Genomic DNA, 142,051 nt, shown 5'->3' on the forward strand with positions numbered 1-142,051 from the left:
CTTAATTGCCGTACAGAAGGTTTTGCATCAAGGTAAGAGCACATTGGGGCGGCAAGTATTGTCACCTAATGCTTGTTTTTAACACTAAACATTTTTAAGGTAAAAAAAATAGTGGCAATAAACACTTCTTAGGCGTATTTTTTAGCTAACTTTAACTGGTAAATTAGCTGTTGCAGTGGCCGCAACGTTTTTGCTTCACCTATTTAATCTTTGTTTTTCATTATTTCCGCATCTCCCATCAAACCATCAAACGCCCTCTCCAGCAACCTGTTCCTTGAATACTTGTGTGAGGAGGGGTGGAAAGGCATGCGAGAGCGTGTAATGTCTGCATAGTCGACAGCGTCGGTGCTTTCTCCTCGAGGAACTTCTGCATGCCGAACCACGGCTCGTAATAGACCTTCAATCGGAATATATCGAGCAGCTAACGCACAACTGCGTTCACTCAAAGCGAGCAGGGTAAGTTTCGTTCAATTCGCATCACTCCTCGCGAACACGCATCTGGTATGTGCCACGGATGCGTCGGAAGTTCGGCAAATATGATCGGAATGTAAACAAATCGCTCAGTGCTCCCCGTTTAAAGTGCTCCGAGGGGCAGTCGCCGGGGCCACGCTGCGTCGTGCCGTTTGGTGGGATCTCTGCTGCCTCGGTGCCAGATTGCGCGTGCATCCAAAGGGCAGTTTTGTTCTCTTTTTACGGCAGTAGCTCGAAGTGCGGCCGAAGTCCAAAGTGTTACGTTACACGCCGGCTTCTGCTCGAATATGAATGACTGCGTGCGCTGAAGGTGCTTCAATACATTCGTTTGGTCGCATTGTTCGCGAGAATTTTCGTAGTTATCGAGTATGTAAAGAAGAGCAAAAGTAGCGCAACAATCGCGCTTGAGCAATCTTTGGTTTAAAAACGAGTTCTTTATGTGAAAGAGAGCTTGTTCATACAAACCAAGGTGTCTGTAGTGCCCCTGTTCGGTTTTCCTAGTGGATATTTCCTTGAAAATAACCACGACGTCATTGTATGACTGTCTTCATACCACGTGAAGCTCGCTTTTGCGACCATTCATAGTTCTAAGAACCGGGAAAAAAAAAAAAAAGTCGCCGAGCCATGTGGAGTCATTTTTTTTTTTCTGTAGTGTTGGCTGACTGTAGCTTATTCCGGTGTTGCCGGAGCTCCAAACAACTAAAATAAAACCACTGCTTAACGAAATTTGTGCGCTTCAAACGGGAGTTTAGCGCGCAGGCAGCGTACGCTTTCCGAAAGCTAAATTATTGTTTTCACCTGCCTCCATGTCTGTTGCCGCAAGAAAGGAGACTGACTGCTCAAAAGGTCAAACTTGCTGTAGCGGGCACGTACGCCTCTGAAATGTTAAGCTGCGGGAAATATTACTGCGGTACAATGACAGCGAGGCCCCCAACCGCCATCCGTGGATGAACCTTTCTAAAGCATTGTAAAGTCACTCGTTCAAACTTGCCCCAACATCCGCCGTGGTGTACACCCTCCCAAATTTTTAATAATATCACGGGAGCGATGACCGATCGGCGTGCCAGCGCCTTATCACGCTGTTCAGCGGCGAAACAGGCGAGAGTACGCGCACGCGCATAGAACTATCTGCTGTATGAGTGTCGTCTGCTGCGCCTTTCACCTAGAGAAACACACCCCCTGCTTTTCTTGTTTCCTTAATGAAAGCTGTTTGCTAGCAACCAAAAGTAGCTAAGCAGCATAAACGTTCCAGATGAACGTGCCTGCAAGTGATGCAAAAAAAAAGCACTAAATGCGCATGTGCTTTAAATAACCCCGGTTTCTCTTAAACGAAGTCGTGCAGATACCATGGTAAGGGGTATATCGCTGTCTAAGAAACAGTGTCGCAGATTTTGCTCGCACAGGATAGGCCTTTAATGTGCGTGCACATACTCTCGCCTGTTTCGCTGTTGGACACCGGGATAAGGCACTGACATGCTGATCGGTAGTCGCTCACATTGTATTATTCAAAATTTTGGGAGGGTGCACACTGCACTTGTGGGATACAGCGACGGTTGTAACATTCTTAGCAGTACAAATAGTCAAGACCTTTGCAGGTTTCTTTTTCTTTTTTGAGGTAGAGATTTAGCTGTCTTCACTGAGCTAGCAAAAGTGCAATTTGCAGTGCTGTGTTCTCTTCCGTCCATGTTCCAGGCCTCAAAACCCCATCTCGCTGGGAGCCACTCAGTGCGAGTCCTCCGTTAGTCATGTGCTGAGCAGCATGCCAGGCCGCGATCTGGCGCTTTCCGTGGAGCCCTGGCTCCCCCGTCGCCCCGACCGCCCCCGGAGGGCACCGCGGAGGAAGGCGCACCCGCCGCGGACGAGCGCGAGCCCTCCGGCAAGTCCGTCGGCCAAGAGCTGTTGCCGCTGTGCGACGTGCTCTTCAACATCATCTCCCTGGCCTCGTACTTCTGCGACATCGTCTTCGACGTCATGGTGGCCTACACGCTGCTCGCCCAGCAGCAGCTGGTGTGGTTCTCGGTGGCCCTCACCAGCATCCTGGGCTCGCTGCTGGTCAGCCAGGGGCTGTCGCTCTACTGGTACCTCCAGCGCGGCGCCAAGGCCAAGGCCTGCCGCTGGGGGGTGCTGCTGTTCCACGCCTTCCAGGCCGGCGTCCTGTGGCGCTACTTCAAGCTCCTGCTCCCCGTCCACTTGAGCCGCGTGAAGCAGGAGGTGGCCGACCTGTGCCTGCTGCGCCTCGTCCACGGCTTCGGGCAGGCCGCTCCCATGCTGCTGCTGCAGCTGCACCTGGCCTGGGCACAGCCCTCGCCGAGCGCGGTCACCGTCTTAGACCGCGTCTCAGCGCTCCTCTCGCTCTTCAGCGTCTGCTGGGCGCTGGCCTCCTTCAGCAAGAACATTCGCCGCCGCCAGCTCCACCGGCTCGTGCTCACGTGGCTCGGAGTCGTCTGCCAGCTGGCGTGGCGCCTCGGCACTGTGTCGGCGCGGGCGTGCGCCCTGACTCTGTATGCCGCGCTGTACGGCCGCTGGGTGCTGGCCGTGCTGTTCCTCCACTGGCTCGCCATGCTCGTCTGGCTGGCCTCGCCACCGCGGCGGCTGTTCCGCGGCGAGGCGCCGGTACGCCGCCTCGCTTACTGGGCCCTGCTCGCGTACGTGCACACGGTATGCTACGTCAACCTCCGGCCGGACCCCGGCCGGCCGGGAAGAGCCCGCTGCTTGGCGTTCTACATAGCCATGCTCCTGGAGAACAGCCTGCTGGTGGCCGTCTGGCTGGCCCTGAAGCCGGAGCAGCCGCACTGGGGACAGGAGACGGTGCTGTTCATCGTGTGGGGTGGCTTCTTCTTGGGGCTGGGGTTCATGCTGCTCTATTACCGGTGCTGCCACGTGCGGAGGCTGGCGCCGCCGCCACGGGCGCCGGCGCCTGCTGCTCCGACGGGGGTGTTCAACTGCCGGCTGAACCCGGCGGCACTCAAGCGCAAGCGCAAGAAGCCCTCGTCGTTTGTTCCGCCAGCACAGCCTTTCTGGAAGCGGGCGCCAGTCAGCAGCAGCGTGGTGCCGGCGGTGGACATTCAGCAGAAGCTGCAGGAGAAGCGGCGGCAGCAGCTGCAGGACTTGCTGGCCATCGAGGAGGAGATGAAGCAGGGAAAGCTGCCGCCCAGGGGAACACTCCAGGTACTCTTGGCTGTTTGCTCTCAGCTGCTGTGGCAACGCTTCTGTGGGCGTTGCGACAGTGCTTGGGATTGGTTTCACGAAGATAGTTAATGGCACCAGACTGGCAAGGTCTTTTGTTTTCGGTCCGAATCTGGCTTGATAGTTAGTTAGTTTCGGGTGCACATTGTCTTATGCACAGAAGAAAAAACACTTAAATGTTTCCTTGCTGGGCCCGCTCCCATAGAGTTTTATAATACAGTGAACTCCCATTAAGACGGACGGACGGGCATGGAGACTCAGCCACACTGAGAGCAACGCAGCGGTGGCGGGCGGCGTGTGTGAAAAATTTTCAAAATAATGTTAAAAAACACGTATACAATTTAAACTTATACAAATACTTCTGTTCAAAGGTTTTCAATAAGTGAAAAACGTTTCAGCAGTCACAGTAGTTGCTAGGTTTGCAGGTCACGTGACCGGGACACATATTGTAGTATCAAGTTTCTACACTACGAACCGCCGCCCTTCCGATTTCAGAAAGTTTGCTGCCAAATTAAAATTATTTCCGCCAATTTGTTTATAAATTGCTTGTGGTTACCGGGCCATATAAAACGCTGGCTTTCATTTGGGATAGAGAACATACACTCGACAAAAATCACTTGTCTGACCCTTTAAAAGTTCGGCAGGTAAGCCAAACTGATGCATTTGGTGCACATTTTTGGAAAGGTGGAATTTGTTGAAATCGCTCTGGTAATTGGCCAAACGTAAGCATACGCCAGTGATAACCCATTCTGTTATTTTTCCATGTGAACCGCCCCATTAGACTCTTCTGTCTGACTGTAGATCTGCATATGACTTTGTGGAAATTGCAGTGAAAAGGCGATGCATTGCACTTGCGACTTAGAAATCAAATTCGAGTGAATTGCTTGCACATATTTCAGAAGCTTTTAAGGTGCGACATTCTTTAGTCACCTAGGGTTTCCTTCCGGGGTTTGGACTGAACCAAATTTTTGTCCACATTTTCGTATGCAGTAAAACCCCGTTAATTCTGATTTCACGGGGCCGGAGAAAATGTCCGAATTAACGGAGTGTTTGAATTATCGTGAGTACGCTAGCAGTGCCTTCAATATTTCCACCTTCGCTGCCAGATCTTTTTATTCGTACTTTGCCCTCTTTTCTGGCATTGGAGAAGCCATCGCAGCGTGACTTGCATGCATTTGGCACGCATGCACACAGTGAGAATGGCGCAAAAGTGTTTGACAGGAAAGAAAGAAAAAGGAAGACAAATCTGTGGTCGCTTGGGTTGTCGGCTAGGCTGATGGCCACAGCAATGGGCATTCTGCCTTTCACTTGGTTGTAAACCAGTGCCATGCGTTCTTTTTTTCTTTTTTTTCTTTTTTTTTTTTTTTTTGTATCCCGTTACGATCTCGAAGTTTTTTAGGTGCTCCTTTGATTTCTGCTACGAATCCGAATTAGCTAAAGTGCGGCCGTGGCGAGATGTGCTGCAGTATCCTTACCCGAACTTGGTGGGGAGTCCAAATTAACCAAATTGCGACCGAATCTGTCCGAATTGATGAGAGTTTTCAGCCGTAGAACAATGCAGAACTTGAACGGGACCAGACGCCGCGTCTGAATTAACTGAAATTTCAAATTAACGGGGTTTTACTGTGGCGGGAAGCCACCAGTGCCATCTGTGTGGCAGTATGGAACAACGGTGTAAGTCTTACTGCGTAAAAAGAAGCATTTTCATAATAGTCACAGAGCAGGCGAAGCATGTATTGGAAAGACCTGTAAAAAAAAAAAGTACTACTAGTGGTGGCACGGTTTGTACATGTTGGCAAATCTTAGCACTCTGGTAGCCATGGGAACATGTAACGCACGACGCAGGCACATAACTGAGACTCACTCGCAGTGTTCCTTTATATAAAAATATTCATCAAATTGGCCGTTCAAAAAAGGGGGGCTAGATGCATTTTAAAAAAAGACAGCGAGGACATCTACGCTCGCGTGGCCTAAGATGTGACTGTGAGAGTGTTGCCGAGTCCATGCCAGGATGCAATAGTTTAAACATCTGGAAGCCCTGCGCGGCCAAGTGTATGCCGCTCGTCACAATCCATTGTTTGGGTGGGGTTGGTGACCGGGCCGGGAGAGATACAAAAGTTAATTTGCAGATTCGTGTAATCAGACGCTATTTATTGGGTATCATTTCTAGTTAGGACACATTTTAGTTTGTTTCTGCTCATATTGTAGGCCGAGCACACATTTTGGTTGCTTTTTGTTGTTAAGTGACCACCATCAGTTCCAGCGAAGTGACGCTTTGGTGCGATGACGTCAGCGGCGGGCACGGTTCAGGACCGTGTTTGCCGAGCACCGATGGGTGGGGGAGAACGAACTTCACTTTGCAGGCGCGGCACTTGCTGAAACCACGTATCGTTTCTTTTGTCTCCGCCGTAGTGTTATCATCCTCCTTTCCATACTGCTGTTGTCTCTGCACCCACTTTCAGCTTCAGCCGAGTGCACGCCTCTGGCTGCTGCTGTCGTAATTCCTGGTTGGCAGCGATGATCGTCTTCCTGGGGACGCTTGATGGGCATGGCTGATAGCGGACGGAAAGTGCCCATAGAAAATTGCGCAGTGAACCTACGAACGTCGTTAAAAAAAAACATGTGAGTGCAGTTACGTCAGGAGCGGCCCCAAATATGTTCACTTGGTCGAAGGCACCACCGCTGTCGCTTCGTCAGTACAGGTTTGTGGGAGCCTGCCCAACTGATGGGAGTTTTGTAGGACTGAGTTCTGTGCAGCGCAGACCAGCATGTGAAGGTGTGGGATGTCTGTGCATTCTGTGCACTGTGTAAAAAAACCTTTTGTCGTTTGTATAGATTGGCACCCTCTTGTTCAAATTGCCCCCTCCATTCACAAAGCGACGATAGGTCTCTTCAATTTGTCATTTCAGGCCGCTCCAGAACAGCTGCACATTGTAAATCTTTTTTGCCCTCAGAATTCTGGAATTCCTGTGGCGAGAGCAGCTCTGGACTTCCACCCACGAACTGATAAGAGCTGTTAAGAATGATTAGAATGAAAGAATGAAAAAGACCCTAAACCTACCTCTGCCCATCCTCTTGCGATTCAGGGCCCCACACCACGGCAGCCCATCCCGCGCGCCAAGAAGCAACCGTGGCTCCGGAGTCCCCCGCAGTTCTGCTACCGGTCTCTGCTGGGCGGATCTCCGGAAATCCTGCTGTGCCCCCAACGCCTCGACCCCGACCGGGCCGTGGGGAGCCTCCGAATGCCGCCGCAACCGCGCGAGGTGCGGTGGACGCAGCGACCTTTCACCTTCCGCGAGAGCAACTCGAGCGACGGCGATGTGGACTCCGCCGACGAAGACGCGTCGGCGCGCCTCCGCAGCTGCCGGACTTTCTTGGGGCGGCCCCACGGGCCAGAGACTCAGCTGTGATCCGTGTGGCCCGCGGATAGTTGGTGGGCTCTCTGCCGTCACGTGCATTTAGGTGGGTGAAGTGTCGAGGATCGTCAGCCCTACTGTAGAAATACTCAACAGACTTCGTCAGGTTCCTTCCGTCCTTTTTACTGTTTTGAGGTGCAGCTTTTGCTGCAGAGCTCTTTACGCTCCTGTAACGTCTCTATTCGCTGGTTGAATCTCTTTATATAGTACTGCCCTTTTTCATTGCGGGTGGTTTTAACGCAATATGCAGACAGCCGTTGTAAGGTCTTGCTACGTTTCCGCTATTTTGTACATTTGCTAAGCACGAAGTGTGTTAGGTAAATTCAAGGTAATTTGATTGTTACTGTCTCCAGTGCTGTTCTTGTTAAACTTGCTCTCCTTTTATTTTTATTTTTTTTCTTGTGGTGGGTTGGGGAGGGCAGGTGGTAAGGATGTTTGCGTGTTGAGTGCTTTAAGGGCGCAGAAAGACAAAGCACAACTTTGTTGAATTTAAAAAACTAGCTTTTGGTAACTCACTAAGCTTCATTCCAGCCATGAAAGGCAGTTTTTTAACCAAACAATGCAAGAAACATGGAAAAAGTTTTAAATTTCGTGCTACAATGACTTAATATGGGCCAGCGCTAGAATAACTTTTATCTAGTGCTGTCTGTTTTTCTAAATATCTCACTTATTTGTTTGAGGCTTGCGGTAAAATTGGGATCATTGTTATCAGGACAAAGCCGCCTTTTTTAATGAACCAACCTTATATCTTGTCTTCATGAAAGATATTTGTGTGGCTGGTTGATAGGCGCCACTAGAGACATTGCTTAATGATAGTTGAACATTCTCAAAACAGGCATTTGTTTGTGTTGACAAGTTTCCTCACTTTTGGTGATATTGAGATTTAGCTCCTTTATTTAATACTCACTGGACCACCTTGTAATTGCAAGAGCACAAGTGCACAGAGCACAACAGGGGCTATTTGAGCTGACCGGCTTTTTGCGGCAGGTTGGGAGCTGCGATTCTTTGGTTTAGTGAGGATTGTAAAAGTGCGCGCAGATTTAAGTGCCAGGTTTTCATGAATACGAAGCATTTCTTCAAATTGCCGCCTTTGTGCTCCATAAACTTTTGCTGCTTGCTTTAGAGCAGAAGGACCTCTCTTCTGCAAGTGTGATGGCTATTGCCCACATGAATTTGTTGCAGCAGGGCACCAAAGCTGTGACACTAGCTGCGACTTATACCCTGGCTACACTACAGTCCGAATGTCATTTGAACCAGATGTCATTTGACTGAAATGGGGGCTTCGAATGCCATTCAGAATCTGCCGTGCTCCACTACTATTTCGATGGCATTTGAAAGCGTTAACAAACGCTCGCCGCGCTGCATGGCGCTGCTGCTGCCAAGTTCTGTTTTTACTCAATAATGCAACAGTAAAATTTCGTAGCAGCCTTTGGCGTTAAAATTGTATAAAATTATAAATAACGTAAACTTTGACACAGTTTTAAAGCAAAGCTTCCTAGCTCTACCAGTCAGCAGTTCTTTCATGGCGTGCGGGACAGCAAACTCGCAACGCAGCAAGGGGAGGGGGGAGGGGCGGAGGGTTTCACTTACACAGAACACTGCAAAAGGCGCGGCGAATTCACCCAGCGTTCCCCCCGCGGAAGTGCCAGCGGCGGCGATACAACTTTGTCGTCTGCTTTGGCGGCGGTTGTTCTAGGCCTGTTTTGGCGCAGCTTCGCGTCCATTGCGCGCTGCCTTTGCACGGCTTTTTAAATTAACTTGTTTGACAGCACCCCCAGGGTAACCTGCACCCGACGGCAAACATACGTTAAGGATTGGTTTGAAGGTTGGGAAAACAAAATGTACAAACCACATACAGACATATGGCCGCTAGAGAAACATTAGATTTTGCACACTGCTTGCCACGAATTGGACTCTGTTTTCTAAATTGGTGAATACCAATTCGGTTGTGTTTTAAGTGGTATTACAAAAGGCAAAAGGAGCAGCTGGTTCTGATAAAAAGCGATCATAAAAGTTCCCTCAGCATTCTTGCCATTTTCAAACTTACTAAACTAACTAGTTTAAATCTGCATAAATGGGAATCGCTAAGCTCACATGCCAAATTGTTTCGGTGTCTGCGCTTGTGTCGCACGGTGGTGTAGCCCCAAGCTAGCACATCAGGATGGCTAGGTTCCGCTGTCTCACCCTTTGAAAGACACTCCTCTCCGGTTTCTTTCTCCCGACTCATGGCCGAGCAAGAGCGGCGGCGTCCGCTGCTCTAGCCCGGCCATGGCCGACGCCGCTGCTGCGTTCGGGACGCTGCTTTCCCAAATTCCAGGTAACGGCTGGCAGAATCTCTGGTTTCATTCTTTGTAGAGCCACGTGTGTGAGTTCGAGTGATGTCGCATGGGCAATTGTTGTGAGTGTTGTTTAAAGCTTTGCTTTCCAACCACCTTCACAGCGTGGATTGGAGCCAATTTTTTGCTTAATTCTGAATCACAATCAAGGTATTTCATGCTGTTTGGCCGCACGGGTTTGTCGCTTGCTCGCACTGATGCTAAGAGTGAATTTAAGTGAATGAAAAGTAAACAAAGTCCCACAATTAAGAATATTTTGCTTGTTTCAAGTACGCCATTAATGTATTTGTTTATGCTGACTTGGAACGCTGTGCGCAATAGTGCTAGAAATGGCATTCGAGAGCTGTAAATGTCTCTCAGTGCTCATTTGGCTTGAATGTCATTTGAGCCGAATGGCATTGAAAGCCTCGAGGAGCAGCACAACTTCGCATTTGAGTCAAATGACATTTGGTTCAAATGACGTTCAGACACTAGCGTAGCAGGAGTATTACATGATTGTTCCAGTAATACTGAAGGAATTTGTACATTCCCATTTGGAAGCCATGCTGGAGCAGCATGGAGCTACTTATTAGCTCCATCTTGTTTGCCATTGCCACTTTCCAGTGTTCATCACCATTTTCGGTTAACCTTAATGAAAGCTGCAAGTTTGCTGTTTGTCCAGGACAGTTTTTTCTTTGCGTGGTCAGCAAACTAGTACCCTGTCAACTTTCTGTTTGCTATTGTAAAAGAAATTGTGCCTTAACATGCTCGAGTAGTTCTCAAAAAGGTTGCTTTGTAAGAGATTATGCTGAGGTCACAGTCTGCAGCCGAAGCACTTCTTTGAGAACAACAATTTATTGTGTTCTGATGCGCGATTCTCGGACTGTTGACTCTTGAGCTGTCCAAGTTGCCTAGTGTGCATTGGGTGCTACGAATGTGTTGTTAGTGCCTTGCCTTAGTTTGCTATGTAGAAAACCATTTGGTTTTCTTTAAAAAAGTCGAAGTGTGCTTGTACTGTAGTACTTACTGGACATACCATCTTCAGATGTGAAAATGTTTTAATGTGGGACCAATCTAGCTGTACACAATGATAAACCTAAGATTTCATTACGCAAAGGAGAAACAGGGCGGCAGAGGTTTTCCCGAGATAGTGAACATCTTCATGGAGACCTTGAATTCTCATTACAGATCTGCATCGTTTGCATTTTCATTATTTATTGAGTGTGCTTGGAATGGCAGACTGAGGCCGCCAACACAGGTTTTGGTCCTAGCAATACTCTTACAAGCACTGCCTTTGGTTTACTAGTTTCATTACAGTTATACTTGCTTCAAGACGCCAACTATTTTTGGAAAAAAAAAAAAAAAAGATTAAAAAGCTCAGCACTGTCATGTGGTGGCTTAAAGCTGCTACACCAGTAATGTTTTTCTACTTTTGCATTCTTGGAAGGAAGCATTCCAGTCCAACATGTTACAGGATAAGGCTAATTACTAGAAATACATCCAGCCATGTGTTCAGAAGCCCTATTCTTTGTACATAGACCCTTCACCGAAAAAAAAGCTTGCGCTGGCTGTTGCGATCTCTCTATACCTTTCACCCTTGTTTAAGGAAAGTGCCTTTTCATGCGATAAAACACCAAGGGAGCCGTAACCCTTCGGCAGCATTTATTCATAAATAACCGCTGTCAAAATGCCTCTGTACATATATACAGCAGCTGGCTTGGCCACCGGGGCCACAGCTAGCGGGTATTCACAGCCATTCTCTTGGTCGGGGGAGGAGGACAAATACGTCTGTGCGTCTCCCCTGTCTTGTCTCGCGGCAGTCTCCGCAAAAGCGAGGGGGAAAGTGCAGGTGCCTGTGTGGTGCCGGCACCATTTGGCACGATACGTCGACTTCAACTCCGGGTTAGGGGGATTCCTATAAAGCGAGGATGCACCTTGCACCTTCATCGGTGCAAAAAAGAGAGTCTCGCAGTGCACGTGCTGTCATGAGCTTGTATGGGAGAGTTCACCTCGCACACACACACACAGTCTCGCCACGAAAAAGCGGACACAGTTTTTGCAACGGGTCCCTGGAAGAAGAGGATGATGTGGAAGCGGCGGCGGCTCAGACGGAGCGCGCCGGCGGCCACAGCGCCACGCGCCTGCTGCTGCCGTGCCTCTTGACGTGCTTGGCTAGGTGGTCACTGCGCATGAAGCGCCGGTTGCACAGCTGGCAGCAAAACCGCTTCTCGCCCGTGTGAGTCCGGCGGTGTCGCGAGAGCTCGTCGGAGCGCGAAAAGCGGCGCCCACACCCCGCCCACTGACACCCGAAAGGGCGCTCCCCTGTGTGAGTCCTGACGTGAGCCTTGAGGTGGGAGCTCTTGAAGTACGTCTTGCCGCAGCCCGCGTAAGTGCACACGTAGGAGCGGCGGCGTTCTTCCGGAATGGGCGCTGGAGCAGCGTTGACGAGTAAAGTGGCCTGGACGGGGCGTGCGACGAGGAGTTGCACGGCTCCGACGGGAACGAGTGCCGTTTGTACGAGCGCGTCTTCGGTGTGCATGACGGGAAGGAGCGTGGGTGGCTTGGGAGCGATGGCGACGACTGGTCGCGTGGGCTCGGGACGCACGGGTTGTGGAGGGGCGATGACGGGGGGAGAGCACCGGGGGGGTGCGCGGACGATCACCGATACGGGGGTGCAAGTCCGCTGGCTGGTTGGGGGGCTGGGGTTGTCCGAGAGCAGGAGCTGTTGGAAAGAAAAAAGGAGAGAACGGGAGGCTTAGGCACTCCGGCTGCCCAACTGTTGTTGAGTGAAAATAAATGCATTGGTTACAGGAGAGGTAGAACAATGTTGTGATGCTCTACCTGAATACAAAGATGTAATTCCCTTGAGGTTTTTTTTTCCCCTAGTGCAAAAACAGTTAGAGCATAGGCTCTTCCATAATATGAAGATGTAGTTCGTTTTAGATATGTTTGTGAGTGCAAAAACAGTTGGAGATTAGACTAAGTGTGATTTGATTAGAGTTGGCCCATAAAATTTCTTTCCTAAAACGTTTAGTGTAGGCTTCGACAGATCCATGCAGGCTATTGTGCTAGTTTTGACTGGCACGGTTCCACATAGCTGTTTGCTTGCTGGACAATTGTGTTCCAAACAGTCTGCAAAATTTTTTTTCTTGCTGCAGGTTTGCGATATTTAGAACGTGCCACCCAACGGGTGCGATCTTTTTAACCTACTGAAGTTCAGAAGCGAGGAAATCGACAATACTCTAAAGGAGAGCGATCTTTCACTTGGAAGGCTGCCGACGTTGATGTGCACTTTTGACTCGGCCCAAGGTTGCAGCAGTGGTAGCAGCAGAACGTGTTGTTTGCTCTTATCTCTGCAAGCTAGAGATAAGGTTTATCTACACGTAGATTGCACTGTGTTGCAAGGGGCAGCCAAGAGTGGCTAGCCAAAGGCTGATATTGACTTGCCTAGGCAGGCCTGGTCACTGCAATGAGCCTGTGCTATCGATGCTTTAAAAGGGAGACGGCAGTTCTGAAGGTATTTTCATTTTTTGAAACCTTCGCTCGGCATGTTTCGCCAGTTTCTGTACGTGTGACGAAATTTAAAAATTCGATTGCCCAAATTTTTGTGCGCAAAAGAGATTGGTCGAGCTATCATTCTAGCTTTGCAATTGTGGTGGTGGCCGTAGAAATTTTGAATGTTCGAAAATGCTAATAATTTTGTCTCAAGATTTGCTGTTTGTAGAAACAATTTTTTGTATTTTTTTTAATGCCTGAAGATGCTGTGAGCAGCAATTGAGCTCTTGGGTGAGAAAATGAAGGATGAGCTTTTACAAAACATACGCAACTATAGTCCCTTAATGAATCCGGGCTTACGAAGCACTTAATAACTGCTTTGCAAATTTGATTTAGAAGCGCAAACACCATAGCTGATTTTCCTTTTTTGCGTAATGCAAATAATTCTCGTTTCAACAGATTTCTGATAAACAACTTCTGTCTGTCCCCTCAGTCTCATTTTGATGAAAGTCTATAGCACTTTAGGACTAACATTTTGCAAGGATGTCTATTTGACAGTGCAGGTAAAAGCAAATGAGAATCTCAGAGGATCTCATTCGATTTTTAATTGACTCCCCTCCCCCTTCCCCTTTTAAAAACCGTGCACTAAATGTGCTTCTGCTATTCGGTGGCCTAAAGCTGGAATTCTGGAATACTGCGTTTTCCTTTTGGCAAGATTGAGTTGGAGAGCCAGCATCAATGCTTTTTTTTTATTCATCCAAGGGCTTCTATTGTTGACAGCTGTGAAGTTGCACTTCAACAGCTGTGAAACTTGTTTATTTGTATTCTGCCGCACGAGCAGATGTGGAGCCGCTTCGGTGAGTGATGCTTGCCGTTATAGTTGTTTTTGCGCAGTAACCTTTAATTTTGCATGATGACTAATGCACTCAATCAAACATAGTTGGCCGAATCTCTGCACTCGAACCGACCAGCGATAATTTTGTTGACTAAGCTGCTCTCCTACGATTAAAGCTTAGCCCCTAAGTGGCAAAAATACAGGTATCCAATGTCAACGTTTCACTATTTGTGTTGATTATATTATTCATTCTCTTTTCCTTACTTGGTATCACCGGCAGACAGGTTTAATGGAAACATGGTTGCCGTAAACAAGCTTTTTCGATGTGTTGTGCCCTTATTTTAGCCATGTTCTTTAACATATTTTCTTTTTGTAGGGTAAAGCAACGTAATGGACGATGTATTTCTTGTGTAATGGATATTTATTTGTAAATGTTTTTCTGGACTTATTTTTGTTTCAAATGGGCACTTACTGGGCCTCGCCAAATTTCTCCTGCGTAGATGCCGCCAATAGCCGATTTTTAACATTACAACCTCAACCACATTCTAACCAGACACATTTGAGTGCAACTTCCCACCTGGGTGTAGCTAGTCGGGGTAGATCAATGCAGAGTTTATTTGCAGCGATTCCCATACGACAACCAAAAAATTCTTTGATCGGGACTGCGTTGAAGTTTTTACTTAAGTGCTAACAACAGACTTTTCAATTTTGCACAGCACAGCGCCCGTGTTTGGTGTTATACCTGCCAAAATGGGAAAGCCTTGGCAAATGGAGCTTAAAAAAAAATTAAAGCCGTTCCACTCAATGTAAAAGCTGTCGGAAGTGCAGAGCAGTGATTTGCCGTAATGGGCTGCAGCGCCGTTATCAGCTCACTGCTACCACCCAATGCAATTCACATTACCCGCCTTCGCAGTGCTCACGCGCCCCCTGCCTGAAACTGCGCCAGCGGGAGTTCTGTTCTTTTTGAGCTTGATTTTCCTCCTGCATGTGCTGGCATTGCACTGCCACTTTTTTTTTGCTTACTATCGTAAAAGCCAACCAACGAGCGTCCCCAACTAAATGAATGTGGCGGCTGCCAGTTCATTACGTATATTTTGCCTCAAAAGTACCTACAGGTTTCTTTGCGCTAAACAACGGGGAGATGTATGACAAGCGCCTGCGGTTCGCGAGTTTTGAACGCTTATGACTATATCAACCGCTTGGCTTTTGAAGCCTCTTGGTTATGCCGCAACGACAGCGGCTACAACGGAATGCCGGCTCTATTGGGTCCACCGAATGAGCTACGACGACAAGGCACAGCCCTTAAGTGCTCTACCCTTAAAAATCCAATAACGTAAAATCCACCAACGTGAACATGCAGTGTATAAGTGTATTCTTGGTGCCTTGGCGTTTTTGCCCACAGATGTGAAATCGTTGGGGGGTATAGGTTTACAGCTTTGCTGTAAGCGTCCCAGTATTTTTTTAGTATGCGTTACGAAGCGCTCCAGCGGGAGATATAAACGAGTGTCCCAGTGTTTTTTCAGTGCTGGTTGCGTTTTAGCACAAGGCATAAACAAGTTTCCCAATGACTAAGTGAGACGACGATTATGACGACCAGAGACGCCAACAGCCCCAGCCCCTAAAAAAGCTTAGGCTCTGCTGGTAATGTGATCATGTGAGTTTCTTTAGGACGTGGAGATAATGGGACTCGGCGCATTGCCGAGACATCTGAAAACTGTGCGATCACAACTGCTTGTAGGTGACTATGGTTATCTTCCGTTTCACAAGCCGAGAGATTCCTGGGCTGATGAATGGTATGATGTGTTCTAAAGCACTCTGGAGCCTCAACGAAGACATGGATTGCAAAGAGAAAGCAAAACGAACACTGGACTGTACGATGAGTATGTGGATTTGATTGCTCCCACGTGACAGCGCTTCCACATGTCATAGTCTGTGCTCTGCAAAAAGGGGCCCCTCCCGTTTATTTGTGAACTACAAATTCTGAAGTTAAGGTACTTATCATTCAGGTCTGTTTCAGAAATTTCCCTCTAAACTTAGCGGGGGGGGGGGGGGGGGGGGGTAAAAAAAAAGAGGGTAAGGTAATCACTCTTTCTAAAGATCCCCAGACAGCTTAACTTAATACATGGCCTAGGTTTGTTAAAGACATGAAACCCACAATTTCAACTTTGTACAAATTAAAGTATTTTTATAATTGGCACATTCACGTAACGTTTGGAGAAAATTGAAAGAAGCACTGCATACTGGACCTGATAAGTTTTTTTTTTCTTTTTTTTTCCATGCACGGAAGTGTTACCATATTTACAGGATCCAAGTGAGAGCATTAGCCAGAATATTTTAATATACTATCTAAATTATAGGATTATTGTGTTTGTGTTGCTTACTATTACATCTCGGAGTTGAGGCCTGCTGGTACGAATTGGTTAAAGCAAAAAAAAAAAAGGAAATATCTAAAAAAAAAGGGACATTAGGATGAACATAAGTCTTGAATCTTGCGAGCGCTCAAGACCGCCACAGCTGTCAACAGCTTTCTTTTATGCATACATGCAGCTAGATAAGACATGGACTTTGAGTCTGCAAAGCAAGACGCCAGCAACTCTAGTCTTCCTTGCTGCCACGACTCGCAACAAAGTAGGAGCTTGGGAGCTTGTCAGTACGCAAGGATATCACACCTATTGTGTGCTTATCACTTGGGCAATTCGAACTCAGCCTCTTCAATTGTTTGCTTAGCTGCTCCGAAATAGACCGAGGTCCATGTTATTTGACAGCCCATTTATGATGGTGCACAATAACTCGCGGTGCGATGGAACCCCTCTTGCATAAAAGTTTGTTTCAGAGCAATCTTGTCGCTAGAAGCACCGGTTCAACCGTGAAACGCCATAATTGGTTGTAAATCCCACACACACACACAAAAACGTGTCGATGCATTTTAGTTGGGGAATTTAGTTTGGGGCATGCTCAGAGTTGTTAAGCGGGGTGGTGGGAACTGATCCACGATTGACAAGAGTGTTTCGTTTGCTAGAGTTCATCACTTATTAAATGTGTGGCACCTAAGCAACTGCCAGTCATGCAAGTTTGCTATGCAAGGTAAGCTACGAGGAAAAATTGTTTTCGCAACTTTTTTATAATGCTAGCATAGAAATTCTCCAAACCACTGTTCTCATTTTGTTATTCCCAAAACTACCAATTGCGCACGTTTAGAAGCGGAACCCAAATTGAGGTGCGAAACATCGCCACCCACTTCCAATCTGAATGGCGCCTACTATCCCAATACCCTACCTTGTACAAATATTTGTGTGGTTGGATCAGTAAGTGCTCAGAGTATCAGCAATGATTCTTTAAGCTGAGCCTATTATTCAAGATAAAACTTCTGCAATGTTCCGAGCAATCGCCCACCCCACCTTTATGTGTGAAATGTTCAATTTACTAAAAGACCCCAAAGAGCACCCACCCCCTAAAATCAATGGCTTTAGCGCCGATGAGTGAACAAAATAAACGTGACTCATGTATTCAAGTGTTGATGCAGTCACTTATTTGTCCTTCCTGAACTTGAGCCAAAATGCTCGCCATCTCGTCTTTTTTAATACCGTATTTTCGCGCGTATAACCCGCCCTTGCATATAATCTGCACCCCCACTTTCAGTTCATCGGAAAAGAAAAAAAAATCAAAGCGCTTTTGATACAGGAAAGGCTGAACGAAAGCTACTGCTCAAGAAACACGTCACATACTATGTAGACAGATAAAGCGTAAAATTCAGCAGCTAGACTGCGCTCGTCCTTGTTTTTTCTTCCTTGTCCATTTATGTTTTTCGCAATTGCTGCCATGGAAGGTTCAGTCAGTGTTACTGCGTAAGAGCTTCACGGCACAACACGCATAGCCGTGAAGCTGCACTAAAGGAAAAACGCCACGTATTATCCGCACCCCTACCTTGCTACAGAAATTTTCGTATTTTTGGTGCGGGGTATACGCGCGAAAATACGGTATCTCCACAGTTTTGGTTGGCGATGCGGCCACTTTTCTAGTCCTTCGCACCCGACCCAAAAGATCACCCATCCTGTATTCTTCGCTCGATATTTCTGTACTCCGAGTGGGCGTTCTTTCGGAACTTTACGGTAGCTACATAATTGCAGCAATTATTATGTTCTAGGTTAGGTCTTAAATAGTTCCTGGCACCGCCTATTTTGTCCACTGCCTGCAACTCCACCATATTTGGAACCTCGAGAAACTGTTACACCAAATTCGACAAGAACCGCAACATCTTATCTCATCAGAGGTCTGTTCTAGACTAAGTTCAAGGGTGGTTGTGGCAACGCTCTCTCAGGGAAGGGGCTGTGGGTGGGGAGAGGAGTACGGGGTGTGTTTTGGTCGTACCCTGGCCAGCTCGGACGAGCCAGGCACGGGTGGTTGCTGGCGTTGAGCGATGGGCGTGGCTTCTTCTTGCTCGTCTTCAGAGTTTGGCGGCGTGAGGTCGCTGCCTGGCAGTGGCGGCGGAGGCATCCCCGACGCTTCCTTGTTGACGCCGCCACGGTGGCTCATGGCAAGCAGTGTCTCCACTGCGAAATAGTCGGCACGCGCCAGCCGTGCGTCGTCGCTGCCGTTGCTGCAGTTGCTGTCCATCTGAAAGACACCCCATGGTCGCTCACTGTCTGAGCGCCATGTTTTGCACCTGGAAACGCTCGCGCAAAATGGCACTCCGGGGCTCACTGGCCTCTTTTGATCTCTTTTTTTTTTTTTTTTACAACGTGTTTGCACATAAATGCAGACAAAGGAAGTCAATCGTATGCGTTCAAAATGCGAGATTGCAGATTTAAAAAGAGGCACTGGCAACCATACAAGTGCGGACCCATTAAGAAAGTTGTAGACTCTCAATCTCTCCGCCTTTACACAGTGTAAAGTACAGACGTATTGCAGATTACACCTTTATTTGTAGGCACTGCACCGAGAGCTGCTGAAATCGAACTTTCACACATTGTAAAGTGCACTTTTAAGTAGATTACACCTTTATTCAACAACACTTTCTTCTCACAAGATTTACTGGTGTGTGAAATCGGTGCTCAAGAGAGACAAACTTTCTTAGAGTCATCTGTGTTCTTCATTCTGGCCAGCAATCTTCACCTTAGGTATATGCATGGTCATACATTAGAAGTCTGAAAACTTCACAAGACATCAATTTCTTTTCTTTTGGTAATGCTAAATATTAGCTTAAAACTTGAGCATAAAATGCAGAAACACCTTTGACGCACCAAGAATTTGTCAGCTACACCCAATGTAAATCAAAAGATCATGAAAGAACAACCAATGAGTTCATTTCTTGCCAAAACACCTTATCAAACACACGTCCTTAACCTAAGCTATTGTGTCTGGCGACTTCATAGCCGCCCTATGGTATTGCAGCATTTAACTCGATACTGTTCATAGTTAGATGTTCAGCATTGTAAAATTGTCGGGCAAATGCTTTAAGACCCAACATTCGTTACACAGAAAATGTGCTGGAAATATTTTTTTTGCGGGCGGTATGACTTCTAAACACACCCGTATTGTCTGCCTGGTTCAACACTGAACCTTTCATCGACTTACAATTAAATCTCGAATGTCTAGTTTATAAATTTTATAGTACTGAAAACAACCACCCTTTAGTTCAATCCTGCACTTCCTGGGCAACTTTTGTGTTGCTGCCGAATGCGTCATACTAGCGGCAAGAAACAAATTGCGCAACTGAAAATTTGAGGAGGAATCTAAACGTTATAAACTAATCTCTGCAAACTTCGAAGCGTTGGCATTTACTGGGCCGTAAATTTCTACGACAGCAGCCTTCCTTATCGACCATATCAGTTGCAGGGAACGTTAATTAAAACGTCATTCGACAGCGACATGCACTCATCCCCTTGTTCGTATCAGCGACACGAGCCCCGCGCATCCGTCCCACTATCTCGCGATATGTCGTCTGCTCCAAGGATGGTGGCTCTGAAAAGCAAACAACCAGAGTTGGCTCTTATCGCTACAACGACCCCGACAAGGGCCGTATTTGCCCCAGATTGCAGTCGCGGGCGTTCTGCAACGCCCCGCGCTCAAGCCCACACACAAACAGACACACTTTGGCCAAAAAAATATCTGCGCACAGCGGCGGGTTCTCTACTGGCTTGGTGCAACGCGGAAGCGTGGTTCCTGCAGTGGCATTTCCGGGAGTCTGATCATCAGCTGACTGGCTCGGTCGGTGGCTGGTGTTCGGCGCCGTTTCTTACCTTTTTGGCCGTCCGAATAGACTGGGAACAAAACGGACACGGGACAAAAACGGATAGATATATACGCCAGGGGATGGAAGACACGCCGGGAGCCAGTGTTGCACGAAATTGGCGCCCACCGTAGGGGCGGCTTTTTATTTGCACCAGTCAGCACGCGATCTTTTGCTTTCCAGAGAGGAAAAAAAAAATTCCCGCACCGCTTAGGCCACCGAAGGAAAAAGCGCGCAAGTTCGGGTGTGCGCAGACGACAGAAAACAGCCCAAAAAAATGACGGACGGCTGGCAGTCGCCGTGGGTTGCAGTCTACTTACAGAGTCTTCGTGCGGAGGAGGCGTTTGCACGAAACGTGTCATGGAAATCTTCAGCCCGGTCACACAGAAGAGTTCGCAACACCGATCTCGGCCACAACGCACAACTTCGGGAGAAAAACAGAGCGGATTCTCGCACGCTGGGGGTTCCGTTGTGAGAAAAAGCGGCCGGCGCGTTGGGGAGCTCTTTTCTAAGGTCGAGCTTGGGGGGCCGCGCCTTCTGCCGGCCAATGGGACGGCGTGGGCTCGGCGGGCGCGTCCAATGGCGCGCCGCCGTACACGTGATCGCGGCGTGCCTGGGGTGTATGTGGGCACGTGCACGGCGGGTGCCGAACTGCGTGCTCCTCGGCTGACCGAGCGGAGGGGTGGCTCCTCGGAATAAACAGCGGCCCTTGGTCTCTCTTCCCGCTGTTGCTGGGGGGCGCGCTTTGGGCGACCCAGCCGACAACGCAGGAAAAAAACCGCCGTGGTTTTGCCCCGTGATTGCTGGTGGATATGGAACTCGATATTTTTAATCGTTGTGCTGTACTAACGGCATTACAGGTTGCGTGTGAATGCGTTCTTTGTTGGAAGCTCTCGAACGAGCGCAGCTGTTGCGCGACTTTCGTTCGCGATTAGTCGCGCAAAGTTGTGCAGGTTTGATCAAAATCGTACGTGTAACTACTGAAATAGAATATTTTACCGTGTGCTTTAATAAAACGGTATTAACGCGCATGAGTTCGTCGTAATGTTGCAAGCGCAGCTGTGAGAATAAAAAGTGATGCAGCGTCGCATCCAGTAAACTGGGTGCTGGCGGCATGGCGCAGCAGTTTTGGTCTCAGGCTTTGATTTATTTGCTCCTTCGTTGTTTCCACATCGGCCAAACTGGAGCCGAACATTACAGAAAGCATCCGTAAACAACGAGGACTTCGCGTTTGCCAAGGCGTGTTTACTCATACGACGCCACGAATTTACGGCAACGGTGACGTCATCTTGCGCACGTGATCGACGCACCCCTTTGTGACGTCACTTTTGTTTTTGCTTGGATTTGCTTTGTTCTTAGGTATTGCTAGAGCAATGTCAATGCAGCGCCAAAGGTTGATGCCGTAATGTTCACTAGTGCCGCCGTGCGGCAAGAACCGTAAACGACATTTAGGTTGCGCTACCTACTGGCAGTTTTTTAATAATCTGGTGTTGAGGCTAAAACGTAGCTACTTCCTTTTCCGGCGCAAGCGCCCAAGGTACCGTACCATGTCACAATAACCACGTCCTTAAATCTGTAATGTTAATATAATTGCTCGTTTTTCTACCAACATTTGCAGTCGTTTGTGTAGCTGAAGTCTTTGCCTATCCTATTTACTGCACAAACCGTCTTAACCAGCTCTGTATATTTAGATGTAAGTTGATTGACCCGCAAGGTGCGTGCATTAGCTCACGACTATGTCCCTTCTGCCGGCGCGATCAAAGTTGTTGATTGCATTAAACTCTAGCTCAAAAACCCGTGTTATGCTTGTGTTTAATTTCGAAAATATAATCTTAAGGCTAGTGGTAATGGTTTGCTGGCTAACAGCTTGATGACAGTCAGTACTTTGCCGCGGCGTTCGGCACGCTGACACGGTGCTCGCTTACAGCTGCTTTGCTTTGTTTGCAGATGTATTCCCAAAACGCGAAGATTATAAAGCCTCAGGGCGAAAAGGTGGACCAGTTCGAGGCGGGTATCTCCCAGGTAAGGAGCGCATATTTGCTTACGATCGGTGGCCGTCGGCGCCGATTCCTGTACTTACGTCGGGGGCGCTTTGAATGCAGACCCTCCTCGAACTGGAAATGAACAGTGACCTCAAAGCCCAGCTCCGAGAACTGCACATCGTCGAGGCCAAGCTCGTCGAAGTGAACGGCAAGAAGGTGAGTGTGACTCAGAACGAACAATCTTCTCGCGGGACCCAGAGCGACAAGTCGGACGTTTGCCAACACTAATGGTAGCAAGTCAAGCGTCAGTTGTTGCCGCATGCAGTCTAGTGATGAACGACGTGATTGGTGAAATCTCTGATCGCAAACACGTTATGCACTCTAATTTTTTTCTGAAGGCTGCAATGCAACGCAGACGCTTGTCCAGAAAGTTTTCTCGGGGGTGCAGTGATTTAAATGTGATTGCGAACCCGGATCGTTTGTGCATGTTGATACAACCCCTTGCTCACTGTTTGTATATGGCAGGAGAAAAGGTAGGGGGATATGCACAGACCTGTATGTGTAAAGCTATGCAAATGCACGCGGAATAAATCCAGCAATGCCTCGCGCATAGAATGCGGGGAAATGAAGTTCATGTCGCACAACTGAATAGCGTCCCGGTTTTTAGTTTGCATGCTTCAAAGCACCGTGCTTGCATCAAATATCTGGCAGCTTGAAGCCTCATGTTTTTGAGGTTGCATTGTGCAATTTTATCTGCATTGCTGTGGTAGATGGGAACATCTGTGGCTGTTATGCCAATTACCACAATGTCACACTGGCTTACAGTGTGTTTCAATGATTTTTAAACGTTAAAAAAATATTACGTTCTTTGTTTTCAGGAATTTAGTGTTCCCACACAGGTTGAACAAGGCAGCAATTCACTAAGTGTGGCCCTGGGAACTTCTTGTCAGTGTGTCTTCATGGCAGAAATTGGCGGGGAGGATGGCGTTAAAAAAAGTACGGCTTTTTAACGCACTTTTCTCGTTACTGGACGTGTGTGAATTGGCTGGGAAAAGCTCGGAACGTTGGTGGACTGGTAATAGCATAACCGAACGGTGTTGACGTCTTTCTCTCCCCATTACGCAGGCCATCCTGATCTACGTGCCGGTGCCGCAGCTGAAGGCGTACCAGCGCATCCAGTCGCGGCTGGTGCGGGAGCTGGAGAAGAAGTACAGCGGCCAGTACGTGGTGTTCCTGGCGCGGCGCAACATCCTGCCCAAGCCGACGCGCAAGACGCGCCAGCGCCAGAAGCGGCCCCGCTCGCGCACCCTCACGGCCGTCCACGACGCCCTGCTCGAGGACCTCGTCTTCCCCGCTGAGATCGTGGGCAAGCGGGTGCGCATTCGCCTCGACGGCTCCCGCCTCGTCAAGGTGCACCTCGAGCGCAGCCAGCAGACCAACATCGAGCACAAGGTAGCTCTCCCTTCTGGGGTCTGGCAAAAACTTTCCTGTCTGGCATTTTGTGCTGTGCCTGTCTGTACAAAGTTGTTTGCGTGTTTTGATGGTGTGCGTGCCGTAAACAGGGCAGATGTGGTGGACAGACAGCTAGTCTAGTTGGTCCAGATTCGCAGTGGGTTAACTCTGACGAAAGACAGCTCTAAAAAGTGTTTTGTAGGGGCAGGGGCAGTCTTTGCAACGTTTGTGTTGCTTTTCAGGGCGTCTGGCAACATTCACTGCCTGATGGTGTTGTCTACGTGTTTTGACTGCTGTTGTAGGGGGCAAGCTAGGCGAGTTGGTCTGGATTTGTAGGAAATGAACTAAGACAGTTCTAAACAGTCGCTGTTGTGAACGCAGAGAAAATCTGCGGAACTTGGGTGGCTGCTGTGTTTTTGTGTGCGCGGTTCAAACGTGTCGAAAATTGTCGGCCTTTGGCGTACCATGTAGTAGGCGGCCTATGGCGTCATGTGCAGTTTGGGTGGTCAGGTTGGTCTGGCATGAAGCTAGTGCAGAATTTTTCATAGGGGGTGAGGTGAGGGCTTCCGAGGGGATGTTCGAGGTGGGAAGGCAACGACTGGCAGTCTGTCTCATTGCCGTTGTAGGCAAGCGTCAGTTGTTGCCACTTGCAGCCTAGTGATGAACAAAGTGATTGGTGACATCTGTGATCGATAACACGTTATGCACTCTAATTTTTTTCTGAAGGCTGCGTGGCAGTGCAGACGCTTGTGAGCTGTCGGGTTAGCCCAGGGTGCGATGTTGAGCGGCGTTCGGGGTGCGCATTTATTGGCATTGGGATACCTGGCTGCTCTGCACCAGAGGCCCAGGAAGTCGGCTTGCTAGCTGCAAGCCAGTGCCACCCATTTTTGGTGACCCGGAGTCAATACCATGGTCTATACATTGTGCATTCATGACCAGCATCGTTGCTCGAAATTAGGTAGTCAGTGCGCATTCACGAGTAATTGTCGTCAATCTTATGAGCTTCCATTCCTGTTGTGGACGATATTTTATGCCGGGGATTCCAATGTCTCTTCGCTGCGGGAATTTTCTTAATAGGCCAGACAAAGTGAAACTGAGCGGCTTCTTTTGGATTCTGACTTTGTTGCATGTGGCCCCTTTGTCATTTAGCAGTGCTGAGAGGAGGCGGAATTTCCTGGTTACTGCACCGCGCGTTTTGACGGCTGCTTTTGGCTGGGCACTTGCTTTTGGTGGTACAAGCAGTATGCAGTTTTCAGCAGAAATCTTCGATCACTCCCCACTGAACTTGAGGGAATGCTGAAATGAATTGGTTGGCCTTTCTTTGTGACTGCGTTGTGTAGGCCATGTAGTCAATTCGGGCTACTTAACAAGACTCTACAGCTACAGTTTCTGAGGTGGGGCACACGAGAAAAACGTGCACTGTTTGTGGCCTCTGCGCCAAGTGCCGTAGTTGTCAATAAGTCTTACGCTGTGTGAGCCTTCTAAATTTAAGGGGGGAGGTGGGCATCGGAGAAAACTTTATTTTTTGGCGTAGTGTAATGAAATTTGTTAAGCACCTTGGAAAGTATTCCAAATGGTGAAATCAAGTTTCATAATCATACCATCAGTAAAAGTTGTGCTACTGAGATTTACCTAGGGAAGTGGCGAAACATCGTAGGAAGTTCTGAATACTTTTAAATTGTAACCAAAAGAACACTACAGGGTATTACATTCCTAGAATATTTTTTTTTAAACCCGGTGTTTTTTATATATACAGCATTATTTTCACCTTTTGGACACAACTGGCATTGGCATAAATACTAAATTAAAAGATAACAAGGCAAGCCACAAACCTCAGCTAGCAAAACATTACAAGATATGATGACTCGGCCCAGGCAGTTGGCTTTGTTTCAGCTTCACATTGCATACACGCGCAGTAAAAAGATGCGTGAACGGGGTGAATGCGCTGGCATATCTGTGCAACAGCTAGGGTCAGAATCAGATATTAGTGCTGTAGGCTAGAAACGAGACCACCAGCAACTGCACTTCGCGAAGTGGGCGTTCCTTTTCCCAATCTGCTTTTTGACAGCTTTCCTTTGGTAGGGCGGAGCTCGTTGATATTGATGACCAACTTTGCCTGAGCGCTGCCCTCCCATATGGTGCCGCGAAATAACCCATGTTTGCGATGAAAATGAGAGCCAATGAGCAGATGGCGATCTAGTAAAATTGAAAGTGGGTGTCGTGAGGAAGTAAATGGGTAACGCGGTAGAGAAATTCCAGCATTACTTTTCTAGCAAACCACCAGTCATGAGCTGTCAAGCAAGCGGAGAGAGCTACAGAACTACGGTCCAAGTTAAAACAAGTCACCAGTGCTTAGCACGAGGACGCGGGTTCAATTCCCGGTCGCGGCAGCCGCTTTTCTGATGGAGGCAAAAAGCAGACGCTCGTGTGTACGAGATTTCGGTGCACGTTAAAGATCCCCAGGTGGTCAAAATTAACCCAGAGCCCTCCGCTATGGCGCGCCTCATTGCCTGTGTTGCGTCGGCGCGTTAATCAATCATAGAAAGAAATTATCAGCCTGTGGTGTTGCTGTAATCTGGTGAGGCAATGTTTACAACTCACTGGAGTGTTGATCAAGATTGATTTCCAAATTTCGGCGTATATCCTGATGTCAAAAAACAAGAAAACGGGAGAAGAATGCGGATAGGATAGAAGATTTGTCATAGATCTGGGTCTACTACTGTGCAGATGGCCTCTGATGCCAATCAACGTTGTTGTGTATGCGTGCAGTAGAATGTAATGTTTCTAGCCTGTGTAGTGCGTGGTCTTTCATGATGATAAACAACTCGGAAAATGATCACTGTGATTGTTTTTCCAAGACACTCTAATTTTTTACTGATGACCACCACGCATGTGGCTCGAGGGGTTGGCACCCATGTGGCTGTACGTGGTGTATAATTTTCGGTGTTTTCTTTTCTTTTCTCCGTGTGTGTTTCAGACGGACACCTTTGCAGCCGTGTACAAGAAACTGACTGGCAAGGAAGTGACATTTGAGTTCCGGGAGCCCCCCTTCTGAAGGGCTTAGGACCTGTGAATAAATGGGTGCGACATACGCTTGTGTACAGATGGCTTGCACTGATTTTTACTTGCACGCTGTGCACCGTTATCTCTGGCGACACCTAAGGGCTCAGTTAACAAAACTACAGTTACATCTTGTTGATACGATTTGGCATAATACGTTTTTCGTTTTATTCCTGGCAAACGTCCCTTCGAAGTGATGCATCTTTGTGTGTTTAATGCGATCACATTTTTGCTGAAAACCGGGCAATGCGATCGCCAAAGTGGATCTTAAGCGACATCTCTAGAAATCTTACCTTTACTCTTTGCTATACTAGCTTAACTGCTTCCCAAAAAAGGCACAATCTGTACGTTGCGGAGCCACTGGGGCCGCGGCAGTGCCGGTTTTGTGGCGAAACCGCTGCCAGGCGTGGCCACCCCAATGATGATGATAGTCCAGCAATACACTGCGCCATCTTGCAAAACTTATAATATTCGCACGAGAAGACGTCCTGCTTACATGCTCTGAGGAAGTTGGAGCAGCAGGAGTCAACGTTGGGGTCAGTTTTACACGAGAAAGTCGACGTATCCGCTCTCTTTTTGCACACTAAAGACTTCCAAGCATCCGGGGGCTGGATTCATCGATTTAAGGCACGACGCGAATTGTACTACACAGCGCCTGGTGTACACCCATTAACAGGGAACACTGGTTGTATTGCTAGCAGCCATGGTGTTTTATTTATGCAAGTTACAAAATTTAAGGACACTAGAGCTTGTATTTTTGCATCTTCATGGTGATGCCTGTGTGTCCGATACTTGAGTATCAGACAGTGGTGAAGGTCCATGTGTCCAAACAAGGACTGTCCTCGGCGTCGGATTGTCAAATCAAGGAAGCACAATAACTTCACTGCCAGTAGTATGTTGTGGTGGTCTGTCAAGGTGGTGCATCAGGTGTGTTGTCTGGCACTGAACCTGCGTTCACTGTTAGGCATCATTCACACAGCCATTGTTTTTTCACACTGTCCCGTCATGGTCTGCATCATAGGCAATGGTTTCTCTGCAATTTCTCGCTGAAGACTGTGACAGCGACGGGAAGCCAAGCTCTGCGTTTACATTTCGGCAACGCGACGAGACCACTCCCCGTGTTAAACCGGCCAATCAGAAAACTTAAATCAATGTTCGTTATAACAATAGAGGTGAAAGTTGGCTATAACAAATTGACAATCTGGCTTGCGCCAAAACACTTGATGCAAAAATGCATTTTTTGAGGCTTAAAGCCCACTATACGCACGGTTACCCTTACCTTTCTCCTTGTTGCATTGTGAGAGTACGTGAAATTACAACAGGCTAGAGTTCACTTGACAAAACAGGACTGCGTCCTGCTTATTTGATGAAGAATCTTCTGGTGGATACTCGCAGCACTGAGCAGGATGGAGTTTTCCACAGTGTCCGCATACAAAAGGGCCTTTATACTTATTCAGTTTAGGACTAGGGTGGTTTTTTCTAAGCTTCTCGGGCTCCTGGTGAAATATTTCTTCATTATATCCGATATTGCACGGCGCTCATGGTTTCAGTTTTGTTATATAAGAATAGGTGTTGAAATGAAGCGTGGCCAACTAGTCTGTATTTAGTTTCCTATAGCCGATAATTCACTATATCAGTGTTCGTTATAACGAGGTTCAACTGTACGACAATTACAGTCTCCTTGTATCGTATATATCATGACATTTTATTTACTTTTCAGATTAAGCACGCTCAATTCTAAGCTAAACTGATCATGATGCAAGTGACCTTGTACTCTTGACGGAGAGCTCCAGTACAAACACTACTCCGTTATGTCTCTGTCGCCGTTTTTTGACTAGACGGAGAAGGTGACGGCTGTGTGAATGAGGCCTTACTATGCGGGAATGCACACAACAAATGCACTGGAATAGGCAAGTGCAACACTGGCATGGGGGCATAGTGCACCGTGATTCAGTATAGGCAGAACCATCTGGGTGCAGTGTCGTAGGCTGGCTGTGCACATAATCTTGCGATGTGCAAAACCATGGTGAACAGCATGGTTCACTCCACCCCTGGTCATAGTGATGCCCTGCTGCTCGGCTCTTGGGGACGTCTTTATTAGTACGCTTGCAGTCTTCGATGGAGTGCGTTTCCACACAGAATGGGCAGCAGGCGTGCGTTTAACAGTGGGCGACTAGTTACATGGCCATTTGAGCTAGCATCTTCCACAGAGCGATTTAGAAGTTTTTAAAGGATAGGACGTCCATTCAATCAATAATTGCTCCCGACCCTTGAGAACACAACACAGACATTTCTGTAATGTCAACAGTGGTGTCCTCGCTATACTTCTTAGCTGTTTCCGATATTGTTTGCTCACAAAATGCCTGGACACATGTTTGGGTCAATGCTAGATATTTAGCGATGTTTTCAATTGTGAATCGGTAATAAGGGCTATTTCAGTGTTGTCATTTGATGCTCGGTCAGGTGAAGCCATAGCAGTTCTCAATCATGTTCGAAGGGTGTCCGGGCCAAGATACGCAGATGGAAAAATGTGACAATTGGAGATCATAGTTGTGGTTGCTTATATCATGTGGGGGGGGGGAATTAAATACATGATGACAGACTTCCACCAACAAAAAAGGGATAGTTAAAATGTAGTGTGTTGTGAAAGCATGCCACAACAGTGCCAACCCGAGTTCAGAGCTCCTGAGTACGTCATTTGGCACAAAAGGACAGCAGCGTTACTGCGATGATAGTGCTTTGCTTGTCACGAAACACTCCAAATTTGCATCACGACCAGCGGTGATTTCCACCGTATTCAATGTCGGTTCTTCGAGCAGGATTTGGCCACGTAGTCCAGGAAATTACGGTGAGAGGTAGTCAGTGTTTGATTGTCTACTCCCTTACTGGTGATGGTCAAGGGGTTGAAGGCTGATTATGTCAAGGGAATTATTTTCATCCACAGAACTCTCTTGCAAGGCAGTCGAGCTTAGAAATGTCTAAGCATACAATGCATACTGAGAGGTCATAGCAGGAATGGTGCTCCGTTTGGATCACATTGCTGGGTAGTGTCAGGCAAGGTAAAGATGAATATATGGCAGCAGGAGGTCACCATGCCTGACCAAAAAACGTAAGTGGCAAAGAGAACAGTTCGCAGAAAAAATACTGGTGATTGGTTTCCCGACCACCTAGGAATGTTCATGGATGAATAATAACTTGTTTCTGCATCTTGCAAGTACATGCCCATATTTAACCGTATTGTGTGTTCACGTTAAACATTGCGCTGTGCCAAATATCACGCGTACATCGGGCTGCGGTGGCTGCCGTTGTGATACGTCTTTAGCCATTGGTCCACCTTTAGTCTGCTGGAACCATTGAGCCGTAGTGATTTTGGGGATATGTGCTAGTCTTCCGGAGGCCCTGGGTTTGATTTGCATCCCCAAATATTCCTAATTTTCTTTTCTTTGTGCTGTCGGCCATTTTAGAAGCCGTTGCGCTAGTACGAATTCGGGGTGGTGGCATTTCAGCCATTTAATGCTTCAGCAGTAAGAAACAACAAAATGAAAAAATTACACCATCTTCCCGTGGGGAACCCTGATGAGGATGCGAAGCATCATGGGGGTTCCGTGTGGTTCCATTGTGTTGCCGTTATGTTGAGTGATATGGTGTTTAGTAGCGCCAGAGGGAATTCCGCGTCCGGGTCCACACCGGTGGCAGAGGCACGCAAGTACAGTTGTGTTACGGTGAGTAGGCGGTGGTTCTCAAGGCGCCGAAACTCGTCCATCATGTTCTTGTCGATGTTGTCGTCTCTGTGGTAGAATCGGTAGTCTCAGTCAGTGTTAGTGAGGTAAAGGTTGTTGACGTTGGTGCGCCGGCTGAGAGCAACGTACACGCCCTTCTCTTCGCAACTTTGTCTTCTCCTTCTTCTTCTTCAGCGGTTCTCCTACGGGAAGATGACGACAGTGGTTGAACGCGAAGCTATCTCGTGATGGATTCTTTGGTTGGCCAATCCCGCCTAGGGGCATCCTGTCGCAATCATCATCAGAGGTGCTGCAGACGGGGACGGGGCACGGACGCGGGACATCCCCCCGAGCAAGAGATGCTTCGCATCTAAAACGAACTCGGCGCGGAAGGCGGAAGTTTAAGAAGTTTGTTGCAACGAGCCCTGGATTCGGCGCAGGCTCGCGGCCTCCTGGTCATATGAGGCTGACCACATCCCCGCCTCAATACCTTCTCCCTCAAATAAATGTTTACTTCTCCTCCTGACATATCCCCCACCCCTGCGCATTCCAGTGCTCCAGACACCATCTTCATCTGGTTTCTGGGGCACGCGTCTCCGGAGGGGAATGGTGGCTCGTGCCGTTGCCCGCGAGTACCGAAGACGACTATCTATTTCTCCGAACATAAATGGACATTCTTTACCACCAACGTACACCACCAGCCCATGGCAAACTAACAAAAAAAGAGAGGCGTACCCTGCTCCACGTTGTCCACCCCACCTCCTACCCTGTCACCTGCAAATTCTGCACCCTTTACTGTATGATTCAGGAATACTCCCTCGCCCTTTCCCTTGCTCTCATCCGCACCTCCACCATAGAGAAATGCCTCAACGCCTGGTGAATGGGAGGGCTGCTGGCCAGCTCGAATCCCCCATGCCCAGTTGGGCAATAGCTGACCATGGGGACCAGGACGGGACTCTGAACTCCGCCACGGTCCCCGACAGCTCATTCGGTTAATTTGTTTGTTCCTCCTCCTTCTCGTGGTCTTTTGGGGGGTTTGGCAACAATTCTTAGATCAACACGATCGTGCATCCGATTCACTCCCCATGGAAATTTGCATGCTTTTATAAAACATCAAGTAAAGTTGCGCTGCAGTGAAGGGCAGCTAGGGAAACTATGTACTCGACTGCTAATCTTGGATGCACAAATAATCTTGAGGCATTAGATAAAGCATCTTGAATGCACAAATTATTTGTGGGAATCCATAAATCGATGTGACACAAAATTTGACGGACTCGATCGTTAGAGCTACGTGCTACCTGTTCTACCTGTAAATAAAGTTTTTAGCGCCCCTAATTTTACTAAGAAATGTCAGCTGCGACACTTCCTCCCCCCCCCCCCCCCCCAAAAAAAAAAAGAGAGAAACTTCTCGAAAATGCTTTTATAAACCACAAATATGAGCCATGCCGCGTTATGTAAAACGCACTGCCATCGGGTACTTTCTTTCAATTTCGAAACCGAAACACAGGTTTTGCACGCGGAACCGGAACTTGCCCGAATCGCTCTGGAAAAATGGCGGCGACGTTGTGCTATGCAAACACGTGCGTCTCGTCTTATCCTGTTCTGTGGTCTTAACTCAAGTTTATTCGAGGTCAAAATGCTCTCTGATAGGCTGATAGCGCAAGAGCTTCTAGTAAAACGCGAGAGCAGTCGGAGCCACTTGGACGCTTTTCTGCAGCTTCTAACGGATAGCTTGCTCAACCGGCTCGACACTGGTGCTTGCTAAACTGAGGACCCGTGTCAAGTTCAAAGAACGCCTTTAGAATGCCGGCGAGCATGGAAGACCCTGCTGAGTATTACAAGAATGTGTCGAATACGCCGCAGAGCGGCCAAGGCAACACCGCACACCAGACGAATGGTATCAGTGAGGGTACGACCGAAGACACACCTGGGAAGTCCAGCAAGGTAACCACGTTGCCACGTTTAAAACGCTCTCTGTTCTTCGTCACTTGTCCCAACTTCATTTTCAACTGGTATAAGTTTGCACCGTGTTTACGTAACACAATCAATTCGTGCAAATCTCTGCTACTGTTTTGACTTCATGGCGCATTTTCCAGCGCGCTGGTGGAGACGACGTGTCCAGCGAGAAGCCATCCAAGCAGCCACGTCTTGAAGACGACGATGCGGACCTGGACGAAATGAAGTTTCCACGTGGTACGAGGATACCTCGCTTGACGCTTCTGTTAAAAAATGCAACCGAACCTAACTGCGCTTGCGTGGCTTCGAAGGGGAACTGACCATGCAACCGCCCCCGTGTTTCAGAGGTCGAGCTGATGCGTTTTCTGGGCAGCCGGGCGGAAGAGATCGCGTCGTTGGTGAAGGAGGTGGAACGCAAGTATCCGAAGCTCATCTCGCAGCAGGTGCCGAGGCACATGAGGAGGCGGGCCGTCAGCCACGACAAGCGACGCCTGCCCAAACGCCTCCGGGAAAAGATAGCACACGAGGCATGTGAAGACGCATAAGCGCCGCAACGCAACGGTTATGTGTCTCAGCTTGTTTGTTGTCTTTGTTGCGGTAATAGATAAAAAAAAAGGGGGGGGGGGGCGCGGGTGAAGCATTGTAAGTCAGTAACATATTAAACTGTGATATAAGTGGATTACATGATGCACTCCGCTGTCAGACCGTAGAGAAAATGCTTTAGTGCTTGCATTACACTCGTGGAAAGTCTGGGGGAAGGTTGCTGTCACCATATCTGTGTAAGGGGCATCTCTTAACTGCTGTGTTCTAAAAGATCTATTTAATGAAAAGGTAAATAAGAATAGCAATTTTAGCACCTTGACATGCAATACTTGTTGGACCACAAATCTGCTGTAACTTTGGGGATTAAACGAGGTACAGATGTTGAGACTGTTAACAACAACGCCCAAATGTGCTGTTTTCGGCTGGCATGACCAGTTAAAGTAGGGGCCAGCGCTGCGGCGGCTAGGCATGCGAAAGCTTCCATAGTTCGGTTGGCAGAGTTTGACGTAAACAGTCCCTCAGCATAGCAATGGCCAGTGCCTGTTCTAGAAATCTTCGGCCGATAATCAGTGAAGTCTTTATCTTGCCTTTGGCGCGGTTGTCTGGCAGGGGCATTTATTATCAGTGCAGCTAAGTTTTAGCACGCATGTCAGGCATGCAAAGTGGTGAAAACTCGTGTGGCATGACACTTGATGCATCATTTTTAGTATAATCACCCGCAGTTTTATTCACGTGTCAGATTCTTTCATTTTAACACCCAGAAACCAGACCAGGACTTCAGGGAGCTGCCTACCAAGAAAAAGAAAGCGAAAGGAACAATGGCTTTTACATCCCTGATTGTTGCAGCGCTGTTCCCTAATCTCGCTGGTAATGCCGATGGTAGCATTCGGCCGGCATGATCAGTCAGAGCAGGGTCCAGCGCTGCGGCAACTAGGCATGCGAAAGCTTCCGTAGTTTGGTTGGCAAAGTTTTGCCGGTAGCATGGATCAAAGGCCAGGTGTCCATGCGCTGACAGTTTTGAATTCTGTACAGCATGCACCAGTTGTTGTTCAAGTTCTAATATTGTCTTCCCTCAAGCAGATTCAGGCTTGGCAACAGTGTGCCTAATTTATTTTCCTGTTGCGGCGCGCACAAGAAAGCAAGGTTATGTCTGTGTTCTCATGCTTGCTCCGCAGCCTGTCCATCTTGTTTTTGAAGTGAATGCTTGCTTATACCCCTGCTACACTAGCGTCCGAGTGTCATTTGAACCAAATGTCATTTGACTCAAATGCCAAGTTGTGCTGCTACACTAGGTTTTGAAATGCCATTCAGCTCAAATGACATTCGAGCCAAATGAGCACGGAGAGAGAGACATTTGGGATTTCAAATGCCATTTCTAGCACACTTGCACGCAGCGTCTTCGATCGGCAATAAAAAATATAATACTTGCGTACGTAAAACAAACAAAATATTTTTGTTGTGAAAATTTGTTCACTGTTCATTTACTTAAAATATGAAATCAACATATTTAATTTTCATACTCTCAAAACCAGTGGGTCAGTTGCAAAAAAAAAAAAAAAAAAAAACCAGCCACCACATTATAGTCAAAACTGGTGTCTCTTCTAATTTCGTATCATTTTACTGGCTTAGACTGCTCCTAAATTTGATTGTTGTATTATTGTACGAAAACGGAACAGGGCGACAACAGCGCCACTACAGCGCGGCAAGCGATTGTGAAAGCGTTCAAAAGCCATCGAAATTGTTGTGTAGCACGGCGAATTCTGAATGCCATTCGAAGCAACCCATTTGAGTCGAATGACATTTGCTTCAAATGACATTCTGACCCTAGTGTAGCCGGGGTATATATAGTAGGACCAATGGTGCCCTGTCAAAAAACTAATGCATTTCCTTATACACCGGTTGGTCGACTGGAAAGCTCTAGCTGTTATGATCTCCGGGCACACTATGCATGCGTAAAACCGGGCTTCCACCGTGTCAAAACGGTTACTTGAAAATCGAAAAAGAAGGAACAGTTTTAGATAAGATTGCGCCCATCGATCATGAAGAAAGAGTACAATAGTATACCTTTATCTCATAAACCACGTATCGGTATGCATTTACATCGTTTGTAGATGCATTTATTTAGTGGGCGAAAAATCGTCGCTTGGGTTCGTTCTTTGTTTGCGATTTGGGTCTTTGAGGGTTTGACGATTGGTTGTACGCACTTTTAGCAAAGGTTGGACGCAGTTTTATACTCGGGTACAACTTAAGAATGGCAACGGCTGTGCATCACTGCAGCCGGATGTTACTCCACGCGGCGCAAATACGGCGTTGGTGGGAATATTTTGAACATGGCACGAGCCGTTTTCGTGATTTTGTTGACTTAATATGCTTATAAACTACTGCAGTGATGCCAAACAAGCTACGTGAGAAAAGGCAGAGAATATCATGCATGCATAGTAATCTCCTTTCAAAAAGAGCGCTCCCGTTGACATCTGTGTCCGTCGCTTAGGCGGAGTGATACCATACACAAGCTATTGCTGCTCTTAACTTGTTCCCGAGTATTGCAAAAATTTTCATGTCGTTTTTATGTGTGCAAGCTTTCGCGCTTCTCTCAACGTTCTGTAGGAAGTGATGGTAAAGTTTTTTTCTCTCGGGATGTCCGTAATCTGGTGTCGCTAACAGAGCTTGGCGGGCATCCCTTGCAGCCCGACCCGCCCAAGAGCAAGCGTCCCAGCCGCAAGCACCGGCGTCGGCCGCACAACCTGCTCGCGGAGTATGCCCGGCGGCAGCGGCGCCACGTCTGGCTGGAGACGCACATTTGGCATGCCAAGCGCTTCAAGATGGCCGACCTGTGGGGCTACCGCATCCCGCTGCAGCCGACGGACAAGGGCATCCGGGCAGCCTACCGGGGCAGCGCCAAGCACGTCCTGGTGCACGTGAGAACACTTAGTGGAGAGACACCGCACTCCACCCTCCCTCTTTTTCAGCTGATAGTCTTTCTTGGCTTAGGCGACGAAGTGAGAACACAGCAGGAAAGGAAACTTTGCTTTGGGCCAGGTAACGTCAGAAGTGCTTGGTTAAGTTTAGGTGCAGTAAAGCTTTGTTACAGGAGACACTCAAGGGACCTGGGAAACATGTCTCTTGTATGCAATTTTGCTAACATGGCAAACATAGGAAAACTGACCAAACAGTTTCTGTTCAGACGTCTCTTATAACCAAGTGTTGCTTGTAACAGTGTCTCTTGTGACGAGTTTTACTGCAGTGGCATCTGTGGTGAGAGAAGAAACTGCGTGGCCACTGTGATTGGCATTTCAGCCCTGCTCAGCCCTGGAATGCATTGTGGCCTCTATCAACTCGACCTTCAGATGCCGCTACCCTCTCCTTTGCCGTCGCAGCTTCATAGATTTGTAGTTCAAGTTGGTTTTCATGGTGACATTATCTGGTCGCTTTCCCACATTTGCTGCAATGGGCCGTTCGCTTCCTGTGTTCATTCTTGCTCCGTGGTCTAGGTAAACGCGGAAATTTTGTTCTCTATTCATTTGTCACGTAATGCGACCCATGGAGGGAGAGAGGGATGGAGAGAAAGAGAAAGTTAAAGAAATAAAAAAACTGGGGCATAGCTGCTTTTTTTTTTTTTTTTTTTCATCTTTCTGCACTCTTCGTCAGTCTTATTGTTGAGTGTCTTGCCACTATCTGCAGAGTGCCCCTTGTCGCTCTCTTCATTGAACTTCTTGTTCCCCTCCTTATCCCCAGTGTTTGTCATCTGACTTTGCTGTTTTCTGAGAAGTTGTCTAATCTCTTGTTGCTGTCACTTTGAGAAGTTCCACACATCCTCATGAGCCCCTTGTTGCACAAAAAGCAGTTCAGTTCAAGTTTGGCGAAATACCTCAGTAGATTGTTCGTTCAGTTTCCTTTCGGGACAGTGCCTGGGATGCTGACTTTCTCTCCTGTTTTGTGAATTTCTCCTCTCACGGTACGATACCTTACGGTATTGTGACTTTATGGGCCGTGTTGTGGTCCTAATGATGGGACTTCTCTCATTTGTCTACATGAGGCTTGTTGCTTTTGGTTGCTGCTGCAGGACCTGTCCTATTTCAACTGCATTGAGCTGATTGGCAGTGCTGAAGAACTCGTCAGCAAGCTGGCACTCATCACAAGCGCTGATGCAGGTAGGTTACTGGTTGTGCTTACTGCACACACCTGCTCACCACATCTTAGAATTATTATACGTGCAGTTGTAAGGAGTAATGGTTTTTTTTCATGCATTTGAGACTTGTGCTGGATTAGTTGTGGTTTTAAGACTCGAATCTTGCACTCGAATCTTGCACTGTCTGGAGATGAGGCTAGGGATTTTTGTGATTGGTGTGGTCATAACAATAGCAGTAATCAAATAAGCATTTTAGGTGAGTGTTATTGAGATGCATTGCAAAAAGTTCAGCGGCAGCCGTTCAGAGAAAGTTCTTGGCATTCACAGTAACAGTGCAAAATAGAGCGCGGGTTCGTTTGCCGGCCGCAGCAGCCACTTTTCTGGTGAAAGCGAACAGCGAAAACGCCCGTCTGTTGGAGATTTCGGTGCTTGTCAAAGAGATCCCCAGGTGGTCAAAATTAATCCGAAGCCCTCCACTACGGCGTGCCTCATCACCTGTGAAGCGTCAGCATGATAAACCCCAAATCCCAAACATCTATTAAAGGGACCCTGCAGCACTTACCATTGACTACTCGGAATGTATTTTGGGGTAAAGTCTATTTATTGTCTCAGCAATCTCGTCCCGCAAGAATTATTAAAATCTGTTCACTATCACCGAAATGACGTGCGATGAGAAATCGCGCATAATTGTTCCCTCTCAACTTGACCGCGGACAACGCGACGGAAGCTGCACTCTCTCCCCCGAAAAGGGGGGCGGCTCCCAGCGTTCCCTTCCATGGCCTTTGATATATCACAGGCCTGGGAGTTTTCTCCTTTTCTCCGCAACGTGGAGGGTCTTTTTCCGGTCTGGTACCACAAAAAAGCAGGCACGGCTGCCTGATCGCAAGCGCGCATTCAGGCTGGTAGGGCGTTTTTGAAGCAATAAACTTTTCTTGTCGAGTGGTCTCGTTGAAAGGGGAGTATTGATTTTGTCACTCAAACTGCACGTGCACTTGAAACACCAAAGAAACGCCAAAACTGTGCGTACAGGTTCAGGCATAGAAAAGGTTGGTACACAGCGCCGACGATGGCGGATTGTCATGGGAAATGCGAGAAATAAGCTGCTAAGTTGACCAGTGACAGCCAGTAGGACAGCTGTGGCCACAATGACGTCGTTTTTAGGCCATGCCAGGGGTGCATAATGAGGAAAATTGAAAATAGCGCGGTTGGTTTTTTCACGTCTTTCACAGCAATTTGCGTGCTCACTGCTTCGCGTGCACACGTAATAGTTGGCCTAGGTATTCCTGGTAGTGTAACCTAATCGTCACGCTGGTTTACTGGCACTGCTCAAAGAGTGTTGCAGCGTCCCTATAAGCTTGTGGTGTTTGGGTGTCAGTTGCTTATCATTTGAGCATGCCGACCCAGAGGTATGCCATTTTGTATGGAGCACGTTAGAGACCATGCCGACAAGATAGACGTTTGGTTTATCACACGGTGGCCACATTTACCGCAAACCTTGCTTGAATATGCTATATGAAGAGAAAAGCAGAATAGGCATGTCAATCACCAGCCACTTTTCCTGCTTTACAGTTGGGACACATTACGGCCCACTTGTGCGATTAGCTGAGGCCGAAATTAGAGCACTTTTGCATTTGATGGAGATGGGAAATTAACACCTGTGTGCTTGAGATTTAGGTGCTCTGCTGTGGGTGCGATTTTTTTAAAGCAAAGCTTTTTACCTCTACCCCCATGGGTTCTGTCGTGATCGTCGGTGTCAACAGAAAACTCCCGCGATCTAATAAAAGAAGTTACTTGCACCGCCAGGAGTTAACTTGGAACGAATAGAGAAACGGAGCGAGAGCCCATTGTCTAACCGATTGAGCTATGAGCGCTTGCGGAGACAAAGGAGACAGACAGTGCACTTACCGAGCCCATCTGTGGGTTTACCCTCTGTGTTCTCGCTGAATGTCACAGCATGGCATCACGTGACCTCTTTTGCTACTGTGACCTCCGCCCATCGCACGTGTAGTTGCCGTGTGCGTGCCTTGCACATCCGCTAGGAGTTATAAAAATTAAAGGAAGCTCACATCAATGCATGGCATCCCACTTCACCTCCGTCTCTGCCGCCGATCTCGTCGCCTCTGTAGGTGGAGGCACAGGCGTGAGAGAAGTAAGGTCAAATAACACCGGGTTCGAGCTTCCTTTAATTTTATAAAAAATGTTTCCACTCATGTGCTTCACCAATACAACTCAACCAACCACCGTTCATGAATCATGCATTGATTTAACCTTAGCAAAGCATATATCTTTGAAGCAAGAAACGGTGTGGTTAAGTGCATTTCACTTGTCTCTGGTTTGCCTCTTTGTACAGAGAGAGAGAGAGAGAGAACAACTTTATTTTGTGCCCGGTGGGAAAAGGAAGAGGTTGGAGATCCTCCTCGGTCCTCTTCCCCCTTTTAAGCGGCAGCCACGTGTATGAATTCAAGTGACGTCGCATGGATAATCGTGGGTGTCGTATACAGTACCGCTTTCTAACCACCTTCACAGGGTGGATTGAAGCGCATTTTTTCATCTGGGGATGTGTTGCGCTGCTCTAGCTTCGGGAGGATGCGCCCTGTCTTCTGGTCGTTTTCCCCACTCGAGCAGCAACAGAAACCACAGGCCTGTGATTCAACCCTCTCGTTTGTTTATGTGGACGGCGGGGGTCAAGCACGCAGGTACAGTTGTTTGTGCCTGCACCTTTCTGCTGAGAATAGGCTGGCGCGTACTCCTTCTAAGGGGGGGACACTGCTCTTAAAACAGCCTCCTGTAATTGTTTAGTAAACTCTGCGAAACTTGCCAGTCTTGCTGCTTTTTCCCCACTGATTTAAATATGCCATAATTTTTTGAGTCAATTAGTTCTCAAGATAATTAGAGGTAATTAGTCATTTTTGGAGGCGCAATAGACGGAACAGTGCTAGTCATAAAACTGTAATATATATTTCCCAATACTATGAACCCTGTTGAATGCAGTAAGACAATCGGTTTTTCAAACTTCGGTTTAAACTTCGGTTTTCGGTTTAAACTTCGGTTTAAACTTCGGGTTTTTTAAACCGATTTTAAAAATCGGTTTTAAACTTTTAAGCTCATTAAACTTCGGTGGCACCAGTGACAAGAAACCATTTTGAGTGCCCATTTCAAGTTTAAATGAGGTGTAAAATTAGTTCTAAGCGGTGCATCAAAAAAAACCGATTCTCGTATTGGACTCACCAGGGTTCATAATATTGGAAAATATAAAGATTAGTTTTATGGCTGACACTGTTTTGTCTATTGTTCATCCAAAAATGGCCAATTATAACTAATTGACTGACTCAAAAAATAATGCCACATTTCAAATCAGTGAAAAAAAAAGCAGCAAGACTGACTAGTTTCACGGAGTTCGCTTAAAAATTAAAAGAAATCATTTGAAGAGCCATGTCCCCCCTTAATAGTGCTGGAATCAGTATACTTCGGCACGAGTCGAAAAATTTTTCACGTCTGTTGTGTGTGCACTTGTGTTTATGTGTCGGATTATTTCCCGGGTTTTAATTTTGGCTTGTTTGAAAAAGTTCGCGACAGTTGTGGAGTTTTCGGGGTGGGTTTCCGCTGATGTGTTGGTGATTTCTTCTCCCTACCCCTATGTCTGGCACTCCTTAATTAAGTGTTTTAAATTAGTCTGTACCACCCAACTACAGCCCACCTGATAGCTGAGTTGTGGTTATGCATGAAAGCCCTGATTTTGACTTTTGGTAAATGTCTACGAGCTCCTGTGCTGTACCAAGCGGGAAAACTTTCGAGGAGATTTACTCTACAGTCAAACCCGATGATATCGAACTCCCGAAAAAGCACCTATCAGTTCAATTTAGGGGATAATTTGATATGAGCAAGCTAAGGAACTGGACGTCATAAAAACACAGAGCATTTTTAAAAACAGTTTATTGGCGGAGCTGCTTTTCGCACGGAATAATCCTGTATCTTCTGCTTGAGTAACCTCGAAGCCTGAAGCCCGAGAGGGTACGCATTTTTCCACACTGTCTAAAGGGTCAGGACAGCTGAGGCCACAATCTTTCACATTTGCGAAGAAGCGCCGGATTAGTGCGAATGCACCCATCACTTCGGAGGCTGTGTGCAAAGGATCGTCGTTGCTTTCCTCTTAGCACCCACTTTCACTTGCGTGCGATAACTCTCCCTTGGTCGTGACACCGTCTTCCACACTCACGAACTCGCTGATCGTTGGTCCGGCAAGGGTGTCTGGAAATTCCAACAGCTCGCTCCACACTTCGGCAACCCTGTTGGTGGCTTCGTTGAGTTTGAGTGATGAACTCAATATTCCCCTTTCAATGAGACCACTCAACAACAAACATTTATTGCTTCAAAAAACACCCTACCAGCCTGAGCACGCTTGCGAGCAGGTAGCCTTGGCTGTTTTTTTGTGACGTCAAACCGGAAATAGACCCCTCCACGTAGCGGAGAAAAGGAGAAAACTCACCGGAATGTGATATATTGGAGGCTGCCGAAGAGAACGCCGTGGGCCACCCCCTTTCCTTGAGAGAGCGTGCAGCTTTCGTGGTATTGTCTGCAGTCGAGTTGAGAGGGAACGATTATACGCGATTTCTCATTGCGCGTAGTTTCGGTGATAGGGAACGGATTTTCGTAATTCTTGCGGGAGGATATTGCTGGGACAATAGACTTTACCCCGAAAAACATTCCGATTGGGTGATGGCTGTCGGCAGACAACCAAGAACTCGCACCAGCAGGGCTCACTGTGGAGAGGGTGTCCAAGACTACTGTGGGCGGGTGGGTGCTTTCCGCGTGGTTGGCCATTGCACGCAATGTTGTGAAGCGGTCTTTTGCAAAGTGGGGGCTCACACTGAACAACGGTGTGCTGTGGGAATGCAGAAGCTGTGACAGCAGCAGCTGCATTAGTGAGGACTAGCTGTAGCTCAGGTGACAAATATATTTTGGTTTTGGAATGCGCTCATGTATTGTGTTTTTATTCCTTTTTTTCCAAGTGAGATGTGGGGTTGTCAACCTACATTTGAGTTGACCTGCAGTCATCTAAATGTGGTAAAAGGGTGCGGCGTGTAGATTGCTTGTTGTCGCTTTTTTTTTTTTTTTTTTAGTAGAAATTTCCGGCATTCCTTGTGCTTGGGTTTCTGTGACATGTTTTCTTGTAAGAGCCCTAAAAAAGATCTAATACCAGTAGTACGATTTCCGAAGTTCACTAAAGGAATGGTAATACTAATACCAGTACAGTCAAACCTTGCGATAAAGGAATCCCGCGAGTACAGAATGCCCGCGGCACCGGAATATTTTCGGATCCCCAGCTAACGTCAATAGAAGCCCATGTATCTCATATCTCGTGGCAACGAAATGATCTTGGAAAGCGATCTAGAGTTAACAAAATTAGGTGCAAGTCCGGTCAGCATTTTATCTACCTGTTTGAGGCTAACAATGTCCAAAAAGTGCCCAAATGCATTTTTTTTTTTTTTTCAAAGTGGGTAACCCGCGGGCTGTTTTGGATGCGTTTGACACGATTTGGACGTTTTTACAGGCGTACAACTAGCAGTGAAGCTTCTTGTAGTGCGAGAGCTCAGCTGTGAAATTACTGCATGGTAAGGCTCGCAAAGCGTTGCAGTGTAAACCACTTATAATGTATGTCGCGGTAGCAGCGAAAATCCGTGCTATAAGCAGTATCGCACTATAAACAAAACATGCGCGAATCCGACCACATTTCACATCTACCTTTCAATCCTTCTTTGTTTATCATCTCTCAAATGAAGGCCCCTTAAAAATAGAGCCGCAGTCTTCATTTTATCTCTTTTTCCCCTATCAGCCACTGCTGAAGGGTCTTACAAGCCTGCTTTACGGACTTCGTAACCATGAGCGCAGCTTTAACTTCCTTTGTGTTTGTGTTTTGAAGGAGCAGGGCTGGGTTTCTTAGCATCAATGAAGGGATGCAGCGGGGCAAAGTGATAAGAATGCCAAGTGGGATTTTCCTTTTCACCCCGCCTTGCGTTCATGATGCCAAAGGCGCTTCCTTATCAGCAACCTCTGGCGGCGGGGCTCACTATCTCCAAATGTTCGAAAAGTGGAAGGGCGGCTGCTTACATGCGCAACGTTTTAACCCTTTGAGGGTCGAATTTTTTTGTCAAATGGACCCCCCAGGGTCGATTTTTTTATTGCTGATTTAAATTCTTTGGATGAATCTATTTGGAGAAAAAATTGTCGTAATTTTTTTAGGGTGACCATAAAGTGACAAAAAAATCCTTTGTGTTGTTACATACATGTGGTTTATTCATGAGCAACACAAGAAAAATTCTAAATAAAAACGAGAGAGTAACAAGCCGGCACCTTTTGAGGGAATCGAAATCATAGACATCAGTTTTGCGGTCGCAAAAAGCGGGAAGCACCCGGAGGACGATACCGAAGCCAGCCACTGTGCGTGGGCACGTGGTGGGATGTGCGAGCGATAGACGGCGCACCACTCCTAAAAATACAAAAAAAAAAAGAGAGAAAAGAGCCTCATCAGTTTCTCAGGCACCCTTGGTCTGTGGCAGGCGGAAGAAGCGAGAGGCGCCCGGTGGGCGTAAGGGGCCTTGGGTGGGCGATACCCAGTGCGACCCCTTGTTAGTGGATGCACAAGTGATAGCTGGCGCGCCGCTGAAGTAAATCATACAAAAATAAAAAGAAGAGCCTTGGGCGCAAGAAAATAATTTGACGTATTTCCGCAGTGTGGCAGCACATGCCAAGCAAGAGAAGTTGGCGAAAAAGGCGCGCTTTTTAAACATACAAGCGATGACGTACATGTACGTTATTGACCATTTTGAATGTGTTTGCAGAGGACGTACATGTACGTCCGTGTCCCTGGAAGGGTTAATAGCAATAATACCCCTGTCACACGGGCACTTTCAATTGCGATTGAGTCGATCCGGATTGAGCTCAATCCGGATCGGGCACCTGCTACACGGTAGTTTCAATCGCGATCGAGCTCGATCCCGCTCGAACTCAATCCTTGTTTCTCAAGCGCGATCGAGGCTTCCAAGCGCGATCGAACGAAAGCGGCGATACTCTCGTCCCCGCTCAGTAATGGCACAGAATGTGACAACTTCAACTAACGCCACAAATTGTGTCAAATAACTTGACCCCAATAAGCGTGAGGTAATATTTACATAGTTACGTATACCTACAACCACGCGAAGTTACCAGACGCCGGCCGCAAGTACATGGTTAGCGCCATCTGGCGAACACGAGCGCAACCCGTGCAACTTCTCAATCGCGATTGAAACGTGCCGTGTAGCAGCGGCAGTACATCGAGCGCGCTCGAAAACTCGATCGCGATTCACTTCAATCGCGATTGAAAGTGCCCGTGTGACAGGGGTATAACTTAGCACGCCCCCGTAGAGGGGGTGGGGCAGAGGAGGAGCGGCTCGCTATCTTCTGAACTGCGTCAAACAAGGGCAGTTGTGGTTGTCACGTGAGCGAAAATGGAACACGCCAGCGAAAGGGCGCCTTTTTTTATACATGTCGAAGTTAAGAGAAAGCAGGAAGCGCGCACTGCGTTTAATGACTGATTTCTTCTTTTTTCTTTCTTCTTGCAGCCATAAAACAATGCCCAGCTGCGCCGGTCAATCAGCACACCCACCAAAATACCACGCTATAAACGGTATTGTGTTTCAGGAAACCGCGTTTTAAGCGATATGCATATGCACTGAGTTCTATGGGAGGCAAACCTGTGGTCACACAAACCTGCGTTATATCCGGTCCCGCGCTATAAGCAGTTACTTTCTTTCTTTCAGAATTTCTTTCAGGAGAAGTAGTTAAAAAGAACAGGTGTCCAAAAGACATTGCCAGAAAGAGTGATCACATGGGTGCATAAAAATTGTATGGATCAGCTATTCCACCCATAATGTAACATCAACAAAAAAAGCTATGCCTGCCTCACCTTAGTAGTTCTGATGTAATCCACTGCGGTGGCTCAGTGGCTAAGGCTTTATGCTGCTAAGCGTGAGGACACAGGTTCGATTCCTAGCCACGGTGGCTGCTTTTCTGATGGAGGCGAAAAGCAAATACGTCAGTGTGTACGAGATTTCGGCGCACATTATAGATCCCCAGGTGGTCAAAATCAAACGGAGCCCTCTACTACGGCGCGCCTCATTGCCTGCGTTGCGTCGGCGCACTAAACCCCACTATCAATCAATCACGTTATAAATGGTCTACACTGTATAACCAACTTTAGGACATAAATTTTCGGTTTGCGGGCGATTTTCCTATTTTGTTTCATTCTCCCGGCAACGAAATTCCTGCAAAAGTTATTTTTTTGGCTTTCCCCACCGGATTCGTTATTGCGGAGTTTGACTGTACTGCTTTTCAGTTCACTTGTGAAATTGCAAATCTTTTGAAGTGTCACCAACCGAAAATTTGTGAAAAAGATTGAAAAATATAATTGCTATCAATTGACGATTTTCTGGCTTTGTCGGTTGGCATTGTTTATTAGCTACAGTTTATCTCCTAGTGCCTTTTCAAGCTTAGCTAGAAGTTACAACCAGATTACACAATATGTGTAAGCCCTTTCCCATGCACTTTACCTCAGCGATAGCACCTGTTGACTTTGTGAGGAGCCCTCCCCCTTTTTAACGGGCACTGTTCAATTTCCGCTTACAGGCCTCACCTTTGGAGCCAAGTCTTACCTTCCTGGTACGCGAGAGGGCTCTGTGATGCTCTACCATCGCGGCCGTTACCCTTTCGGCGCGATCGGACCGGCCAGGTTTCTGTGGCGCCCGGCTAGGGAACGGACCGCCGACGGCGAAAGTGCCGGTCGCCAGCTATGGCTCTGGGTGCATCCCACCATCCACACGCAGGTGTCCGAAGAGCTGGTGGAACTGTTTGCACTCCAGAGGGTGCAGGTGACATCAGAGGGCGAGGCAGCTTCAACCGGCTATTCAAAACAAGTGAAAAGTGAAAGCATGGTGACTCTGGCTGACAGTGCTGTCAAGAGCGCGGAAGGAGATGCTCCTGTTGCAAATGCATCCGACGAATCCGAAAAGCAGTCGAACAAGCCGACAGAGGCCGAAAGTGCGAAGGCTGGAGATGGAGGAGGAAAGGTTGCTTCTCGGAAGTCGTCGAAGGGCAAGAAAGCCAAAAAGCGGAGGAAGGCAGCTGTTGAAGGCAATGAAACGAAGCAAGAGGAGAGCGGTGTCGAGGAAGCGCCAGAGAAGTCTGAAGTCCTCGAGTTGCCAGTGTACACAAACGGTGCGGTGACGATGGTTCAGCTCAAGGACGTGATGACGCGCTTTTCGCTGACGGGCCCGCTTGCCACGGCGGTTGTCCTGGACGCCCTCGCGCCGTCCGAGGAAGCCGCGTCTGTGGAGCGAGATGTGTGGTGGAATCGACGGAGGTCCGAAAGGGAGGCGCAAGAGGCTGGGTGGGAGGTCCTGAGGCAGATCGGAGCCGGTGAAGCGGAGTGCGAGCTTCCTCGTGTCCTGGGGAGGACGGTGAGGGACCCGCGCATCCTGCTGCCGACGTGCAAGACCAAGGTGACGGAGCAGTGTGAGCTTGCTTTTTTATTTGCATCCGCTGATCTTGGTTGTTTTAGGGGTGAAACCTCTGAGGAGCTGGGGCTGTTGACGTCTCCTGTTGTCGTCATCATTGTAGTCGTCGTCCCATGTAGTCACAGTACTTAAACACCGGGAAACTCGTTTACGCCTTGCGCTAGAACGTAACGTGTATAAAAAACACCGGGACACTCGTTTATGCCTCGTGCTAGAGAGCTTCTTGCTTCAAAGACAAGAAACTTTTACAGCAAAGCTGTATACGTTGCACCCCCAAACGGTTTCATCTCCGTCGGCAAAAATGCCAAGGCGCCAGGAATACACTGCATGCTTCGCCCCTCCACCAGGTTTCACGTTAGTAGAGATGGCCCAGGATTTTTTTATTTATTTATTTATTTATTTTAAAGGAACAGCCGACTGCTTTTTGTGGAGTGCGTGTCCTTCAGCTGATACAAAAGCCAGTGTTCTATATGTTGGGAGGTAACCAAGTGAATTGGTGGAAATAATTTCAGTGTGGCACTAAACTTTCTAAAATGTGAAGGCGCCACATAGTGTCTAAACCAAGGAGGTTTAAAAAAATCTTCTGGTCCCCTATGCATATCCCCGCGACTAGGTGAAGCCAGCGAAACCGGCTGGCGGCCATCTCGCTCCAGGCAAGAGTGAGGGCAGCTTGAGTGGTGGCAATGTAATGAGTAAGCTTTCGTGGAGGTGTTTCCCGGGAAAAGCACGGCATTCAGCCATCCCTCAAAACCTCTCGCAGTGTCTTGCCCTTGGGAATGTGTGACGCATGCGGCTCAACCTATTTTTCTTTGCATTCGCAAGATAAAAAAAAGTTTGTAGAGAAATTTTTCAGTTGTAATCTGCGCCCCTCAAGTGAGATAGCACTAAAAAGGGGGAAGTGATTGAAGGCTGTTTCACGCATATATACTTATCAAAAATTTGACGTCTGCTTCGCACGATTCGTGGAGCTGAAGGCTCCACGCTAGATCACCGTAACGTTCCGAAGTGTTTTAACAGAAGAGTGGAGAACTGCTGCCTAAGGGGAGAACTGCCCCAAGTGGCCACTACCATGTTTTATGTCTGGAGCAATATGGTGGCCGCCAGCTTCAACAGCAGGGCGCAACTTCCACTCCAGAAGTTTTTTTTTAAAGCCTCTTTGGTTTAAATGTGCTGTTGCGCGGCTGACTGGCATGGCTTCCAGCGTTCCTTGTGGCAGCATACTTGAGGCTGGTAGATTAAAAAAATTCCACTTTCAAAGGAAAACCGTTTCGGTTCAAGGTATTTTGAGTAATGCCTGTTCAATGGGGACGGACAGGCTATACTAAACAAAAATTGCTGTCCGTATAAGGGTACAGGGTAAGGCGAAATTTAAAAAAAAGGCGACTTTTTTATTCACAATTAGGGAAGTTCACCTCCTTATGCACATTTTCCATAATCACACTTATCTCAGAAGGTTGTATTTCTGGCTCAAAAGCAGTTTTTCCATAAGCGAATAGTAAGTGACCACGTCCCATTTTAGAATGTGCTCCGTGTTTATTGTCATTTTTTCCATCAAGAAATTCCCAGTTCCAAATCAAAACACTTGTCTGGAACCAGCTGTATTGAAAAATTGCTTGACAACCATTGCATGGCTAATTTTTCAGCCAAGGCAATCCAAAGACGCTGTGTGCATTTTCCCCACATTCGTGCTTTGGGCCGTATGCCAAAAAATGGCTTTGTTGGGCTTCACACTCGCAAGATTGCAATAATGGATGCTGTTCTTTCATTTAATGATGGTACCATCACACAAGCCAGCATTTCAAAATAATTCAGATTGAACCCTGGGCGTGGTGGCTAAAAGAGGTTGACCATAAGCAAATATACTTTGCGAACAGAGCTGCGTGACAGGTCACAAAATAGATAAGGCCGGACAGACGACTGGCTGAAAAGCGAAAAAATGACTTCGACGGTGATTGCGAAGCTCGTAATTACTAAATAAATGACTCAAGTGGTGTTTTTGGCAAAAAAGTATTGTTTTCTATCTCTTTTTTTACTTTAAACTCAATTATTTCAAAACTTTTTTTCATCACATAGGCACCATTCTTTCCTGTATCTTCCAGGATAACCGGCTGATTCTTTTTTCCTGTCATCTACATAAGTTGTCACACTTACTGTACCAGAATTGCAAATATGCACATAGCGGTCTTTTGTTGCAGAATTTTGAGTATGTGAATTAAGCCAAAATCTAGGTACTGGCAAGAAAAAATTAATAGAAACTTAATTTTAGCCTGTTTTTAATAATTTTGGCACATTTAAAAGAGCCGAAAATTTGAAAGAAAATGATGTATGCAATATGCAGATGCTTTAGTAGATGCCGAGAAAAATGTACCTCGAAATGGCCTGAAAACGATTACATTCAAATTTATTCAGATTTTTATATTTGATTGTTCGACAGCTTTTGTAAAAAAAAAAAAACTGCTGGAGTGATGCATCTGAACAAGGTACCAGTGAACTGTGCACAGATCAAGGAGTGCAATAAGGCTAACCATCATTCTATCTGGTCTGTAGCAGAAGTTACGACCGTTTGAAGTGGGGGCCTGGAAGGCAAACCCGTTTTTTTTTTGGTTCCCACCTTCCAGGCCCAAACTTCAAACGGTCGTAACTTCTGCTGCAGACCAGATAGAATGACAATGTTAGTCTTATTGCACTCCTTGATCTGTGCACAGTTCACTGGTACCACGTTCAGATGCATCACTCCAGCAGTTTATTTTTACAAAAGCTGTCTAACAATCAAATATAAAAATTTGAATAATTTTGAATGTAATCGTTTTACACAAAAACAAATTCTATATCTGCAATAAGAATTAAAATTACACATGTGCCCCTTAAATGGCCCCTGGGACGGATTTTTGAAGCTTGAGTATCGTTACGCTCTAGAAACCCAGAGTTGCCATTTTTAGGGTTGCCACCTTTCCCCCCCAAAAAAACCGGCCCTTTGGGGAAAGGGGGGGGGGGGGGCGTGGTATTTAGAAGGTTGAATTTGTGGTGAAAAAAAAATAATCCATGTTTTGTGACATGCAATGCCGCATGCATTGTAGTGTTTTCCTATATAGAGGAATCAACATAACGTTTGTACTGAAAGTTACTGAAATTTTAGTTATTGCTCTGAATGTGCTGCATTGAAAATTAATTGCACATACTTCGTCCATGAAAAGCTCTTCTTTGCATCTCGCCCGCGCTCGCGGCGCATATTTTCTCCACTCGCGTGTTTTTGTGCAGCTTGCCGACACCTATTTATCGTCGTAGTTTCTGAATTACGCTTATAAAATGCCAAAAAAGAAATAATCGCCACACAATGGCCGAAAAACAAGCCAATGACGGCCGGTTTTAAGTACGAAACGGAAACCGGCCTGCTGTATAAAAAACCGGTTGGGCCGGTCAAAAACAGGGCAGGTGGCAACCCTGGCCATTTTTTAAATTTCGGATTCGTCTTGCTGCTTTCTGACTTGACGGCAATAATCTTTTTCCCAGCAGGTTCTTTAGCGGACGCCCCAGAGAAGAGCGCCCAGCCCCTGTCCCCATTGGCGAGTGATTCCGCACTTTGGGAGCCACTGGTACGAGACGAAGTGTCGTCCCAGAAGATGCCAGAGGCCCAGCTGAACAAACTGAGGTCGCAGAACGTGGTTCCTGGCAAGTACTGTCTTCTCAGATACATAAAGGGTGTTGCATCAGCAAATGCGTGCCTTGAAAAATTTTAGATGCAACGCATCTCTTTAACTCGCCTTGTCCCGCGTCGTTGTTGCGGCGTAGTCCGCATCCCTCCCCCATTCTCCTCGCCGCGGCAGCTGCGCGCTCCTGCGCTCTCACCGCAGCGCCATCTGTGCGTCAGCTCGGCTGCGCTCGCTCCCGTCGCCGTGCCAGCTGTGCGTTAGCGCGCAGCTTGCGCTCGGTTAAAAATTTACACCATCTTCCCGCGAGGGGAACCATGGAGTAGATGTGACGCATCGGGGGTGAACATGCTGCGTAAATAGGATACACAGCAACAGCAATCCACACGCTGACATCACTAACATAATGGAAACGTAACGGCAACCCCCGATGCGTTGCATCTACCCCATGGTTCCCCTCGCTCGAAGATGGTGTAAATTTTTTCCTGAGCCTAGCGATCCTCCGGTCGAGCTCAAAACTTACACGAAGGTTGCATTTTGAATTCTGTTTTGCTCGGCACCAAGAGCAAGAACGACACCTACCTGCGTATTTAGAAAAGGCTGAAAAACTATTTTCGCCTATGGGAATCCTGGGTGGCATCTCAGCAGTCTTGACAGCTGTTGTAGCGTGGCGCCACCTCAGGTATCCAGACAATAAGTCAAAGCCCGTTTGTTAACCCTTTCAGGGTCAATGATGTACAAGGACGTCCCCTGCAAATACCTTCAAAATGGTCAATGACGTACATGTGCGTCGTCTCTTGTATGTTTAAAAAGCGCACCTTTTTTGATCATTTCTATCGCTTCGCACGTGCTGCCACACTGCGGAAATATGAGAAATTTCTTTCTTGCGCCGATGGCTCTTTTCTTTTTCCCCCTTCTTGCGCCCGCGAAGATTTTTTAGAATTTATCTCGTGTTACTCATGAACAAACCACGTGTGTAACACAATTTTTTTTTTGTCAACTTATGTTCACCCTAAAAATATTACAATTTTTTCTCGAAATAGATTCGTTCAAACAATTTAAATCAGCAATAAAAGAAATCAACCCTGGGGGGTCGCATTCGGAGAAACAAAAAAATTGTTCCTCAAAAGGTTAAGAGAGAGATGATTAAAATGTGAACCTTTCTCTCTTGCAACCTAAGTCAAAGTCGGTCAAAAATCCAAACTGCTTCGATCGTGTTGGAATGGCGCGGTCGGATAGATGTCAGCTTCACATTGCAAGTGACCCAGATACAATTCTGGCTAAGGGAAGCGTTTGTTAGTCATGTGCCCTTGCATATCATCATCGTCATTGTTTCGTGAGAGACTGGAAAGTTGACTTTCTCGTAGTGCTTTTTTTTTTTGACTGGGTGGTTGCCATCAGTGAGAAGTAGAAAGCTTCACTTTAAAACACCTGATGCTGGTTCACGGCAGGCTTGCGGGGCATCAGGTGTTTTGTTCCGGGTACCTTAGGTGGTGCCACGCTACAATTGCAGTCAATATTGTCGAGATGGCATCCAGGTATCCCATGGGCGAAAATTATTTTTGTGTTTTCTGAATAAATATGCCATTCTTGTTGTTGGTGTTGAACAAAATAGACCACAAAATGTGACTTTCATGTAAAGTTTTAGCACGAATGAAGGGGTGGTTTGATCAGGAGAAAGTTTTCAAGGTACCCATTTAATGTCGCAGCCTGTATGTTTGTGTGGTGGTGATAAACGGGGACATTTTCTGCAGCTAAATTGTCGTGTGATTCATTGTGCTCGTAGGGGCCAAGGGGCGGAAGAAGTACTGGTGGCATCATAATAAGTTGTGACGTTGCTTGCATCGATGTGCTGCTGGTGCGATTTTTGAAGTGCAGAGCACTTTATGGGCTCGCCTTGTCGTCTTAGCTCGCTAACAGTCTATGTGACTGTTGGAATCGGGCGGCGCAGCGAGATACCGGACCCAAGTAGAGCCTTCTGTACCGGGTTCAGGGAGTCACGCTGAGGCTTCGAAAACCATGCGGTTTAAATAGTCATAACCGTTCAAACCTAGTGAATGGCTGACGCTTGTCATACATCTCCCCGTTATTTAGCCCAAAGAAAACTGTAGGTACATTTCAGGCAAAACCTGTGTATATAACCGACAGCCCCCGTGTTCCTTTCGTTAGGACCACTCGTTGGGTTGGTTTTTACGATAGTAAGCAAAAAAAGCGGCCGTGCAAGAAAGAAATGGCACGTTCGAAATGATGCAGAAAGGCTCCAGCCGGGCAAGAAAAAAATGGCGTGTTAGAAATGCCGCAGAAAGGCTCCAGACACACAAGAAAAAACGCCATGTTAGAAATGCCGCAGAAAGGCTCCAGCCAGCCGCGCAAGAAAAAAAAATGGCGTGTTAGAAATGCCGCAGAAAGGCTCCAGACACACAAGAAAAAAACGCATGTTAGAAATGCCGCAGAAAGGCTTCAGCCAGCCGCGCAAGAAAAAAATGGCGTGTTAGAAATGCCGCAGAAGTACTCCAGCCGCGCAAGAAAAAAATGACATGTTAGAAATGCCGCAGAAAGGCTCAAGCCGCGCAAGAAAAAATGGCGTGTTAGAAATGCCACAGATAGGCTCCAGCCGCACAAGAAAAAAAATGGCGTGTTAGAAATGTCGCAGAAAGGCTCCAGCCGTGCAAGAAAAAAAATTACGGGTTCCAAATGCCGCAGAACGGCTCCAGCATACGAAGTTCAAAGCAAGCGCAAAAAGAACAGAACTCCCTGTGACGCAGTTTAAGGAAGGGGGCATGCGCGCACTGCGAAGGTGGGAAATTTGAAACGCATTGGGTGGCAGCAGTGAGTGGATAACTATGCTACAGCCCATTATGGCGAATCACTGCTCTGCACTTGCGACAGCTTTCACATTGATTGGAACGGCCTTAATTTTTTCAGTTGCGCTGCTCTAGCTTTGGGACGGGATGACATGCCCTGTCCTCTGGTTGGCTGTCGTCCCCACTCGAGCAGCAATAAAAACCACAGGCCTGTGATTCAACCCTCTCGTTTGTTTATGTGGACGGCGGGGGTCAAGCACGCAGGTACAGTTGTTTGTGCCTGCACCTTTCTGCTGAGAATAGGCTGGCACGTACTCTTTTTAAAGGGGGGTCACTGCTCTTAAAACAGCCTCCTTTAATTGTTCAGTAAACTCTATGTAACTTGCCAGTCTTACTGCTTTTCTCCCACTGATTTAAATGTGCCATTATTTTTTGACTCAGTCAATTAGTTACCAAGATGACTAGAGATAATTGGTCATTTTTGGAGGAGCAATAGACAGAACAGTGGTAGTCATAAAACTGTAATCTCTATATTTTCCGAATACTATGTACCCTGGTGAATGCAATAAAAGAATAGGTTTTTTTGTCGCACTGCTCGGAACTAATTCTACAGCTCATTAAACTTTGGTGGCACCAGTTACAAGGAACCATTTCGAATGCCCATTTCAAACACCAACCAAAGTTTGATGAGCTTGAAGTTAGTTCCGAGCGGTGCGTCAAGAAACCTATTCGTTTATTGCATCCACCAGGGTTCATAGTATTAAAAAATATAGATTACAGTTTTATGACGGACACTTTTGTCTATTGTTCCTCCAAAAATGATTAATTATCACTAATTATCTCAGTAACTAATTAACTGACTCAAAAAATAATGGCATACATGAAATCGGTGGGAGAAAAGCAGCGAGTCTGACAAGTTTCACAGCATTTACTTAGAAATTTAAAAAAATTGTTTTAAGAGCCTGTCCCCCTTAACCCTTCGAGGGTTTTTGCCGTACGGGTACGATTTCGAGCATCCGTTTGAAATTTCGCGCCATATTACCGATGCATGCTCCCTGGGAGGTGCTGCCACCTCCTGGGACTTACAAGAAGTGTTTGAAATTTGATTGTGCTGCCTTCTTGCGGTGAAAAACAGAACTCTCTGGCTTCGGCGCGTTACGGCGTCTGTACGTGTCAACGCGTTTCGTGGTTTCAGTTTCGCCACGTGATCGCTTCGGAGGCGCGCGAAACTTGATCGGCGCTTGCTATCAGGGGCGGCGAAAGTTGATTTCGATCTATATTGGCGCTGCTATTAGCTTGTTTATCACCGGCGCGCACGAGTTATTCTCGCTCTCCTCGTTGACTGGGTTGCCTTCGAGTTCTTCAGATGCGCGGCAAAGCGGCGATATGGCCCAACAAATTGCCCGCCCTGATGACACCGACCGCGATGACTCTTCTAACTCTGAGTTTGCTCCTTTCACCGAGTCTGAATCGCAAGACAGTCTTTCTTCAGAAGAAGACAGCTCATTTTCGGACATGCGCTTTATGCGTGCAGACTGCGATAAGGCACTGTGCGTAGACCCGTGTTTCAAGGAATACCACACTCTGAAATACTATTGAACATTTTTCAGTTCTAAGTGATGCTGACCCCAAAATACTGTTCCTGATAATTTTTTACCATTTAATCCTGACTTTAGACATTTAGTACATTCCAAATCCGCAATAAATTTGACCACCAGGGAAAGTTTTTTTCAAAAAAATTCGACCCTCAATGGGTTAACAATGAATGAAAATGCCAGAAGCACTACTTGGCCATCTCTCTCAAAAAAAAAAAAGCTTTTTCGCCTGCATTTTATATTTTTGTGTGTTGGATGACCCTGCGTTTTTTTTTGTTTGGCTCTTTTTTTTTTTTAAGTTGGTGTCAGTAGCTGAAATTTCAGGGTAGATGTCCATTGACACATCTCGTGATCTCTTTCCCCACCACCACGCTTTAAACATGGTTCTGAGTGTTGAGCTTTCGCTTGATATTCTGTGGTTGGGTCATGATGATGATGTTGATGATGAACCCTTTTATAGCGGGTTGATGACGTGTCATGTTACCGAAAGAAAAAGAACTAATATAACTGTTTTATACACTTTTTTTTAATACTAGCACTGCTCTTAGGGCAGGCACAAAAAAACTTATTAAGCACAAAATGCTTATTTTGTTTAGAGGTGGTTCGTTACAGGTGGTTCTGTTAGCCAAACCGTCTGTAATTTTTTTTTTTTTTTGAAGGCCTTATTCAGCGCTGTTTTCTTGACACTGTGCTCAGAGTGAACTGTTTTTAGAGTCCACTTTGCCCTGTCCTAATTTCCTTCAGAGTTCTGTTAAGAATTTAAGTGGGTTCAAGGATTCTTGGACATTGGAACGCTTATGAACGCGCTCTTTCTTGGAATGCAGGCACGCCACTGGAGCTTGGAGATGCTGAATCCCGGATCCCTGTCCTGGCCGTTCGGAAGGAAGGCTCCAGGACCAACCTGGGTGGGTGTTGTCCTTTGACCAACTTTGACGCTGCCACTCTTGCCCGTGGGGTTGTTATCTGAAGCCGAGATGGAATTGTAAAAAGGAAATCGCTTGCTTCCTTACAATGGGCTTGAGAAATGTTTTTGAATCTCTAGTATAGAAGAGAAAAAAAAGGCTGCACTTGTTTTCTGGTAGTCCTGAAAGCAGAAATATCAAGTTGTGATGGTAAAAATCATGAAAATCATACTTGAAGGATTAGATCTGGTTCACAGTTATTATGCTGTTTTTGTCTCATTTGTTCTAATGACTCGTTTTATAATGAATTAACCTCTGCGGGAATCAAAAAGGCACAGTCAATTTTCCTTTTTATAATATTACCATTCTGCTGGATTTTTGCTTCAGACGTTGCTGTGCACTCTTGTGGTTGTGTGGTTAACATCACCATTGTGATCTTCAAAAACCTTTTCCTCCTTTTATTTGATGTGGTGTCGTATTTTTCGTTTCCGATGAAATTTGTTACGGAGAAAGCACCTGGCCTTTTTGTTAAAACCGAGAGTGTTTAATACGCCTGTGTTTGCGTATGCTTTTGATATTTTGCGAGCAACATTATGTATTATCCTAAAAACAGGTTTATGCACTTCCGTTTATATGTGTAATTTTTTTTTGTTTTGATTACGTTGACCTCTTCTTGACGAGTGCCGCACTGCCGACGCTGCTGCCATTCTATACTGCGCTGGAGCCTCTGTCAAGCTGGATCCACAGCTTTTAGCTCCAGCTCCCTCCTCCCGAAAGAAAATACGGATCTTGAAGTGCAGAGGTGCGCTGCCTGACACGAAACGTAGGACAGGGTTAATACCACAAAAACAGACAAGGTTTGCGCCTCACCTTGTCTGTTTTTGTGGTATTAACCCTGTCTTACGTTTTGTGTCAGGCAGCGCACCTCTGCACTTCAAGATGCTAAAACACCAACTAGCCCACTCCCAAGCCTTGCTGAAAATACGGAATTGAATTGACTTGAATTGAAATAAAGAACTGAATTGAAATTACCACGTAAAAGGGAACGGCGACTTTTATGGCTTTCGCAAGCCTATCCTTCAGTTTGCTGCTGTTCCAAGCCTTGCAAAGGTGGTGATGCTCTCCATGTGGACGTCACGCTCGCTTGGCCAGCTAAAGAACTGGGCACCTGTGATTCAACCCTCTTGCCCTCTCTCTGTGGACTGTGAGGGTCAAGCACGCAGGCACAAGGCAGGCACTGCTAATTTTTTTTTTTTTATTCTTCGAAGCTTTCAAAAGCATTGCTTGACTAATTAACTGAGTGACGGAAGTTGTTGATTGGTGCTGTCACCTGCACAACCCAACTTGTTAAGAACCAAAAAAAAAAAATCTCTGACATTTCATTGGTGCTCATTTATAACGAGCTTGTTGTGCATGGGACAAGTTACACAGTTGTGAGTGGAATCAATATATACACTGAGACACCAATGTGTACAAATCGATAGTTCGATGGTTGCATGACATTAACGTTCAAGACTGATGAAAGTCTTATTCCAGAGGTTCTAGGATGCAGCGGAATCACATTGCAGCGAACACACCTGCTGTGCTCTGCTTTCCCTTCAGTTTTGTCCTGCAACAAAACTCTTGACAACAGTTGCTCACAGGTGGCCCAAAAATTTGTCAACTTCAACCTCACGGGATCCGACAGTTCTGTCTTGAAGGACGAGGTTGTTGGGAGCCGTGTCATCGTGACCACCGAGAAATAACTGCTGACGAGTACGCTCTGCCATTGTTGCTAATACAGTCAAATCTCGTTACTACGAACCCTACATTAATGAATTTCTGATACTTACAAATATTTTAAGAATTCCCGCAGCAAATTTTTCATGTAAAAAATATTTCAGAACTACGAATTTCAGTGTAGCGCATATTTCGTGCTTGATGTCGTGACAGTTTTAGATTGTTCATTTAGGCTCATAATTTTTAATGCCAAGGCAAATAGCATGCCAGAAGTTGTAGTAAAATCTGGAACAGTGAATATGATGCTGCGTATAAAATAAATAAATGGTCATTAAAAAAAAATTTTGGGACTGTCACAACATAAACCACATCTTGAAGTAAACATGAAAAGTAGGGGTGTGCGAATATTCGAAACTTCGAATATTCGATTCGAATTTTTTGGTATTCGATTCGATTCGAACGACACATTTATGGTTCGAAGTATTCGAACCACCCAAAACTAAAAAAAAAATAATTAAGAGCGTGTCTCAGCAGCAAAGTCGCGAAGCATATACACAGCGAACGGTACGTGCTTTCGCAGACTGTATCGGTGTTTATTCGTAGTTACAGTGGACTCTCGGTGATACGATTCTTGGGGTGCGAATTTCGGGATGATACGAATTTCCGAAAAGTCCCGGCTTAATTGCATTGTTTGCAATGGGAAAAATTTCGACTGTTACAAACGGACCTGGGCGGCCCGGCGGAAGATACGAACGAGCCGGCGAGGCACCCGACTGCCGAACAAGCAAGTGACGGCTCTCGCTCCCCTGTTTGCCACTGTTTTTCCAGAAACGGCCGGGCTGTTGTTTCCTGCTCGCGAAAACGCTCTGCGCACGCCCAACATGCGCTGACACAGCCGGGAAACCACCCCCACGCTGCGCGCGGCGCGGCCGGCGGCATCAACATGGCGTCGGCTCCAGCCGCGAAGTGGTGCGGGGGCTCAAGCGACCGTTTCTAACCGCTCTTTAAAATGCGGCTCAAGGGAGACACGAAGTTGCTTGTGAGGTGAAGGAGCTGATAATGCATGCGAAAACGGTACTACAAAACATCATCCGCGCCGCTAGAAAGCGCCCGTAAAATATTTGCCGGGGTGCTAAGCCTAACCATCTCCGGCGGAGCCAAGCCGGCTGTCTCGATCTCATCGCAAGTAGTCAGGCTCCTCCATTCTGCCGCACACGTCGTGCGTCATTTTCTGACCGAGGTAGGCGCTACCGCGGGCGCGAAATCGTCGATGCGGGCGTGAAAATACAGCGCTCGCAGAGCCGAGGTGAGCGAATCGCGTGCAAAAACGCACCATGCGGTTCACGCTTGACTGTTGCGGCGTGTAGCGAGCTTGGGCACAGCGAGTGAGGAGACGAGCGCGAAGCTTTACGTGCTCCAGAAAGGACTGCTTTGTGACATGGGGGTTAAAAATAGCAGAAAGAATCACGAATTTCTTTACGCGAAAGTAAGAGAAGAAACAAACAAAAACTTTTTTCAGCACTCAATTTTTTGGTATGTGTTGGTTCATACGAATTTCGGATGATACGAATATTTTTCGCAGCCCCGCAAGATTAGTATCATCGAGATTTTACTGTATCAGCGCGCGGCAATGTGCACGGGCTCGGGCATGCCAGCCACTAGTGTCTCAAGTGAGCGGCTGTTTTCAGTATCTGGTGGAGTCGTGACGAGCAGGAGGTTGTCACTGCTCCCCGAACATGTCGAGCAGTTCACCTTTCTCCATGTTAACATTTAAGCGAGTGCAGATCTTAACCTGTTGAGTGCGATGGTACTGTGCAATTCCTAATTTTACTTTGTATGATTTGTTGTGTAATAAAGTTGCAGTTTTTGTGTCTCTAGATGGTGAAAACATTAATTTTACAAAAAACAATAAGTATTCGTATTCAAAAAATATTCTAAAAATATTCGATTCGATTCGAACTTTGTTTTTATTATTCGAATTCGCTTCGAAATTAAAAAATTGATATTCGCACACCCCTAATGAAAAGTAATCTCAGCTTTCTACCATGTCGCATCACCATGCTAGGCTTGTAACAAGCAAGCAAAATGTAAACCTTCGTGGAAAAAAAAACCGCTCAATATATCTTGGTGAAACTTCATAGTTCTCTAATTAGTGCCATTTCCAGTGTGCCTACCAAACTTCATTGCTATACGCCAAAAACAAAATAGTTTGCATTGAAAGCCACCTCCCCCTTTAAGGTGTTCGTGCCGGCAAATGCGGTGTGCGAAACTCCTTAAACCAAAAGTGACATTAGAGCGAATGGCATTTAGAGCGAATGGCAATTAGATTTTTGCGTGTAGCAGCGAATTACAGTTGAACCCCTTTATAAGAGACACGTACCGGGAAGCAGTTTGTCTCTTATACGAGATGTCTCTTATAAGCAGGGAACCATGTTTTCACTTACTAATCAGACCCTAGTTCAATGTGGGCACCGTGTGACTAAAATAAGCTCAAAAGAATGCTACAGCATGTTTCAAGAGTCATTCTAATTTATGTTTGGCCCCAGAATTTATGAAACTTTGTTTGCTTCATGACTGTGTTTACACTGTTTTTGACAACCGATTCTACAAGCTTTCTTTTCTTTCACTGTTTGTGGAAGATGGATCGTAGATGTTGAGTTCACAAGCCTGATGAATAGCCAGGGCGCACAGCTTCTTCCACTTTGTGCTCAGGCTATTCATTATGTTTGCAGGACTCAACATCTGCAGTGCTTCTTGATTGGGAGCTACGCGAGTGGGAGATCCCGCATGTGCAATCGCGCTCCATCCAATGGATGGCAGCAAGCTTCAACCACTTCTGTCAGCTGCATTTCCATTGGCAGGGCTTCTCATTGTCATTTCATAGCTAACTGAACCACTGTGTGTTTGCTGAAGTTGTAATAAATAGCGACTGCAGGTGTCTGTCATCCACCTGTGTTTCCACAATGGAAGCAACTGCAATTAGTGACTGGTGGCTCTGCATCTGAAGTTAAGATGTCTGTTACAAAGCGAGATTATTGATTAAACTTCAAGGATGACTTGTCCCTTATAACCAATCTTCTACATCCAATGTCTGTTATAAAAGAGGTCAATTTAATGGGAAAGATAGGGCAGCCAACCATGTGGGTGAATAGTGTCTCTTATACCCATTTGTCTCTTACATCAGTGTCTCTTATAATGAGGTTCAACTGTAATGGCATAAAATCGGCACCGTGTTCCTGCCTCCGTCCTGCTCCAACTGTGCTCACTCGACCGATTCCAATCGCTGCAGGCTTTGGCAGTGGCTGGGACGTCATCCTGCCCTCCGGGTGGGGCCGTCCCTTCTGGATCGCCCTGGTGTACCGCGGAGCTCGTGCCTCTGGCCTGAGGGAGCTGCGCAGCCTGTCCCTGGAGATGGGGCTGCCCTGCTTCCCCTTCGACCACCCCGACACCGCGGCCACCCAGAAGTCGGAGGAGGATGACCGCCGGGAGCTCATGGCCAAGCACCTGCGGTGGGTCTCCTCTCACGCTCTCTCGCTGCTCGGCGGTTTGTGTGCAGATTGAATTTCTCGATTTGGCTCCCTGTATACGTAGAGTTTCGTGCAATAACAAAACTGCCGGGGAAAGCCCAAAAAATTCGCTGTTGCAGGAATTTCGTGCTGCGAGAATGAAACATAAAACGACAGGAAAATCGCCCGTGAACCGAAAATTTATTTTTGAAAGTCGGTTATATTACTTTGCGGACCTGACCTTGCCGTAACTTCACAGCTCAGCTCTCGTGCACCAAGAAGTGGTTCGTTGCTAGTCGTCATGTGTGTCGAAGAACAACGGAATCGGGTCAAATGCACCAAAACGTCTCTGCGGTTTCACCTTCTCTGCACGTTTTTGGCACCATGTAGCAAGCAAGCGAAGCCCAGGTTCTTCTGTTGGAAAACTTTGCCAGACAGTGGCACCTCGTTGTTCCAATGCTGTCCACAAAACTAAGTGAGCACCGCTTTGTTGTTGTCCAGAAAGGCCACGACCGCGACTGTTTTGTTTTGCGCACGTGGTAGCATGGTGCCCTTGCTTTTCAGAATGGTACAGCTAGCTGCAGGCAGTCCCAAACTTAGGCAGTGATAGCTGCCTCATCTTGTAGAGATAAAAACTTCCGCTTTAGGGCTAGCGGAGGCATCTTATTGGGAGCAAACGACGTGCCGACCACCGCGCGTACAACAGATGCATGTGCGCCCGGCGGGCTGTTCAGTGGTAGCCGGCTAGTGTAGCCATTGTCGTAGCCAAAGCGGTGAATCACCATGTGTCACCTGGTGGTGGCGCTGCGAGGCTACCTTCATGCTCCTTGGCTGCCTGCTGCACGGTCTTTTTTGTAAACAAATATGGCGGTGGCCATGCAAGCGTGCTGTGGCAGTCTACGCACTTCGAATTCGAAAAAAAAAAAATGCATTTGAGCACTTATTAAACACCGCTGGCCTCAAATGAGTAGATAAATGCCGACCGGACTTGCAGGGAACTTCGTTAACGCGGGATCACTTTCCAAAAACATTTTGTTGCCGCGAGATATGAAATACAGTCGAATCCCACTACAACAAAATTGACGGGATGTGCGAACAATTTCGTTGAAACGAAAATTTGTTGAGGCGAAATCTGCCTCAACACACCACGGAAGGGTAAGAAAAATAGCCCTGTATATTATCCACATCATTGACAGAAAAAGAGTGCTTTGCAATTACATCGTGCTTATTCGGAGACCAAACGTACCAGTGGTTATGTTTTTTGCCTGCATGTAACGAGCGCATTACAGGGGAGGGTGAAGAAGTGCGACCGCAAAACATATTGCTGTGCAACAAGGCGTATCTACCGAGCTGATTACTTGCAGATAGCTGCTAGGCCTTCCGAAGCTCCCCTCTTGCTTGTGGCAGGAGAGGTGCCGTTATCTTATCTGGGCTTGGTGGCAACTGACCTTCACAGGCAAGTTGCGCGCGCTTGCGTATCACGACCCTGCACTCGCGACTAAGGTAGGATGATGCGGGTTCAAGACTAAAGATGAAAGCATTATTTTTGCTCTTGACTTTGAAGAATTGTAGAAGGAAAATTGCTATGACAGCTGCTCACAACACATACATGACGGCGGCGCACCAGCAGCAGAGCGCATTCGTGCGATTTTAACTGGATACGGATTGGCTGTAGCTCCGGCTTGGCGAACCGGGCCTGTGCCTCATGTAAAGACAGCCAGCTGCATCGTTATCGCCAGTAAAGAATGGCGTTTATCTACGAGTTTGTTTTTGTTTATGTATGGGTGGTGGTGTGGGCGTGCCGCGCACGTTTTCGGTGAGACTAAGCGCCTTGAATTCGTAAGGAGTTGCAGATAGCTGGTGTTATGCTTATTTTATTGTAAAATAAACGTTCAAAAGCAGCTTCAATGAGAGGAAATTTCGTTGAAGCGAAAGCAAGCCAGACAAATGGTTCGTTGTGGCGAGGACTTAGTTACATTGACTTCTATGGCTAGCTGACGGGGATTTGGAAATATTTCGTTGAAGCTAAGTTCGTTGTAGCAGGGTTCGACTGTACATGGTCTTCTATGAACATTTGCTGGGGTCCGAAAATAATTTTTTGCCGTGGAAATGTCGTACTAGTGGGGTTTCGTTATCACGGGATTTGACTGTAATACAGTGAAACCCTGATGATGTGACTTTAGGGGCAGGGGGGCACTCGTGTAAAACAAGTTCTTTTAATTTCCAGCAGTTGAATTAGTTCCCCAGATAATTAAGAGATAATCAGCCCTTTTTGGTCAAACAATAGACAAAACAGTGTTGGTCATAAAACTGTAATCTTTATATTTTCCAATACTATGGACCCTGGTGAATGGAATAATCGAAGCAGTTTTTTGATGCATCGCTTGGAACTCATTTTACAGCTCATTAAACTTCATCGTTCGGAATGGGCACTCAAAATGGTTCCTTACCGCTGGTGCCACCAAAGTTTAATGAGCTGTAGAATTAGTTACAAGCGATGCATCAAAGAACTTCGATTATTCCATTCACCAGGGTTCATAGAATTGGAAAATATAAACATTACAGTTTTATTATCAAAACTGTTCTGTTTATAATTTTACCAAAAATGACCAACTGAAAAAATAATGGCATATTTGAAATCAGTGCGGAAAAAGGCAGCAAGACTGACAAGTTTCATAGAGTTTACTTGGAAATAAGAAGTTGTTTTAAGACCCGTGTTCCCCCTTATCGTCATAGTCTTGTGCAAACCATTGTGCAAAGTTGGCTTTCCTGCAGTGTGTTTGGCGTGACATTGAACACCACCACTGAAAGTTTCGCTTTAAAATTACACGGCTGATTGGGCAACTGCCAATGCCATGGTTTTGGTGCGCGAGATGCGGGGCAATTCATTCAGACACCAACATATGCTTAACGTACAAATTAACTGTATTGTGGTTGCTGCATTGGAAAACTCGTGGAACTCTGAACTGACAGTTCCTTTTGTGCATTTGTGTGGTCTGCCTCAGTGTATCACCTTTTGTCAAAGGTGGTGGTGTTGTGCAGTAGGATGGAACCCCGTTTGAGGCTACCACTAAAAAATGTCTAGCAGGAATGCCTCCGACTGTTTATGTGTAGGATGGCGAACTGCTTCATGCAGCAAATGCAGAGCAGTTCTTGAGATTCAATTTTTTTCACAGATTTATTTTGTAGGGGAAGTAACTGTGAATTTTTTCTTCCATTCATTGGAGCCTGAACATAGCAAAGGAACCAACAGAGTTCAGCTGTTTGTAAAGATTGCTGCTGCATTTGTGCGCTAGCAAAACGCTTTGTTTGCCAGATGTGATCGTGTCTTTCGTGAAAAGAAACCCAGCAGAATGGGAATGGGCTTTGTGGTGTGATGTTAGGAAAACTAGTAGAATTGATGTGTAGGGTTGTAGTTGGTAGGCATCGCTCGCAAGGGAAATCACTTCCTCTCAACTGTTTCAGGTACCCCCCGGACAAGCGGCCATCGTTCAAGAAACTGCGCGTGTCGTGCCCCTTTTTCTTTCCCTGGGCTCAGTTGGTCCGAGACTGGCGAGAGCTGGCGAGCCATCCAAACTCCGACGACTCCGGAGATTCCGACCCACCGTTCTACGTGCTCCGAAGCCGAAAAGTGCTCAGGAGGCTGGCGGCCCTGTTTGCGGAAGCCAACAAGCCGCGAAAGAAAGTCCCCGTGACCGCAGCTTCAAAGGCTTTGGAAGACATCCGAACGGTCGCGCAAGCGGCGAATTTAGACCTTTCTCGCGCTCTAGTTTGCGTTGAACTGAGTAGTTGCTCAAAGGGCGTTCCGCGAAGGTTTGATTCCATCTCAGCCCCAACGGAGGAAGACTTCGAAGCGTTAAGACAAGACGGCTTCGGAGGTTCGGTGGAAGCGCCTTTCGAGCGTCTACGGAAGCTGCGAAAGCCGAAGGATGCGAAGCTCCCGAAGAAGAAAGCTCCAAAGCCGACGGTCGAAGAGTTGCTGGCGAGACCGGCGGTGACCACAGTGGTGAAGGAATGCTCTAGACTTTTGCTGGGGGGCGTGGTCAGCGGAGACTACTGTTTTTCGTCCGCGTGCGGTCGGGGACTGGGCTACTGTGCGCTAGAAGGGCTCGTTCGTCTTGTACGGACTTCGTCGGAAGCCGGAGTTAGTCCGGTTGTGTTGTTTCGGCACCAGCACTCTGCGCAGTATAGGTACGCAACGATACGTATCCTGGATGAATGTTGAGGGCAAGGTGGCCAGAGTGGGGATACTGTATTTCACCGCGTACAAGCAGCGACGGTGGTTGCAGTGCCCCATTTCATGCATAGCCATGGGACTGGCGAGGTTTGCCATTAGTGTACATATATGTATATATATATATATTTTTTCATGTTTTTGCAGTCTAGTTTTCACTTTGGAATACAAATGTTTGAAAAGCCCGTGTGTGGCTTAAAATTTCGAGAAGGTGGCAGGAATGCATTTTGAACGTTGTGGTCAGTCCACCGGTCTTGTTAAGGCACAAGTGAATGAACTTCTTTTGCGAGTCAACTTGGAATGTGTAATTCTCCACTCAAGTTATGTTGAAGGCTGAAGTTATATTAGGGTTTGAGAGTGAAAATGTCATTTTTATGGGAACAAGAAAAAAAGATAAAATGGTCAGAGCTTTTGGCAAGATGTAGAACAACACAGAGCTGCTCATCTTACGTACTATTTTTCATAAAATATTGTATTTATGCTCAAGGGGTAGGAAGATCACACCACAACTCACCCAATTTGTCATGACTTTTCTTTTTGATAAATGTTTGTTGTCAACATTGGTTGTGTTCCGTAGTTGTTCTTGGAATGAACGGCGAGTGGTTCCTTTCCTCCTTTACGTGTAATGAGAAGCACGAGACAGGATCGGAGCTTGTCTGAGCGCATTTATTTCTCGTCCCAAGCCTAGCCTGCAAACACTAGGTGCACGCATGTCCGACAACCATGCCTACTTTTTTTTTCTTCTCTCGAAGCATTCACACGGGGCGGGGGTAGTGAGAGGGAGCCTGGAATGCTCAGAAATGTATGAACAAAGAAGATGCAGTGCACTCTCGAAGGCAAACACACGAGAGGGGGATGGTGCGAAGGGGAAGGTAAAAGCAAGTCCTTTTAGGGCACACATGCTCATCGGTTCTGTGCTGCTTTCGTTGGCGGCGGCCTCCTACTCAGCCTGCGGTGGAAGCCTGGACTGGAGGTAAGTAGCGATGTCCTTTGTCTCCTGAAACGACCACAGCGAACACAAAATAAATGTTCCTGCTGGCGGTACCGTCATCTCTCCACAGCACCTTGAAACATGGCTTTTGAATCCTTCAGAACAAATACCGCGGATGCAATACTGGAACACATCACATTACAGTTTATGCAAGGTTTATTATGCTCTTGGATCACACACGAGCGCCTTCGCACATTCCTTCCCTGCAATATGCACTGTACCATACTTCATTAAACAATTGTTGCTTACAAACCACCGGAGTATTCACAAATTCTGCCCAAAAGTTGATTTAAGGTCTGATGGCGTCCTGTCAAAAAACTAATGAATTGCCCCATAGATCCGTTGGTCGACTGAAAAGCCCCGACAAGATCTCTGGACACATGGCGTGTTCATGAAACCGGGTTTTTTTTTTTTTGTGTGGAAACTGTTACTCGAAAATCGCCAAAAAGGAATGGTTCTAGATAAGACGAAGCACGCATCGAACATGAAGGACCACAATAGCATATCTGTCTTATAAACCACGATAGGTAAACATTTAGATCATTCGTAGATGTGTGTAGTTGGTGCGTGAGAAATCGTCGCGTGGGTTTGTTTTTTGTTTGAAATTTGGGCCTTTGAAGTTTTGACGATGGATCAGACGCACCTTCAGCTGATGCGGCTCCCTCAACTTCAGGAAAAGATGGCAGATTTTTCGTACAATGCGACAGGACAGTGCAAGTGATCTTTCACCGCAATCTTTGCGACTCTCCACCGCTGACTGCACCGCAATGCGTGCGCGAGAGAGAGAGAGAGAGAGAGAGAGAGAGAGAGAGAGAGAGAGAGAGTTACCTCCTCGCAGGAGGAATGGCCCATGCCCCGGTACTGCTGGAAAGTGACGTTCTGGGCGAAGCTCTTGAGGAGGTCAGCGGTCAGCATGCCCCAGCGCATGGGCACCAGGTCGTCGCAGTCTCCGTGGCACAGCAGAAAGGGCGTCTCGTGGTTCCCCACCGCGGCCTGTTTGTCCACGGGTGGGAGAGGCAGAAGAGAAACGTTGCATCAAGGCGACACAAGCACGGAGCAAGAACAAGACCGGAAGGGAAACGCCGCTTCCTAGGGCGACCAGATAACGTCACAAGCGCTGGGCCTGCGGTAAATTAGCGGCATCTGTCGCAGGAGAAGAAACGGCACGGTTGCCATGATTGCCATTCCACCGCACAGCCTTGGAATGAACTGTGGGCCACTATCATCTCATCCACCAGGAACTACCAACCTCTCCTTCCCCGTTGCAACTATGCAGCTTTGTAGTCAGCGTTAAAGGTTTGCATTCTTACGTTATCTAGTCGCTTGCCCGCACTTGCCATAATGGGTCTGCATTGTTGCATTGTCTGTTCGCTTGCCCGCACCTGCTGCAATGGGCCACTTTGCATCCTATACCTATTTATGCTCTCTGGCCACGCGTGACCAACCTGTTTCTTTCTTCTTTTTTTTTTTTTTTTTGTCAGCTCGGTTTAACAGGAGGACGAAAATGAAACTTGCTCAATAATTTGTGGAAAACGCACTCTATGTCACGAGAGAATGAAAAAACTTAAGAAGGCCTGTAACTTAGTGATTTTTAAAAAATTTTCAGCTTCTAGGTGGCGTCACCTACTTTGCTTGAATGAGTTTGTGATGCTGAATGTATTGGAGTTTGAGATACTGAATGAGTTCACAATGCGAAACGTGCTCTTTTGCCTCCTAGAAACATGGAAGGCAAATTTATGGGAAGCTTTAATTATTTCTGAACAGACAAAGCACAGTTTGCTTGTAAACAAAAGATAAAAAGAGATTCAGAGTCTGATATTTTACCCAGAACAATAAGTCGTTCAGCCTGCAGGGCACATGCCTAAAGGCTACCACGATCGTAGACACGTATCATTGATCAAACTTGAACAGGCATGTCGTTCTCACTTTGGAACTGTAGTTTTTGTAGCGACTTATTTGTGTGAATGCGGCTACAGCTTACTTGAAACTTGACATTCTTCGAAATCGTCTACATGATGGCAATGTAAGAAACCTAACGCTTGAATGGTCGGGTGTGAAACTCGCAACTCTGAGCTCACAAAACATCTAAATGGGGCCAAAAAAAAAAAAAAAAGATACAGCGAGGCAACAGTGGTTGCTGCCTGGCAAGTTGTTAGCGGAGTGAATCAAAGGAAACAAAAAGTGGCGCAAACTAGACGAGGACGAAGAAGGCAAGGTAAGACAGGTCCCCGTCTAGTTTGCACCTGCACCACATTTTCTTCTTTCTTTACGTATGTACCAACTAGCTCAGCAACAAGTTTTGTTGGACCGAATCAGTTTTTCCGCACGAAAACTGTTTTTAACTCTGTTGCTGTTGCCCACTCCTTAGTTGCCGCTAGCATCCTGTGCTACAGTATTTCCAACTTATAGCAAACCCAGTTTTGATGAGATAACAGCTTCTTCGTTTCCCGTTACCATTTGTATACACAGATTTCGTGCCCAGATATAGCAAAAAGCGGACATAACGCACTGATTCCAGTTAACCTTATGTGCTCGTTATAAACGGGCTCGACTGTAAAACATTGTTGGAATCGACTAAGCAGCAAACTTCCTGCCGTAGCAGTGCACCTACTTGTCTGCAGCTGCTGTACAGGATGTGGGCTACAGCAGAAACTTAACAAGCAAGCAAAATGGCAGCGGAAAGAGGTCAGGCCGTGCATGCGCTACATCTATGCGATCTAACAGCTGCTAAATGCAGGAAGTGGCTTAAGCAACAAGCACAAGGGTGTGTTCAAACTCGCACAGCTGTCCTTTCTTCTGCGGGTTACCCCATCTCGGAAAGCTGTTTTTCCGTTCAACTCTGCGGATTATGTGGGACATTGGTGTATAACTTCGCACGAAACGAGCGTTTGCGTTATTTGTTTAAAACGTACCAACCCGCCGCGGTGGCTCAGTGGCTAAGGCGTTGCGCTGCTGAGCCCGAGGACGCGGGTTCGATTCCCGGCCGCGGCGGTCGCTTTTCTAATGGAGGCGAAAAGCAAAAATGCCCGTGTGTACGACATTTCGGCGCACATTAAAGATCCCCAGGTGGTCAAAATTAATCCGGAGCCCTCCACTACGGCGCGCCTTACCGCCTGCGTTGCGTCGGCGCGTTAAAACCTACAATCAATCAATCAACTAAAACGTACCAACCCATCCAATCTTTCATTTTACTATCCTGTGATGAGGAGCCACAACCCTTTAAGCTTTAAAGAGATCTCACCCGCTCACAACGACCTACCATTCCAACTTCACACAGCATAGGCCCGTGCAACTGCCTGCCGCGGTGGCTCAGTGGCCAAGGCATTGTGCTGCTGAGCCCAAGGACGCGGGTTCAACTCCTGGCTGCGGTCGCCACTTTTCTGACGGAGGCGAAAGCAAGAACGCCTGTGTGTTGAGATTTCAGCAAACGTTAAGAGATGCCTGGATGGTCAAAATTAATCCGGAGCCCTCCACTACGGTGCAAGCCGTAGCCCCAGTGTAGCTTCGGCGCATTAAACCCCACAACCAATCATCATCATCATCAGCCTATCTACACCCAGTTCAGGGCAAAGGCACCTCCCATTAATCTCCAATTATCCCGGTCCTGTGCAAACTGCGACCAATTTATCCCCGCAAACTTCCTGATTTCATCTGCCCATCTAACATTCTGCCGCCCCCTGCCACGCTTGCCTATCCACTCTGTTACCCTTAATGACCACCGGTTATCTTGCCTTCGCATTACATGCCCTGTCCGCACCCATTTCTTCTTAATTTCTACTAATATGTCCTTAACACGCGCTTGTTCCCTGACCCGCTTCGCCCTCTCCTTGTCCCTCGCTGTCCCACAGCCAATCGCCAACTGACAAAGCGGCACATACGGCTGGGAAGTGCTTGTAGAGGGGCAGCCAGCAGCTGAGTCCCAGGATCCCAGCCAGGCGCCTGGGAAAGCGCAGCGCCGAGTAGAGGGCCAGGGCTCCACCCATGCTGAACCCGCCCAGCACGACACGCTCAGAGGAGATGCCCGCTCTCTCCTCTTCCTCTATCAGCCTGTGGACTGCGGCAGAAACGGAGGCGTGGGTCTTTTAAACAGGTTGCATGAGAAAGGCCAAATGGACAGCAACAGTCTTGCTCCAAAATCTTCCACAAGGCATCACAATTGAAGGGGCCGCGGAGACGAAATACAAGTTACGGTTATCAAAAAGCCTGCTTTGTCCTGGTAACGATACCAATTTCATTTCAAACTTCCAACAAATAAGAGATATTAAAGGGACAGACAACCGATTTTTGTCGAGCATATGTCCTCTATCCCAAATGAAAGGGTTTGGGCCTGGAAGGCAAAACCGGTTTTTCTGGTTGCCACCTTTCAAACCGGCCCAAATTTTAAACGGCCGTAACTTCGGCTACAGACCAGATAGAATGATAATGTTAGTCTTATTGCACACCTTGTTTTGTGCTAAGTTCACTGGTACCTTGTTTAGCTGCATCCCTTCAACAGTTTTTTTTTACAGAGGCTGCCAAAAATCAAATATACAAACCCAAATAAATTTGAATATAGTCATTTTACACAAAAACAAATTTTATATCTACAATCAGAATGAAAAACTACATAAGCCCCTTAATTTCCATCATCATAACTACAATAACTTTCTTGGTTTAATACCTGTGTTTAATACGTAATTCCCAGCCAAAAAAGAAACTTCTTTCCTGGCTGGGATGTTTCGAGTGTGTTACCAAACGCCAGTCCTTTCACACCGAAACGAAGTTTCATTTTGAGTGTAGCCTGAACTGATGTGGCGGTCTTGCAGTTTTGTCAAAACGTCATTGGCGCCAGCTCAATGTCTCCGACGCTGCGCAACTGAAAATGTGTGCAGAGTAGTTTGACGGGACTTACTCCCTTCGGCGGCCGACTTGATGCCGCTCTCGTCTTCTGCAGCATTGGGGTCCAGGGAGCACAGGTCAAACCATGCCGTCATCCGCATGCCTCCGTTGAGTGTGACAGGAATAGTTGGACTGGAAAATGGAATTTTTTTGTTTCTGGAGTAAATTTAAGCCATTCTGTTGCATTACGAAAGATAGAACGTTCTTGTTCATAAGATACGCGGTACGAAGGCTTTGATCAAGAAAAGTACACCAGCACTTACGCTGTCGGGCATATGTACTTGACATGTGGCTGCCGTATTGCTTCAAATACTGACGACCAGCCTAGCCTGTACAAAATGACAAAATAAAAGGAAAGGGGGAAAGGGCAAGTGTTAACAATTTTCAAATTTCATACAGCCATAGCTGTTTTAGCAAGTTTTTGTTACCCTTGCGTAACATGCATCATGCGCGGGATAAGTTATAGGCTGCTTTTAGGTGCAATAGTGCCAACAATTAGCCTGGGCGAGCAACTTCTTGAAACTAGAAACTAATCTATAGCTCCACGTGTACTAGAACAACTCGACATGATAGTAAGATGTCTTACCCAGTGTCTCCCAGGCCATGCAGGAATATGACCTGGAACGGTGCAGAAACACTAGAATTTTACAGCTATCATGTACAAAGCTTCCAAATTCTAGTCACTTATGAGGAATACTCAGCTCTCCATAACCACATAATTTTTGACCCCCCTCCCCCCCCCCCCCTTCATGCCGGACGGAGTTCAATTTATTGCTTTCAATTCAGACAAGTAATCACGTTTCCAGGCGAATGCGCACGTTTTCTCCGCACACGACATAAAGAAAAGCGCTGCACGCACGTATGAATTGGAAATCCGCCCCGGCTTGCACTGCGGAAGAGCCGTACGCGTGTCGCCACGCGCCAATGCTGGCTTGCCCGCTCGTGACTACACCTCGTCGCAGGTCGCAATAGCCTGCTTTCGTATCGATTTTTCCCGCCGTTCTATTTCAGACGCGTCCTTACCCTTTACGGAAGTACGAAGCGTAAGCTGCGACGCGCTACGGTTCATTGAAAGATTGCCTCCACGCAGGATTTCCGTCGCCGACTAATTAGATTGTCGCGCGGCTTTCTCGCATAGGAGATCGCGCTGCAAACAACTTCGGTTCATTCGAAACGCTGAATTCTCTTCGCGGCATGCAAAACGAAGAAATCGTAGATTAAAGGCGAAGTTCCATTTCGATCTTTCAGCGTTGTATAAAGCGGTGGTTGTCAGCCGGTACTGAGTTGACACGCCGAAGTGGCACGGTACGATCACACCAAAAAAGCTTCGGCGTGATTAGCATAAGCCTAACTCACGGTAGCTGTGTGTTTGGCGGTGGCAGCCACGATCACAGGCGACGGCATGGCGGACGACGAGTTTCCTCCCATAAACAGGGGAAAACTCCAATGGAGAATATTGAGCGCGCTCAGTCAAGCAAGGTGCGGTAGAACCGGAACACACATGTAGGGCTTCCTGACACAGCGTCAACCTTGACAACACCTCGGCGCTTTCAGCGCGTCTGGCGGGCGATGGTCATTGTAAATCGAAGAGAGATTTGTTGATTTCTGATTAACATTAAAAAAAATTAGCGGGGCGATTTGTTTACTTGTGAGCGAAGCACTAAATGTTTGCAGAACTTTGTTTTCGCCAAAACTAGCGCAGTCTCATAAACGAAAAGAAAACTTCCTCTTTGCCTTTTCTCTATGCTCCTTGCTTATAAGAGGTAGCTAGCGGCGCGTGGCGGCAGTATGCCACACATGACTGTATTAATAAGGAAATAACTTACCGACTTATTTAAACAAATTGAGATAAGAAAATCAGTTATAATTATGTTTAATCAGATTCATTTTTTACGCGTTTTATACAGTGTTAGCACTAGATATATGGGCATGGTGTTAGGGGCGTTTTAGGCATGAAGCAACACCCTCTCAATTTTTGCATGAAGTCCCATGAAGTGATGGCTAGAGGACTTTAATACAAAGAGGCTGGCTGATTCTATGCAAAAGAAGCAGAGAGTTTATTAGGTTTATTGCAAGGAATACACAAAAGACAAAACTGATGCTGAAACCGCGTGTCTCGTTGAAATGATGGAAAGGCACTGATTTTTGTTAGCTTCGTATTTGTCTTATCTTGAAGATAGTACGAAACTTTATTGAGCCATGAAGCCATAGAGATAATGAACCCACATAAAGAAAAGAAGACATAGTCTACTTACGAACGTGTCAAAAAAAAAAAAAAAAAAGACACGAGCCCCTAAAATCTAAGTAGATCTTTTATTCAACAACATTGATTGAGTTGAACAGCTTTGCCGATATATACAACTCTAATAAACGAAAGAAAAAAAAATGCTGATCAATGCGATCCGTATAAGTTTCGGTTTCTATTGATTTGATATCCGGGCTAGAAAGTACGCAAGTGTTTTGTGCGCCCTGCGTTAAAATTATTACCGGAATTTTCGTGTATACAGAGTGTTTTTTCTGCTTTGCGTTGCTGCAGTCTGATATTCTCAAAAGCCACGTATTCTATTTCGGTTCCCCAACCTGTTCAGGGTCGTATCCCTAGTAGCACAAATTGTTGCCGCAACGTTTCTGCCGCGTTGCCAATGTTGCGTAACGTTAGGCAACGTTACACAACGTGGTGACAATGTTGCCGAATGTGGGCCAACGTTGGACACATTCAGCAACATTGACTCAACGTTTACAACCAATGTATAGGCAACGTTGCCTGTGTGCACGTTTTTTCACGTTGCAGCAATGTTGCCAAATGTGGGCCAACGTTGGACACATTCAACAACATTCACGCAACGTTTACAAACAACATCTAGGCAACGTTGCCCGTATGCACGTTTTTTCACGTTGCAGCAATGTTGCCAAATGTGGGCCAACGTTGGACACATTCAACAACATTCACGCAACGTTTACAAACAGCGCATAGGCAATGTTGCCCACATGCACGTTTTCTTGCGTTGCAGCAATGTTGCCAAATGTGGGCCAACGTCGGGTACATTCATGCAATGTTTAAAAACAAAGCATGGGCAACGTTGCCCTTTGGACGCTTTTTTCGCGTTGCAGCAATGTTGCCAAATGTTGGCAAATGTCATATGTTAAACGATCGTATGGGGAGTTACATAAGCTGCCTAAAAATTCAAATGATCCCATACAGCAAACTTAAATGTTGTCGATATAGTACATGTACGTCAGGATACGTTAATTTCGGGAGTGTGGTTTTTACATATTTAGCAATGTTCACGAAAAAAACCACAACTAACATTGCCTGTGTACATGTTTATCTAGATTGCCGCAATATTGAGGAATGTTGAATGTATAGCAGCTTTCATTTATTTATTATGTGAAACACCACACTAACCTATGTTTTGGAGGGATTACGTCACCTACAAAAGTTCAAAAGGTTATGCACAACGGACGCCTTAGCCACAGTCCACTGTACCATCGCCTCCTGTACTTTAGCTGCGAATAATACGGCGCTTACATATACACGCACGCACGACGCACGCACATAAATGAAATCCCCAATCGTCAGCCTGTCCACTGCAGGACGAGGGTCTCTCCCAATACGGGAGGTTTTCGCCGCATCCTACGCCAAAGGGGCCAATCTTGTTCTCGTGAACGGATGCCATCTTCTAGGCATCGCCTATCTGGTGTAGCCTCTCTGATATCCGCTGATGATATACCACAGGACAAGGCAGCACCCCAGACCGGGGAATATAACAGAACAAAGGGTGGTACCTGTACCAGATTTGAAGTTATTCAGAGGCAGACAGCAGGGCACCCTACATCGATGTGTGATCATTTAGAGACAGGGCTCTCGAAAAACTGGTCACCGAACGGACCCTCAACGTCGCGGCGGCCCTATGCCCCCCCCCCCCCCCCCCTCACCCTAAAACCACAGCCACAGTTCCAAATAAAGTGGATTCTCTCTTTCTCTCTCTCTCTCTCTCTTTCGAAAAACTGCAGAAATGCATGTGGAGGAGTGTCACACTGAGCGTGTAGATTTCCCCATGAAACCTAAAAGAAAGCGCGAACGTTTGAACGTTTCTCAAACGAAAGAAACGCGTGGTGCCGGTTCGATGGATGGCGCAACCAAACTCGGCGGCAGATCCTTTTGTTTTAGTCTCTCATTTGTTGGATGATCGCACAATATTACTTTAGAGTGGAGAAAGCCTAGCATAAAATAATACCGCCATTTCGCGCATCGTGCGTTTCGTTAAAGCCAGATGCTGCGCCGTTCTAAGACGGTCATTTTTTCAAGATGGCCGCCGGCTGTCCCATAATAGAAATTCGTTTCTATTTCATGTTTTTAGTAAGAGTGTAAATCTCATCGCCGTTCTTGGTGTTAATCAATATATACCACAAATACGGGACCTTCGATTGAAGATTGAGCGCGAACAAAAGATTGTTTTTTTTTTTTTCAGGAAAAACTTGCAAAAACGCTCATTTATTGCTGTATCCTTCTGTATAACTAAAAAGATACACAAACAGGCTTCGTTTATGTTGACGAACAGAATTTTAACAGGTCAGGCAGGCCGATTCCCGATCATAGCCAATACTCTTTCTATAGCCTTGTAATCGGTGTCGTGCATGAGCTCGCGTCATCCGCAATGATCGTGTTGGCGCGGCATTTCTTTGTGTCGGGCCCGCGGAGATTTCGTCCACGTGGAAGAAATCGAACCTCCGTTAGTCACGCAGGCGTAATTATTATAATTATCGTATAAAGTACGTCCTATAAATATAAATGTCCGTATTCTACCTGTTTCCTCTTATTTTTACGGAATAGCAATTGCTCAGTTTAAGCCAATCCTTGCAGCGCGTTATTTGTTTTTAGCAATAAACAATGATGAGAAGTTTGAATTCCCCTTCGCGCCCTACTTGTTACTTACCCCTGCTCCATTTATATGTCCCATTTGCACTTCAGCCTTAGTAATGTCGCTCAAAAACAGTCACTTTCAAGAGCAATCATGAATTTTCTACTCGTCGTGCTAGTCGCACTTTTCTTATGGAGTTGCTGAACAAATGTGTACTTTTTTACGGTGAGCTGTCCACAATGATTTGAAGATATGACTCAACACCTATCGAGGCACCTTATTTCTATACTCTTCCGCTTTTTTTCTTTTTTTTTTTCATTCACTTTTCCTAAATTTGGTAACGCGTACGACGTATAGACGCAAAAATTTCTTGGCGGCGTGCATCTGACACATATGAATTTCTTGAGGACAGACTGGATTTAAATAACTGTAAGCGGTCGCTTTTGTTGGGTATCGACGCGTTTCCGTGCAATCCAGTCCCCGTGAAGTTTATGAACGTGTGCGCCCGTGAAATTTATGAACGTGTGCGATGAAGCGTCGCTGTGCTATAGGCGCGACAGTCACGCTCTGAAAAATCGCTACATCCGGTGTAAATCAGATCCGTGTAAGTGATGCATCCGCTAGATCCGTGCAAATGTCACCCGAATAATAGCGTGTTTTAAGCACAATTTCACTAATGTGCGAAACCAACTTCACCATTTTGCGAATGCGCTCTTAAAAATCTGTCAACGGTTCCTACCAGCCCGTGCAGGTCGTGTCGCTCATAGAATTGGTATACCGATTGTCTCATCTTATGGTGTGATTTAGTTATTTTAGGAACCCACGGTGGCTGTTGTGCTTCTGAGCCCAAGGACGCGGGTTCGATTCCAGACCGCGGCAGGCCGCGGCAGCCGCTTTTTTGTGTGTGTGTGGAGGCGAGAAGCGAAAATGCCTGTGTGTTCTAAATTTCGGCGCTCGTTAAATAGATCCCCCCGGTGGTCAAAATTAATCCGGAGCCCTCTACTACGCCGCGCCTCATCGCCTGTGTAGCGGCGGCGTGTGAAACGTCATAATCAATCAAATAAGATATTTTAGTGCGATTTTAACACATCATTAACCTTAAGGAGCAAAACACAGCTGCTGCGTACCGATAAAGCCGCGCGCAGCATTCACCCTCGAATGTGCGTTGTCACGTATGGCCAGCTATCGGGCTGTTTTCGTGTGTCTTTTACAAATGCCGGTCGGGTGCGTTTTTGTCCATGTGTATGCCGCATATATCCAGGAAACTGACCGAATACAGCGCCTGCTAATTAACCCAACGCGCGCATGAAATGGACGGCGCATGCAGCATGTTCCGACGTCAGTGCATGCGTGAGGCACGAATCAGAACTTGGGTTTCATTGCCTTCTGTTATTTCGCACTCATTATTTGCCGAATAAATAAATAAACTGGAATAACAACAAGAAAATAACTTTTTATGCCATCGTCAAATAGTATCGAGTTTACTGTACTCCGACTTGGCTTCCTATTTCCTATATTGAAGCTCACTTCACCATGTACATACCGAAATTTAACGCGGCCTCTTTACAATGCAGATGTGTTCTTTTGGGGAACGTGCACCATATGAAAAGACAAACTGATCGGGTATACGCCGTGCTTTTCATTCTATGTGTTGGTCATATCTTTAAGAGCTTCGCGCAGATACACCTAACTGTTTTCATAACTGCCTGAAAACAGCACCCAGAAATGACTTCCCAACTTTCCTTTCCTATTGTTGAAACATTGCGCGTTTTTCTTAGGCAGTAGATTACGGCTGTATTATAAAAAGGTAATCATGAATCGACAAGGGAAACTTCCAGTTCCATTTGGCCCTTGCAGGCTCGGGTCTCCCAGAATATGTATGCTAATAAAGTATTATTATTATTATTTGGCTAAGTTTTCACAAGCGTCTCGCACTGTTAACGTTCTCTCTTAAAGAAGTACTGACACCAAATTTTTACTTCATGTTTTTTATTGGTTAGGTGTAATATGTGGTATACGTTGCCGTGAAGGGGCATTCTAGCGATTGCGCGATTGAAATGGCGACCTTTGGAAGCAGCCTATTTAGGGCCCCTTTAAAGCTTGCATGGCCGGATTGTTTTTATGGCGCCGCCTGTGTATCATCAGACAAAAATAATCTAGACAGAAGGCTCAAACATTTCCTTGTTGCTGGGTCCTCATAATTGTTTGAAAAAATTAATTTACTGGGGAAATTTTATATGCAAGCTATAAAAACTTTTGTGCATCATACTGGGGAGTGCAAGCCATACATGTCGCCAACTAATTACAATCGTATGTGTTTTCCTTCCAATTGCCGCAGCAATTACACTTGATTCATGAGACAGATTCAAACCCAAAGTTCATGTTCTTTAAATTGCCCCCTTCGTGTGAAATTTAGTCACTTCCCTCTGATCAGCGAACGTTCCGACTAGTCCACACCTTGCACCCTTGTTTGAAATAAACATGAATTGGGCTGTTTTATATTTCAACTTCCCCATAAACATTTTACCTACCTCGAGCGCCAAAGTAGAGCACCATCATGCATATTGTAACAATAAAACAAAACAAAGACCTAACCCTGACACCCACTTTCCAGCCGATACTGCCTGTACGAATCGAAAGCTCATTGGCATATTTCAAGGATATTTTCTCATAATACAAACGAACCTGAATTCCAAGTAACCTGAAAACTAACTTCCCATTTTTGCTTTTGTTCCGTTCCAATAGCATTGCACACACTATCTTCAGATTTTTCCTGTTTTAATGTTTATTCGTAAGAGGCTCCAATGCATCGAACACTTGTCGCGTTCTGCTTGGCGCGAAACGAAATACAGGGCGCCAGGCGTTCTCAGAAATTTCGGGTTGCTCGGAGAGGCACGACGTCTCGCGCGTTCCTTTCTCCCTGCATGCCTTATTTTTTGTTTTCGTCGTCGCCCCGTCCCTTCTAGAGTGTGTCGCAAAGGAAGTTTTAGCAGCCGCGGCGCAAAGTTGGGGAGGGCCGAAAAAAAAAAAAAACAAAAGGAAAACGCGCGTCCTTGGCCAACGTCCTACCCTCCTCTCACACGCGCACACGTGCGCGCGTTCCTTGCAGAGCGGACCCCTCCTGTTCCTCTCTCTCTATGCCTGACAGCCGTGGCTGGTGCGGGGGAGAGTGAACGAAAAGCGCGCGCTTTTGCAGAAACGAGGAGCCATCCTGAGAATCAAGCGGAATGGAGAAGGAACATTGTACGAAATTTCGTTGTGTGGCCGCATGTTACGGCGAATATTAGTGGGCCGGAAAGTTCATAGCAACCGACCAGTGAAGGTAAGCGCTCGATTTTCTGAGCTCGCCTCGTTCTTTCGAAAGCAGTTTACTTCGTAAAAGAGCGGGAACAAGACTGCCCTCCCGTCTAGCTTCTAAGCATCCTTCTTGCTTTTGCGAATGCGTACGGTTGTAAAACGTGGAACATGTATTCAGCGCTTAAATCAGGTGGGCGCTCAGAAGTACACCTGTTATGATGCTGAAATCGAGTGTAGGTTCTGCAAGAACCTTGATACGTACGATTGGCTTTTAATTTACTTCTCGCCACAGCTGCTGTCGCGGGCGCAAAATATCTCATAAATTTAACTTTGTTATGTTTAATTTCACGCGAGTTTCAGCGGCATGCTAGCTGTTCCAGAACACAATTAGCGTTGCAGTTAAGAATTATCATCTGGTTATGCTAACTGCCTTACGATGTAAAACAACACCTGACGTCTTTGTAGCATTCACAAACTTTCCATGTGAAAAGCTGGTCTACGTCGGATGCTTATAATTATAAAGAATATGGCATACGCAAAAAAAAAAGCAGCTCAAGGCCAGTTTTAAGCACATTTTTCGAGAGCAAAAGGTAAAATAAGGCAACCAAGAAAATACGCCGTTGTACGTAATTTTGTCTAGTTGTGTAATGTTTCCATTCTTGACAATTGCCTATTTTCTCATTTTTGTTCATTGCGGGCTTCTCTTGTTCATTGAAAATTCTCTCGCACGCTGTCTGATGACTTTTCAGTTAATTACTGAATTGACCTGTAAAGAAATTTTTGTAAGGTATTTTATATAATTAAGTATTTTTATCCTTTTCTGTTTTCCAGGGATGCTTGAGCTAAACCCACTCATGCGATGTGCGTGTCCACACAGGCATTAGAAAAAGTTAAACAAGCAAGACAAAATGGAAAGTGAAGCGGCCTGTTTTGCTGTATTCCTTCCTAAAGGTAAGGTTTTCTCCATTAGCTAAAATTTGCTTCACTTCAGTTTTCTGCACCCCTTCTGACTCTGTTTTGTTTTCAGAAATGCCTTAAGATTTACCAGCACCACAAAATTGACATGGGAATAAGCTAGCTCACCTGGCAGCAAACGTCATCCAAAGTGCAGGTGAGCTTTTGAGCACCCTGTGTGTTACAGCAATGCCCTTTTGTTTGTTTCTCAGGAATGGCTGTCAAATCTCAATTGAACTGCCAGTACAAGAAAATCAATGAGGCCATATTGTATACCAAAAGTCCTGGTGTTCTGAGAGGTGAGACATTGTCTATGCTGTAACAACTTTGCAACTTCTCCTATAAACTACAACTTTTGTTCATTTCGCAGAATTAAGCGTCGCAGTAACAACCCTACGTGTTACTGGGTTCATGGCTGTCAAGTATGTCATCAAATTGACTCGTCAAGGCGCAGAAGAACAAGCGAGCCCCGGAGGAGGAAAACGAAGACATCGTCTGAAACAGCGTACTTGCGAAATTCAAGGCTTTAACAGAATGCGTATTCGGCTCGATTGTTAATGGTAAAATAAAAAGCACATGTCCTTTCATTTTAAAGAGTCTCAGTGTTGTTATTTACGCTAGCTGCGTGTTCCTTGCTTTAAAATTCTGCCATTTCTTAGTTTGTTATTTTGCCGGACTGCCTTAATTGTGTGTGTTGGTCAGTGCAGGGATCAAATGTATGAATATACAGGTCTAAAATGCCGGTTTATACCTTTCAGGAGTTTATGCGGACGAGGTTTGAACCGCTCGCTTATCATGCAGTCAACAATCGTCTCTCTAGGAAAAAGTTTTCTATTATTTTCATCTAGTTATTGTTGCATGTATATTAGATTCGTGTAACTGTAAGTTACCTGTACATTGCTGCAATATTATTGCTTTGTAAGAGAAATATTGCTTGAAAGTCATCAACAGTGCGCTGATGTGGCCCTCGATTGTGGTGAAAAAACGTATCTGTAAAGTCGCGGTAACGTTGTAGGAAGCATCGCTTGAACATTAAAGCGACGTTTTCTAAATGTTACCCGAGCGTTGGAAAAATATAGCTGGAAAGTTACCGCAAAATTGTAGCAGTGTTATTGCAACTTCATAAAAACATTGCTTGAACGTTGAAGAAACGTTCTTTGTATGTTAAAAGTGTAAATCTAAAGTTTCTGCAATATCGTAGCAATGTTATCACAACGTCTGAATGATACAGGGATATGCTTAAATGTGGTAAGCACGTTGCGAAAATGTAGGTGAAAAGTTACTGCAACGTCACCAGAAAACGTCTTATAAATGTTGTTCAAATGTGTCCTGCACGTGGCTTGAAGGTTGCTCCAAGAGTGGAGCAACGTTGGCGAACGTCAGAAACAACGTTATCCAAACGTTAGAACAACACCCTTCAAACATTGCCCCCATGTTGGAGCAATGCTAATATCATGTTGACGCAATGTTTTTGGGAAACATTGCACTAACGTTAAAAAAAGCGGACATTAGCCACGTTTTGGCAACGTTAAGGGGAAACGTTGCAGAAATGTTCGGGCAACATTCTGTGCTACCAGGGATATCTCACCACACTCCTCCCTCCAGTCTAGGTGATGCTTCAGGTGCGGTAGAACCTTAGCCTCAGAGATTTATTCCCACAACGTCATGTGTGCCAGCCACCCTTCTGTGCTGTTAAAAAATAAATTGCTTATGTATCTGAACTGCGGTGGCGGTTCGAAACGTCTATGTGTTTATACCCTCTCCCCTCTTTACCTCCTTTGTTGCAGCAGAATTCTGCATACAAGTAATTTTGTGCAAGAAAAGCCTGTGAGGCTGCGCTGTGCCTCGTGTACGTCTCGTCCACGTCCCTTTTTTGTAGCGTGAGCTACACTGGCCGAGGTTGAGCAGTTTCGCGTGGCTCCTGGAGAGCCGTGCTGCGCATGCGCGAGGAGCAGTGACATCACACGGCGCACAGCTGGCGTGCCGGAGCCGCCACCGCCGCGACTGGATTGGATAGGATTGGATTAAATTGGATTGGATTGGGAATCGTTTTAGCAGCAGTAAGCATGATAATCAGCTAATCCTAGACAACCAGGAAACCCAAGAATAACCAGCTGAACCTTAGCTCACGCTACGTTTATCGTTGCATAGCCGAGCTAAGCCACTGATAATTTTTTGATATCAGTGCCTCTGGAAAAATTTGTGCCCAGAAATGCATTTGTGTTTAGATGTGAAGACGGTTTGAGGCGCACTAGTGTAAGCTAGATCTTTGTAAGCTGGCTTTCCACATTGTGCGTTGTAAAGTGAAGCATGGCCGAGTACTAAGTGAGAATGGATGCCTTCATTTTATCCTTTTCTAAACCGCCACCGCCTCTTTCCTGAGTCAGAGCGTGCGACTACTACAGAGGGCGTGCTGATGATGATGATTGCTAGTGATGTCCCCTTTGTAGGGGGGAAAGGACGTGTCGTTTTACCGAAAAACTAATAAAGCCATGTTATATGCTCTTCGTTTAATACTAGCGCTGTTCTTAGGGAAGACAAAAAACTGATTAAACACAAAATACTTATTTTTTTAACAGGTGGTAGCTGTTCTAGGCAATACTCACTCCCCTATCTGCTTTTCGTCCACCAGCATTCTAATCTTCTTTTCGACACCTCCACAGCCTTGAAGTGAACTCCCTCGGTGCTACCATTAAAGCCATTAAGACAAAACACAAGTTTGGTTCATACAAAAGACGGCGTCGTTAGAATCTTACTGACACCAGTTTTAACGTAAACTTCGCTCGAATAAGCTATATAATTAGAAAAAAAAGGGAATGGCCATGCGACCCACTAGCTCATTTCCCGCAACAGAACCTATGATGTCACACCAGACTGCTCTGCGATTGGCGGAGGCCGGGAAAAGCAAACTCAAATTAGGCTGCTATTTAGGGAGCTATTAGGCTGCAAACTAGGGAGCTATTTGTGCTTAAATTTAGGGAACATTCTTTTAAAAGCAATTAGAACGGTGGCATAAACAGTGGAAGGTACGCAAGGATATGCAAACATAGATCTACTGATGCGTACTGCTGTTGGTACTGCGCGCACTATGCTTGGTTTAAGCGCTAACCACATGGAGCGATTTTTCCAGCGACGCGACGAGCGACGCGAATAGGATCCGCAGTCGCCGAACCGAAGTCGCTCGCCGAGGCAACCACATGACAGCGACGGCTCGAGCGACTGGGGATGGCGATTTCAATGTTGCTGCACTGCGCATAGTAACGCGCTTGGTACGCTGGTTGTTTGCAAGCATTTTGTTTTGTTCATTTGTCATAAAAAGCATGACTAAAAAGTATTACGCCTTTCTACCTTGCTTTTTGCACTTCATTGCATCTCTAAAACTGGTTTGGGTTAGCGATAGCGCACGCGCTTTTCCTTCTGCGCCTCGTCTCTCGGCTCCAACATGAACGCCGTGTAGAATTCGCTTTCTTGACGTCGTTTTTCCCACACGGGTCTCACCCAGTGTGTGCGGGAGCCTTTTTACTTCTGCTTCAGCGTGTACACAAGCTTTACCACGCAAAGCTTTCTCTGCCGCTGCACCGCAAACGCCGTCTGCGTGGATTTGCAAAATCTTCCCCCCCGTTCTCTTCCAAAACCGGAGGTTGCGTGCTTACGTAGGGGCTCTCCTATTGGCTAGTCGCTGAGGCCACTTCCGGGATGCGAGCGACTGTTTCTGGCGACCCAGAACCGAGCGATTCGATCAGCGACTTGGTCCGCGGCGAAAAGTAGTTCGTCGCTAGTCGCGTCGCTGCCCAAGTCGCTTGCAAAATCGCTCCATGTGGTTGGGGCTTTAGCTGCATAGCACTGCGGGGCTTTGGGGTTGTCTCAGACGACACTGGCCGATTGACGCAAGCAACGGTGTCTTACGTGACCATATTTGTCGAGCGAGCACTATGTTTCACGAAACGAGTATTTTCTCCGAGAACAAAAACGAGCCAGGTTTAAATACGGTAAAAGACAAAGGCAGAAAACGGCTTGTTACGGTATGGTGGCGCCATCTGCGTTCAGTAACGTAAACAAACGCGCAAGTACCTCGATGTCAGGGCAGCCATACAGGGCAGCCGTACCCTTTAAACGGTCCCGTGCCGCTGCAATTAGGTCTACGTGCTCAACGTGTTGTTCTTTTCGTTTCCCACGAGACCCTGCAACGCTTAACAGATAATATGATTCCAACTTCGGCAGTAAACCGCGCTGCGGCGATAAGTTTAGCGCGGTTTTGATACAATGACTTGCTTCGGCGGCGAGCGAGTGACCCAAAATGGCGGTGCCAGCGTATACGTGTCTCCACCCTGTACGGCTAACGCCTAAATCAAGGTACCCTAGGCTGAAGAGCGGTCGGTTCCTGTGATGTCGTTGCAGACCACGAAAACACACGATTTAGCGGGAAAATCAAAATTTTAACTTGAATTGATTAATTTCTCAGTGAATAAAGCATCGTTTGCATCCGCACAAGCGCTGGGGGCACTATAAAACACGAAATCTTTCGAATAAAACAAACTTGTATTTTGTCTTCATGGCTTCTTTAAATCCTCGGGCTTCTGGAAGCCGAATATTTCCCTCATGTAGATTTGAATTGACACCCTCGCATTCTATCACTATGTGCCGCATAGTTGTTTCTTTTCCGCAAGCCACGCATACCCCATAATTTTATGTATGCTTCCCCACAAAGCTCTCAGTTCGCAAGCAACCTGGCCGATTGGGGGCGTTGACGTTGCTCCGCTGCGTCAGCGCCCCAAGCGGCTACGACTTCGTAGGGGAGGCGCGTCGCCATAGTTTCGTACAATGCGCGTCGCAGCCACCTATTACACTCGGGAACAAGTTAAGAAAGGCAATAGCTTATGTATGATATCGCTCCGCCAAAGCGACGGACCCGAATGTCAACGGGCGCGTGCGTTTTGAAAGGAGATTTCTATGAATGCGTGATATCGCCTGCCTTTTCTCGCGTAGTTTATTTGTCGTCACTGCAGTAGTTCATAAGCATCTCAATCCATAAAATGAGGGAAACGGTTCGTGCCATGTTCAAAATACTCAGAGTAACGCACTACTTGCGCCGCGCGGAGTAACATCCGGCTGCGGTGATGAGGCACAGCGGCAACCGAGTATAGACAGATGTTTGCCAAGTGAGCAATGTAATCCATCGAGGGGAATTTCGCCGTTTGACGGCTCTGAATTGTCTTTTTGGCACAAATGAGAACAAGGACATGACATTTATCAAAAGCAAGCACGTTTTCGACGCGTCTCGGTAATGCGACGCCTCCAGGACTTCACTGTCAAAGGCCGCTGCACCCGTCAAGCAAATATAAACCCCGCAGACAAGTAGCCTTACGCAGTTGCAATTCGGGCTTTTCACCTCTTCTAATTAAATTTTGGAGCCGTCTGCATGTAAATTGTAGCACAACTCGGATTTATACACCCCACCCTCCCCACGACCACCCAACACCGCCCTAAGAATATTTCGACACCCCCCAAACCTTCCTCTCTTGCATGCGTCAGCCAGCCATCGGTGCTTCTAAAAAACAAGGAAATTCAACTTCTGCAGAAAGACGCTCCCTGTGTGAGAGGGAGGGAGAGGCGGGCGCGTGTGGCCAGCTCTGAGTAAGGCTGCGAGAAAAAGAGGTGACGATAACAATCAAGAATTGAACACAGATAGGGTTTTGTGTGGGGATTTTGAACGTTTGCCTTTCTACTTTTATGTTTCCAATGTTTCCCGATAGGGTCGGAAAATAACGGCCAATTGATGGCTGCGCTTTCGTATTTGTGCATCTTGTGTTTCGCCGTCCTTCGTAGTCGTCAATGTCAATTTAGCGCAGTGTTTCATAATAAGTATAATGTACCAACTAGCTCAGAAGCAAGCTCTCATTGAAACATCGTGTTTTTGGATTCAATGCGGTTATGGTTTCATTTCCATCACGGCCATGGGCGGCTATGGAAGTTGGCGTTTGGTAAGCTGTAAGGCCGCAGGCACTGCGCGACTTCTCCGTCTTGTGTCTCATTCGCACGGTTTTGTTCGCCGGTGCCAGCCACTGCACCCCAATCAATGAGAAATGAACAAAAGTGAGTGAAGTGTTTTGTGTAACATCGCAAGCAGATGGAAAGCAGAATAATATTATTATGAAACGTTGTAGTTTATTGTTAACTATACCCTGTCAACTCTGCCCTTGCACATTTGCAGGAGTGCAAGCTCTGGTCAATGAGCCATGTTAACTCAAATTTCTAATCTTTGCAGGAAATAGTCCACCTGCTTTTCGGCATTGAAGCATGCATAACTTCCTCAGCGATGTCACCAATTTTTAAGTGTTAGTTTTTAAGTACCAATTTAAGTACCACTTTAAGTACCGTAAACACAGAACGCTGTTCATCCTACAGCTCGAGCTAACTGTAAATGGTTGCTTCAGCAGGAACATGCAAGCGGACGCGAGAAGCGCAGCCGACTCAGCTGACACTGCTGGCCTGTCACCGCCTAAAAAACGAGTGTAATTTTTTTTATTTTTGAAAACTAAATGATTCTTGCTTAAAAGTTTACGCCGCACGATTACGAGGGGTAGGGTACATGTCAGGCGAGGCAGTAGCGTCAAATAAACAAATTAAGCGCAATTAAAGGACGCAAAACAAGCGCCAAATCGGACGTCCGCTCCCTGCAGAGATGTGTACTTTTACATTTAGCAACATAACACAGCCACATACAGGGCGCGCGGCCCAAATATTTACATATGATCGTCATTGACTGTGTTGGTTATCTGCTACTGCAGGGGTTGGCAACCTATTATGCGGCCCCCAGCACGTCATCAGAGCCCCCACCTCTCCCCCTGTCACTAACAATCTGAACGCCGACACGCCATTTTTTACCTCAAATGGGGTTATTCATTCATTCATTCATTCATTCATTCATTTATTTATTTATTTATTTATTTACTCTCAAGGCCGAAGCGTCACAGAGAGGAGCGGGTATACATCGTACAAAAAACAAGAAATATAGCAGATCAAAATTATATGCACACAATGGCAGTCTGAAAAGGATAAAAAGAAAGACTGCGTGATATTTCATGGCAGGGTAGTTGTAAAAACAATGTTCAACATGGTTGCGTCTTTGAATGACACACACACACACACACACACACACACACACACACACACACACACACACACACACACACACGCACGCACGCACGCGCACGCACGCGCACGCACGCACGCACACGCACGCACGCACGCACGCACGCACGCACGCGCACGCACGCGCACGCGCACGCACGCACACGCACGCACGCACGCACGCACGCACGCACACGCACGCACGCACACACACGCACGCACGCACACACACACACACAAAACTAACAAGAGATAACACAGCGTAACTGAAATGGCGAATTTACGCGAAATGGTTACAGAGGGAGTTTTTAAACAATGTGACGTCAGTGATAGCAGCGATAGGGGCTGGAAGGTGGTTCCAGTCGTTTGCAGTTTTCGGGATGAATGATTCGAAGTACAAATTCGTGCGAGCGCTGGGAACGCCCACTTTAAACTGATGGCCGTTGCGTGAGGAAACGTACGATGTTGGCTGGAAAAAAATGTTGCTAAGAGACGGAATACAATGAAAAATCTTATGGAACAGGAAAAGCGAGAGATTTTACGCCGCAGTGAGAAAGCGGGTAAGTGAAGATTGGATTTCATCGAGGTAACACTGGACGTACGATGGAAGTTTGACATGATAAAACGGGCAGAGCGATTTTGAATCGCCTCCAGGCTGTCAGCTAGGCAGTTAGTATATGAGGATCCTACACTGATAATGTTTGATAAAGCAAAAGTTTAAGGTTAGTCGGAGCCAAAGAAAAGTTCCTGCGCAGATAACCTAAAGTGCGATTCGCGTTATTTGTAATGTAGTCGACATGTGTGTTTCAAGAGAGATTGTTGGAAATATGCACGTCAAGGTACTTGTAAGACAACACCTGATCGAGATTGCTTTGGTTAAGTGTTTGGTTAAGGTTAAGTGTGTAGTCGTATGGTTCGTTATGAGAAATACAACGGGGAATTCGCATAGCCTTGCATTTAGTAACGTTTAGCTTCATTAACCAAGCGTCGCATTATGATGAAATGTGATCCAGGTCTGTCTGAAGGGCAAGATGATCTGCGTTAGTCCGGATTTCACGGTAAATCACACAGTTCTCAGAAAATAGTTTGATAGATGATGTAATGGCATTAGGTAAGTCGTTGATATAAATAAGAAACAGTAATGGACCAAGAACTGAACCTTGCGGAACGCCGGACGTTACAGGGCTAGTCGGGGAACAGTGGTCGTTAGCAGTTACAAACTGGGTGCGGTTAGACAAAAAACATTCAATCCACTTCAAGACGTTAGCATCGATGTTTAGCATGTTTAGTTTCAGAAGAAGTAACTTGTGGCAAACGGTATCGAAGGCTTTTGAAAAATCTATGAAGATACAATCAACAGTGGACGAACGATCAGCGGCACAGAATAAATCGTTAGTGAAGGCCAGAAGCTGTGTCTCACATGAATACGATTTCCTAAACCCGTGTTGGGGAATACGAAAGAAAGCGTTACTTTCAAGAAAACTTACGACGTTAGTGTAAATGACATGTTCGAGAAGTTTGCATGGTACACTGGTTAGTGAAATAGGGCGCTAATTCCCGGGGCTATGAGCGTTTCCTGATTTAAACAAGGGAACCACCTTTCCCACCTTTGAGTCCTCTGGGAGAACACCCTCTTCTAATGACTGCTCGAAAAGTCTCGACATTATAATTGAGGAATAAACGTCAGTGTTTTTCAAAAATTTAGAAGAAATACCATCGATGCCTGGGGACGACGAAATTTTTAAATTCAGCCCAGGGCATCCCGGACTAGGGACGCCCCCCACCGGGCGGTTGCCCTAACAGCAGCACCAGTGCTCGTGGAATAAACATTTATTCCTCCTCCTCCTGTATCAACTTGCATATGCCGGCCCACTCAACTTGTACATAATTCATCACAATGAAGTCGCGAGCTTGAACGCCTGGAAGGACGGTCGGAGTAGTGCTCACAAAGAATGTGAAAAGGCATGGTTAAGGGGTGGTTAAGGGCGATACAAACGTGCTCACTAGAAATTACTTCGTCCTTGTCGTTGGTAAGTTCAATCTGTTTCTGACCGGCCCCGTTTACGACCTGCCAAAATTTGTGGGGATTGTTTGGCAGAATTGATGGTAGCGTGTGCTGAAAAAAGGACTCCTTTGCCGCGGATAAAGCGCGCCCGTATTCATCGGCTACATTTTTGTAAAGCTCGAATCTTTCAAGTGGTTAGATGGAGAAACAAGGACAGCGAACAGATCGCTTCGAGGTGCATTGTCCCCCATCTTCATGCTTAGCCAGATTATTGTCAAATTATATTATTTGCAATTAACTGATCTTTTTCTCTTTGTCTTCAACGCCCCCCTCCTACCCGATTTCCCGTCCAGCCCTCCGCCGTGTCGACTTCATGCAACTCGGCACTACACCTCAAAGCGTTTCCGACCCTTATTCTAATCTATTAAGTGCGACCTGGGAATGTATGACGTAACATCGTAATTAAATAAAGGGAGAGTAAACAAGGAAACAAAACGGCCTCTCAGTTCGCCGGACCACTTTGTTTTGTGACCACTACTTCCGAAATCATGAAACAGATTTCACGCTTCTGACGCTCGCTGCATTTTGTCACTGAGCCACGCCATTATGGCGCAGAGAGTGAGACGGGGTCCCTAATCGGCAACAAAAACACTCTATACCACGCAAGGCAAAGAAAAATCACAACCAATATGCCGTCGAGGCAGAACTTATATTCTAAATATTCACGCCATTCATGGAACACGAATAACTGTACACTGTTACAACCTCATATTGAACTGTACGCCAGAGTTGTTGCAGTTACCCTGTAGAAGCCTATTACAAATTTCAGCCGAAGAAGACTTACACCAATAAGCAAATAAATGATGATGGCATGGCGACTATCTAGAACAAGACACGCATGTTTAACGGGATACTTACGCAATCTCTGGCTGTACGAGTGATACTGATAGCTAAGGGTATTTTTTAATCACTCGTGGTCTGTCTTATGAATATCTCTAGTGAGATGGAAAATTTTGTTTAAAGCGACCCGTGTCATGGCTGCCGGGCCTCACCATATATGGTATTTCAAAGGCACTTGTTGATTTAATACATCACACCGAACGGTATTCTATCTCTTGTGGTTTGTGTTGAGGATATCTCAAGCGATACCATATTTGCTTCTTGGAGCGCGCATGTGTTGTTGCTAAAATAACTCCAAACTTTCTGCCATAAGGTGCAGCGTTGTTTTGACATAGCAGCACATATTTGTCAATCAAAAATACGAAGCCCTGCTGGGGCATAGCCGATCTAGACCAGCCTACCCGGCACTAAAAATGCGTCCGCTAAGTTAATGGCCCGAAGACAAGCGGCCATTCAGCATCACTTCGCGCTCGCATCCTCGGTGGCGGCACCTTCGACGGTAGTTGGAGATTTTTCGGCCTCAATAACGATAATGTCCGCTGCGGCTGCACCGACAACCGAAGTGGCGGAGGCAGCGGCTCCTCCGGCGGGCTTGTCCTCCTGGCGATGGCGGCGAACCAGAAGGCCCAGAGACATCAGGCGCTTTTTGTATTCCCGCGCGAACTTGGGGTCTGCTGGGCGCCATCGAGTTGCGTGCGTCTTCACAACTTCCAAGTTCTGCAGGAACACACCCACCCGGAAATAACGTGACCATTTAGTTTAGCAGTAAATACAATAAACACTCGTTTTAACACAATCGCTTCCGTATTTGAATTCACGCTTTGTTCAAAGTTTCAAGGATTTCCGCGGTGCCAACTGCAGAGAAGGCAAAACAAATCGTCGCCGCTTTTAGCGAAGTACCGCTTCTAACAAAATAAGTTTTCCGCCTCGAGGACTTTGTTATTCTTGAAACAGCGCAAAAAATTAGCAGTGGCTTAGCTCGGCTATGCCAGGATATACGTAGCCTGAGCTAGGGTTCAGCTGGTTATTCTTAGGTTTCCTGGTTGTCTAGGATTTAACTTATTATCATGCGTACTGCTGCTAAAAAGACTTCCAATCCAATCCAATCCAATTTCATTCAATCCAATCCAATCCTGTCGCGGCGGTGGCGGCGGAAGCTCCGGCGCGCCAGCTGTGCGCCGAGTGACATCACTGCTCCTCGCGCATGCGCAGCACGGCTCTCCAGGAGCCACGCGAAGCTGCTCAACTTTGGCCAGTGTAGCTCACGCTACACAAAAGGGACGTGGATGAGACGTAGACGGGACAGAACGCAGCCCAACTGTTTTTTTTGCACAAAATTACTTGTATGCAGAATTCTGCTGCGAGAAAGGAGGGAAAGAGGGAAAATGGTATAAACACAGACGTTTCGAACCGCCACGGCAGTTCAGTATGATCACCAAATGCATAAGCAATTTATCGTTTAACAGCACAGAAGAGTGGCTGACACACACGTCTTTGTGGGAATAAATCTTCGACGATCTCCAGTGTCAGTGTGTTCTTACTTTTATAAATTATGGAGCATTTTCTGACGTCACCATAGGAATCATGATCTTTACAATGTGCGTCTAAATGTCTGTTACAGCGAGGGTACACAGTACGACAACCACGGCACGTGGAGAAAGAAAGGGCACCTCCGTAAACGAGAAAAAAACCACAGTCAACCCTTGTTATCATGAAGTCCTCAGGGACGAAAACTGGTTTCTTAATTAGCGATATCTTGGTGAAAGCGGATGTCAGTTGCTCTTTCTGTACTGCAGTTGGAACTATCGAACACTTCGAGTGAAAAGATGTCTCGAAAAAAAAAAAAGCGATTTCGTTAAAAGATGGTTTCCTTTAAGGATTGGGCTCTGTCCATGATTTATTTCTCGCGCGAACATGGTTTGGCTTGTTTTTATTCGGTTCGCTGTACATGCATATGACTTTGGAAAATGACAGTGCTCAAAAAGAATGCAATGTTATTTACTAAGCAAAAATCAATGATTCCAGCTTGACATCCAGCAGTTTGATAGCACGCAGGATACTTTTTTGGCAGCTTTGGTAGATAACACGCACAATTGCGCATTCTCACTGTGGTGTACGAGCTTGGAATTAGCTTAGAATTCAAAGTACCTTTCATAGAGCACCGGTACTTAAAGGTGAACAAGTAACAAAATATGGCCGCGGACGATACACATATTTCAGATTTGATTGATTGTGGGGGTTTAACGCGCCGACGCAACGCGGGCGATGAGCACTCTTAATAAAAAAGGTCGTAAAAAGGTAGTAACGGCCGTATTTGCTAACTCCTTACGAACTTTACTACCCCGCGGTTTTGTACGTAGGCTCTCCCACTAACAACTGCATGGTTAGTATATTAACTGAGTGTAGGAAGTGGTAGCACTAGATTAAGGTCGTGCTTATTACTAGGTTGTTCATGGCCAGTTAGTAAACGCATGTAGCTCAGAAGAGTGCTATCGCTGGGACTTTACTAGTGGGGGTAGTGGTGCTTACTGCCTGCTTCGGTTAGTAATTTTGACAAGTGCTACATTTACTACCTCCAGTTACTAAGTACCTAGTGTATACTGGGACAAGTAAGTTGTTAGTATTCCATTAGTGAATGCTCCGACCTTTTTTTTAAGAGTGAGGGGCGCCGTAGTGGAGGGCTCCGGATTAATTTTGACCACCTGGGGATCTTTAACGTGCGCCGAAATCTCGTACACACGGGCGTTTTTGCTTTTCGCCTCCATCAGAAAAGCGGCTGCCGCGGCAGGGAATCGAACCTGCGACCTCGTGCTCAGCAGTGCAACGCCTTAGCCACTGAGCTACCGCGGCGGGTACACGTATATCAGGGTTGCGTTATTCCTTTTCGTGCACAGTATAGAACCGAGTCCTCTTGCACCATCCACAATTCACTGATAGGCTGCACATAGCCCCTATAGAGCAATCTAAAACATACGGAACCACCGTTACGTGCAATAACATGGGTACACGTAGTGACTTGAAGCATCTTTGTTTAAAAAATCACTCGAATTGAAGAAAATGTAGCGTCGACTTACAAAAATTTAAAAAACCAACCCAGCGACTGAGCTCGAATGGGCCATCTTTAGTTGTTGCGGAATGACGAATCGCATGAGACTCACAAAGTTGTTGGCGGACAGTATGCTGTACGCGTACGAAGGCACGAACATGAGGCCCGCGACGGCTACTGCCGCGGCGACTATCTTCGCCGGTGGCGGATACTCGTAGTCGCGGAACGTCGGGCTCGGCCGGAACAGCGTGCCCATTACGGTGAAGATCTGTGCGCAACACAGTGGCAGCAAACGTTGTCTTCAGAGCTTCGTAGCTTCACAAAGATTGCAAGCGTAGCGCAGGCACCTAGCTTTACGCAGTTTTAAAGCGAAGCTTTCTAGGCCTCGCTGATGGCGACCATCCCGTAACCAAAGCGCGCTACAGGAATGCCAAATTTACGCAGTGAGTTTCATCAAACGGTGATCATGGTAAGCGAAGGCATATAAAACACCCCCCCCCTCCCTCCTAAAAAATGCTCCCCGTGATCGTAATCGAAACTGGATCCCTCACGTTAAGAAGCTGACATCTTTTCGATCGCGCCATTCCGGAACGGTAGTAATTACTGCACATTAAAGGGTGTGCGACTACCGAGTTCAGAATGTAGTGAGAAGAAAGTGGGCAAAGAAAGCGCTCTTTAGTCGAGTTTAAAATTTTCTTCACTGGAACATAAATGACTCAGCGAAAGCCGACATCTCTCCAGCACAGATCTTTTCCTGAACCACACACGTTTCAAACTTATTTTACGCGACAGGTAGTCACGCACAACCATCATGGCTGCACTATTTTGGGATCAAGTGATTAACAGAGTTGTTTTGTAGGAATTGGCAAATTATTTTACACTGATTTATAATTTAAAATTATGCACGTTATTCGGCTACGTGATGCCACATCAAGACACCGAAAACAACCTTTACGTAATTGAGCAACCAAGTTTGTTTTAGTGGTCAAGTCACCACCGCACATCTAAACTAAAACCTGTAGAGCTCTCTTCATGCAAGCGGTGACCCATGTGAGCAGGGAACCGTGTTTAAGGTATACTTTGGCAGCAGCTTCGAGAGCTTGGTACTCGTCAACCGCACGACATTTTTATTCACACACGAGGCTGCGGTCGATGCATTAAAAAGCACGCCGGGTGCTGTTAGTCATGTAAGAATGAGAGTGAACAATACCTTGTTTACACTCGTAATATGTCGAATTAATTCCATTGTTTCGAGCGAATTGACACAACTCTAGTGCGCATAATATAGTCCAGATTACGACTATGCTTTCTTCAGGGCAACTGTACTAACTAGCCATGCGCGATGTCCGATCACCAAAGGTTTCATACCGTTAGCAGCATAGGAATGATGGACGTCCAGAGGATTTGAAGTCCTCTCCAAGGCACGATTTCCAGCATCAGACCGCAGTCGAGCATCACGCGTTGTAGACCTGGCAAAATATGCGCGCATTCCCGCAGAAATCAGCGTACACGACATGGACAAGAAGACGTCCAACAGACCCTATTACTCGATTCACTGTGTAAATGCGATAAGCCACGGTGGCACCCAGGGTAAGTATGCTTGAAGTTTTGAAATATCTGTTAAAGGTCATGGCATGACATACGCTTGTATATGCTTCAAGTTCTGAAATATCTTATGCGTTAAAAGTCAGGTACGACGTATGCGCTTATTAATGTTAATTAAACTCGCCTCTCAACTCGGGATCGCACTCCTTCGGATAAAAGAGGTCCCAGCTTGTATGCCCCGCTCACGACTAGGGCGTGGTGTGTCGTCACCCATAGCGGTGTGGAATAAAGCACTGAGACTACGCTGCGAGGCAAAGAGGTGCCTTCAGGATGTTTTAAGGTCCATTGCCCATCACAAAGCCCTCCTCCAGCGCTGCTGTTTCCCTTTCCTGGCACGAGCTCCCAGGCTCGCACTCCGATTTTTCGTCCGCAACTTCAGCTTTTTTTGTACGCTTTTTTATACCAGACAACACGCTCCATGAAATGAAGGGATCCGAAGCTTTGTGCTCAAAAATAGGAGCGCGGGCAGAGGAGCGCGTGCCAGTAAAGAAAACAGCTGCGCCGGAGTACCAACGTGAACGAACAGGAGGTTCCTGGCGATGGCGAATGAGCGGAACGAGGTTTGGAGGATGCTGTCCATGGGTTGTGGTCAAGAGGTGACGTACGCGAACGCAAATTTCAACAGAAAGTTAAACAGGACATCAACAAAACGTACAACTAGGCTCTCGCCTTCTCATTCTCAGAAAATATTAAGAATCCATCATAATTGCTTTCTCGCTGTTGTGCCGTATGGTTGCCAATGTTTTTCTCATAGGTCCTATACAAAACCAGTGGAGACGTCGCGTTAAAGAACATAAAGCGGCCTCTCGACGTGCCTGCGGTAACGTGATACACTCATCGAAACGCACAGTTTCGCCATCATGACAAATAACTTGTCACACTTGTCACTCAGTTGCTGTCCCCTGGGGAACACTTCACAGCAAAAAAAAAAAAAGTGCCCCCAGTAGTCCTGGCAGTTCCGTCCAAAGTTATTGCTCCTATACAACCTGCCATATCGACGTCAGAACTGACACCTCGATGTCACAACTGACATCGCGCCGTCTTACTTAGCCAATAAAACCTTCGGATTACTTTCCAAAGCCTCGGGGGGCATCTGCTTGCCTTCCCTGGAAACAACCCGGCCCTTCATTTCTATCTTTTTTCTTTCTTCGCTGCGCCAGAGCGCGGAAAGTCAAGCCTTTCGTTTACAGTGTCTACACGGCCTCAACGTCGAGAAGAGTTTGACCATTGACAGATTACTTTAAATTACACCTGCATACACTCTCTTGCCGGCAACAGTGACAGCAAACACAGACATATTTTATTTAAGCAAACACGTTGGTATCTTTTTAGCAGATTGAAGCGTGTGCGGGGCTCCAGTAAAGGAAAAAAAAAGTACCCATCGCGAAGTCTCCCCAGTCATCAAACTCACTCCGCTTCAAATTTTCTGTCCCGACATTCCCAACTCTGAAGGAGGAGGTCTGCTCCGGCTTGTTAAACGCACATTCTAAAAACACTCCAAACCACTTGAATGCACCCTACCCTTGTGAGTGAGGCTAATGGGGCTACTCACCATTAGAAAAATAGCCCTTAGGCCTACTGCTAGTTTCATCTCACAAAACCTTGAGTGGCGCTGCAGCGAAGAAGCTAAAAATAACTTTCACATGAGGGTACTGGCAGCAGGGGTGCCAGAAACGAGACCACCATTAGGATGTACTGCAGTAGAAAGGACAATTGGGCTAGTTGGTAGCTGTTCATCTTGAAGGTGGAAGCGCTCGCACAACAGGGACAAAAGTAGAAAAAACAGCACCGTGCGTTCTATGTTTTTCCTACTTTCTTCCCTGTTGCGTGAGCGCTTCCACCTTCACAACCATTAGGATGCTGCGGGACTGTATACGATAAGTACGCGCGACGAGGAACGTGGACAGCGATACCTGGATGCAAAGCGTATTCTCGCATGATCATGTTTTGTAGGATAGTCACGCCGTGCACCGGGAGATCGCAGAAGTGGAATTTGAAGTGCTATTAGAAAGCCGACCGGACACACCGTGTTTTGCGTACGCGGGCTTTTTGCTAGTGTTGTGTGTGTGTCTGTGCAATTGTTTTTGCGAGCAAGCGCGCACAGCTTACAGACTTAGTTTTTCCATCTCCTCACCCATTCCTTGAAAATACAGAATAACCTCTTTAAATTTTCTTATTTCACACGAGACGCTCAGGCCGGCAACGAGACAATGATAAACCATGCACTTAATGGATAAACAGAAGCGACGTTACGAAAAACCATTGCAAGTAGATTAAAACTTACTAACGTGTACATTATAAAAAGAGCTCACCGTAGAACTGAAAAACGACGAGGAGTTCCCCGATAATATTGATGTAACCGACGACGTAATAGAGGTATTCCAGGATCAGAACTTTGATATACGGGCCAGCCTAAAATAACAAATGTAATATAGTTTCAAGTTTAAAACCAACAAACACGCAATGACTGCAAAATAAAATAAACTCAATACCCCTGTAATCTTAGCACTGCATGTGTTTAGCAGGGGTCTACCAGTTCCGAAGTAGGAATGGAAAGCTTGCACAAACATGCACACGGAGAGAAACCTTATTTCGTGTGATAATAACAAATACACTGTCATGGTTGATCCATCTAGTTGTCGTAGCATTTTTGTGCAATAATGCAACTAGGAAAACTGTAAGGAGCATCTTTATGTAAAATTGTCGTTAAGACCACAAAGACCACATAGCCAGGGAAGTGCAGTTATAGCCTAATAAAAACAGGATCGCAATCAGTGCAGTTTGAGGTTTTGCTGAAACTGAATTGAGTAACAGAGTATATTTATAACATTAGTGCAATTACCGCCCTATACAAGCAGAGGGAGCAGCGATAGCATAATAGTCCCCATCATCGTATTGCTGCACCACCCGCATGCAAGTATACATAAACTGACAAAGTATACACAGAAGGCAGTGGAAAATAAGTACGGCGAAAATTGTTCATGTCCCGGGTTCTGAACGAGGATTCCTAATAAAGTCAAGCTAGTTTGTATTTATTCAATAGGTCTCACTAGAGCCCTACAGGAAGGCTACGCGAAAAACTAGTGTACATTCGTTAAAAAAGAATTACATTTACACTAGAAGGCGCAGAAAAGACTAAAATTATCTTTGTTGCCGTGAAAAGGAAACAGCAATAAGTTTAGAAAACACTGCAACATACTCACATCAATTGGCGCTGCTAGCCGTGAACGAACAATGTTCGCCTCTAGAAGTTCAGCGAAGTTGAATTCGTTATGCGCGATGTAGGCCTAAGTGTTAGGCTGTATTTAAATGCCTTTTCTGATTGATTGGTTTACGATTAGATTAATTTATCGTAATGAACCGAATAAATTTATTAAGCAATGAATTTACCACCGAAAGGATTGTGTGAATTTCCAAGTCGTAGTATTTCTCGACACAGGATGATACGATGGCGTCAACCAAGAAAAGGGTAAAGATTGTCAATGGAGACATTTGGCGGGACAGTGATTCTTTCATAGCTTACATAAGTTGCGTTTCAAAAGTGCGCTTATCTTTGTGGGTACGACTTCTTATTGAAAGAACAAGACGTATTACGTAGATCCGAAGGGACTGTATCACTCTTACAATTTAGCGATTAAAACAGAGGTTTCTATTATGTAGCAGCTCTAGCTGTTATCTTTGTTAATGTCTTACAGGCGTAATGTAGATGAAGCTTCCAAAGAAGCAAATGCCCGTGGTGACGGCACGAACGATTCGCTGGTTCACGTGTGCGTGTGGAAATTCTTCGTCGACTACCTCTACGACGAGTTCTGTAGTTAGCACCTGCAATTCAAATAAGACATCGATTAGCGTCTTTTCTCACGGTGCTTTTCAATGGTCACGGCACAACCTTGAAAAGAAGAATCCAAAAGAACAGCGTTTCCCAGATGGGGGTGCAAGGACTACCCTTCCCCCTCCCCGCATTGCTTTCTCCTTTTTGCTTCTACCGTCATGCACCCTGTACTGTTATTTGGTTAAACTTTCTGTCGACAGATGGTGTCCAATACATAATTACATTGCCCTTTCCTAAACAGGGGGAGGGGGCGAAGCAGAGGTAGAATGTTGACACACAGTCCTTATGGAAGTTGCACAACCCCATGCATTTGTTTCCTCATACCAGTCAAGATTCTGATGTTAACCATGTAGTCATGCGTCATTACGAATGTGCGTTCGCAAAATTTTTTGCTTGGTGGCTAGCATGCATCATATTCCATTGTAAAGGCGTTTGGAAGACGGAGCGCTAATGAGTACAGTTGTAATAAGGAAATTACCTAGAGTTGAGGACAGCAATAGTCATCGTAACAACCAAAGGAAGTCTGGGATACGGGTGACACACGATTTCAGTTACCAGACATCCTAATCCCATGCAGGTCACGAGCAGGAAGAAAGCCATCATCAGAGGGGTGCTCGCCCCGGTTGCAAGCAGCGCCTCGGGGATATGCACGAAGGCCACGTCTTCGACCACGTCTGCAGAGGGAGAACAGCAGAGATGTCTGGGCTGGGGCACCGGCGTGCGAGGTCTAGTAAACTTTTCGCATTGTTGAAGCACTGCTGTACACTTCAGCTATACAGATGACGTCAATGTACCGTTGGGCCATGTGGTGTTCTACATTTGTGGTGAAAAGTAATGAAATTTGCATGCAATTGCTCCGCTAAGTGAGCCGCGCCACTCACTCGTGCCTAGAATCTGGTCGATTTCGAGGCCCGTTTTACTGGCGTAGCTGCCCAGAACGAAGAAGACGAGCGCTGACGTCAGTAGGCACGTCATTGTGTCGACAACCAACACGTACGCCAGGTCCCTGCGGGAGTAACGAGGATTTTTTCAGGTTGCAGGAGGGCACAGATCATCTCTGACGCTATGAAGCCTGCCATGTGACAATACGCTTTACACGCAGTAAACCTCCGTTGTAACTAAACCGCTTTATTCAAAAACGGTACCAACTGCATTGCAGGAATGGCAAATATTATTGCTTTTAGCAAACTACCGCTGATAACGAAGTCAGTTCTTCATACCTAGGACTTTGTTATAACGGCGTTTTACTTTACGTTCTAATTTTACTATTGAAAGAAACTACGCGTAAAATGGGAAGCAGCGTCACCCCAGTGTCTGCAAAATTCCCAGGTAATTTGACTGTCTGAAAAATTTTCGGGCCACTCCGTGTGTCACGCTTCTTGCAATGCTGTGTTCGTATCCTTTCTCGTCCTTGTGTTTCTTGTGCTGGTAGTTTCTCAGTATTCCCCCTCACACTCTTGCACCCTTTCCTCCGCCGTTTTGTTTCTGCCTCCATTCGCTCGGTAACGACGCTGGTTACGCAGTGTTTCACAGCTAGCTGCAAAGCATGTTACGACGATGAGAATAAACGCACAAACAAAGGAAGCAGCAAGCCTGCTTCCTTACACACAAACTGACACAAACTGTTTTGTGTCATTTCGAATGGAGCACCCAGTCGGCAAAACAGCTAATGCCATTGCAAACAATCTCATGTGAAAGAACCAGAATGCCACATGAGCCTTTAATCCTTTGCCAGCAGACTCCAAGTATAGTCGGCTTGGTAAAATAATATTCTAGTGCACAAAAAGATACCAAAACTTTTTAAAATTCGTCTAACCAACTCGTTTTAGTTAACGATCACAAATCTTCTCTCAACCACGTTTCCTCCGGGGTTCCCCACGGATCTGTTGTGGGACCTCTGTTGTTTCTTATTTACATTGACGACTTTCCTTCTCTTATATCCTCTAACGTTCATTTGTTTGCTGACGACTGTGTAATTTTTTTGTGAAATTATTCTGGTAATGATTATATCTCTCTCCAATTAGATCTATTGTAAGTAACTGGTGCAAGGAATGGTTGATGTAACTTAACGTATCTCAATGTAAAGTAATGAGTGTATCCAGAATTACTAGTTGTATGGCCGTATTTTTCCTGAACAATATTCACTGAATCCGTTTCCTCTTAAAAGTAATTAGGTGTTCAGATGATAGAAAACTTAACGTGGACACTACACATCGAAAAAAAAGATTAACAAGGCGAACCGCATGCTATGATATTTATGTAGAAACTTTCCCTCTGCCCCATCGTCTTTAAAACGTACTTTACGTAAAACAATAATCAAATCGAAACCAGAGTACGCCACGTCAGTATGAGATCCTTGTCATGACACTTTATTACCGCACTCGAACTTGTTCAGTTCTCGGCTCGTTCTATGCTGCTTATAAAGGGACTGCAAGTGTAACGACAATAAAAAGTAGTATCAGCCTCCAATATTTAGCTTACCGACGTCAAATGTTCTGTTTCATAAGCTAGCTTACTACGCTTCTCCATGATGAACTTTCACAGCCTAAGTATGCATTGACAATGAACTGCAGAAAGGTGGTGTGGAATCATGTAACACAAAATACTTCACTCAGTCTTTCATTCCCAAAACATCCCGAAAATAGAACCGCCTTCTCGCTAATATGTTTTCTTCCGCGATAATCACTTGTTTCATCAAGCAGTAGCTAATATTGTATAATAAGAGCAATTTATGTTTGTTATTTGAACACATGCACTGCACCTTTATGTTTGCATATTCTGTAATACCCACATCTCTGTTTAGCATCCATGACCCTGAGAGGAAAAGGAATAACATACACCAAATAATGAAAATAAAAATTTCGCGCGAGGGATTTCTTAAAGGAGTACTGACACTAAATTTCTCGCTTTCAGTTTTTATGCTGTAAATGATACCTATTGGCCCAGTAATTACGAAAATCAAACCGAAAGCCGTCAGCCGCCAACACAGAATTAATTATAGCACGTTTATTACAACCAGTTTCAAATTCGGTCGGCGCGCGGGAAAATGGCCGTCCGAAGGCCAGCCTGCAAGCGGGCCAGTCTGACGCCACGGTCTCACCCGTGACGTCAGGGACGTTCGCCGCATCGTCTGCTACGATTGAACATGGTCCGCACTCGCCCGAGCAGTCGACATGTTGTCTGAATCGTCATACTCGAATGGGTCGCTGCCACCCGACTGACAGAGCAACTTTATTTGGCCAGGCGATCAGGCCGGCGATATCTTCACCGTCGTCCGTTTTTTAATATCACTGTGGCTCGAACCGGCGCACACCGTGATAGCAACAGCTTGTCGCCACTCTTATGATCAATCTGATCGCGAAAAAGAAGCTCCACATGCCAGAAAGTAGATGTTAGTCTGGTGAAAAATTGTGCTAGGGGTTGTTATCAGCGCTGAATTTAAAAGCGGCGTTCAGATATTTGCCGCCATGGTAAGCCTACGCAGACCGGCAGCGGAGGTTCGGCGCTCCGACCCAGCACTGCCGACACCGCGGTGTGGCGAGCGGCCGAAAGATGGCGCCACCTGCGCGCTAGAATCAAAACAGGCCACGGCAGATGTCTTGTCACCGATCGCTGAAACGGCAATTATCGCCAAAATAAAGCTCAGTATGCGAAAAAGGGGATGATAGTTGTAGTGTTCTTGCTTCTTATTAAAGCACTCAGTTAAACGGATCCTTGGTTTATTGAAAAGACGAGATGCAAGCGTACAACCTAGCGCGACTGCGCTTCTCTTTCTTCTTTCTCCTCGTTCCCCGCGCGTCCCGCAGCCCCGCTCGGGCCGCCCGTGTTTACGTTTGGGTTTCGGTTTTCAAGCGTGCGCCCAGGGACGGTGGCGCTGTCTGGTTTTTCCGCCAGAGACCCCAATAGTGTGGTTGAAAGTTGTGTAAGAGATGATCATTCGCAGTTGTACAGATACCGGCGATCAAATATTCGCCACGATACTAAGCCTGAAGTTCCCAACACCCAAGCTGACCCGAGCAACGCCCAGCCCGCTGGCTTGGGCGACAGTTCCTGCGGCCGCCGCCGCGCACGACCTCAGTCCACGTTTAGCGCTGCATGTCGTCGCGTGGAAAATAATGCATTTTGGCGTCGTCGTCGATTTGCTCGGACAGGCTTCCACGCGCAGTACTTCGCATTCCGCGAGCTTGCCATAGCACAACTTGGGGCACCGCCGCGTCGCCGCGGTGTATGTCGACATCGCGCACCACGCAGTTTTCGGCACTAGTGCAAGGGAACACCATGCGCCGGCCACGAACTGAAGAGCAAAGACGTCGAACACGCAAAGTGCGCAAAGTTTACAAGCATTGCTCACACAGCTACACCCGCACGTCTCCTGCCCAAACGAATACCACCGACAACAGCAGCGCAGGATATCGTTTCCGGTTCCGAAAACGACTATATGACGTCATCCTGAACCGGCCAGACACGCCGACTGATGTTTCGTCACGTCGAAAGCGATTTCGTTAGCGCTGCCGATTTGTGTAAGCTCGCGGCCGGGACAATCAAAATCAATTTTACATGTGATTCCGGCCTCGGATCGCTGCAAAAAATTCTGTGAGGCATCTGTACAAACTAACGAAGCCGATTATATCATTTTTTAGGCGTCAAAAGTTGGTGTCAGTACTCCTTTACCAACTATTAAGATTACATTCTAGCCTGAGAGGTTCGTCGAGAATGCCGAGTGGTCTACCGTCATTTGGAGGCCAATCCTGTAAAGGCTGCAAGCACTGGCGTATACAAAATAATATTCAGAACTCCGGAAAATATCGCTCGATTTCTAAAAGAGCTTACCCCTTCACTGCAGGGCGTATGAATCCATGAGAAGGATAAGTACTTCGGAGGGTGTTCTTACCTCCCCGCAACGCTCGCATTGAATATGGTATGCTACCGTAAACTGGCACAAGCCCACGAATTTTACAAGCAGAGTCAGGCATATGCCTGAAAAACAAAAACATCATAGCTATGTATGGAAGCGTGGGTTCATCTATCCATCCATTGCATTAATCTATTCATCCGTCCGTCCGTGCGTCCGTCCATTCTCTCTTTCTCTCTTTCGCGCTTTCTCTTTCTGTATGTGTGTATGTAACAACTGTACTGTCGCGTTCGTCCGCTTCTTAATCCAGAATTAGTGAGGCCCTCTCGCGATACGTGCAAGGATAATGCTAAACCAGATTTTTGGGGATCAAAAATCTGGTCTAGCAAAAAAAAAAAAAAAACAACGCGATGGACCAGTGATACAGACGGGTATTTCCGCGTCATCGACAATTATTTTGAGTAAAACAAGCCACAATTACTTCGACAATCGCGCCAAGCGCCCCCAGACCGGTATTCGCACACAGTTCTATGCAGTTCAGACGCTATATTTTTCGCACTGTAGCTATCACCAGAGCCCTTAAAAAGCATTGAATGACTCTGCTATCACGATTCCGATTTAATTTTTCAATTTAGAACAGTACGGGTTTAAAAATGGCCGTGTCGTTGCGGTTCCCACCAGAGGAAGTTGTTCTGGAAGCCGTTGTGGGCGCTGATGAGCGTGATGCCGTAGCCACCAAGACCGACACCGAAGGCAGCAAAGGCGACGACATCTTGCCACATCTGTGCGGAAATGAAAACAGCAGCTGCAGCGCTAGTATTGTTATCCAGGGGGGTATCATTAAAAAGTAGACAATGCGGGTACAGCGTATCAAAATGAACTGTGGGTACGTTTGCGTAAGCCTCTTTTTCATAGCTATCGTTTTTTCGAACCTTAAATACGGGCATAGTATCGCGATAATCAACGGACATCACCGCTGAAGTTCGAATGTCTGCGATTGCAATTTTCTTGCATAGTTTGACGGTATAAAAAAAACAAAGTTGCGATGTAACGCAACAGGCCAGTATTACTTAATTCAACTATCCTCACAGAGTGAGGATAGTTGATATATTGCAATATCACCATATATAAGAAATACTAGCAAAAACATGCGAACTACGAAGTCAAAAACCAACAAACAATTACTGAGTTCATTAAGTTGCTTGCTTTTGGGGGAAAGGCAGTGGCGGATACACAAAAAGCAGGCAGTAACGGGGAATGTCAAAACGTTAAAAAGTGCTTTAACCGCCGTTGGTACAGGAGTAAGACTTCGGAATTCAGAAATTGTTGTTGCGCTATTCGTTCCATAACCGCCTTGGAAGGGTTTGTAGCACGTAATGATGAAAAGTAAAGCACGCTGTAACAAAAAGTGCAGTCGACACTGTGCTAAATTCTAGTAACAGAGCGCTGCTGAGCTCACCATGACATGGGCAAGATTTCCTAACTTCGCCATGAACATCTGGTGGATGCTGTGGAATGCGCCGGGACGAAAGATGGTCGCGCAAAACAGCGCCACGAGCAGCGTGTACTTCAGCGTGACAAGGCCGTACAGCGACTGTAAACAAAGTTCAGAAATCGAAAGCGATTACGAGCTATGAAAGGGGATGACCAGTGAAGATGCATATAACACACATCACACACACATGGTTTGAGGATGTATGCGTATTTATTTTTATTATCATTCGGTAATGAAAGCGACCATGACTTTCTGATTGCACTTTTAATAAACCTTGGCAGGGCTAAAGTTTTATCAGTTCCTATCGTATAAGCCTGTGCTTTGGCAGTAGACTGGGATTACGTAACCTTTGCGAGTTATCTGTGAACAGCCTACTTACAAAAAAGAACTGAATAAATCTCTTCGTAATGCTATAGCCGTATTAGGCGCTAATTGTCACATAGGATATTGCGCAATAGTTGTGATAAAATGGTTACGGTGGCGAACTCTGTGACCATACGCCTTCTGAAGATGTAGATGTGTTGACAGCACATGAGAATTCTCTAACTTTTACAAGTACACCGTGTGCCAATAAGGACAAGTAAATGAAACTGGGAATAATGATAGAGTCATTTTAGCGGTCCATGGTCACATAATTGTTTTTCGAAACTTTTGATACAAGAGCTTCTGCTGAGCATTCGCGACTAAATTGGCTTGGCCGCAAGGCGTTTTCGCACATGCACACACAAGACAAATGCACAAAACCCTCGTCAAATAAAGCTTCTCTTCAAAACAAACAGATGGTTGAGATACCCGGAAGCTGGTATCTCTTGTTACTTGTTAAACCATTCGTTAACCATACTTGTTAGCCATTTGTTAACCACACTTGTTAAACCATTTGTTAACCATTAAACCATACTTGTTAAACCAATCTCAGAACTACAAATTAATATATGTGCGAATTCGTTTAGCCCAGCACAACAAAATGCTGGAATACACCACCAGCAACCTTTATTGCTGGTGGTGTATTCACCACCAGCAATAATCGTCGTCAATCGTGCTGGTGGTGGAATACACCACCAGCACGATTGACGACGAGCTGTAGCTAGCTATGTCATCAATAAATTTGTGTGCCTTACCGAAAACACAAAACAGATTGTTCATTTCTACTACATATTGTTGTTATATGCGTATAGTTGTTACAGTTGTATCGTGTATGTGGGATGTGATAATACTGAGTTATAGTGTGCGCACATTGTGTATAATATACATTTTTGTTGTTTTCTTTTTCTGTGCTGTGCCCCTCCACGTAACGGCCTACGGGCCAACACTATACCTAAATAAAGAAGTTACATAATAACAGTAATGTGTTCGAACAACCTAGGATACCAGAGAGCAACGCCATAGCAAGCACGTAATCAAACAAAGTGAGCGCTAGGAGCGAGGTCCTCTCGTGCGGTTCGAATGGCGACACAATGCTTGAGCATAGGCGTGCGCACAGGGGGCAGGGGGGGGGGGTGCCTCCCCATAATCATCGTAAGAAGGGGCATCAAATTTGTCCCATGCCTTTACTCAATCGAACCTGTCCCGTGGGGCTATGACCACGCTTTTGTTTTCACGATAATGACAGCCGCAAGAACCATCATGTTACCTTCCAAAAGCTTTTTATTTTGAGCCCCGGAAAGGCGGGGACAAAAATCAGGCCGTTTCATTTTTGCATCTATTACGGATCTTGTCCTCTTTCAACTTTTCCTCGTACGTAACGTGCGGTGGCATCGAGCAAAGCGGCCGCGTAAAAAGAGTTTGAGAATAGACAATATTAACTTTAGGAATTCTTACGCATTTAAAAAGTTAGCGTTTGAACGGTACGCACGTGAAACACGTTGTGTGAACCCGTCAAGCCGGGAAATTGATGCTGTTGTGAAATTGATGCCCCATCCGCGCTGGGACTTGCTCCCCTTGCCGACGTTACTCATGGAAGTAAGAAATGGCCGTGTATCTGCTCCTTTCGTTGCAATGAGGCCGAAAGACGACAGTCGACTTGCACCCCTGCCAAGTAAAGGCCCCCCTTCTCGTTCCGACTCACCTCTCATGCTATTGTTTTCCCGTCTCGTTCCTCCCGAGATAACACGCTAGAGGTTTGCTCAAGTCAATTTAAATTTACCGCGTTCGACTGCTCCAAGTCGGGTGCCTCGATCTCAGCGCTGCCGCACGGCGGAGACGCGCGTGAATCGAGACACCCTACTCCAACGTTTATAGCACCACATTGCCCTACTCCACGAGCGCTTCAAGCGGAACGCGGAACCTATCTAGCGGAACATTTCGTTGCTATTGCAGTTTGGTTTCCTAAATGCCACCAGGAGGAAGCGCTGGCAACAGCAGACGACGTTTTTCTGCCGTTGAAGTAGTATTTCATTTGCTGCCGAAAAAAACAAGCCTCCATGAATTTTTTAAAATATAGGAACACTGCAAATATCACTTATGTATTGATTTTCTGCCTTATATTTGGGTAATGTCTTGTTCTTGTTCAGCAATGTTGACACGTATGAACATTGACACCGGACCTAAACGTTTAGATTTTGCTGTGAGTATATAAAACTATTGCGCAGATTTTTTTCACACTGGCCGGGTGGCTGAACCTAGTCACAGACAGACAGACAGACACAAATTTCTGCGTTTTAGTATCCAAAGAAAGACTATCGCCTTTAAAACTTCTGCTTAGAAATATTTTGTGCGTGTTGTAGTTCCATCTCATCGAAATAACAATTTTGTAACCATTCCTCGTCTTTGCAATCCGTTCTGACCATTAGGCCTTCAGTGGGAAGAGGTCGGAAGTGGCCGGGGGGGGGGCATGGCGCAGCGGTAAGACTTCGAACCCCCCCCCCCCCCCCCCCCCGCCTAATCGATAACCCTGCGCACGCCTATGTGCTTGAGCATTAATATGTGCGTGCATGTGAACATATGTCTCATCATCATCCTATGCAGGAGGAGGTTAACCCAGTGCCGCTCACGTATCGCATATTGACCAGTCCGTCGCGGAGCAGCACGCAGAGCACGACGAGAACGATGGACGTCATGAGGAGCGTGTCGACCTGCAGGCTGCAGATGTCGCCCACGCCACTGCCCAAGCCAAGCACCCTCTGGCTGCGTATGCAAAGAAGGAGGACGTCGAATGCAGCGCTGACGAACGAAGCTGTATAGAGCATCGCCAATGGTGATGAGGGCTATGATTATGATGCCTGTGATTGCGGTAAGGGTGATAATGAGGACGATGATGATGCCTATGTTTACGGTAGGTTAAAGACCCTTCCTACTTAATTCGGACTGTTCCTACACCGCGCTGTTCCATTCATTCTTTACCACTAGATTTGATCGAGTTTTTGGTCTTTTTCTTCTTGTCCCGTCTGTCAAGAGTCACTCTACTCAATGTTGGTCCGCCAATTGTCGGTTCTCAGCCCCACATACCCTGGCAAACCACCATACCTAGATAAAGTTGGCGCGGCTCACTCAAACTCACTCACACATTTATTTTGGAATCACCACTCACTCAGACTCATTGCTGATCAAATCTGCGCTCACCCAAACTCAAACTCACAGTCAGTGCAAAACTCAGAACTCACTCGGGCTCAAAACTCAAAATGAACTCAGAAGTCAAATTGACTCAAAACACAAAATGGACTCAAACTCAAAATGGAATCCAAACTCAAAATGTACTGATGACTCAAAATGTACTGAAATTCAAAATGTACCCAAACTCAACATGGACTCAAACTCAAAATGTACTCAAACTCAAAAAGGACTAAAACTAACATGCACTCAAACTCAAAATGGACTCAAAACTCAAAATGGGCTCAGAACTCGAAATGTACTCAAACTCAAAATTCAAATGTACTCAGAAATGAAAATGGACTCAAAAGTCAAAATTGGCTCAAAACTCAAAATGTACTCAAACTCAAAATGGTCTTAAAACTCAAAATGTGCTCAAACTCAAAATGTATTCATAACTCAAAATGGACTCAAAACTAAAAAATGGGCTCAAAACCCAAATGTACTCAAACTCAAAATGGTCTCAAAACTCAAAATGTACTCAGAACTCAAAATGAACTCAAAACGGGCTCAAACTCATAATGTACTCAAAACTCAAAATGGGCTCAAACTAAAAATGTACTCATAACTCAAAATGTACTCAGAACTCATAATGGACTCAAAACTCAAAATGGGCTCAAACTCAAAATGTACTCATAACTCAAAATGGACTCAAAACTCACTAAGTACTCAGGACTCAAAATGAACTCAAAACTCAAAATGAACCAGAACTCAGAGTGGACTCAGAACTCACTCGGTCTCAGGCGCACTCAAACTCAGTTGGGCTCAAACTCACTCGGGTTCACTCGGCTCACTCACTCATGTTCCAACTCACCATGTCACCCTCGCGCTTATTCAAACTCAAACACACGCGTGAGTTTGAGTCCAAATGAGTATGAGTGAGTGGTCTCCTAAGTGAGTCCGCCAACCTCTGAAAACTATACCTGCTTCTCTAAATTTCAACTAGCAGGTCCTACACCCAAATTTGCTCCCTAATCCAAGACTTTAATACGTTATTTCTGGGCATTACTCCTGTCATTCTTCTTTGCCTGGCTTTTTGTGCGGGCTTTAGTATTCTTTCAAGTTACCTTGCTGCATGGCAATACGGGCGCATAAACATCGAAAAGAGTAAAAAAAAAAGCGCTGTTTGCCAAGTCGTCACCGCACTTCGAGGTAACGCGCAGTAGTAACACACAAACGAACATAACGTCTAAGACCCCTATGGACTTTTTCAAGACCTCATCATTGCCTTTATCTTTCTCGGCCAACTGGATGTTCCGCATTCCGAATCTGAATTTTAAATGTCAAAAAAAGTGTAAGCGTAAATATAGAAACTGAACAAGCACGACTCCTCCGTTCCAAGAACTATAGGCACCGGAAGCTAAAGTCAAGCGTCATTCAGCCTTATCTACATTAATGTATGCTGAAAGATTTCCACTTTTAGACAATATTTGATAAGTTGAAGATGAAATGTTATCAATTTTTAATTTACCTTGTTTTGATCATCATCATTTCTAACGTGAGTTACTCGGAAACCCATTGGAGTTTCAGGTTTATCCCATTGCTTACATGCATTTTCGCGTGGTGCCCATATCCATATACGAACTTCCGCCAGCTATATGCGCAACAATCTTTCAGTGTTCAGATTTAAATTCAAATTTAAGTTTATTTACCATCACATCAGGGGTTCATCAGTGGTTTTTACATGCCGACAACGGAGCATCGTAGGTATATGCAAATGAGACTGCTCAACTGAAACGCACTTAGGCCTTATAATTTAAAGCGCTGCATGAATTCCAAATAGCGCTAGCCTGCTAGCCTTCTGAGTCTTTCTAATAATTAACATTTCAAGAGCAATGTTTTAACTGGCCCAGCAACGTGCCTAAGTGGGTACCGTTAGAGCCATAAGACACTGACGCAGGGCGGCAGCCATTTTGGTGCCTGACGCCAGGGTGGTTAGCTTTATGCGCTCCATTGCGGCCGACATTGACGAGCGGAATTGGTCCGGGCGCCGCCTGGCAACCGTAGCAGCTATGTTTACTTTTCGAGGATTTTGAGAGGGCGCGCGGGTGCGACAAGGTCAGGCTCGGTTGCGCTAAGATAGCTTAATTAGTGGCTTTAGGTTACGCTAGAGCCACCAAACAAGCTCTTTTCTAGTGGCTGTAGGTTACGCTAGGTCACTGTCGTTCTATCCCACCGAGAAGCGAAGCAGGCGTATTTCACCTTCCGGCCGGTTGAAACAGCCCAGTGTAGGGCAGCACGGCATTGCTACTCTGTCTGGGGCTTACAAACTCACTCCCAACTTGTCATACAGCCACACTGTGCTCTGAAAATCTACATTCATCGAAGAACGCGCGCACGCAGCAACACAGAGGCACCAAAATGTCAGCTCCCATGGGTCGTCCGGGGTAAACAAATCTCACTTGACGCGGTTCGACCAATGGCAGCTGACGGCGGCATTCAACAATGAGAGAAAAGAGTGCCGTTACTCTGAAACCTGATCCAGCGGTTCTAGGTACCGTACTTGTAGAATCCGGCGACGGCTGACTCGTTGCCAGCGATGCAGTGCATAAAGGCGTTGTTGAACTCCTCGATGGGCACGATGGTGACGCGGCCCCGATGCAGAAGGGGGTAACCATCCTGAACGCCCTTGTCGGAGAACCGCCGTGCCAGAGTGGTGGCCACTGCCTCGCATGGCGTCTGCAAGTCATGTTAGTGCCATCGCACCGAAAATATAGACATGGTTTGACTCCGCTATTTTAACCATGGAATATCATGTGAAAGGAGCAGCCACCCTTGCTTAGAAAGCCTTGTTCAGTACCCCACTTCGGGCACATGCAGCTTTGGTACGTGACCCTTCAGTATGGTTCCGAATACGCAAACAATATTTAAGCCGCCGGCACAGATTTCTTGTAAAGTCGTGTTTAGCTGAGCCTACAATCATCTGTGGTACACGCGTCATGGGGGTAGCTAGCGCTCAGTGTGACACTCCTCCACATTCCTTCAGTTTTTACGGGGCAGCGCTCTCTACGTGTCGCTTGTTTCATCGATGCACGGGCCCTTCATTGTGTTCCCGGACAACTTGAGATAGGGTACAAGTCTTTCCCTCCATTATATTTCCAGGTCTGGTAAGCTGCCAGGTCCGCTACGGTACAACGTCCACCGAATACTTGGGAGCCTACACCAGACAGGTGGAACCATACTGGGAAAGTTCCTTAGGACACACAAAAAAAGAATGCCCTCACCAAAACAAGGTTGACATAGGTGTTCGCCGTGCAGTGTCTACAAAAATGGAACGATGAACGAATGAATGAATGAATGAATGAATGAATGAATGAATGAATGAATGAATGAATGAATCAATCAATCAATCAATCAATCAATCAATCAATCAATCAATCAATCAATCAATCAATCAATCAATCAATCAATCAATCAATCAATCAATCAATCTCAAAATGAACAAACGAAATGAATGAATGAATGAATGAATGAATGAATGAATGAATGAATGAATGAATGAACTATCTAACCGCTACCCACAGCTCTGCCGGTCAAAGCATTGGACGGAGGTGGGCAGTTTCTTTAACGCACCAGAGCAGCACCCTACTGCTTCGCTCCTTCTTACGCTATCTAGATAAATTACCACAAAAACGGCGAGGAAAAACACCTGAGGCGTCTTTTTTTCGTAATGAGCCAAACCTCCTACAAACCGAAACTAAGTCAAATAAAACTGCAGTGTCAAGAAAAACTGGGCAACTTTCTCTAAAAAAAGAGGTGGCAAGAAAATAGGCGAGATAATGCCCTGCAAACGTGTACACAAATCGTAGTTCCTGCCGAAAATGAGCCATGTCCTGCTATGGAACGGATTAAAACGAGCCAAATCCATTTGCCCAATGGGAGCTTGCTTTTGGCTTGACTGTTCAGACCGTATCGTGGGTGTTTTCAGAACTTTTTCCTTGCTTTTCGGAGCTCGCTAATCACGAATTCAGACGGTAATTAGGAGATTGACGAAAGATCTGTCCCCAGGCGTCGGTAACAAAGTCAACCGAAGAACAAGTGAATGAAATGAAACTGAGGGACGTGGAACAATAATTTCATCTCGTCCCCCCGTCCTTGCGGAGTAAATCTGGCTATATTTTTTTTGCTCCCATATTTACCATTTTAGCACTTAACTCAACAGCCGCCGATTACAAGCCCTGGCAAATCCACCCGCTCCCCCTACCTCCTCTGAGAGTACGAACCACTTCATTAAGTGGAAGAAGAAGATATGAGCAGCCTTCCTGTGAAGCATTTTGGAAATTCAATGCAAGGCAATGAAGAGCTTACTTACTTCGTCAGTGTCTTCAGGCGTGCCCACGAAAATTATCCCAAGGAAGAATTCGAAAAGAGCTGGTAATGGTCTCAAAAAAACTCACCTGCTCTTCATGTATAGTTCTACTGTTCTGGAAGCCCTGTTGCATATGTTTAATGCATGTTCCGTCAAGACTCCATCGCACCATTCTTGAAAGTAAATTGCAATAAAGCTTTCGCAAGGATTCCTCTGACTTCCGCTTTTTCTATAATTCGCTTTAGGTGGATTTGGGTCATTTTGAAAGAAACAGCTCCTCTTGAGACATGTCTCCCTTTTTTCGTCCTTTTTTGTTGTGGCAAGACTTTATTTCAATGCAGCACGCCTGATACACTGAGCCGCATGAGTTCTGTTCCCCGATCTCTTCCCAGACGTGTCCATTCCTGAACGGGTACTGCATTTCTCTCTGGCCTGCTTTCGTGTACAGTAAGCCCTCAATTTAACAAAATCACTCGAAACACACATTCATTCGAAGTATCTCCTGGTCCCTCTAGAGTGTATAAAAGCACATTACCTCCACTTTTAACAAACTATCGCTTATAACCAAGTCCGTTTACTGACCCCACGACTTTGTTATTAGAGAGGTTTACGGTATATCATATCTTTGCATTTTATTATCACTTTGCTCCCATTTTTATGCTTTAACTCTACGGTACAAACTATTCACGAATAAAATTAAGGATGCTGCTTGAATTTCACAAAAAAACCTTGATTGATTTCTCTGTCATAGGAATTGGTAAAACACGAAAGTGAAATGTGTAGCGAAATATGAAACTGAGCATAATTTGCGGGTCGGCGGCTGTCTTGTGGGTGTGCTTGGCGAGCGACGTCCTGCTGGCGGGTCGTTTCGGCAAAGGTGTACTGGCGTAATTTCTACGACGGATATGACGTCAGCGAAATCTTGGTGTATACCGGCATAAAGTACTGTCGTGCTAAAATATAGAACCCGAAAACGAACAACCCTAAGTATAACGTACTCTTTAGTACTAAAGGCTGCTTCCCCGTAAGAACACCTTGCGTGCAGGGGTGTACCCTTTACAGGCCGCTTGCTCCGTTATGCTGACGTCACTTCCGTAACGGATATGACGTCGGACAATGAAATCCTTGTGTATCTGAGAATAGAACACTTTCGTGTTAAAATGGTATCACTGGTACATTTTTGTCCCACCGTTATAGCGACGAATTACGCCTCGCGCCTGCCAGCGCTTAGTAACTCACCGAACCGGCGGATGGCGCGTAGCAGGTTGTTATGTTGTCCGGTGGTGACGACTGCTCATGGCTGCAGCTGGCCCACGGGGGCGTGGACTCAACCGAGCGGAGGACGTAGTAGAGCGCGTGGGACACGGTGCTGTACTGGGGCAGGTTGACCATCACCGCGAAGTACGCCATCGAGTAGCTGAAGCCTGCAGAGGCCCAGAGAACAGAACCCCAAATACAACTGTGCTCTTGTGGAAGACGTTGAGAATGCATATTTCTCCAGCCACGCAACGAAGTGGTTAAACAAAAATGCGCCTATGCGCTTCACAGATATGTTTAACTAGCGAAGCTCCGACGTGCGGAACGGTGTTTACCCTTGTGTTACTCCGGATGGTTCATTAAAGGTTTTTCTTATCATACGTTGCCTGTTTGTGGTACAGTCGAACCTCGTTATAACCAAGTAGTACCGGGAAATCAAATTAGTTTGTTATAACCGATATTCATTGTAACAGTAGATTCTGCTATAACAAATACAAAATCTGGCTGGCGCAAAAATACTTGATACAACAAGCATTCTTTGAGTCTTCGAACCCACTGTAAACAAGGTAACCCTTACCTTTGTCCTTGTTGCATTTTAATCCCAATGAATCAGAACACGAGTGCGTGAAATTACAACAAAACAGAGTTCACTTGACAAAACAGTACTGCGTCCTTAATTATTTGATGAAGGATGTGATCCTCATCTGGTGGCTACTCATAGCTCTGAGCAGGATGGAGTTTTTCACAGTGTCCACGAAAGGGCCTTTATACTTCAGCAGTTTCAGACTAGGGGGTTTTTTCCAAGTAGCTTCTCGGCCTCCTGGTCGAAGATTTCTTTGTTATATCCGATATCACGCACGGCTCTCACGGTCTCAGTTTCGTTATAAAAGAATAAGTGTCATTGAAATAAAGCGTGACCAACCAAAGTTCGTAATTATTTCGCTATAGCCGATAATTCTATATATTAGTGTTCGTTATAACGAGGTTCAACTCTATTTTCTTTCGTTCTGACTCCTGCTCATTGCGTCACCGCTCTTACGCTGGCTGCACCTCAGAAGTACGTATGACCCGCTGCCTACCTCTTGTGACGTAACAGGCGGCCGATGTTTTCCACTGTCCCGTTGACTCTGCTCAGCCCGCACCACTGCCGCCCCTGCCTGCCGTTGTCGCCTGAGCTGTGGTTCACCCATCAACTCGCTGCGCATGCGCTCTGCTACGAGACTCTTTTTAGCACCCTCCCATGCACCGTTTCCACTTGCCAGCGTCGGTAGATACGAGAGCATAGCTACGTAGTGCGCAACACTCTTGTCTATAACACCGAGTGCAACTTCAACTTGTTATCTCTCAAAACTGCGGTCTCAAACTTTTTATAAAAAAAAAAACGTTGAGGTCAAAATATGTGGTTAATACTTCAGAATGACACCATAGTTTTCTCCAAATGCTTTTGGGCCTAGGCAAGATAAGGCTATAAGTATGAAACCGTTGTTTTAGACAAGTACGTTGCCCTCTGTACGTCATCGATAAACCCAGCTAATCTCTTTCACTTTAGTTTTAACTTCTTTCCACCTTGGTTTTTTCGCGCATGCGCATGGGGCTGCGCCGGAGGAGGTTTTGCGCACTTTACGATGCTGGATTTTTCTTTTCCCTAGCCATATGAAACTCGCTTTAACATTTACAAATGTATTCTATCATGCCACAACCAGTCGCAACGTGTATAGAAGATTTGAAGAGCACCGAGACCGGCTCGACACATGCCTCAACTGCATCAGTTCGGGAATTAAGGGACATATGCTGTTCTCGATTATTCAATATCGGCTGGTACTGAAGTCTCCTGGATACTGATTTGCTTGCGATTTGCCAAGATTCTGTAAAACTTGATGTCGGTCTAGTTGGGGGAACATCATATGAAATGGTTGCGGAAGACACTTTTTACAGAAACGCACATATATACATAACGTAAACTTTGCCATGAAGCACGTTTTTTTGTTTGTGCGTTTTTTTCGAAAAATCTCAGCGCACCCTTTTCAAATGATTTGGCGAACTTCATAAAAAACAAAACAAAAGCAGTTGATATTAAACATACTTGCCTAAAGTATCATCGGCAATATAGGTTTATTCGCGTATTCGACACATTTGGCATAGGGTGTAACTTGCAGAGAAACAAACATCGCAGTGAAAAACAAGACGAAAATAACAGAGTCGCAGCCCGAACAACACACCCGATGGTCAGCGATTTAACTACACACCAGGGTCATTCTGAACAAAAATTTATTTGCAAGAGTAAACATTCAGCGGTTGGGACTGAAGAGCATTCACACTCAAACGGAGATAAGTGCGTTGCCCATCCACGAAGCATTGACATAAGCTGCCACTCGCTGTCTAAGTGTACGTAACAGTGCCGCAATTTGTGAAGAGTTCACGGACTGCCGACTCAGATATTTTATTATTGCAGACTAGGTGCAGCCCAAGCCCCGCACCGGCTAATTTTGTTGCAATTACTGCAGAATTCGCAGCCCGTCTAACTATGCGCGCAACACGTTAACATAACTACAGCCCAAGCCAGAAGTTACGGGAACAAGGCATGTTACGGCATGTTACGGCATTTACACGTGATTTCGCAATTGAGCCGTTCTTTTTGAGGGGCTAGATATGGTTACGTGGCGGAAGAACACATGAGACGAACCACGCGTGATGAAGCGATGTATTTCCACGATGAGTCAAAATATTTACAAGCGGCCATGAGGGAGCCCGTGCGGGCTGCCCCCGCGCACAACTTCGTCGTCGATCAACGGGACCATGGCGGTATGCCCAACTGCCTTCTTCTTTGTCTTCTGGGACAATATTACTTACAAGGGATTGGTGTTTGTGCAAAAACCGTTACCGCGACCTCAGTGCTGTTGAGAATTGTGAGACGTCAAGCCTAACCGTGACGAAGTGTTCCCGATGGATGTATAACAATTTTTCTGTGTACATTGGCATCGGGGTTTTGTTCTGAATGGAATGACCATGTGTGCAGGTGTGTATAGTTTTTTTTTGTTCCCTGAAGTGTTGCATTTGTAATCATTGCTCTGTATTTTAACCACTCCTGCTATAGCCCTTAAAGGGCTGCAGTATGTGAAAATAAATAAATAAATAAATAAATAAATAAATAAATAAATAAATAAATAAATAAATAAATAAATAAATAAATAAATAAATAAATAAATAAATAAATAAATAAATAAATAAATATACCACGTCTGTCTGGTTGAAATCGCATCTCCTGCGCCGACGATGCTCCTTGGCAAAGAGCGGCGTACTACTAACGTTGACCACCTTGAGGATATTAAAATCTCGCACTCAATTTCGTTTTCGTGTCTCGCTGGTAAAACTGCCGCTCTGTCAGGGAATCGACCCCCGGGTTTGTTCTTAGCAGCACAACGAATTAGCCATTAAGTCATGTTCGTGGCTTTAAATGTTTGTACTAATGCGCTGCACAATACCTTAGTTATTTCTATGGTAGGCCTCACTTAAGGAGAAAAAATGTCATCAGAATACTTGTTCGTGACTGGCTTTCTCTATGCTAGAGGAATTGCGTTCAAATACTGTTTTCAAAACTGTTTTTAAATATAGTGTTTTCCTTGCTTATTACCTGATTTGATGCAGATTTTAAAATTTTGGCCTGGAAGATTACGTGTGCAGTTGACGGCTGATTTTTACCACTCGGAGGGGATTTGAGTAACGCTCTAACGCAACGTTCCGTAAAACGGGGTTCGAAAATGAACAAATTCTGTGTTAAGATTTCTGAACTGCCATGTGCCGACATACATCCGAACATACAATAAAACTTGAAAAATGACGCCTAGCGGTTATATTTGTTTCCAACTGACGAATGAGCACTCACCTCGGAAGAGCGGGCAGCAATTGAATACGCCTCGGTTCCCGCTCTTGGTGAACTGGGAGAGTACGGACTCGACGTAAAGCACGGGGTAGACGATGGTGGCCACCACGATAACGTAACACGTGACGAACGCAGCTGCACGGGTGGGACCAGCAACGATAGCACATGCAACTCGAAAATGTCAAAACGGATGTTCTGTAAAAATGTCAGTTCTGTTGCTGCCGCACGACTTCTTAAAGTGCTCATTAAATTGGCCTTATAATTTTATTTCGAGCTTAAAACAAATTATCGAGATATTAAATAAAACTGATGAAGCAGTGGTGACTTCCCAGGCACCCTCAGGTGACGTCACAATGACGTCACAAAATTTCGCCTGTGCAATTTGCAGCTGCATACCTTAGCCATGAACACACCAGACAAGGAGACACAACCTCTACAATGCTATTCACAGCATTTTTACAAGAAGTATTCAGAACATTGGATTCGGAACACGTGGGCGTAAGGGTTAATGGAGAATAGCTCAGTGATCTCAGATTTGCTGATGATGTTGCCTTGGTAATTAACTCGGGGGACGAATTGCAAGCATGCCTAATGCACTGGACAAGCAGAGTAGAACCGTGGGCCTGAAAAATAATTCGAAAACTGAGGTAATGATTAATAACCTCAGGAGAGCACAGCGGTTTGAGATAGGTGGCGAGACAGCGAACGTGGTAAGCGAATAAATCTACTTAGGCCAAGTTGTGACACCGGATCCCAACCATGAGGTAGAGATAATTAGAAGGATCAGAATGGGGTGGAGTGATACGGCAGACATTCTCAGATAATGAATAGCAGCCTACCATTGTCCCTGAAGAAGAAACTGTATAACAGCTGCATCTTACCGGTACACACCTACCGGGCAGAAACTTGACATGAATTAAACAGTGACATGAATTAAATTAATTCATGTCACACTAGGGCAAAACAGAGTTTCCAATGTTCATGCATTCGTGATCAATACAATCAATTCCGAAACCGCAAATACTTGTGCTGATGTTAACTGATACCTGAAAAGCGTGTTTTTTATGTCTTAAAAGCGTTTACAAAGTACATTGAAAGTTATGCAGGGCCAACAGCGAGTTTTCAAAGCACACACGTTTATTATCTTATACGCACTTCTACTAAATAACAAAGGTAACTAGCAACAACAAGGCCACCTTCTTTAGGCATATCAAATACCATTAACTATTTCCGGACTGCAAGTGTCACATCAATAAAATCGTATCTAAACCTGTCTAACTTTTCACTACGACGCAAAAATTCACGTCTGTCTCTTTCATAAGATCTATCATACTAAAAAAGCTCTCTGCTATTCGCTGTTTTTCCCCCAACCTACACCAGTGTTGCGGAATGGGCATCTCCATTCCATTCCAATTCCATTCCGAGGAATTGGAGGTTGTCGTGATTCCATTCCTTTCAATTCCTCGGAATAACAGAAGTTAGCCCATTCCCACTCCTGGAATGGACGGGAAGTTCAATTCCATTCCTTTAATTCTTCAATGTAAAAACTGCCTCAGATTCTCTATCGAATTACTGAGGAACGCAAAATGAATCTGGCGTTACCATACGGGTTGAAAACTGCAAAAGTATTCAAAATGTGTAACATGTCACCGAAGTTGAGAGGCGCTAGCAGGTTGGTTACATATGTCGTGCATAACTACCCAATTCAAAAAGCTATCGTCCCTTCCTAACGAAATCCGAGAGAAGCGTGAAAGCTAAAAGTGCACCAAACTTTCGCTGAAAGTGCATCTAGCCGATCGACAAACCTTTAAACACCCAAACCGCAAGCGAAGAACGAACCCATGCGACGATTTTTCGCGCACTAAGACAACGACACTACGAATGGTATAAGTGTACACCGTTACGTGGTTTATGAGATAAAGGTATACTATTGTAGTCCTTTATGATCGACGCTTGTGTTTTTCATTTAGAACCGTTCGTTTTTTGCGATTTTCAAGTAAGCGTTTTGACACAATGGAAGCCCAGTTTCAGAGAGAGAGAGAGAGATAATTTGCGGTCCCCGGTTTCACGCACGCACCGTGTGCGCAGAGACATTACCAGAGCTTTTCGGTCGTCAACCGGTCTAAGGGCGAATACATTAGTTTTTCGATAGAATGCGATCGGTCTCACTAAAACAGCTTTCGCTTTGAAAAGTGGCAGCGTCACACTGCCCCTTTTTTCATAATAAATAGCGGGATCCCACTACTCATTGTAGTATTTGCATGTTAGCATGTTTTAATGGTTTGTTCTTGAGCGACGCGAGATGAAGCAGCTATTACGTTGATGTCGGCTTTTTTTGTTTTACTGCACAGTCTGGGGCGCGCTATCTTGCAGTATGCTTTGTGTACCGTCATACCAGCGTAATTAGTATGATGTGGATAACTCACAGGCATGTCACGCGGAGCTTGCTCACATGTACATTCGAAATGCCTAATTGAATTTCAAGTGAATCTACAGCATTGAGCCCTTTCGCTACATTACAACGCTAGAGACGGGAGGGCAGAGTCATAGAACACCATGTACAGGTTTTGCATTCACTCTAGAAAAGTCGCCACCGCTTCCACGTTGACCTTCATTGCGATTGTTTATTGACGTGGCACTACCGTAGCCCCATACGTCCAATACAGGACATTATATATGACTCCCTCATTTAAAGTGACAGGACCATATCGTGACGGGAGCCCTGTCAAAGTTAAGGAATGTGGTCAAGCAGTTTTTTTCCATGAATGCGCAACCATATGATTGAGGACCTGATCAAAATTTTTAAATGTGACCTCCCTTCCTGAATAGTGCCAATGCTCCAACTTTCGAGCCGACGACTAAGGCTTCAGTAATCAGGTACGTTTGTACCCAGGCGCAACTGCCACGTACACAGAAACACAGCAACCAAAGCACGAACAAGTTTGGCACAAATGGAGGAGAGCGCCGCACATTCAGATCGAAGCAACACACGGTGTCGCACTCCTGCGAGCGTCAAAACGCTCGCAAAAAGGGTGCTATTGGAGCCAGAACTGTTAGAAACAAACGCCTGTCGACAGCTGTGTTGTGCATTGTCTCATGTAATTGTATATCCCATCTGCTCACTACCGTAGCCTCCGTAGCAGAGCATGGAGATATTGAAAGCTCAGTAACATATTCGAAGCTCGCTTCTTACACTTTTGGTGGGTGCCAGGCACGCAAATCCCTCACCCACAATTTTCTTTTTGCTGCCTTGGCATTGGTTTACTGGAGCCCCGCGGCCGCTGCAACACACGGACAGACGGTCGACAGGTTGGCGCCGTATTCCCGCGTGATGCCTACCAGGTCGGCTTCCGAGCTACAACGCTATTCATTGCGCGCCGGAGGAAAGCGCTTTATTGTGTCATGTGCGAACGCTTTATATTCCTAGCTCCAATATTTCGCAGTATCAGCTTGTGGTGAGAAAACCGCGGCGTTGGATGCGCGCCGTTCGTATCCCCCCCCCCGCTTCTCGATTATATTCCCCGCCTGCTGGCCTGGCCACACGGCGTCTGCCACTGAGAGAGACGTTGGTCTGCCATCGGCACTGCGGACGGTTCTACAGGGAAAGCTATGCCTCAAAAAGCCTACCGAAGCACGAAGAGCCGACCTAACGGTGCCACTGGCCAGGCGAGCTTGCGCTGCTCGAAGTTCAGTTGCATACGCGCTGCGCGGAGTCAGTTACTCGAAATTCCAAGTACGCGTTCTCGCTTTCGTCGCCGGTGCTCCCTTTGAGATATACCGACGCAGTCGTCGCCGCAGACTAAGTAATTAAGTAGCCGTAAGGCACCAGCAATGGTGACGCCGCCGTCTAAAAATCCTAATTCCATTCCCATTCCATTCCGAGCAAAATGCCCTTAATTCCATTCCCATTCCATTCCTCCAAGCGTTGTTCTCATTCCATTCCCATTCCATTCCGGCATCTCGAGCAGGTGGAATGAATCCGGAATCATTCCAATTCCGGAGTGGCAACTCCGCAACACTGACCTACACATCATCACGCAGTGATCACCAATACAAAGTTGGCATTCCTTTCAGCCACATGAACCATTATTTAAAATATTTCAACTATTTTGTCCCCAAAACTTTCGGCGACTGGAACCACCTTCCAGCATTCATCGCATCGATCACTGATGCCAACGCCTTCAAAACAGCCATTTGGAACACTGAATTGTAATTTATTGTAACACTGCGCGTTTACTGTATATATTTTATTTGTTTGCATACTCCTCTCTGTAATGCCCTGTGCCTTGAGAATAAATAAATGAAATAAATTAAATTGACTAAGAATACTACGGCTCGTGACTTTCAGGCAATACGGTATGAATCTTCTCACCATAAGCAAATTTATCCAAACCTAATAGCAGGCATTTAAATAAAATGTGGCGTTGGCCTCTTTGGTGCATTACGCTTAAGATAAGAGTGTTACAAGCAGGTCACAATGCGACAAAGCACAAGAAAGCCTCGCCTAATAAAATTAAATCACATGTATCTCACCCTTCTTTCTATCTCTGTCGCACTTTACAGCTGTTTTTTTACGCGAATGCGAGAGAGGTGGGGCGCCGTGAGGTTTGAAGCTCACCGATTCCGTAGCGCAGCATGAGGTACGGGCACCACAGCACGCTGCGTAGGCCCATGGATACAGCCGCCATTGCTGCGTACTGGTGTGCCTTACTGGACCACTGCTCACGCTGACGGGCCATCTGTTCTAGTCACGGAAAAAAATCGACGCAAAAATAGCACCTCAAAAGTCGCTGTTCCTTCCCTACTTCTCTTTCTTCTTCTTCTTTTTTCTCTTCGCGATATAATTTTTGATGATTGGCCTTGTTCTGAGGAATTTGCCACTCCCTCTTTTTGTTCGTACGCCTCACGTCTGCCCAACTTCCTCCTCGTTCATCATTATTCGGGGCAGGGTGTCGAACAGGAACAGGAACCAAACCGAAACTGGAACGGAACCAGAATTCTTGTCCAAAACTGGAACTGAACCGAACCCGTATTTTTACAGCCATTTTGGAACTGAACCCGAACCGGAACAAATCGAACGAGCCATTCCGAACCGGTTGCGGGTACGCTCCTAAAGACGAGATTTCAAGCAGAGCAGTAGTCCAAGGTTCGACGAAAACTCGTCTGGCGAGGAAATAACATTGTTGGTACAAAACCTACACTCGCCAAAGTGCTAAAAACAATAGGTAAAACAAATGACGTTCCGTACGGGTCCCTTGTTCACATATGAAGCGAAAAATGGCTCGGCCGTAATTATACATGCTTAGAACGGTGCAAAGCGCGTGCGTATGTTGTAGGCATAGGCCCACGTGTCCGATTAAGAGCGTGCGGGGTTGATTGGATGTGGAATGATTCTCGGAGAAGGCGGGTTGATAGTATTTTCTCGGTGGCAATGATGCTGGCCGAATCCCAAGCGATGACATGGTCGGTTACGTTTTGGTGTTCTGCCAAGGCGTTTAGCTGGGTGCGGCCGTTAGCAACGTCGTTTTTGTGCTCCTTTAGTCGCCTCTTGAAATTCCCAGTTTCACCAATGTAGGCTGCGTCGCAAGTCTGGCAAGGAATCTTATAGATCACCCCGGGGTACCTTTCGCGTTCTAGCGCATCTTTGGCATTTACGAGTTGCTGTCGGAGCTTACTTGGGGGCACGTGGCAAACCTGGACGCCGTAGTTATCGAATATTCGTGAAAGCATTTCGCTTACACCAACAGCGTAAGGAATGGCGGCGCGCTTTCGCTCCTTCCTCGGTGATGTGGGTGGGTTTGCCGATCTGCGTTGCTGGGCGTTTAGTATATGGCTGGGGTATCCGTTGCTAGCGAGGTCCTCTCTTATCTTCTTTTCTTCCGCCCTCCGCGCCATGGTAGAAGAGCACAGGCGTTGCGCGCGTGTGAAGAGTGCCGAGGCCACAGAGCGCTTGTGTCCGACCGGGTGCGCAGAAGCGAAGTCCAGGTACTGGCCGGTATGCGTGGGCTTCCGGTAGGCCGTAGTCACAAAGCCGGTATTCTTGCGCTGCACTTCCACATCCAGAAAAGCGATACGACCGGCAGCCTCCTCTTCCATCGTGAACTGGATTGTTGGCTGGACGGAGTTCAGGTGTTCCAAAAGTACTGGCGCGTCTTCCCGCTTTAACACACAGAAACAGTCATCCACGTAGCGTACGAATATTTTTGGACGACGACTTAAGAGGCTTAGTGCGGTCTTCTCGACGGCTTCCAAAGCGAGGTTCGCACAAGTCACAGAAATTGAAGCGCCCATCGCAGTACCAAACACCTGCTTGTAAAACTCCTCCTTGAAAACAAAATACGTGCTCCGCAAGCAGAAGCCCAAGAGGCGGCAGAGGTCGGCATCTTCAATCGGAGTGCGGCTGGCGAGCGTCTCGTCGTTCTCGAGCACCTGCTTACAGCACTGGACCGCGAAGTCCACAGGTACACAAGTAAACATAGATTTAACGTCAAAGGACACCATTAAAGGACTCCTGCGGCCTCTCGTTGGGACGACAGAAACTTATGTGAAGGATTCTGGCCATTTCGTAACGATGCTACGCGACGTCAACATCCAGGACGACGACGTAATGGTGTCCTTTGACGTTAAATCTATGTTTACTTGTGTACCTGTGGACTTCGCGGTCCAGTGCTGTAAGCAGGTGCTCGAGAACGACGAGACGCTCGCCAGCCGCACTCCGATTGAAGATGCCGACCTCTGCCGCCTCTTGGGCTTCTGCTTGCGGAGCACGTATTTTGTTTTCAAGGAGGAGTTTTACAAGCAGGTGTTTGGTACTGCGATGGGCGCTTCAATTTCTGTGACTTGTGCGAACCTCGCTTTGGAAGCCGTCGAGAAGACCGCACTAAGCCTCTTAAGTCGTCGTCCAAAAATATTCGTACGCTACGTGGATGACTGTTTCTGTGTGTTAAAGCGGGAAGACGCGCCAGTACTTTTGGAACACCTGAACTCCGTCCAGCCAACAATCCAGTTCACGATGGAAGAGGAGGCTGCCGGTCGTATCGCTTTTCTGGATGTGGAAGTGCAGCGCAAGAATACCGGCTTTGTGACTACGGCCTACCGGAAGCCCACGCATACCGGCCAGTACCTGGACTTCGCTTCTGCGCACCCGGTCGGACACAAGCGCTCTGTGGCCTCGGCACTCTTCACACGCGCGCAACGCCTGTGCTCTTCTACCATGGCGCGGAGGGCGGAAGAAAAGAAGATAAGAGAGGACCTCGCTAGCAACGGATACCCCAGCCATATACTAAACGCCCAGCAACGCAGATCGGCAAACCCACCCACATCACCGAGGAAGGAGCGAAAGCGCGCCGCCATTCCTTACGCTGTTGGTGTAAGCGAAATGCTTTCACGAATATTCGATAACTACGGCGTCCAGGTTTGCCACGTGCCCACAAGTAAGCTCCGACAGCAACTCGTAAATGCCAAAGATGCGCTAGAACGCGAAAGGTACCCCGGGGTGATCTATAAGATTCCTTGCCAGACTTGCGACGCAGCCTACATTGGTGAAACTGGGAATTTCAAGAGGCGACTAAAGGAGCACAAAAACGACGTTGCTAACGGCCGCACCCAGCTAAACGCCTTGGCAGAACACCAAAACGTAACCGACCATGTCATCGCTTGGGATTCGGCCAGCATCATTGCCACCGAGAAAATACTATCAACCCGCCTTCTCCGAGAATCATTCCACATCCAATCAACCCCGCACGCTCTTAATCGGACACGTGGGCCTATGCCTACAACATACGCATGCGCTTTGCACCGTTCTAAGCATGTATAATTACGGCCGAGCCATTTTTCGCTTCATATGTGAACAAGGGACCCGTACGGAACGTCATTTGTTTTACCTATTGTTTTTAGCACTTTGGCGAGTGTAGGTTTTGTACCAACAAAGCAGAGCAGTGTAGTAGGAAGCAACTTGACTGAAAAAAAAAAACGAGGGGGATCAACTGGTTTAATCGAAGGAAATACAATAGCATTCTTCAATACGTTCTCTTTCTTTGTGCTACCGTTCAACACCTATTCAGTAATAGCAACGACTGCTGCTGCTTGTGACTTCACTAACCTGGCACTAATGTGTCCTTAGCAAGTTGCTATCCCCAGTGTTTCGCTGTTGTTAGTGAGTAATTATAGCTTTTCCTTCCTTCTACTCTGTCTGTTAGCAGGTAGAAGGTGGAGAGAATGAAATCCCCCTAATTGCCCCTTGGTAGGCTTGACATGTGGCGGCTGACACCGACACCGGAGAGTTTTCGTATTCCAGCGCTGCTAATGCTCTCACGTTGAAGCTAAAACGCCGTTGACGCTATACGTACGTAAAAAGCGCAGAACAGGAGCAAATTTTTTGTCAATATCAAAAAAAGAAAGAAGGAAAAAAAAAGAGAAAAAAGAAAGAAAGAAAATAGAGAAAGAAAGATACTCCTTAATGCGAAATTTGGGAACAGCTGTTTAGCTGTTTTGACTGTGCAAAATATGTTGGCGCAAAGGATTTCAGACAGACATATATGTACTGTTACAGAAGGCGTTTATTTGCAGCGGCTGACGAAGCACAGGCACTGGTTGCCTCGCTCATTGTTCACCACTCACTCTCGGTTCTGGCGTCGGCGGTGCTCAGCCTCCGCTCGGGCAGTTCGCTTAGCTGCAGTGGCTGACGAAGCATACGACCGGTTGCCTCCCTCGCAGTTCAGCACTCACTCCTGAATGCTGCAGTGCTTTGAGGCAGCATTCACTCGTGCAGTCTGCAGCTGAAAATGTAGAAACAGTTGCGGCGTGCATTTAGAGGAGCACGATAACGCGATTACGATTGTTGTTGAGGGTGCGTACCTAAGTGCGTTGGAATACAGGAATGGGCCAGAAATGATGGGTCAAAATGCGCTATTCTGCTACTCAAAAATGCAGTGGGAGACTATGTCGTTACACAATCCTCCCAATCCTCAGACGGTTATTTCAAGGCGATTAACACACATAAAGTGCTACTACACCCTGCCTTCTCTCATGCTTGGCCACCTACGGGCGTCCCATACAGAAGCAGAAAAAGTGCATTTCGCTCATTTCGCCATTTGAATGTATGTGCTCGCCCAACTTCATTCGGTTCTGTAAGATAAAATAGCCACCGTTCACTAACTGTCCTGTTGCGGGGCCGCTGCATGAGTTCCTGAGCGAGGGTAACGTCGAAGGCTCAGAGTACCTTAGATTAGTAGCTATATTTGAAAGAGCCCGGTTATGCAAGCACGGTGTACTTTGGAGGATGAGTGCTTGCGCAGAATATTTTATATGCAGTGCAGAAGCACAGAAATAACCTGTATTACCTTACCAAAGCGGAAAAAGGCGCCCACTTTCAAGTGAAGCCCACAAATGTATCTCTCATGCTTGTGCTGCTATTATTTAAAGATCTTTTTTTCTGGCTACTGCTGGCGTCAAATATCGGAGGTTTCGGCACCTACCTCGGAACGCCTTTAAGGGAGAAAAAGAGCCTACTCTCCCTTTAGGTGAAGAAGTATGCCCGTCCTGCATGTTTTACTGCTATATTTTAATTCTTTCCTGCTCTGGTTCTGGTAGTGTTCGATACGGCTGATTTTGTTCGGTGATATTTCTATCGGAGGAGCGATTCAACGAACTGTCAATATATTGACCCACAAATTCAAAAGTTTCACTTCGTAGGTGATATCGAACCCTCCTACAATCGATACAGGAAGTATAGCAAGCCCTCCTATGCTACCAGAAAAGGAATAAAAGAAAAATGTAGAATTTAAGTATTTGTTGTCGAGTAGCTCGCATGGAATCGAAAGTTCAGACAGCAGGCAGCAGACACCCATATAACAGAAGGTCTCTTGTTGATTTCTTTAGGAACAGACGACACTCAAACGTTTGTGGATACAAAAATGCATCAAAAGCAAATTGGGACGTTCAATAATGCCAAGGTTGCAGTTCTCAGGTTCTGACTGAGACTTTGACGTCTTTATAAGGATGATGACATCAAGCAATAAAGCTGACTGAAAAATGGTCACACCCCGTTTTAAGTTCAGGTGCAAAGTTGTAAATATATATTACAACAATAGGACAACGCCTTCCAACCTCCGCCTTAATAGCTGTACCTTGCGGAAAAAATATCTTTAAAATTGCTCCAATTTTCGAATGTTTGCAGGGTTACCACTGTGCAACAGCGCAACAAATTCCACCGCTCATGGAGGGGAGCAGTGCAAATTTCCTCTAAAATGCATCAGTGGTTCTGGTAAAGGAATACGTCCACTATGGTCTCCCTTACTGCATACGTCAACATGAAAGTCTCTTTTTTATCATCTTTTTCCCACACCTCACACCGGGGTCCGTGACAGCGGTGAACATTTTACCGCGCCCGCAAATACTACAGCATCCACGGCTACCTTCGTGTATGCAAATAGGTAGAAATCGATTATAAAATCCCATCCTCTCCTGACAGTGACACGGCATAGTTTCGCGGTAGGCGGAGTGGCACTGTCTTCGTTCGAAGCAGACCGGAGTTATTCATTAATTAGTACAGTTGGCACGATTTGAAGCGCAATAACAAAAAAAAAAAAACACGGACGAAGAAACAGAGTAGACGACACAGGTGCTATCTCGTCCAGACGAGATAGCGCCTCTCATCACTGGCGCTCCCCATTCATTCGCGAGATAGCGCCTGTCATTCACCAACTAGCCCAGCAAGAAGTTCTCATTAGTACAGTTGTCGTGCAGAGACGTGAATGCCTTTCAGCCGCCCATTCCTTCTGCTTGCAGTGTACAAGTGCCCACAAACTAACACCACTGTCCCCTTGTGACTCGGAAAGGCGTCGGCTCGCGAGTGCGGTATTTTATATTGCTGGCAGGCCCTTCTTGCATTGACTTTGCCGCCCGAAGAAGCCGAGATGAAACCCCTCTGCACTTCTCGTGGCAGCGCCCGTATAGTCAGGTGGGATGGGGTGCCCTAGCGGGTGGCAACGGCTTATCGATCTCTAATGCTTACGCCGAGAGGACAAAGCATCAGGTCATGAAGGAGACCGAGGAAAAGAACGGGGTTGAGAGCGAGGAAAGGGTCCGTTTTTGGGGCACGACATCAGCTTCAAATTTAAATCAGTTGTTTCTTTTACAGAAGAAAATAATTCGTTTAATATGTAACGCACCATTCGCATGCCCCACAGAACCGTTATTTCGACAACTACATGTTCTAAAAATTCATCACTTATTCCACTATCGATTAGCTTTAGCATATAGAAAGGATCAAACATCTGGCCAAAACCGTTTATGTAACATAGCCTTCCTAAATCGACGCGTTCAATTGTATAGCACTAGGTCACCAGAATACTGGCAAGTACCTCGCTCACGAACGAATTACGGTATGCAAATGCTTCGCCACACATTGCCTACTCTTCTGAACAACCTTGCTGCCAAGCAGGTTGATATCACCTCTTTATCTAGCTTACACGATTGCTTTATTTCCTAGAATGGTCTGAGCGCTGTGAATCTTGCCCTCTACATTTTTCTTATCTCGTTTTCGGCTTTTTGTTCCTGTGCCTTGTAGTACTGCCATTGCCAATTAGTATTGCCAGTACGTTGCTTTGAATATTTTTACTTGCTCTACCATTCACTACAGTGATGTCGGTGACTGTATTGCCGTTGTGTCTGTCGCGTTTTTTTTTTTTTTTTTTTGTGAATGACCTGCAGTTTGAAGGTATTCTCGTATCTTTATTTTTTACCCCGTGCATGATACCGGTTGCTGTCTCTATGCCTTTCAATTTTGCAATGTTTCTTTTTTTTTAATTCTTTTTTTTTATTCTTCTTATTCTTTTTTTTCTTTCTCCTCTTCTATATGTAAGAGTATTGTGTTACCCCACTGCCCTGCTGCTGAAAGGGTTTTTGGGCCCGTCAAGTTGCAATTGAGCAACTTTTTCCCGATTTCCCTTGATAAAGATTTGTATGTGCTTTACTGGAAATAAACTTTCAACTTTCAACTTTCAACTTTCAACTATTTTAACAGCGAAGCTGGTAAGCAAATCGCTATTTGTTGTGTACGCAGTTAAAAAATGGGCTGACGATTACGATACTCCCTAATGCGATATTTGGACGCAGCAGCAATGCGTTGAGGCAGCACTCACTCGTGGGTTCTCTCGACGGCAGCGATGATGAGCCTCTACGTCGGCGGCAACAAGCGCGTCTCAGGATGGGACCGCGAACTGCGTCTTAGGAAGCGAACGCACATCATAAACACGCGCACGCCCCCCTCACGTTTTCCCCAACCGTCGCACCGCCGAGCGCCTCGTGCGGGCACAGCAACCGCCCCTCTCCCTCCCCACCGCACACTTTCGGAGAGCGCTGGCTCGCTCCGCCACGGTAAACCGCCCTCCCCTCCCAATTTCGCGACACTCTCCTCCTTCAATCGTTCGCTTTTTCTTGCGCTCGGTTAAAAATTTACACCATCTTCCCGCGAGGGGAACCATGGGGTAGATGCGACGCATCGGGGGTGAACATTCTGCGTAAATAGGATACACAACAACAGCAATCCACACGCTGACATCGCTAACATAACGGAAACGCAACGGCAACCCGCGATGCGTCGCATCTACCCCATGGTTCCAAGGTTTACCCAAGGCTACCCCATGGTTTACACCAAGATGGTGTAAATTTTTAACCGAGCGCAAGCTGCTCGCTAACGCACAGCTGGCACGGCGACGGGAGCGAGCGCAGCCGAGCGCAAGCTGCGCGCTGACCGCGATGACGCACATATGGCGCTGCGGTGAGAGCGGCGGAGCGCGCAGCTGCCGCGGCGAGGAGAATGAGGGAGCGCGCACAGCTGGAACGGCAACGGGAGCGAGCGCACCCGAGCGCAAGCTGCGCGCTGACCGCGCTGACGCACAGATGGCGCTGCGGTGAGAACGGCGGAGCGCGCAGCTGCCGTGGCGAGGAGAATGGGGGAGGGATGCGGACTACGCCGCGACAACGTGGGACAAGGCGAGTTAAAGAGATGCGTTGCATCTAAAATGAACAGTCCTTAAATGTTGGTACTCTTCAAAGGATAGGAGTGCATCTGAATGAGTAGCGCCTAATCCCAATATCATCTTAATCTTGTAGATGCAGAAGGAGCCAGATTAGGTATGTCTAATCGAATGGAGCGGTGACCGCGAGATTAGCTAAGTGGTCCGCTAGCTCGTTGCCCCTGATGTCTGCATGGCCAGGGACCCGGCAAAACGTACCTCCTTTACGTGCCTTCGAACAAAAAACCCGCCCGCATCTTCCCACGGGGGGAACTCGAGTAAATGCATCGCATCTACTCGAGTCAAGCAAAGCGTCACGCCAAGCAAAGACGCCCTTGACTGAATTCCGAACGCGCGCTCCGCCGCTTATATACACACCACCCGCGTTCGAGGGAGAGCGCGAACTTTCCACGCTCCCACCACGCCGTTATCACGTGTACACGCCCTGCCGCCGTTACTGTTGAGCGCGACGCAGCGCACGGGTAGCTACGACGCATGCGCGCACAGACGCGCTCCCGCCGCACCGCCGCAGCTGTTGTTGAGAGCGACGGCGCGCACGGGGTACACGCGTTCCTCCCGCACCGCCTCACCTGTTGTTGAGAGCGAGGAGGGTACGGGGGAGAGACGCGCATCTCCGCTTCGACGCGACGCGCATGCGCAGTGAGCGTGTGGACGGCGCCGACGCCGAAGCGCGACATCATGCGACTAAGAAATGCTCTGCATTTTAAAAAATTGGCTGGCGATTACCATACTCCCTAATGCGATATTTGGGCGCAGCAGCTGTGCGCTGAGGCAGCAATCACTGATGGGTTTTGTCGACGGCAGCGATGGTGAGCCTCTGCGTCTGCGGCGCGAAGTGCGTCTCAGGAAGGGACCGCGAACCGAGTCTTAAGCGAACGCACATCATAGACACGCGCACGCCACCCTCACGTTTTCGCCAAGCATTGCGCCGTCGAGCGCCTCGTGCGGGCACAGCATCCTGCCCCCTTCCCTCCACCACCGACACTTTCGGAGAGCGCTGGCTCGCGCCGCTACGGCGAACCGCCCTCCCCTCCCAATTTCGCGACACCCTCCTTCTTCGCTTTTTCTTTCACTCGTTGGTCTTCCCATCGTTCGCTCAATCACAACGACGGCGACGCGGCTCAGCCCAGAGACGGGCGACAAATGGTTGCGCCCTAAAAACAATTATATGCCGTACAATGGAGCGTGGGAAGAGGAATTTAATGCCGGTATAACTGGCATAGAATCCGATAATGTGATGATTTCTGCAATACGTTGCAATACATTACATATAGCGAATGATATCTCCAAAAATTCTGTCATAAAAGTGGGTGTGTAGTCCGGGATTCGTAGAGAATAACTCTTAACTAGAGGTTGTTAAAAATACCAATTCCAGCTTTCTCGCCATTTAGAAATGCATCACTAGTACAAAGCACAGAAGAAGCAGGATACTTGGAAAAATACTCATTTAATTTAGCGGTTAATAGAGGGCGTGGAAAAAGTTTTGCAGCCGAAGGGAAGGGGTTTTGAAAGAAAAACGCAGCTTCTCGCTCAATAGTGGATACTAGGAAAACGTCATATAGCCTAACAGAAATATGATCAAAGCATGTTTGAAATAATTGCACTTTGGGGGAAATACGTTTCGGCCACGGTGATGTAAAAAAAACATTTCAGCACAAATAAATACAGGATCGGCAGCTCCACCGGGTTCGTACATGTGGAGGTTAGTTTGAACCGTTAGCAAGAGAAATCGGACCTTGCGTTCTGAAATGCGTGCTTCTAAGTACAAAACCCGGTTCAAGACGAACCGATGGAGGCCAAGTCATAATCGAAGGATGCGCCTCTCCAACAGGTATATTGGTCGAAGTTTGTAAATAAAGCAATTGCAAAACAAGACGAGGTAAACTCCATGACTGGGCGGACATAGGATCGGTACAACAGCAAAAGTGTGTACCAGCGCATTCCTGCTGGTTACCCACATGGCCTCTTCATGCGACCAAATGCTCTCTCCGCTTTAGTGACGGGTACATTAATTTTGTGTGCCAATCGAGATCAGAAGTGTACGTAATACGAAGATAGTTCAATGAATCAACCTGCGGAATGACTTGATTTTTCTAAGCGAGAGAAATTGGCCATGCAACGGGGAAGAAGACGAGCAGAGCACTCTTCGACACATTTAGCATTAAATCAGTGCTGTCAAGCCCTGTCTCCAACAGAGATAAATACGCCTGCAAACATTCATATAACAAGTAAATCTCGACTGCGGCCGCAAAGAACGCTATACCATGGGCATAAACATAGATTGCTACATTTGGAAGTAGAAGATTGTCACTCATGTCATAAGGATGTTGAAAAGTAAAGGCGATAACACATGTGCTTGAGGCACACCATTAGTTGGTGAAATCTTCTTGAAAGTAGCCTTCCGTTTTTACAAAAAAGTTTCCGTTTTTACAAAAAAGTTTCCGATTGGCCAAAAATTGTTTAATCCAAGCAAAAAGGTTTGCGGCAAGGTTTATGCGGGCTAGTTTGTTTAGGAAGATATTATGTTCGACACTTCCAATGCTTTAGCGCATCTAAAGTCACCAATGCCGACACCATTTTTTCTTTTTGTGCTATGCGAATCCTTGGCTCCAAGTCTATAGTCCAAATACAATCCAAATATAAGTCAAAACAGAACACCCTCACTTAAAATAATCTGAGCAGGACTGAGTACTTGCCTGCCCTGGACGAGAGAATGTAGCCGTGAAAAAAGTATTCGCTCTATTAATTTGATTATATTAGAGGTCAAAACAATCGGCCTTAGGTTGTCTATATCGAAACCCTGACCTGGATTTTTTTTTGAGCGAAATTATCTTAAACACTTTCAAGTTTTGCGGAATCCAATAAAACTTGAGGAATGAATTTATTACACTGAATAGAACCGGTTTGAATTCCTCAGACAAAAATTTAATAGCACCTACAGTCACGCCGTCAAGCCCCGGCGCCGCAGATCGTGTGATGGACAAGGCATCCGTGAGATCAGAAGATTAGACTAGCACAAAATCATCCGTTTCTGTAGGACTGATAAGGCGATAGTTACTACAGCGAGTGGAAAACTGAACCGCAAGTACTCTAGCAGAGCACTCAAGAAACTGGGCCTCCTCAGCAAAAGTCAACACCTCTGATGACTGTGACTGCCTTAGGCAAACCGTCCGATTTCCTGCCATGAACTTATAAAGCGCTGCTTTATTTTTAGAAGAATCCGAAAGAATGTCATTGAGTTCTATAATGGTATTTATTTTAGCTTTAGAAACTGTACAGTCATGGACAATTCAAATACGAACCGCGGACCGCACGTCCGAATATACCGATGCCGTTTTATTCTGTCAGCTGGGGTGGAGATTTTCATGGCTTGCCGAGTCCTAATTAGATCTTTGGTCTCTTGGGAAAGTTTGCCAGTATCCTGTCTGGCCATCGGGCCCCCGACTTCTACTGCACACTCCGTGATAATGCATGTAAGGTTATTGCTGGCTTCCTGTGTCGTAAAATTAATATATAATTGTCATATAAGTAATATTGTAATGTAGCCAAAGACAACACGGCTGTCTTGAAGAAAAACAAGTTTATGGCAGCGAACTTGTGCTCCCCTAACAACTCAAAGAATACACAGGCGGCGAAACGGCAGTCAGCAAAGTGACGTGCGTAGACTGGTGTCGACGATTCGAATGCCGCGGCATCTGCTCAGCGGGAATTTATCACTCGGCGCGAGGGTTTCTGGAATAGTGGAATCGTATCCAGAACACTGTAGATCATCGAAAATTATTCTAGGCTGTTCACGTTAGTTCGGAACACTCTCCCTATCAGAAGAGAGAACACATGCGGCACAGAAAGAAAGAAGGGAACACGCGCCTCCTCTGTCACACACAACACTGATAACACAGACCGGCGTAGCTGGGCGGCAAAAGAAAAACACAAATAAACAAACCCAATGCATGATTCGCGGCAATATCTTACTTAACCGAAAACAATCTGCTATACCCAAAACAAGAAGGCTTTTGCCAGGGTTTTTCCCGGGTGACTCAGCCTCTTGAAATAATTAATGATTTTGCATCCCCAATAGAATCAGTAAAGATGGTTGTGGTTTTTGTTTCCCCGAAGTCCAGTGTCGATCAGGAACCCAATCGCTCGGGCTCCCGTTGATTTGGCAGGAGGCTGGCAGGGCGATGGTGTTGAAGTTCTTGGAGATGGCGGTCGAATTGACGAACTCGAGGCGTTGAGGTTGATTAAGTGAAACGAAAGTTTATATACAGCTATTTACTGTAGGATAACTGGGTACATGAGTAGTAAAAGGAAAAACTTCAAACTTCAGCTAGACGCTAGCTCCAAGTGCGCACAAATCCCTTGAGCTTCTCAACTTCGTCTAACTCTCCTACCCTCGGAGCGTACACAAACCGCTCGAGAAACGACAGCCGAGAGCAAGATCCGTCTAGTTGCCCGGTACGGCGCTGTACCCTAAACTTCCGACGCGATCTTTACCTCTAGCCTAGGGGGGCTCACAAATCCCAACCTAGCTTTAACGGTCGACTCCTTGTCCCGCCGGGAACTGCCCAACTCAGCGCTCAGATAAGAACGATTTCTAACGGCCAAGTTCGGCCTTATGACACCTCGAGATCACACTCTCTCGGGAACGCCCCTGTAGCGTTCGTACACGCGTAAGGGAGTGCCCAAATTTACGTAGACAGCTGTCACTCAGCGCGCTACGGAATATTCAATGAGGCGCCGCCATCTTTGGGTCAACGGCACGTTCGCGGACGAGCAAGTGCGCGCGACCCCACGGGGTGAGAGCGAAAGGCGGCGACAGTGCACTGTGCCGACCGGGGCGCGTTAACAATGGTGTCTCGCGCGGCGCGCGCTTCGACGCCGGTAATTCCAGCTCCTCCGCGCGTCACGTCGGCGATTCTCGGAACCCGGCGGCGCCGTCTGCGTTCTCAATGGAGGATTATCCCCGTGGTATTCGGTGGGCCAGACAATCCGTCTCCCGTGCGCGCCGTGACGAAATGGCGACGGCTGCGGCGTAGAGTCCACAGTGTTGAGCCCCCAGACAGTGTAACGGGTTCTCACGCGCAGCCCGGGTGCCTGGCCGCTGATCTCATAAGTGGACCTTACAGAATCCAATCTCCAAGTTCATACAATTTTTATTCATTTAACGAAAATAAATAGCTAAAAGGCTTTATATTCACGAAAATAAAGCCTTTGACCGCGTACGGCATAGCGAATTTTAGAAAATTGAAGTGAATTACCATAAATTATGAAATAATACCGTGGAAACCACCTTATTTATCCAAACCGCACTCAGTACGTAGCCATCAACAAATCAAGATCTGACCGCCTTGGCATTTTTTCAGGGGTTCCACAAGTTTCCGTCTTGGGGCCCTTACTTTTTCTTGTATGTTTAATAATTACGTTGCTTACTGCGTTGGAGATAGAGTTGGCTAGTGTCGCTCGATAAAATACACAGTACCGTCACTGAGGCACGTAAGTGAGCAAAGGCAGCCATTTTGGTGTTCATCAGTGTGGCCGAAGTGCCGCTTCGCCTGCCTCACCGCTAACCTTGAATAGGTCATTTGCAAGCAAACAACACTGCCAAAGACGCGGCACGAGCGCATCTTTGGACACACTTATGCAGCGCGTTATCACTGATTCGCGTTCGGAACGAGGCCAGTCGCGTGCAGCCGCAGAGCAGGTGGACAAGCTGAGACCACCACAGTTGACCGACAGTAAACGCATAAGCAACAAAATTGTGGTGCCCATAAACCGTCTCAGTAGAGAGTTTTAGCTGACCGTTTCTGACAGTCCGCTCCGCTCCGATAGCTAGCGGGAGCGCCATTGCGCACGCGTGGCGCGCAAAGGCGCTAGCGGCGATCCCGGAGCGGGGCCCCGCTAACCGGGGCCTCTTAGCGGACCGTCGCGGCCGCTTACATTACCGTGCGGAATATCAGCATGGCTGCCCCGCGATGTGAGCGCGCTCGCGCGAACTCCGTTTCTATAGTTGAAACGCGAGTGACGAAATCGCGAAAGCTTTTAGGCGAAGGTGCCACACTCCTCAACAAGCTTTAGTACGGAAGCGAAAAACGTCGACCGAAGCGCGGGACTGCTTCTATGCAGCACCGAGAAAGAAAGCCTTGTCTTGGCTATTCCAAAGTTTATCGATTTCTTTAAAATAATTTGGAACCATTATGTAAGCGACTACATCGTTTTAAAAAGGTGGGCACTAAACGGCACTTTACATTACTTGAGTGACCAAATTCCAATTCGTATCTTGCGATGACGTCTTGGTTTGCCCACGCACAGGGCACGACCAGTGACGCGAATCATTTCCCCGTCGAGGGAGATACGGTTATCGCTTAGCTAAAAGCCTTTCTGCCGCTGACGCTCCGGTTGTGCTTAGGGGGCCACCGGGAGGCCTGATGAGGTGTCGACACGCAAAGTCAGACAGTTTCGGGCCCCTTTCTCCTCTCTCCTTCCCCCCTCCCCTCAAAACCTCAAAAGAAAAGAAGGGCCGCCAGGAGCATAGCGGAGCGTCAAAAACGGTCTAAAAAAATATCGCGCGATGCGAACTGAGCAATGGTCACGGCGGGGGCATAGAAGCATAGGAGAAATGAGTGCCTATACTCTGTGACGTTATCTAGTGACACTAGCGTTACAGTTCGACTGTTTGCTGATGACTGTGTTGTTTATTCAATCGTGCGTGATGCCTCGGTATAATTAACACTAAATTATTTGCTCTGTACTCGATCTCGTTGATGTGACACCTGGAACTTAAAAATTAACACTAGTAAACCAAACTGTACGAGCATAACTCAGACAAGGTCCCCCCTAGAATTTACCTACACATTGAATAGCTCCGAAGTGTCGCGAACATATTCTATAAAATATTTCCGCTTATAACTTTCACCTATATGTTGAAATGGGATACTCATATTGAAAACACGTGCACCAAAGCATTCAGACAATAGCGCTTCCTCCGTAGGAAATTGCCAGCTGCACAGCCTCACACAAATTAACAGCATATAGAACGCTTCTAATACCCATCCTCGAGTATGGCAGTGTAGTTTGGAAGCCACATCAACGATATCTTGTACATAAATTAGAAAAAATCAGAATAAGGCACTCCGTTTTATTTACTCTGGTTGATTAATTGTAGGGTTCAATGAACCAACGCAACGCAGGTGATAAGGTGCGCCGTATGCTCCGGATTAATTTTCACCACATGGGGATCTTTAACGTGCGCCGAAGTCTCGCACACAGGCGTTTTTGCTTTTTTCCTCAATCAGAAAAGCGGCCGCGACGGCCGGGAATCGAACCGTATTCTCGTGCTTAGCAGCGTTGTTAGTTACAGTAAATATTCTAGACACGACAGTGTAAATTCACTGCGCATTCGAGCACGAATTCTAACATTGTCGTCACGTCGTTGGGCTTGCATCCAACCTCCACACCGGCCCTCGACAAGGACCAATCATGGAAAAACATATAGGGTCATTTAACACGCGTAAAAATACATTCAAGATTTTTTTTCGTCATGCATTGAAACGTGGAACGCACTACCACCCGACGTGATCAATGCCGGAACGGTTGACCGCTTTGTTAAGAAGGCAGAATGGTTGTTCGCTTCATCCCTGGAGCAGTAATGGCGTTTGGAAAATGTGTACAGGTTCCGCCAAAAGTAACTAGAACACGTCTTGTGAAATTACAAACATTTCCTCCTCGGGAAACTGCGTGCCTGCCTTGGTGTGAGTTTAAACAAGTCCTCCCAAATAGAAAAAGCTTCCTGTAAAGAGGTTATAGATGTCATAAAGCGAGTAAGACACCTGGTTTGTGATATTCACAAATCTTTGTTCCAGTTAGTTATGACGGCATCTGTACATTCTTTCATCCAGTTTTTGTGCCTAATACAGCTAAGATTACAAGGCAAGCACGCCGTCACCTGTTCGTGCGTGCATGCTTTTGATTTTACACTTTATCGCCTCGTTTTACCAGATGACGTGTAGCGCTTAGAAGTGTCTCACTGTGTTATGTGTGTTAGAATAGTCTGTACAATGTTATTATAACTTGTTTTTCCCACAGATGGGTTATAACTAAACCGCAAAGCATAGAAAGCGCGTATACATACTTTGTGTGCTTTGGCAGTGACGTGGTCGCTTTGTGATGTTTTTTGTTTTCATTTTACCGTTGCGTAAGTAGCGACGTGCAGTTCACGGGTTGTTTTACCCATGCACAGTGTACCTGTTTTTCTATTCATGCACGTAGCCTTCCGCGAGCACTCACTTCCTGTAAGAGTCTGACAAGGCTTGCAGTATTCATAAATAAGTAAGCACTCTCCGCAAGGCAGGGGGTGGGGGGAGGAGGGGAAGAAATCAGGTGCGTCCAGACGAGGGGCACCCTGCAGCACGTCTTGGCAGAGTGTACAGAAATGAAGACCCCCCTCCTTCCCTTCCCCACAACACCCCCAATCCCCAACCCCTTGAGCGATGGGAGACCTTGTTGACCAGCCCCGCCCTGCCGACTCAGCTCGCACTGACAGACAGGGGCCAGGAGCTGCTGGGAACATATGGGTCCCGTAACTAGGGAACCACCCCGTCTGGTGCCAGCGTGCACCACCGATTTCTTTTTGGGCTCAGTAAAAGTTGATTCCTCCTCCTGCCCGTGCGTCTGGAAGCGGGGCTGATACCAGAGCAATTCTGCAATGGAAATTTGCGCACATAAAGTATGTCCACCTGGGAGAGTGCCTTTTTAACAGAAAAGCTGTCGGGCTCCGGCGTTCCGAAGCACGACATGGGTTCCGGCGTCCGAAAATTCCCGACAAATAAGAAATCCCGAGCGCACGTGAGCGCGTGCCTCGCGGCGACCACCCAACGTCTCCGGCGCACGTTTATCAAGCCAAGCATTAGCCAAGATTGGCCAAGATTGGCAAAAAAACTCCAGCGTTCACTGTAAGCACGGCAGCACTTAAAAAAAAAAAAAACTGAAGGAAGCTCACACTTATAGCAATAAGAATGAAGTCAACGTCGTTGCGGCAGTGAAGAAGAAGCAAATCCGCTGCAATCGGGGACTTCAACCGTTTTGATGGTCCTGAAGGTTGCGCACAGCTGCGCGACCTTCACATCTTACGCGTTAGTGTGTCCTTCGTTAATTTTTGGTGCTTGGATTTCGTTGCTTCGCGACATTGTACACAAAGCCCTGACTAGAAAGTGCCAGAAAGATTAGGGTATGGTGAAATGACGTCAACAAGATCCAAGTCAACCATTGTGGCCCTCAGCGGAGCCCCAGTCAACACGCTTCGCAATGTTACCCGGAACATCCGCTTCTGAGTTGATGTATTAACCGAGATCAATAAGCAGCTTTGTTAATTTCACGCTAACTTCTTTACTGCGTCATCTGTACCATTATTTCTTAATGTTTCTGTGTCATATAGTAAAAACTTGAATCTATTTATCATTTCAATATAGCTGATATGGTGTGACGATATATTCAGCCTAACTTCCGACGTCAAAAGCTACGCGCACTCACCTATAACTTTTTTTAAAGGCGATAGCAGGCTCAAACAATGTTTTAACTATCGAAAACAAGCTGCTAATGAGAGTTCTCCATGTGCCGACAATTCCCGAAACACAAGTATTCCTTGTGCGAAATGTCCTAAGAGAAGCTTATATTCCCGACCAGTTTACCTCTGACGAGTTGTTCTAGGACAAGTAGCCTTGTGACGAGTGGGACAAGACCCATATTCATCGTAAATCCGGCATCGTGTATACATAATAGTAAATTTCAGGACTTTTCCTCGTCGAGGAACGCGCCGCCGTGTATCTTGTCGCTGTGAGGGACGTGACAAACTGTGATGTCTAAAGTATGCACACTTTATGTACAGTAATATATACGGCATATATACAATACTACTGAGGTAGGGCGTAGTGGGCCTTAGAAAGTGCTCGCGGTGGTCTAACTGGCGCACCGGGACTGTGCCCGCGACATGTAGCAAGTTGGACAGAAAAAAACCATCTTGTTCTCAAAGGGCGAAACGTCATGCTTAGCACATCGAGAGCAAGAGAAAACAGCCCCATTCAACTAGGCTCAACCAAGTATCAGGCACGCTGAGGCCCTTTAACGTTTGCCTGCATTTTCTATGCGAGGTTGGCTCTAGTGTGCCTTCTTGCTTTAACTCGTGAAAAAAAAAAGGAAAAATTTACACCACCAAAGCAACCGTCTGCGACAGGCCAACTATTCGCCTCTACCTATGCTTCGCTATCAACACCCCGCGTAACGGATACTATTTGGCAGAGCTCCGCTACAGCTGCCTTATCATTCGCAGTCGGCCGAGCGGGGCTCGACTTTCGCGTTGCCACGAAGTCCGCTCTTTTCTTTCTACATTTATGCTTGATAAACAAACGTTCACGCTGAAGCCGGAAGTTTTAAAAACTGGGGCCCTATTCTCGACTGCACAAATTGCCGGCAATTCTGGCAATTTGCCGGAAGTGTTTTCTGGTTGGCTTTCAATTTTAGTCACGTGCTTACGGTTGACAAAGCGGTTACGTGTGCTGTCGTCATTTTGACGTTTCATGTCGTTTACGGACACCAGTTCTAAAGTTTGCGTTATTTCTCGTTACTAAAGGCGTATAATTCTTGGCCGGCAATGAAAAACCAGAATAAATGCAGCGGACATGATAACGTAAGCCTGTCTTTGCTATTCAACAACAATACTGCTTGTAATACACACCCTCTCTGTGATTGGCTGAGAAGGCGTGACGTAATTTAAACAGTTGGCGGGAACGATAACGTCATGCATTGGCAACTTTAGCCTGCGTAAAAGTGACGTAATGCTACATAACAGCTTGAAAATGGTGGTTGTTTTTGTCGCAAAATACAAGCAAAATAGGGCAAAAAATTGCCCCGGCTTACGGCGCCGCGAAATGTGCGGCAATTCGCAGCTGGCGGAGTTTCGCATGCGCGCTGTTTAAAGGATGTTTCACGGCGCCGCGAAATGTGCGGCAATTCGCAGCAGGCGGAGTTTCGCATGCGCGCTGTTTAAAGCATGTTTCCTACCGAAACAAATTGTAGTTTCAGCTGCTTCCAAGTCAGCGATCATGGAGCATACAAATAACGTGCAGTATTTTGCTTTTATGTTTGGTAATATAAAAATTATTTGTTTGGCGTAACCGCAACATAAGAGGGCAGTACAAGCCTCTCCATGACATAGAACCCAATGCATGGCATTTGTCCATACTCGTCCTAGTAAGCTGTTGGGTCACATGATCGAAATCGAACTCAAGAGAAAAATAACATAGAAAAGTGACTATTTGGTTCATTACAGCGCTGATTGAAGTCGAGCTTGACGAATGAGTGAATCGGCAACATCGGTGCGCTCCGCGGTTATCAGGCG

The 142,051-nt window shown here is 46.5% G+C and overlaps 6 protein-coding genes and 1 long non-coding RNA gene across 12 annotated transcripts; 4 read left to right on the top strand and 3 right to left on the bottom strand.

Moving 5' to 3' along the window:
• The first annotated feature begins 215 nt into the window (after positions 1-215).
• Positions 216-10,957, top strand: LOC144159588 (XK-related protein 5-like). The gene is made up of 3 exons (XM_077691172.1): positions 216-456; positions 2,164-3,639; positions 6,744-10,957. Exons 2-3 carry the CDS (start codon positions 2,443-2,445, stop codon positions 7,065-7,067), a joined length of 1,521 nt encoding a protein of 506 aa, XP_077547298.1. The 5' UTR covers positions 216-456; positions 2,164-2,442; the 3' UTR covers positions 7,068-10,957.
• A 76-nt stretch (positions 10,958-11,033) lies between these two features.
• On the bottom strand, positions 11,034-20,456 carry LOC144159589 (uncharacterized). The gene is made up of 3 exons (XM_077691173.1): positions 20,268-20,456; positions 18,087-18,332; positions 11,034-12,110 (listed from the first exon to the last, which is right to left on the bottom strand). Exons 1-3 carry the CDS (start codon positions 20,307-20,309, stop codon positions 11,493-11,495), a joined length of 906 nt encoding a protein of 301 aa, XP_077547299.1. The 5' UTR covers positions 20,310-20,456; the 3' UTR covers positions 11,034-11,492.
• Positions 20,457-20,803: 347 nt separating this feature from the next.
• On the top strand, positions 20,804-26,472 carry Rps7 (ribosomal protein S7). 3 transcript variants are annotated; one of them, XM_077691174.1, is made up of 5 exons: positions 20,804-20,914; positions 21,895-21,969; positions 22,050-22,145; positions 23,055-23,381; positions 26,359-26,472. In XM_077691174.1, the coding sequence occupies exons 1-5, from the start codon at positions 20,819-20,821 to the stop codon at positions 26,434-26,436; spliced, it is 672 nt and encodes a 223-aa protein (XP_077547300.1). In that variant the 5' UTR covers positions 20,804-20,818; the 3' UTR covers positions 26,437-26,472. The 3 variants fall into 3 exon arrangements, with proteins under 3 accessions (XP_077547300.1, XP_077547302.1, XP_077547301.1); XM_077691176.1 differs by lacking the exon at positions 20,804-20,914 and adding an exon at positions 21,422-21,484; XM_077691175.1 differs by lacking the exon at positions 20,804-20,914 and adding an exon at positions 21,482-21,661.
• Positions 26,473-31,706: 5,234 nt separating this feature from the next.
• Positions 31,707-65,306, top strand: Pop1 (POP1 ribonuclease P/MRP subunit). 2 transcript variants are annotated; one of them, XM_077691177.1, is made up of 10 exons: positions 31,707-32,104; positions 32,257-32,353; positions 32,462-32,643; positions 35,347-35,577; positions 36,723-36,810; positions 45,450-46,334; positions 49,847-50,005; positions 55,207-55,287; positions 60,293-60,512; positions 63,975-65,306. In XM_077691177.1, the coding sequence occupies exons 1-10, from the start codon at positions 31,964-31,966 to the stop codon at positions 64,732-64,734; spliced, it is 2,844 nt and encodes a 947-aa protein (XP_077547303.1). In that variant the 5' UTR covers positions 31,707-31,963; the 3' UTR covers positions 64,735-65,306. The 2 variants fall into 2 exon arrangements, with proteins under 2 accessions (XP_077547303.1, XP_077547305.1); XM_077691179.1 differs by having other exon boundaries at positions 31,709-32,104; positions 49,850-50,005.
• An 82-nt stretch (positions 65,307-65,388) lies between these two features.
• Apt1 (Acyl-protein thioesterase 1) lies at positions 65,389-72,201 on the bottom strand. Its single transcript, XM_077691180.1, has 7 exons — positions 71,969-72,201; positions 71,199-71,230; positions 70,876-70,941; positions 70,626-70,744; positions 69,613-69,788; positions 66,563-66,727; positions 65,389-65,740 (listed from the first exon to the last, which is right to left on the bottom strand). Exons 1-7 carry the CDS (start codon positions 72,038-72,040, stop codon positions 65,684-65,686), a joined length of 687 nt encoding a protein of 228 aa, XP_077547306.1. The 5' UTR covers positions 72,041-72,201; the 3' UTR covers positions 65,389-65,683.
• Positions 72,202-78,647: 6,446 nt separating this feature from the next.
• Positions 78,648-80,312, top strand: LOC144157990 (uncharacterized). 3 transcript variants are annotated; one of them, XR_013319927.1, is made up of 5 exons: positions 78,648-78,796; positions 79,603-79,722; positions 79,799-79,882; positions 79,938-80,024; positions 80,096-80,312. It is a non-coding gene; the product is annotated as an uncharacterized LOC144157990 (long non-coding RNA). The 3 variants fall into 3 exon arrangements; XR_013319926.1 differs by having other exon boundaries at positions 79,799-80,024; XR_013319925.1 differs by having other exon boundaries at positions 79,938-80,312.
• Positions 80,313-89,700: 9,388 nt separating this feature from the next.
• On the bottom strand, positions 89,701-94,244 carry LOC144157991 (uncharacterized). Its single transcript, XM_077688690.1, has 3 exons — positions 94,176-94,244; positions 92,920-93,075; positions 89,701-90,478 (listed from the first exon to the last, which is right to left on the bottom strand). The coding sequence occupies exons 1-3, from the start codon at positions 94,242-94,244 to the stop codon at positions 90,221-90,223; spliced, it is 483 nt and encodes a 160-aa protein (XP_077544816.1). The 3' UTR covers positions 89,701-90,220.
• Between the last annotated feature and the right edge of the window lie 47,807 nt (positions 94,245-142,051).

This window comes from Haemaphysalis longicornis, unplaced genomic scaffold, assembly GCF_048455015.1.
Source record: "Haemaphysalis longicornis isolate Haplotype H1 unplaced genomic scaffold, Haemaphysalis longicornis Haplotype H1 scaffold_10, whole genome shotgun sequence".
Classification (NCBI taxonomy): domain Eukaryota; kingdom Metazoa; phylum Arthropoda; class Arachnida; order Ixodida; family Ixodidae; genus Haemaphysalis; species Haemaphysalis longicornis.

Excerpts from the sequence above, each read along its gene's own strand:
- LOC144159588 (XM_077691172.1), top strand. The coding sequence starts at position 2,443 with ATGGTGGCCTACACGCTGCTCGCCCAGCAGCAGCTGGTGTGGTTCTCG. Across the intron at positions 3,640-6,743 it reads CGCCCAGGGGAACACTCCAG|GGCCCCACACCACGGCAGCC; the intron begins GTACTCTTGGCT and ends CTTGCGATTCAG.
- LOC144159589 (XM_077691173.1), bottom strand. The coding sequence starts at position 20,309 with ATGACACGTTTCGTGCAAACGCCTCCTCCGCACGAAGACTCT. Across the intron at positions 18,333-20,267 it reads CTCCTCCGCACGAAGACTCT|ATGGACAGCAACTGCAGCAA; the intron begins GTAAGTAGACTG and ends GGTGTCTTTCAG. Across the intron at positions 12,111-18,086 it reads GCTCGTCCGAGCTGGCCAGG|CTCCTGCTCTCGGACAACCC; the intron begins GTACGACCAAAA and ends TCTTTCCAACAG.
- Rps7 (XM_077691174.1), top strand. The coding sequence starts at position 20,819 with ATGCGTTCTTTGTTGGAAGCTCTCGAACGAGCGCAGCTGTTGCGCGAC. Across the intron at positions 22,146-23,054 it reads TCGAAGTGAACGGCAAGAAG|GCCATCCTGATCTACGTGCC; the intron begins GTGAGTGTGACT and ends CCCATTACGCAG. Across the intron at positions 23,382-26,358 it reads AGACCAACATCGAGCACAAG|ACGGACACCTTTGCAGCCGT; the intron begins GTAGCTCTCCCT and ends TGTGTGTTTCAG.
- Pop1 (XM_077691177.1), top strand. The coding sequence starts at position 31,964 with ATGCCGGCGAGCATGGAAGACCCTGCTGAGTATTACAAGAATGTGTCG. Across the intron at positions 32,354-32,461 it reads CGAAATGAAGTTTCCACGTG|AGGTCGAGCTGATGCGTTTT; the intron begins GTACGAGGATAC and ends CCCGTGTTTCAG. Across the intron at positions 60,513-63,974 it reads CTCATGGCCAAGCACCTGCG|GTACCCCCCGGACAAGCGGC; the intron begins GTGGGTCTCCTC and ends CAACTGTTTCAG.
- Apt1 (XM_077691180.1), bottom strand. The coding sequence starts at position 72,040 with ATGGGAGGAAACTCGTCGTCCGCCATGCCGTCGCCTGTGATCGTGGCT. Across the intron at positions 71,231-71,968 it reads CCGCCAAACACACAGCTACC|GTCATATTCCTGCATGGCCT; the intron begins GTGAGTTAGGCT and ends GCACCGTTCCAG. Across the intron at positions 70,942-71,198 it reads CATGGCCTGGGAGACACTGG|GCTAGGCTGGTCGTCAGTAT; the intron begins GTAAGACATCTT and ends CATTTTGTACAG.
- LOC144157991 (XM_077688690.1), bottom strand. The coding sequence starts at position 94,244 with ATGCTGGAAATCGTGCCTTGGAGAGGACTTCAAATCCTCTGGACGTCC. Across the intron at positions 93,076-94,175 it reads TCATTCCTATGCTGCTAACG|ATCTTCACCGTAATGGGCAC; the intron begins GTATGAAACCTT and ends TGTTGCGCACAG. Across the intron at positions 90,479-92,919 it reads TACTGTCCGCCAACAACTTT|AACTTGGAAGTTGTGAAGAC; the intron begins GTGAGTCTCATG and ends GTGTTCCTGCAG.